The sequence below is a fragment of the Rhododendron vialii genome, chromosome 12a (genome assembly GCF_030253575.1).
Source record: "Rhododendron vialii isolate Sample 1 chromosome 12a, ASM3025357v1".
NCBI lineage: Eukaryota > Viridiplantae > Streptophyta > Magnoliopsida > Ericales > Ericaceae > Rhododendron > Rhododendron vialii.
In genome coordinates this window covers 13,897,545-14,041,723 of record NC_080568.1, presented here as the reverse complement: position 1 = coordinate 14,041,723, position 144,179 = coordinate 13,897,545, and the positions used below count along the sequence as shown (strand labels likewise).

At 41.1% G+C, this 144,179-nt stretch overlaps 6 protein-coding genes across 13 annotated transcripts; 4 read left to right on the top strand and 2 right to left on the bottom strand.

The window, feature by feature from the left end:
* The first annotated feature begins 9,377 nt into the window (after positions 1–9,377).
* LOC131311929 (katanin p80 WD40 repeat-containing subunit B1 homolog KTN80.4) lies at positions 9,378–39,845 on the top strand. 6 transcript variants are annotated; one of them, XR_009195657.1, is made up of 19 exons: positions 9,378–9,994; positions 10,289–10,419; positions 11,465–11,582; positions 11,669–11,895; positions 12,818–12,920; positions 17,261–17,331; positions 17,460–17,534; positions 17,639–17,782; positions 17,874–18,108; positions 18,466–18,993; positions 21,607–21,666; positions 21,743–21,864; positions 22,748–22,870; positions 26,530–26,604; positions 26,711–26,823; positions 28,759–28,875; positions 28,980–29,048; positions 29,164–29,326; positions 39,836–39,845. XR_009195657.1 is itself a non-coding variant. In XM_058339573.1 (19 exons), exons 1-18 carry the CDS (start codon positions 9,964–9,966, stop codon positions 29,231–29,233), a joined length of 2,409 nt encoding a protein of 802 aa, XP_058195556.1. In that variant the 5' UTR covers positions 9,378–9,963; the 3' UTR covers positions 29,234–29,277; positions 29,456–29,716. The 6 variants fall into 6 exon arrangements, 4 of the variants coding, with proteins under 4 accessions (XP_058195556.1, XP_058195554.1, XP_058195555.1 ...); XM_058339573.1 differs by lacking the exon at positions 39,836–39,845 and adding an exon at positions 29,456–29,716 and having other exon boundaries at positions 29,167–29,277; XM_058339571.1 differs by lacking the exon at positions 39,836–39,845 and adding an exon at positions 29,456–29,716 and having other exon boundaries at positions 29,164–29,277.
* Positions 34,610–35,761, top strand: LOC131309471 (uncharacterized). Its single transcript, XM_058336099.1, has one exon. The coding sequence runs from the start codon at positions 34,610–34,612 to the stop codon at positions 35,759–35,761; it is 1,152 nt and encodes a 383-aa protein (XP_058192082.1).
* A 49,797-nt stretch (positions 39,846–89,642) lies between the features above and the next one.
* On the bottom strand, positions 89,643–118,654 carry LOC131311927 (uncharacterized). 2 transcript variants are annotated; one of them, XM_058339567.1, is made up of 12 exons: positions 118,326–118,469; positions 111,774–111,890; positions 107,417–107,481; positions 106,633–106,867; positions 106,403–106,489; positions 106,063–106,232; positions 105,394–105,536; positions 104,716–104,893; positions 104,041–104,632; positions 103,253–103,365; positions 90,781–91,024; positions 89,643–90,166 (listed from the first exon to the last, which is right to left on the bottom strand). In XM_058339567.1, exons 1-12 carry the CDS (start codon positions 118,332–118,334, stop codon positions 89,942–89,944), a joined length of 2,178 nt encoding a protein of 725 aa, XP_058195550.1. In that variant the 5' UTR covers positions 118,335–118,469; the 3' UTR covers positions 89,643–89,941. The 2 variants fall into 2 exon arrangements, with proteins under 2 accessions (XP_058195550.1, XP_058195549.1); XM_058339566.1 differs by lacking the exons at positions 107,417–107,481; positions 111,774–111,890 and having other exon boundaries at positions 118,326–118,654.
* Positions 109,844–111,677, top strand: LOC131311928 (uncharacterized). The gene is made up of 3 exons (XM_058339568.1): positions 109,844–110,703; positions 110,792–110,910; positions 110,996–111,677. The coding sequence occupies exons 1-3, from the start codon at positions 109,962–109,964 to the stop codon at positions 111,446–111,448; spliced, it is 1,314 nt and encodes a 437-aa protein (XP_058195551.1). The 5' UTR covers positions 109,844–109,961; the 3' UTR covers positions 111,449–111,677.
* Positions 118,655–121,969: 3,315 nt separating the features above from the next.
* LOC131309469 (protein FAR1-RELATED SEQUENCE 5-like) lies at positions 121,970–126,179 on the top strand. Its single transcript, XM_058336098.1, has 4 exons — positions 121,970–122,130; positions 124,050–125,363; positions 125,449–125,927; positions 126,042–126,179. The coding sequence occupies exons 2-4, from the start codon at positions 124,274–124,276 to the stop codon at positions 126,177–126,179; spliced, it is 1,707 nt and encodes a 568-aa protein (XP_058192081.1). The 5' UTR covers positions 121,970–122,130; positions 124,050–124,273.
* Positions 126,180–126,382: 203 nt separating this feature from the next.
* On the bottom strand, positions 126,383–128,418 carry LOC131310963 (uncharacterized). 2 transcript variants are annotated; one of them, XM_058338244.1, is made up of 4 exons: positions 128,091–128,418; positions 127,932–128,060; positions 127,028–127,201; positions 126,387–126,842 (listed from the first exon to the last, which is right to left on the bottom strand). In XM_058338244.1, exons 3-4 carry the CDS (start codon positions 127,127–127,129, stop codon positions 126,528–126,530), a joined length of 417 nt encoding a protein of 138 aa, XP_058194227.1. In that variant the 5' UTR covers positions 127,130–127,201; positions 127,932–128,060; positions 128,091–128,418; the 3' UTR covers positions 126,387–126,527. The 2 variants fall into 2 exon arrangements, with proteins under 2 accessions (XP_058194226.1, XP_058194227.1); XM_058338243.1 differs by lacking the exons at positions 127,932–128,060; positions 128,091–128,418 and adding an exon at positions 127,742–127,910 and having other exon boundaries at positions 126,383–126,842.
* Between the last annotated feature and the right edge of the window lie 15,761 nt (positions 128,419–144,179).

Below are 144,179 nucleotides of genomic sequence, written 5' to 3'. Positions count from 1 at the left end.
TCAAGAACATGTCGGAGGAGGACAAGGTTTTCAATTTTATGTCGGGTTTGCAGAATTGGGCACAGTTGGAACTACGAAGGCTGGGAATCAAGGACTTGCCATCGGCTGTTGCTGCTGCTGATGGGTTGGCAGATTTCAAACTGACGGGCGAATCCAATTCTTTTGAATCTAGCACGTCAAAATCTGGTTCAAAGAAATGGGATAAGAGTCAAAAAGATAAGGGTCAGAAATCTGAATCGGTTGCGGAGGACAAACGGCAAGGCAAAGGGAATTTCAACAAGGGTTGTTTCATTTGCGATGGGCCTCATCGGGCAAAGGATTGCCCAAAGCGCGAAAAGTTGAATGCTATTTGCGTGGATGAAGGGAAAGATGGTGATTCAGACTCGGAAGTACATGTCCGGGTCAACCCTATGCAATTGCTCAACGTGATTCATGCAGACAAGGCAGTAACCTCGCAAAGATCGGGTTTGATGTATGTCAAAGTGTTGCTTTGTGGAATGGAAGTGTTGGCCATGGTGGACACGGGAGCCACACACAACTTTATTTCAGAACGGGTGGTGCAGTTGCTTGGATTGAAAGTCGTTGAAAGTTTTAGTCGGATCAAGATAGTAAATTCCAATGCACAGGTGGGGCATGGAATGACGGGCAATGTCGCTTTGAGGATTGGGGACTGGAACGGGCAAGTGGATTTGATGGTGTATCCGCTTGATGACTTCGAACTTATACTGGGTAATGAGTTCTTTGTGGCTGCAAAAGTGGCTGTGATGCCACATCTTGGTGGGATTTTGATTGCTGATGAGAAACGGCCCTGCTTTTTACCGCGTTGTTCCAAGGCAGAGAAGGGAAAGCGGGGAAGGGAAGGAACGGGTGGCTGGCTATCGGCAATTAAAGTGCAGAATTTTCCAGACTTGGTAGTTGCTGGAAAAAAACAAGCTCAACGGGCTTCTCTCGCAGTTCAGATGCACGGGATTCTGGATGATAAGGCAAAAGGGCAGAGCGAGGCCAATGGGAGAACCTCCTGTTTGGCGAAGTGTGAAAATAGGCAAGACTCGGAGGCTATATGGGAAACGGATGGGACTTTGTGGCAGTCTGAGAAGCAAGTGCTAGAGTACTTACGGGCCTTACCGACGAGGACGTCGGCTTCCTCTGGTGGGGGTGGTTTGTTAGCACCTTGATTTCCAAGGCTTGCTAAGCTTGGCTAGCGGTGACACCTTGCACCCTAGCCAACCGGTGGAAACGAAGGCATGAAGCAGGCATGTCTTTACAAGGTGACTCGACGGTGTCGGTAAGTGTCGGCACTGGTCCCTAAGGCAAATGGCAATCGTGATGCACATGATGGCCCGATGATATCGAGGCAGGGATGCTAAACGGGAAGCAGGCTTGTGGGACAAGGCAATCGAGAAAAATGGCTAAGTATGGGGAGCTGGGGTTGAATCACGAAATTGGCCAGGCAGCCTTGAGTTGGCTAGGGCAAAACGGAGGCAGACTTGAGTTGGCTCAGGCAAAACGATTATTGACGGTTAACAGCATTCTGCACATGTTGCTGGGAGCATGGGATAGGTGTCCAAGGCAGAAACGGGCTGCATGTGTTGCTGGCAGCATGAGACAGGTGTCCAAGGCAGAAATGGGCAGTTATCGGCAGTTATTTCCAGGCAGTTTCATGTTTCAGTGTGCTGGTAGATTCTGACAGTGCCAGCACAGCCCTAGGGCAGTTGGGGGTGTCAACTGCAAGATCATGGGTTGGCCCCATGATCTCATGTACTTAGTGGCCACGTTTTTATGATTGTAAGCCTATTTTAGGCAAGCATTTTCGTAGCCTAAGAGAGAGAGGGTTGTTCTGTCTAGGTTCTTGAGTGTATTCCTTTGTAAGTTGGTGCTTAATAAAGGTTGGGACGGTTTTCGTAACTCTTGAGTGTGTTTCTAGACGTTCAAACATATCGGGTGTGTGAGTAAAAACTAGTTGGCTGAGACCAAGTTGTTGGCAAACTTGGTGCCATCACGAGCAGATTTCTAGGTGAAAAATAGCCCCGTGACACCTCCCATATTGATCCTAAGGAAGAGGACATGGAGACCAAATATTTCATTACTGAGCAGGGCGATAGCCCAAAATCTGGGCCGCACAACCCTTTAGTGATGAATTCCTCTGAAGGTCCCATATATATATAAGGCCGGTTCTGCACACACCTTCTTTGACACCTATTTTGACACTCAATCTCAGCCACTCATTTCAATGACTGAGATTAAAACACTCTATATCCTTCCTATCCATCTCCTCACTTTATCCGCCCTCTCCCTTCCCCATCTTTCCCAGAACTCACTGGCCAACACCTCCTTTGCTGGCGACCCCATCTTCGGCGACCCTCTCTCTCTAGCCTCTAGCCCATTTTTATCAAAGCAACACAGCGATCACCATGGCCATCGGATGCCACTACCATTCTGCTTCTCTTCTCTTCAAACAACCAAGAAGTTTGAAAAACAACATCCAAAAAATTCGATTTAGCCAAATGGGCCGTGAAGACCCACATTTGCAAAAAAATCTGAACATAAACAAGAAAGCCATTGTTCTCTCGGCCATTGTTTTCTTTGTTATTTCAATGTCAAATATTGTTTTTGAGTCTCGATTAACTACATAACGTATGATACCTGTGTTTTCACTTGGGATCTGGTGTATTTTGTTCCACCGTGTGTATCGATTGCATTGTTTGACTTTGTAATAACTATATCAAGTTGTTTTACACTTCCAATCTCTAGATTCTCTAAACGGCAGAAAAAGCACCCTAATCTCTAGATTATCCACCTCTATGAAGTAGAAACTATCAAAATCAGCATCAGCTAGAAGTGGGCCGTTGGAAAAGGAGGTGTCAGTCGGATTGGTTCTAGGAAGGGTGTGGGTTTGTTGTGTGGAAATGGGGAGGGGGGATAGGGTGTGGGGGGGGGGGGGGAGGGAGAGGGAGGAGATAGAGTGTTTTAATCTCAGTCATTGAAATAAGTGGTTGAGATTGAGTGTCAAAATAGGTGTCAAGGAAGGTGTGAGTGGAACTGGCCCCATATCTTTATTATAAAATAGAACAGTTTTCTTTAAAAATGTCTAGGCATACAAACAAAGTAGCATCTATAGCCATTCAATCGTACTTTCTGATAATGTTATAGCCGTTGGATTGAATAAATACACTAATGTAAAAAAAAAAGAAGTTACATGTTTCGCTCATAGAGAAATACATCTCTTCGTTTTTCAATTGATTTCTCTAAAGTTGATTTCCTTACATTCAATTCAATATTTGTTTTTAAGTTGATTCATTTTATGTTGATTTTCCTTTAGTAAAAAAGGAAACAATCATTTTTGGATTCATACGCGAAAAGAAAACAACCCTTTTTATAAGAATAAATACACATATAATTCTTCTACGTGTTTCTTCGGGAAAAAAATTGAACTATTTTGAGTTTTTTTGAACAAATTAATGAGTAAAGGAGGATGCTATGTTGAGTTTTTTTGGCCGCCTTTGTGTTAAAGAGGTTAGAGGGATATTTAAGAATAATTTTTTGACCATCGATTCGGAGCAGGCACGGGCATGCTATTTGGGAGCCCGATTGCTCCCGACCAATTCGGCAGGTTGAGTAAGTGTTATTGCTCCCGACCAACTTGGCAGGTCAGTCGATGTCGGGTGAGCTATATGGGAGCCCGATTGTTTCGGTTTGGTTTCTGGTCCAAGTCAAATTCATCCTGGACCGACTCGTGCATCTATATTATAAAACAGAGCGATTTTTATCTACACATACAAACAAGAGCACCTCTCCAGCAGTCAGATCAAATTTTCAATAGGTTATATAGTCCAATCAACTTCTTTAATAAATTTATCATCTCCCTCTCTCTTTCCTTACTTCTTTGGCAATGTTGCCATTTCTAGGGACAAACATATTTTTTTTGTCTTTATTTAACAACGAGCCTTTTATTATCAAAACGTTTTCTTCTCCCTATCATCAATCTTTAACTTTATCATTCGGGTGTTGTGCATTGTCCACTCATCCATCAGAAAACTCTATTCAATTCCTTTCTTCCATCAACTGAAGCAACAATAGAAAAACATTATAGTAACTTTAGTCATACAAAAGATTAAACTTAGTTTTTTTCGGTAACAAGTTGTTTCACCTATTTCTTGGACGCATGATTAAAAGTAGTAGTGCTTGATAATTTGTCTCAGTTGTAGGCCTGTAGCATTCCTTTGATTTGAAGGGGGAAAAGAACTCAAGTTGTAGCATTCCATTGCAAGAATCATTTTCAATATTTAAAAAAACAGCATTCGTTAACTTACGGGAAGTGGAGTTTTAAAACTATTCATTTTTTTTGGATTAGTTGCTGGTTGAACTATATTGGATACGGGTATGATATAAGTATTGGTTGATCGTGATAGCTGTTAACGAATGGTTGTGCATAAGTTAATTAAAAAATTCATTTGGGTATGTGCTCCTACTTTTTCAATGAGTGTGGTATTATTTGTTGTGAAACTATTCTTAGAAGAAGTTAATTCAGTTTATACTATTTGAAGAGAATTTTAAAAAATAAATTATAAAATTTTTGATTTGGGTTTTTTAAGATTACTAGAAGGGAGGATAGTTTTTTGTAAGTTGTAATAAAAAAGTGTTGTGTCGTACCATTTTTTTAAATCGGCGTGAGGCACGGGTAATCACTAGAGTGTGTGTGTGTGAGTGTATATATATATATAAATATATGAACCTTAAAATGAGAACCTTAAATGCAAACCTCATAGTTTGGAGCCTTCCGGGTCATATTTTGATGATCCAAACCGTTCCAACTTGTTTAAAACATGTTTGAATGGGTACTCACAAGAAATCAGCTCAAAATATAACCGAAAAGTGCTTGATCCAAATATATTTTTTACATAGAACAGTTCCTGGCTTTATGAATAGTTGTTTGGATCAAGCACTTATCGGTTATATTTTGAGCCAAATTTTTGTGGGTACCCTTAAAAATATGTTCTAACCAAGTTGAACAGTTTGAATCATCATAATATGACCCAGGAATCGAATTTTAACAAAATGAGGGATCCCTTAGTAGATTGGGACTAGTTTTGCTCACACCCATTTTGACATCCAATTTTGTTGTGGGTCTCACTGTGCAATTCCGAACCATTAATTTTATTTAAATGAGTAAAATAGGGGGCCCTGCAAAAATTAAGCTCATTTTGATATCAATAAGGGCTTGACGGGTTTGCAAAATTGTTTGGATCAAGCCCTATCGATATCAAAATGAGCTGAATTTTTGCAAGGCCTCCTATTATACTCATTTAAACAAGATCAACGGTTCAGAACAACACAATGAAGCCAAGAAGGGTGAGGTGTCAAAATGAGTGTCAAAATAGGTGTGAGCGGAACCGATCCCATATATATATATATATATATATATATATATGTATATGTACACACACACACACTAGAAATTCTCCGTATCTAAAGGCACGGCGCAACGCGTTCTAAACACAGTCTAAATGAAGTATCAAATCCCATTTTTATAAAAAAAATTTGGATACAATGGTTATTAATTTTTAACTCCATCTCACATGGGGCGAGTTCTGTGTTTCTGTATATCCCACCTTATGTGAGAGGACGTAACAAATAACCATTGAATGAAAAATTTTCAAGGCTCCCAACAAAATGTACTTCTCGAAATTTTCTATTTTAAGAATAAGATTCAAACATGGTTCACCTAACCAAGTTCATAGAATAGTCTAACACAACATATGCTATCAAACCTGTGTAATTCCATTAGTTGCATTCAGGCATAGCAAATAAGAACCTTAACGGAATGGAGCCTAACATAAGAGTTTTCCTAAGCTAACATAAAACAAGAATTCTTGCTTAACATAAGAGTTTCCTTAAGTTAACATAACCAACATCTCTAATTTGTACTTCAAGTTGCTCACACCTGAAAATGGCACGTGGGATGTGGTTAATTTCCTGCCCAGATTTCGCTGAAGAATGTGTTGAAAGCATAGTCTCCGCCTCCAAATGTTTTATCACCCAACATTTTGCCCATCGGGCTGCAAAAAACAACAGCCTGGTCATAAGTCACATGAACCCATCATGGAATAACTTTAAAATAGGAAGAAATGTACAAAAATAACAATGTTCTTTAGTATTCATACGAAATATAGGCATGGTGCAACATATTCTGAACCCAACCTAAATGACTACCCTTCTATGACAACCCCGTTAACCTAACTCGACTAACATAAAAAAAATACAAGTTTAATTTACTCAACCAAATAGATATATGCAACAATGCTATAGCTTGGAGTAGAACCAAGCTAATTGTCATAGACTTATAGCTATTAACATTCAAAAATGTAAATGAAACCTGTTCCATTTCCTCTTCCTTTCCTTTTGAAGTTTCGCTATTGCAAAAGTTGTTCATAGGATCATGATAGACTCAATAAACATGGGAATAACACTGGAATAAAAGCCAATAAATATAAGCTACTTTATTATCTTATTCTCAACTTCCAAATCAAACCCCCATTAATTCCTTGTGATGCATGGTGTCATAACTCCTATCATAAATCTAGTTCAAAAAAAGAAGAGAACATGCCGATCTAATTAACTAAGCCAGGAGCTTTTCTTGAAAATTTGGTTTTATTTATCTGGTACCTTGGATTAATTGGTAAATTAGACGGGTGAGGTTTGAGGCAAGCGATTCCTAATGTAATTGGGTTTCGATGACGTCAAGCATCAAGATCGCATCAAAAGAGTCTTGCAGCCAAACAACACATCAAAGGGCTAGCACCATAACCTAAGCAGAGGTCAAAAAATTGATTGATGTCAAAATAAAAAGAAAATGATTCTTCAAAATGGATTTCAAAAAATTACTAATTGCTGAAGCGAAAAATAGAAAAACTTTAGACAAAATATAACACTGTTAAAGCAGAAAATAGAGCAAAACCCAGATATCATTAGGAATCAAAAGCACTATAATGTCTACATGTCCAGTGATTCGCACCAACATACAGATCAATTAACAGCAGGATAAAAGGTGGAGATTTATACAAAGTATTTACGAAAATTGAAAGAATCAACACTCAACTATCTATTCCAGAAAGTGCAAAGTATTTACGAAAATGCCAAGGGTTGAATAAAAGGTGGAGATTTATGCAGAAAAATGTATAAACAAAATAAACCCAAAAATATTGAAAATTAGGATTAGGGGTTTGGATGCTTTTGCCCTTTTTCGGTTGTAGGTTTGGAAAAAAATTTCCAAACCCAAATCTACTCATTACCTATATTCTCAATCATTACTTTTATTTCTCTCTCCACTCATTACCCATATATCTAATCATTAATCTCATTTCTTTCTCTATCTCACTCCACTCATTACCCTATTCCAATTATTATTACCCTATTTTCTCTCCTCATTCATTACCCAAAAATCAAGGGAAAATTTCAAAATGGCACCTGAATTTTTATTGTAATGTCACAGAAATACCTAAACTTCACTTTATTTCAATTAAACACATGAACTTACAAAATCCCCAAAATGAGGCACCTACCGTTAGCCTCCATCCATTCCATTCACAAAAATTCTGATGTGGCACACTTCACCTGTTAAGTGGGCCCATTTCACATGTTAGGAAGCAAATGAAATGTACACAATCACAACCCAACAGTACCCTACTTCACTTTTCTTCACCTTTTAATTGTGCGCACAATCAAAACTCCACGGATCAAAAAATAAAAAATAAAAAATAAAATCAAAACCCCACAAACCTCCAATGTAGTCCCCTTCACTAGACCAGTCGGAGAAGTTTCCACTGCCACTGATGAGGTTTCTTAGGAGCAATTTCGGTGGTCGAAGCAGAGACAAATCGCATTCCAGCCCAATGTTCAGAATCAAGGATTGTAGAAGAAATCGAACCGAATTTGGGAGAAATTGTGGATTCGGTTGATGGGAAAGCAGAAGAAATTAGGAGGGTTCAAGAAGTGGAAGCGATGATGGATCTAGCGCAGTGAAAGGGTAGGGTTTTGATTGTGTGCATGTCTTTTACTTCCTAACATGTAAAATGGGGCCAGTTAACGGGTGATGGGTGCCACATCATCAATTTTGCTGACGGAATGGATGGAGCTAACGACAGGTGCCTCATTGTGGGGATTTGGTAAGTCCAGGTGTTTAATTGAAATAAAATGAAGTCTAGGTGTTTAATGGAAATAAAATGAAGTCTAGGTGTTTAGGTGACATTAGAGTGAAAGTTCAGGTGTCAATTTGAAATTTTTCCAAAAATCAAACCCAAAAATTTTCCAAACCCACAACCGAACAAGGCATTTAAAGACAAATCAAATTTACTTAGTATATTGATTGATTGCTAGTAAAAAGAAAAGAAAAGTTCACTTCTTAAAAAATGGTGACATTGTGGGTAGACAAGTGGTTGCAATTGCATTCACCTTCTTTTACGGGGTCCTGTTTTGTTTTGAGTTTGGCTCCTTTCCAATCTTGATCCGTAAATTTTTTTTACGATCTCACGTCAATGATCGAAATAGTTCATTTTGTTTTGCTCATTGAAAACATGAAGTATGCCAAAAATAAAGTTTATTGGACAAGATATGATTTTGGAATACATGTGAAACACATTATCTTGCAAAATATAAGATTGCAACACTAGAACAAAACTCCTTTCTATTTTTTTTACAATATAAATCTGTTTCGAAATCATATCAAACGGTAATTGATCAAATTGATTTTTTGCATGCTTGATGCTCCCAAGGAATTAAAAATTATGAATGATCCTGATTATTGAAGTGCAATTAAAAAAGTTTTTCCCGAGCCGAGATTGAAGAGACCGTAAGAGATTGGAGAGGAGCCAAACTCGTTTTACAGTGGGTGCCGTTTGGTGCGGTGGGGTATAATTGTTGCTTTCTTGATTTTGATTTGATTTCTTTTCTTTAACTTTAACTGAGCAAAATTTACGAAAAAACGAATAAAACGGGATCATTCTTTTGAGTTGCAAAGGAGAAGGAGGGTAATTTTTGAATTAGAACTAGTAGTTTTTTTTTTTATTTTGGATTTTCCTTTTATATTCTGCCCAGGGTTCTTCTAACCCCCCCTCTCTCTCTATCATTTTAGGGGTCTTTCGGTTTTTTTAAAAAGAAAACTTTTAGAAAAGATATGTAATTTCAAGCTTAAAAATCATAAATTTACACAAATAATTTTTCTATCAATATGAATTTTGTTCGATAAATCATTTTTTAAATGATGCAAAAAAATTAAAAAATTATTTTTTATTTTCATTATATTTTTTCATTATATTTAAACGTGAAATTATTTTCTTTTTTAAAAAAAGGTTTAAAAACTTTTTCAAAAAGAAAGCGTAACAGCACCTTAGCCTTTCTCAGGTACTTCACCTACACCACCACCACCACCACCACCTCCACCTCCACCTCGATCACCATAATTTTTATGTCTGTCGGTGCTCCAACAGTTTGAAAAATGATTTTTTTTTTTTTTGCACTAATAACCACCACGACAACCACCACCACCAATAGCAACATCACCAAATAGTTCATCGTACAATTTCCGGAGGGAGAGAAAAATGTGTCTTAGAAGTTAGAACTCAGGTGATATCCACACTCCTCTCTCCCGATCTGAATACTAGGTACAAACATTATACTCCACCGGTTTTCGTTTTTCAAGTTTATGTTTGAAAAGATCCATAATCGATGAAAGCGAAACAAATACATAGGTGGATTGCGAGAGAGTTCTAGGGCTTGGTTTTCAAGATCTGGGGTTTGAGGGTTTAGAGATTCTTCAAGGGTATGTATAGACTAAATGCATTAATGTAACCAAGATTTAAAGAGGAAGAGGAAGAGGAAGACGACAACAGAGAAGAAGAAGAAGAAGCTGCTAGGGTTCGGCCACCGTTACCGTTTCAGGCAGAGGGCACTTCTTTTCCTGCTACAGGAATGACGACCACCAAACGTGCTTATAAGCTACGTATCCTTGTTTCTCTCAATCTAACTTCCATTGGTTATATAATATTTCATTAATTATTGTGTTTTCCTTTTTTAACAATAGTGATTCAATCCATTTTTTGTTAAGCCTGGCGGGTTTGATTTTCTATGGTTCTAACCTCGTAGATCTCTTAGGTGATGTCAATGATGGAATTATATTGATAGTGAAGCTTTCATTCCCTTCTTAGTTTTTCAGTTTATGTAGTAAATATTCTGCAGGGAATATAGAGTTTTAGTTAAAGAAGAGTTTGCCTTGACTTTTATGTCCGTCGGATAGAGGAATTTGTGGCTCATGCTTCCAGCGTCAATTGCCTCAAGATTGGCAGGAAGTCATCGAGGGTTCTTGTAACTGGAGGAGAAGATCACAAGGTGAATCTATGGGCGATTGGCAAACCCAACGCAATACTGGTCAGTTTTCCTCTGTCCGCATCTTGCTCATACTCCATTAAGTAACTTTTTTTTTTTTGCTAAGCTGATACATAACTCCATTAAGTAACTTGTTGATTGCTATTAACACATTGTCTGATCATGTGCATCTTCTCTCTGGGGGAATTAAGTGCATTTTCATCTATTGCTCTTACTTCATAAATGATTTCTGTCTGCGATTGGAAAATGATCGATGTTTGATAAAACAGGGGCTGCAATTCTAAGATGTATGCAGCCTGGTTGGTGGTCGTCCCATCCAGTATAGTGTTCTAAGTGTACACATCTCCCAAGCATGAACCACAGGGCCCCTAAAACTTTCTTTTCGAAAACCCTATTGTTGAAGTAGTATTCTTTGTAAATTGGTCCAAGTTATACTGGTATGCCCGCAGAGGTTTTTTTTTTTTTAAATAAAGAAAATGAAAAAGCCATAACGCCGAAAATAATCTTGAAAGAATACTCTGCTATCATATGTACATTCGCCTCAATCGCCTCCCTAGTGTTAGCATCTCCCGTCCGTCTTGGAATGACTCAGTAAATAGAAGGCTTGGATAAAACCAACTTGAGCGGTATAGATAAGTGGTTTTTTTTGATCATTTATAGATAAGTGGTTTAGTCGCTCTTTTATTTTTATTCACTCTCTGTGATGGTGGATAATTATTTTTTATAATAGTTGCAATAGGTTTATGGATTAATGGATATGGTTCAAGACTTTTAGGAATTAGGAGAGAGTTCTACATGTTTTGCCTACTACTGTAGAGCTACATACAACCAAAATGTTGAGAAATCCCTTGAGATGAATACCCAAGTCTGATCTGCTCTCTAATTGGATAGAAACCCATTCATTAAGGCTAGTATGCTCACTCTTCCCACATACTTTGTATTATTTCAGTAGTCGGTTTTTTCGTGGTATGCAATCTGATTAGAGTTTGCTTATGACTTGAATTACAAAACAAATTACTAATGTTTCCTAAAGTACTAAATGACGACAAGTCTTTTTCATTCAATCTGTTACTGGTTACTTTTGCAGAGTTTGTCCGGTCATACCAGCGGAATTGATTCCGTTAGTTTTGACTCTTCTGAAGTGTTGGTAGCAGCTGGAGCAGCAAGTGGTACAGTCAAGCTTTGGGATTTAGAGGAGGCAAAGAGTAGGCTTATGTGTTCAATCAAATTTGTACATAGTACTATGTTGTGTCGCTTCTGAAATTCATCCAAAATTTGTTTTCTCCTGTAGTTGTTCGCACCTTGACCGGTCACCGGTCCAATTGTATATCCTTGGATTTCCATCCCTTTGGAGAGTTCTTTGCCTCTGGTTCTTTGGACACAAACCTAAAGATATGGGATATAAGACGAAAAGGGTGTATTCACACATACAAGGGTCACACTCGAGGGGTTAATGCAATTAGATTTACCCCTGATGGCCGTTGGGTCGTATCTGGTGGTGAAGATAACAGTGTCAAGGCAAGAGTTCCTTTTCTTGTGTTTTCATGACAAATACTTATGTTGAATTTTGTTTACAACAATGGAACACATGTTTTATATACAACGTAGATGTGTTGTGGAAACATTGGCAATGACTTCTCCTTTCCCATGTGTTCTAATTAAGTACTTTTTAAGCATTTATAAAGGGCCTTCACATATGCCTTTTTTGAACTTATCTAAATGAAGTATACAGATACAATACACAACTTTCTAGAATTTGGTACAAATATCAATGGAGCATGTTTAGCATTTGCCTTCCATGTCCTAGCATAATTCCTTTTTGTGCCGTAGCTCTTGTACATTGAGTTGTACCTTGCATTGTTGGCACCTTCTCAGTACTTGTTCTCGATCGCACCTGACACGTTATAATCTGTACATTATTCTGGTGTGGTTTTTGGTGTGCCTTGTGTCTTGAGGGACTTCTTGGTGGTATAAATGATAATGTTACTCCTCTTTCTAACAGTTTGAGCTTTTAGATGAGTTGGTGGTTTACAATCTAATATATGGTTCAGAGCAGGCAATAGATCCTTTGTTTGAATCTCACAGCCTACGTAATTGTAGTAAAATATTTCTCGTGTTTAGCATGCTTATGCAGGAGAGTTTGGCTACACTTGACGAGGCGTGTTGATGATATTAAAGAATAACATTACCGTCTTCTCTAATATACTAAGATTTTAGATTAGTTGGTGGTTAACAATCTCATATGGTTAACCTTATTAGTTATTGCTCGGACCTATACATTTTTTTGCTAAATTTGATATCGTACTCCTTGCAATAAATGCTCTAATGTGGCATACCATTAATGCTCTTTTTGGTTGTCTGGTTTTGGCCACTTTCCTGTCGAGGGGTGGCATCCCCTAATGCCTTCTTAATTCTTATATAAGCTTTGCTAATGTGACAGCTTTGGGATTTGACTGCTGGGAAGTTGTTGCACGATTTCAAGTGTCATGAAGGCCAGATTCAGTGCATAGACTTTCATCCCCATGAGTTTCTTCTTGCAACAGGTTTGTTAAAGGATTACTATTGTATGTTAATAATTAGTTATATATGTAGTTATCATGTAGAAAGTAGACCCATGTTAGCATGCTCAATTGTTCCTTGATTGGTTTCTGTGGCTCAAAGTATTGTATTATGACTTCATTTGGGCTTCACAGTAGATTTATATTTTTGATTTTGTCAAATAAGCTTACACTCTATTAAAAGGCATTAACAATGAAGTACATGTCAGGTATGGCTGTAAAGGAGCTGAGATGTTCGCGAATTGTTCGAGTCTCGGTTCGGGTCAGTTCGGTTAGGGCTTGTTCGAGTTCGATTGGTCAACTAAGTGAACTGAACCTGAACCTCAATTTTAGGCTTGTTCAATAAATGAGCCGGACCTAAGCCGAATGGTATTAGGCTCGGTTAGGCTCGCAAACCTGGAGTCTAAATGTAATTAATAATACTTTAGGGGTTTATCAGCAAATATTATATATTTTAGGGGGTATGTATAATTTACAAGTTGTTTTTACCGGTATACTTGTCAATACAAAGATCGATATTTTCACTTTGAAAAGTTGGAGTTTCACTTTTTACCCACAGCTTTTCTACTTCAGCCGCTCCTCCACTACATCGCCTCCTCCACGTCGCCTCTCTCTCTCTCCAAAATAATCAAGCTGCTTTGCCCTAATCCTTTCAATCGTTCCTATGTATTCTTCTTCAATTCCATGCCCTCATTGTGGGATGGTTTTGTTGGAGGCTTGGAGCACAGCTTGGTGGCTGATTTTTGGTCATGTTTCTTTTGGATTTTTTCCCTTTCTTTAAGTTTGGTTATTTTTATTAATAATCTTGGTCATGATCTTTTTCTTTTCTTCTTATTTTCTTTCATATATGAGGGACATTGATCTGGTACAGGGAAAACAAATTACTCACGAGCTGAATTCGAGCCTAAATTTGGCTCGGTTCGGCTTGTTTAAGTTTAACGAGCCTTACTGAGCCGAGCCCGGCCCGAGCCTTGAAAATTTTTAATGAGCCGAACTCGAACTCCATTGTCCAGGAGCCTAAGCCGACCTCGAGCCTGACCTGGACCAATATTACAATGTTTGGCTCGATTCGGCTCGTTTACACCCCTAATGTGAGGTAATTCCTTGCCCTGAACAGAATCCCAAAGGTCTTTGGAGCCCTAATTTTGCAAAAAGACTTAAAATCAACACCTCTAACTCGAGTACTTCAACTAGTTTACCTTGGTGCCCTCTTTTCTCACATACCTGCTCTGACTGAAAATATTTGAGCTGCAGAAGAGCTTTTTGCGGGAAGGCTTCCACTCTGTTCAAATATCACCCTATGAGTTGCTAGTGTATCCATTGAAGTAGGTGGCTTGTGAATTCGTCATTTTTGGTAGTTTAATTAAGGAGTGGGTAAATAGCTATATATATGCTGAAGCAAAAGACCAACTCTAGGAAGGTTGATTGATTTTTGCGTCGGACTCAATGGATTGCCATCTAAGGAAGTTGAAGAACCATATGGTTAGGTTTTTGTAAATATACTAAGAAAGTTATTTTGATTGTGTTATGCATGTGTGGATAGGTGGTGGGAAAGAATACTGGAACGACCGGATGCTTAGTGTAGGGATATTCCTTTATTGGCAGCTTTTATAGAGTGGCGGTATTGTATGTAAGGTTTCCTTGATGGCAAACCGCTAAAGAATCTATGATCATTCTGGGACAATGTGGGAACATGTATTCATTAGGCGTCTTCAAGTTTGGAAATGGAAGGCTATCGATGAGTTCCTTGAGCTCCTTTATGTGGGTGCAGTTCCCGGGAACAGGGTGGATTGGATGAGGTGGAATTGTGTTAATTGTTTTACAGTTTTACTTGATTAGTTCCTATCAGTCTCTGATCATTAGAAGGACAACGGATTCTTTCCTCTTGATATCAGTACAAGTCACACCTGAGAGCCCCGTGACGGAAATAAGAACACAACATGGGGGCCATGGCATTTGCCCAGTCAGTATTTACTGTTTTTAGAGTGCTTTAGATTGTTGTCACGCCCTTTCCATATTGTTTTAAGGTGCCTAAAGCGCCGTAGCATCGTACACAAAGTGTGTAAAGATAAAGCAACTATACCTATTACCTAAGCTCCAAAATCACTCTATCCCCTTTAAGAATCTATGGGGAGGTAAATCTCCTCCGAAATCTCTGTGAAAGAATTTATTCTTCTAATATATCAAGGGAGATTTTTTTTTGAAGCTGTATGGACTTTTTAATGTCCAAAATGGCCCTTATAAACTCCACCTTATTTACTCAAATTTTACTCCCAAGGCCATATTAACTGTAGTTGTAGAATCACAAATTGATAGCCACTACCCACATGCACTAACTCCTTCGAAACCGTTTGAACAATTTCCTCTCTATAATTTATTCTCTCCTAGGAAAAGGAAACAGAAAAAAAATGGTTGGAGAAGATCAAGTAATCACCACTTCAAGTCTGTTTTTTTTCCCTTCCTCACGGTAGGTTTCTATGGTTGCTGATCTTTTTAATATGTTTTAATGCATGCTTAACTTGGTACCTTGGTTCTCCAACTAACTTTATTTATTGCTTTTTTTAAAGTTTACATACCCCCAAAAAGGATTTCTATATTTGGGACTTCTCTGGTAAAAAAAATCTAGGTAGTCTAGCACGTCAAACGTTAGAGTTTTATTACATTCAAGGTGTTTTTAAAGATGTGTCATAAAAACAAAATAGGAATGATTTTGGTCCTGTGAGATTTTTTGGTTGAAGCAATTGTAGTTGTGCAAAAGAAATTCTTTAAGCAGTTATGTTAACTTCTTTTGAGCATGAAGTAGTGTTCTAAAAGTCGCTAGGCACTAGTCGGGTGGCCGGGCACCGCTTAACGCCTAGGTCGATTAATCGTGGATTAAATGGAGCCATGAGATTAGTCGGGTTTTTTTTCAAATATTCTCCACCTCGTCCCCAAGTTTTGAATAAGTAGAACAACATAAGTAAAACGACACATTACATAACATTCATCCATCTATCCATCCATCAAAATCAAACTTTTTAACATATGCTATGTAGAGACATGGAAACTAAGTACTAATCCATAATGCAAAGTTCATTGTTCATAGTTCAAACCAAATGAAACCAAGTAGTGCCAAACAAGTAGTCAATGACGAAATTACAAGTCAATTACTCCTCTTCTTCTCCATAACCCTCCAAAACCCATGTAGTATATTACCACAACCACTAACCCCCTTAAATTTGGAAAATTACGTATGTAACCTCGATTAATCCCTCTTGGCCGCCTAATTCTCCATTTAATCCCCCCTAGCCAATTCGTCACTGCCTCGCCGATAAGTCGCCAACTAATACCGCGTAGCCGCTTAATCCCGCCTAGCTGAGTAGTTGCCGACTAATCCCGCCTGGGGCTGACTAATCGTCATGGCGCCTATTCAATGCCTAGGCCCCTAGTCCGGACGGCCGGGCACTGCTATTGCCTAGTCACCGCCTAGGCTGATTTTAAGAACACTGGCATGAAGAAATATTTTACATAATATATTTGTACCACTTGCATGCGCAAGAGATTGAGATAATTTTATTTTTGTGTTTCTTTAATAAAAATTGCATAAAAATGGCACATGCATCGCGTGTGCCCAACTTCTAGATTGAAGAAAGGGAAAATGTTGTCTAAACACCAGAAACAGTGTAGAGAGTAGCATCCTTTTCAAAGCCAGAGTGGAGCATCAACAGATCCACAGTTCTGCTCTTTCCAAATGCAGATGGCCCATAAACGGTAATGAGGCATCACATCCTAAAATTGACAGTCACCTCTCCTCGGGCATCCTCTGTGCCAACAAGTAAAATAGCCTTCACCAAGGTAAGCATGACCCAAGCAATGGCAAAAATATTAAGCAGCAAATCCGAACTCTTAACACTTTTTACACATAAAGCATAAAATCACCAATACAACAAGAACTCTCACCGCTTCCCCAAATGGTCAATGCTGAGAATGGACCAATTTATGTGCAGAATTATTAACCCATCTTGCCTTCTGAATCTCCAATAGGGACCAGAAAAGAGATGCTGAAGAATCAATCCACAATCACACTGAAGTTCCCCTACTAGGCCAGTAGCCACGGGGATTTAATGCTAGTCGATAGGTTCTTAAATGATGAAGTGCACTATCGGATATCGGCTTCCTGTGAATTACACTTTCAATGACTTGGGAATTGCTTGCCGTTAAATTGGCCTTTTGCATCATCAGTCGCTGTTTGTTACATTGATATTATTATATTACTGCCCTTATTGTTACGATTGTTATAATTATGGTTGAAATATTGTTGAACTTGTATTCTTGCTTATTCACAGGTTCGGCTGATAGAACTGTTAAATTCTGGGACCTGGAAACTTTTGAACTTATTGGGTCTACCGGTCCTGAGGTGAATGATTGTCTGATGGTGTAATTCTGCTGGCTTTGCATATGTTTGAGTGGAATGGTCAATCAATTATTTCTGAAACTCTTTTTTGGACCTTATTTTCATTCTAAGCTCTTTGTTTTGTACGTCAGACCACTGGTGTACGCTGTATTACCTTTAATCCTGATGGGAAAACCCTACTCTGCGGCTTGCATGAAAGTCTGAAGGTAGCTTGTTCTTGTATTTAACTGGTCACAGAGATGTTAATTATTCTGATGAATCTCCTCTTCCTATTTGACTTTTTACTTGAACTCCTTGAGATATTCGATAGGTTGTCTCTTGGGAACCAATAAGATGTCACGATGCTGTGGATGTGGGATGGTCTAGATTGTCAGATCTTAATATTTACGAGGGAAAGCTTCTTGGTTGTTCATATAATCAAAGTTGTGTTGGAGTATGGGTGGTAGACATTTCGGTATGGCTCAATTTGGATGCATTCCAAATTCCGCATGGTTGTTTCCTCATATTCAACTGATATATGTTTTATCACATTTTGTCCTTCACAGCGTATCGAACCATACACAGTTGGTAATAGAACTCTATTAAATAGTAATCCAGAACTGAAATTGAATTCAAGTGGGATTTTGCCAAAGTTAGCTGAGAACAGTTCAAAGATTAGTTTGGGGAGGCTATCCATTTCGCAAGATTCAGATCCTATATCCAAGGACGCAAAATCTTTGGGAAGGCTTTCAGCATCGCAAAACTCAGATCCTGTTACAAAGGAGTCAAAATCATTTCCATGTATGTTTTGTTTCCACTCAGTTGTTTCTTCCTTGTCTGAGTTGTGCTGGACTCAACTAAAGTTGACAAATCCATGGCTTAAAGGATGAGGCACTATTTGGATTTGTTAGCCTACTAGAGTTTCATTTTAAATTTTTTGGGGTGACTATTAAGGTTAATGCACATGCTACCATCGCTTCCTTTGCCTGTGATTTGTTGATTTTGTGTTTCTGGTTTTTGTTTTCCTTTCCTTTTCGTATGGCAAGTGTTGTTTTACTTCTTGGTGGGGGCATTTTTAATTCTTGGATTGTATTTTGTTTTTGTCATCTTTTTTTTAAGCTCAGATTCTGATATGTGTTCATCTTTTTGTCGATTAAGCCACGGGCAGTGCACCTGGTACCCCTCAAAGGGTCAATTCAAACAGTGGTCCAAAGACGACTCCCATTAGTTCAGTCTCAGTTTCTGGTGCAACGGCTCTGAAGAGGAACATGGCAAAGCTGCATTCGACAGCTAATGCCTCATTTTTCAATGCATCCGATGCGATAACGGTTGTCGTCCCCCGAAGTAATGGGAGGTTGGAGCAGGCAGCTGAATTAAGAAAAGAAGGAGGAGTTGGAAAAATGATGCCATTGCCTTTGCAGACAAAAACATCTGAGATCCGTAAGTTTTCGAACGTAAGAGAAGACTTGGAGAGGCCAATTCCTCCTGTTCATCCTGAAGCTGATGGTTTTAAGGTCACTGAATTGAGTGGAGTGGCAAGTAGGAATGTCTTTCCTGCAGTAGAAAGCTCAGCCGCAGGAAATCCTGAAGCTGATATGAATCAAAAGGATGGCAAGTGTATTGTTTCTGGGAGACTTGGAACGAATCTAAAGATGGAGCCCCTTGGTGGTTATCAGCATGACGGTTGTATGTGTGCAATTCTCTGTTAGCTCAGTTTTCAGCTTGTTTGATTGCAATTCGTTAGTCTATTGTTTCAGCTAATATTATGCACTTGCATTTGGAAACTTTTTTTCTGTTGATTCAGTAGTCAGAAAGTTTTGTGTTTTAGGGTGGTAGTCACTGGCGGATCGAGAAATTTGACCTTAGAGGGAGCACTTAATAGTTTTAACCTAAAAATAGTTTTCTACGATTGACCACAATGTTATGTTCATGCGTTTTTGAAAGAGAAAGTAGTGGACCATATTGATTTAGTTACTACTTTTGAGACATTATAAGAGTTATTAGCTTGATGATATCCAAATATTGAGGGGAGCTAGTGCAATTGTTTGGGGAGTAAATGAAAGATATTCAAAAAATCTAGGGGCTCAAGTGAAAGCGTCAAAAAATTAGGGGGGCACGTGACCCGCTGGACTCCATGTAGATCTGCCAGAGCTGGTAGTAAAGATACGGTCATTTTTTGTGTTGTCATATCCCTATCAAATATATTCTCGTAATTTTTGTCATGTTTCTTAAGTTTTCAAATCGGGATACATATCGTGTATCGATTATTTCTTTTTACGAATCGTATCGGGATACGTATCGCGTATCGTAAGATACGTTAACAAAAGCTAATATACAATAAAATAATAGTTATACTAAATTATAATCTAAAAATCTGGTGTACATTTGAAAAATAAGGGTTTTATATATGAAAAAAATGCTTTTAGGATGAAAAAATCCAAGTCTCTCAAGTAGGATCTATCACATTGAGGCTTTCTGATGCCTGAGTTAAGGGAAGAGAAAAAGAGCCCTTATTTGATTCTCACAAAACATGATTGAAATACGTTCTTTCTTTTATTTGAGCTTTGAGTTTGGGTTTTCTGTAAATGATTTGGATACGACCATAATTAGGTGAAAAGATCAGAACGCATTTGAGGTTCCACTTCTTTAAATATGGTATGATTTGTTTTCCGTAAGTAATCGTAGGATACGCTATTATATCGTAGGATACGCTTCCAATTTCTATACAAAGGATATGGGGTGCGATAGGTATCATTTTTGGAAGAAGATCCTGTATGGTAGGATTTTAACCACCACTCTTGTGCTTACTAATATGTATCATGTCTGACTGTATCAGGTTATAACTAATTAACTATTCCATTACATGTGTGTAGTGTGGTATGTTTATGTTATAACTAATTAACTATTCCATTACATGTGTGTAGTGTGGTATGTTTATGTTATAACTAATTAACTATTCCATTACATATGTGTAGTGTGGTATGTTTATGTTTTTGCCGTGTCATGTGTGTTGTTATGGTTTGCTCTTGAAGATTTTGGTATTGTTAGGAGTTCCACGTTGGGTTAGGGTTTCACATTAGGGTTGACGACTGCAGGTTGGTGACAGCGACGGCGGTGGCAGTGGTGGGTTTAGGTGCATCTAAGATGGATTAGGGTTAGGCTCTGATACCATGATGTTTGAGAGGGAGGAAAGAGTGTTAAGGGTGTTAATTAACCCTAACACACATAAAGCTAATATACTGAGACGGTCTGAGAGAGTTGCAAGATATGAAAGACTAAACTACCGTCACTCAATAATAATAATCTCAAACTCCTAACAGGTATTGTTTGATCTTATTTTTGACCCATCAGTCGGTGGTCATGCCCTTAATTAGGAGCCTTGTGTTAAATTACCAATTGTCTCAAAAGTTTAAGCAATTAGGGGTTGGGGATGGGCCAAATAATGTACATTGAGCTACCTAACATGCTCCTTCCCTTGGGTACTCTGAATCTGATATATGTCATGTTACACAGTTCTAAGTAGAAATGTAGCATACGAATGATGCTGAAAGAAAAGGAATTGGATAGATTCTTAAGGATTTTAATTTTGGTTTAATTTACATTTTGGATTTTTTGGTAACAGTTTAATTTGGGTTTAGTTACGTGTTATGTGTATTCAGACTTCAGAGTATAAAAGCATCCAACTCAAAACCAATCGGTAATGAGTGGAGAGGCTATCTAAGCTCATGTACTGGTTTAGTAGTTTTGGAGGTTATCATTGACAAATGTGGTGCAAGCTCCTTCTCTTTCTTGTTCTTGAATAATTGTGCTTATCTTTTGGCGCAATTCTCAATTTGTATCCTAACCCTATGGCCAACCCAATGACATCCATCAAACCTTGTGGTTGATTGACCCAAAACCATGCAACTCGTATAGCCTTTGACCCACACCCCAGCCCAAAAACAAACACAATCCAGCATATTTAAGCAATCCTAGCTAACCTCAGAGTCCCAGACCCTTGTATACCCAACCAAAATCCGATTTGCTTGAGTTATAAGATCCTCCCCAAATTACTTTGGTGGCACAGAAATACAAGAGATGTATGCTTCATTTGCACATCAAGTGTTCATGGTTTCAAAACTATACTTCAGAAGTACTTGCTAATTGAATGCAAAATATATTCTGTTCCTGAATTTTATAGATGTTATCTCCTATTATCGCTAGTTTTAGTTGCATCTAATATTAATCAGTTGTGCTTATGTATTTATTGCTTGGATATATTGATTTATTGTTGACATTAGCTTATTGTTTTCCCTGAAGATGAAACTCATGTGCATAAAGGGAACAGAGATGTGTCTTCCACTGAAGGACAAAAAGGAGGTATGTCCACACTAAATCACAGGTTATACACGTGATAATCTAATAAGGTTACTCATTAAAGTGACCCACATTATAGGATGGACACATTCTCTTGTTGCGAGCTGGGAGAAGAGTGAGAGGTACCAGTACTATGAGGCTCCTGCTTCCAGCAATTCATCTGGGAAAGTACCGGTTGTTAGCATGCTCCAGCGGAATGTGGTATGATTTTTCTTTTTACACCTTGCAGATAGCTTGGCATAAGTGTGTAGAGACTATTTTTTGGTACTTTTTTCCCTTTTGTGGAAGAGTGACGAGAAGGCTTCGTGGGGTTGTGGCCCATGCACACACGGAATATACAATAGTGCACTCATGCTCACTGACTGTACTTGCACTTTTTTCGAGTATAGTGATGAAGCAAGGTCAACACCTTAAATACAACTCAGTCCACGGAATGAATAAAAAGAAACTATACTACATAAAACATGTCCCAGTTAACTATTCCGCAAAGAGATAGGGGAACACTTGTGAGCAGCTAATTCACTTGTATGTTCAGAAGCTTACCATAACTAGTGTAACCTGCATTAACAAGAATAAGGTACCTCCTCCCTTCAACAGATTTGCGTTCGCTATTTTTTTTTCCAGTGGCGTTCATTCACCAAATCCCATGCAAAGAGGAAGAGGGTGGCATTGCAACATGAAAGAAAATTTGAGCACAATTTCCTCCTTCCTCACCAGAATCTGTTCAATCTTTCCTAGTTTGCCTGTTAAAGTTTCCAAACTCTCCCATTAGAAGGAGTTGCATCATTACATGATGTTGTAGCAGGACTGCAAATATAATTTTGGTTCCTCTAATTTTACGATAAATAGGTTTACTGTATGGTTGTATCAGATTTTTGAAAATGAGAAGGTATGATATTTGTGGAAGTGAATTAATTCGACCACTTGATCAATCAGTTTACATGTATAACCTGCTCTTCTTTTCCTTTTCCTATTGTTCGTTGTCTGTGTATTGTACATATAGGTGTATCAATGTAATTCTTACCTTCTTTTTCTTTCTCATGAAGGGAGGTTTATTTGTCTTGTTGTTCTTAATTATAAACAGAGACGACACCTCTCTCCTGGAAAAGAAGCAGTGTCTGCTAGCGACAAGGATGCAGTTACGGATATAATGGACGAACATGCTCACTTTGTTGGCTCAATGCAGTCTCGCTTAGGCAAATTGCAGGTGTTTTTTTAATTTTTTTAATTTTTAGTTTTGCATTCCAGTTAACATAGGCATATACTCAGTTTTACTCCTACTTATCCCAAATCCTCTAGACTCTAGTACTTCTCTCCAAATTTTTAATTTAATCCAGTAATTTGCTAAGACAATATCATCTGCAAACAACATACACCACGAAATATCATCCTGAAATATGACTAGTCAACTCATCCATCACTAAGGCAAAAAGGTAAGGGCTCAAAGCTGACCCTTGGTGTTGCCCTACTGTAATTGGAAATTACACCACGAAACATCACCTTGAAAAGTCTAGGGAAAATGACGGTCAAGGACATATTTTGATAATTAATATCCACCAAGGACATTTTCAGCATTAACAAATGTTCTTAGCATGTCCTTGGCAGGTATTAATTATCAAAACACGTCCTGGGCCGTCATTTTCCCAAAAGTCAACTCATCCATAACTAAGACGAAAAGGTAAGGGCTCAAAGCTGACCCTTGGTGTTGCCCTACTTTAATTGGGAATTCACTTGTTTCCCCTACTGGTGATCTAGTGATGACACCTTCATGCAGGTCTCTAACCACATTGATATATTCTTTTGTCACTCCCTTTCGCTCCAAAACCAACCATATGATATTCTTGAGCACCCTATCATGGGCTTTTTCTAAGTCTATAAAAAATCCCTCTTATTTTCCTTATACTTTTCAACCAATCTCCGTAATACATAAATTGCTTCCATAGTTGATCTCCCTGGCATAAATCCAAATTGCTTCTCTAACACCGTTGTCACCATTCTCAAGTCATGCTCAATAACTTTCCCACAACTTCCTTGTATGGCTCATCAACTTAATGCCTCTATAGTTGTTGCAACTTTGAATATCCCCTTTATTTTAGATATAGGTACTAAGGTGCTCCTCCTCCACTCATTAGGCATCTTTTCGGTATACTTGTGTACTCTCTCTCTCTCTCTTTCTCTCTAAATTTCTCTCCTACCCAGTGACTTGGTCTCCTGTAAGCAAGCTATACTAATCTTTCTCCTAATAGTGTCAACTAGTTCCATAGTCTTACCCGATAATATACCTATATTCCAAGTTGCTACTAACCTCCTAACCCTGTAGTCCTGGGGTAACTTCTTTACCCGTGCTCGTCCAGGTAAATGCGGGAACCCTTGCTCACTTATCACCACACCTGGGCACCTCATCACTTGGGCGCTGATGTGGCGCCCCTTGCTCATTCATATTAGGATTCATGTCATAAAGATCTAATGGGGCTTTTACGTGCTGGCTGTTAACTACCTAACACACAGCCGTCCTCCTTTATCTGGGCTTGGGATAGAAGAAAGATAAGACTCTAAGCACGGCACAGGTGGAGTTCGTTGCTCTATTCATTGTTCTTTTTTTTTTCTCCCTCCTATTTTCCTTCTCGGTGTTATTCTTTTTGTTCATGTGCTACCGGTAAGAGTTGTATGTTCGTTTTTGTTAGACCCATAGGGTGAATTATCTCTATGTAATAAAACGGAGTGGTCTTTATTATGAGCCAGCCGAGCATATTTATTTATTTTATTTTTTGCGAGTTTCTTGATCCCATGGAATGGTGGGGCAAGAGGTCTAAAGGCTCAGAGACCAAGAGTCACTTCACTTTCCTCTATTACGCTGTTCTCAGTGTTAGCAAATCAAGATTCGCCATCAACGAATCAATAATCAATAGAAGTCCCAATAGGTATAAGAGAAAACATGCCGAGGGCATGCGTGAGCAAGGACAGGGAATAGAGTATGGAGTTATGGGCTTGCTTAAGGGCTTAATGGGTTTCCAGATCAACCTTTGCAGCTGTCCAATCACTTTTTATATCAAGTTATAGCTGTGTGATCAAAAAAGATTTGAAATAGGAAACATAATCACTGTTTTCTCTATCATAGCTACCTCTTTACGATTCTCACAGTAAAATGTATATAAGTTTTTGTTTTCTAACAATGTCTTTTTATGAATTTGGGAAAAGCTGGTTGTGGAGCTTTAGATTTATAGGGATAATAGCATGCAACATGATTGAGCTACTTTGTAAAATTCATTTTCATAAAGTGTCTTTAGGCACGGGCATTCGCTAGGCAGCCCCACCCCAAGTCATCAAATTTCTCTAAAACTGCAAAGTTGCTTCATTTCTTTTCAAGATTGGCTGCGCAATGATGAAACTTCTCTAACAATGTCTTTTTATGAATTTGGGAAAAGCTGGTTGTGTAGCTTTAGATTTATAGGGATAATAGCATGCAACATGATTGAGCTAATTGTAAAAATCATTTTCGTAAAGTACCTTTAGGCATGGGCATTCACTAGGAAGCCCCACCCCAAGTCATCAAACTTCTCTAAAACTGCAAAGTTGCTTCATTTCTTTTCAAGATTGGCTGCGCAATGATGAAACTTGGCCCTTGGGGCCATTGTCGCTTGCACATGGTAAGTTAATTATGCGGACAAGCTTGCCCAGAATTCCCACAACTCCGCCGCTGTGAAGCAATACATTCTATAGCATGATGGAGTAAAAGTGTGTATTGTTAAGTCTATGCCAAATTATATGGTCTTCTCCATATAGTGAAATACTTACTCACCACTTGGTTATAGGTCCAAGAATAATTCCATGGATAGTCTTAGTTCTGTCGTCACCAAAGAATTTGTTTTGGGATTCAAGGTATCGAGAGAGAAGGTGTTAGGCACCCACTAAGTTCATTCAGCCTTGAATGCATGTGGCAGTTATATAAGCAGTAGCACAACAAAAAACATCCACACAGTTTAATAAGCGGCCGAGAATAAAGGGTACAAAGAGCTTCCAATTCTGAAGTGCATCTTTCGTGGACCCTAAAAGATATCTAAGTAATCTTCACCCCTATAATCGTTTGTAATATAATTCGGGGTTAAGGGGATTAAGTCACTAATGATAATGGTTGAATTGTAATTTTTGGTTTTGAAAAGGATCACTCCAAGCATTTGTTCATTTTAGTCCTTAAGTGCAACATTGGGAAGGCTTGACACTTGTCAATCGCACTCATTCATTGAACCCGCCATCATCTATCCTAAAGGCTTATTTATATAACAGACTATAGATGATGGAAGAATGTACGAGGTTGAGAGAATATGATGAAGAAATGTATAAAGAGAGGGGATGACTAGGGTTTCAATGTGGCATCCCTTTCCGATGGTAGGGCTTAAGAGATTATTCATAGACCTCGGATGGATTGGGAGCCATGCTAGGGTTTCCAATGCTTAATCCTAAGATATTTGCTGACTTTCCTAGCTCCCAATTGTGTCCTTCCTGGTCACAACCCGAATCCATTGGTCAGACCCACATCTAGAAAATTCTGCTTTAGTGAACGCCCGGGTGAGACCCTTACTTGAGCTCGTGATCATAACGAAATACTTGGGTTGGCTATTCATCGTGGGTTTATCATTTTTGTACCTATTTCCTTTCATTCTCATTTTATTGCAGTTTCTTCGTGATTCTTATAGAAGGGGAAAAATTAAATGAGGACCCATTACTGCTCTTCGATCAGTTTTGTTTGAAAGTAGATATTCATTCATCAGAAATAGTGGGCCATAGAACGACTGAAGATCTTCTCGTACATATTTTTACATTTCTGCTAATTTTAAAAAGTTGCTGAACATTCTGTCGTATTTGCAGATAGTCCACCGATACTGGGAAAGGCATGATGTTAGAGGGGCCATTGGTGCGATGGAGAAGATGGCTGATCATGCTGTAAGCTCAATTTCATTTCAGAACACCACTTTAAACTGTTTTTGTTTTTTATTTTTTTGGGTTGTTATCAAACTATTTACCTCTTTTCATGTGCTGCCACTTGTAGGTTCTTGCTGATGTGATAAGCTTTTTGACAGAAAAACCTGACATTATCACATTGGATACCTGCACTTGTCTACTTCCGCTCCTTACAGGCCTTCTTGAAAGCAGCATGGATAGGTAATAGTTTCTGTCTGGCCTTTCATTCACTTCTAAAGACAATGATAAAAGCTGAAACTTAGACGTGGTCAGTACTTTATCATTTGGAGGTTATGACTTAATATTTGTTTTTTTGGTTTCTTAAAAAATCAAATTCTTTGTGGGGCACTTAAGTAACAGCCAGTGGGTTCCTGGCCACAAAGCCTACTGGTTGGTGAGAACAATGCATTCTGAACTTTTTGTGCATGACCATAGGTTGGCCAAGTAGTCGAGGCACTCCTTACCAGGTGTTGTGAATCATAGGTTCCCATTTCAAAAGAAGGAAAAAACTGGGTATTGTGATAAATAGTACAGCCAACTGATGTGTAGGCTCGTTGGTATAATGGATCAGCTACCAATCTTAATAATCCTATACCTATCCAAATATTGAAGACACAATGATCCCAATATTTGAGCGAATTGAGATCTGACAATTTAACACATGAGAAGTTCACACTCTAGTACTAAAGTTTGTTACTCCCCTAATTTACCGCCATTGAAATTGGACTTGAAGTTCTAACTCTTAAGCTATACAAGCTTACAACTATAGACTCCAATTATGGTTGCATGTGGGTACTTGTTCCTGGTGCAGCAATATGTACTTGCTATGTGAAATTGGTTCTTTGCTTCGTGCACCATGGTAATATTGAAATTCAAATTTTCCCCTTGTTTGCCTTTAGCATATATCATAGAGCTAATATAATCCGTTGTAGAAGGCTGGGTGTTGGGAACGTTGATTTGTTTGATGATATTTTTTCCAATACGAGGCTTTGGAGATTTGCTTGTAAGGAAAGGCATTGGAGAACATGGTGGAGGTGGTTCCCAAGTATGGATGTGGTTGAGGTTAGTGGGCTGCCCAATGTTTGTCTTACAGGGTTGGCTTGTGTAAAGCCCTTACAAGCGATGGAAAACATTTTTTAATCATATTCATTTCAGGTTGGGAGTAATGTCAGGTTTAGTTTATTAGGTGTCTGCATGAGGTGTGGTGTGGTGGATGCCACATAACGGTTTTCAGTTTCTTGTACTTGTAGGTTGCGGCTGATAGATTGTTCTTATAGCAGATTCTTTGAGATTAGTGGTTGTTCAGAGTTGGGATTTGTATTTCCACCGTTAATTCATGATGAATCATGCGGTTCTCGTGCAAAAGATCATGAGATTAGTTGTAGCAACATAACAAGTGCTATGATAATGACCATGATGACATTGATGATTATCCTGCTTGAATTACTATTGTTTAGGGGCCATTGCTTGGTGTGGTACCAAGAACTTGGACTGCCTCATGGGAGAATGCTAGGGGTAACTGCTTAGTGGCTTTTAGCAACTTATGCCAAAGGTTTATATCCTATAATGAGTAAACAAACCTACCTCTCTCAGCAACCTGATTATTGGGGACCAGCAATAAGGAATGCCTGCTATATTTTTTTAATTGTGGGAGTTTCTGTTATTGTGTCCAAAGCAAGGCCGGATATTGCGGGGACTGGTGTTTTTAAATAGAAGTTTGGCTACCTGCTAAGGACCATCATTGCTCTCAGACACACCAGCACATTCAAGAGATTTTGTCCGTAACTTCAGTTTTGATTTATTTTGATTTTTTTCCCCGTAGCCCTTGTTCTTGGGGTTCCATTTGCATATGAGGCCTCATGGGTTCAAGGAGATTAGACACTTGCTGTTTTTAATTGTCGGGCAATATGTGCCTTGGGGGGCTGGCTAGTTTCGAAGAAGGTTCGACCAGAATAAAGGAGTGAGTGCAGAATATGTTACATACAGGTTGAATGAGACAATGATTACGAGTCTATGACAACATAAAATTATATTCCTGTATTGTGATTACCTTTTGTCTATATCCTATCTATCTATAGCCATGTTAAATGTTGCAAGTGAACTTGGATGCTGTATTAATAATCTGTTGAAATATAGGCATCAAGATCTTTCGCTGGATATTCTTCTTAAGCTTGTCAGGGTATTTGGTTCAGTGATCTATTCAAGTTTGTCAGCGTCATCCTCTGTTGGTGTGGATATTGAGGCAGAGCAAAGGTATGATTGGATCTTTCCCAGCTTTATCATCAACCTCTTTATTTTGTCTTTTGCTATTTAAAATTCTAGCTTGAAGAGCGTAAACTGATTGGTGGGTGTTGAAGGCTCGAACGTTGTAATCTCTGCTTTATCGAGCTTGAAAAGGTTAAACACCGTCTTCCTGTGCTTACAAGGTGTGTCTGTCTTTAGTTGGCTGGGTTTGCTTATTTGACATAGTTGTCAACTTGCTTCCCCAAATTATTAATTATTCCGTTTTTTTTTTTTTTATTTGTCCCGTCGTTGAAATAGAAGAGGAGGATCAATTGCCAAGTGTGCGCAAGAGCTGAATCTTGCACTTCAAGAAGTTTCAAGAGCATAGTTTGATTAACAACACGAGTGAAGAATTCTTGACCATACAGGAATGTGTTCTCTCTATTTTAGTTTGGAATGTTATTTTGTGGGAGTATCCCTTATATAAAAAAAAGACCTGAATCATTGAGAAGTGGAAGTGAATCGCTGTGGTCCTTTCCATGTACATTCATGCCAAGTAGAACAAATTAACTACTGAGATCCGGCTGTGTCTCGAAACTGGAACAGGAAGAAGGGAATGGCAGCTCTCTGACTCTGGTGTTTGTTGCTGCTACACAGTTTTGACGACGAGCTCATCATTTTTCTGGTTGAGAAGGATCAATTCCCACCTTATTACCATTTTCTAACCCAATATCTGGAAAGTTTGTTGTAAGTTTTAGATGCTTGTGTGAAGAAGTGTATGAATTTAGTCATCATCGTTTATGTAAAAGCAAAGTACTAACGTGTCTTGATTTAATAGAAGGGCCTTTGAATTGAAAAAAGTCAAGTTCATTCAAATTGCATACCGATCTTTTGATTATAAGGAAAGTAGAAGAATGCTAAAGGTCAAATGAGGATCTTTCCTCTTTCTTTTTGATAAGTAAACGGTTGTGCAAGTAGCATTTTTTGAAACTGTTGTAGTATCAAGATGTAGGTTTCTTTTTTGGAGGGGGTGTGTAAATCGGTTTGAAATAAAGAGGCTAACCGAATATATAGCTTATAAGGGGCATACCTCAGATAGAAAGAAAAAAAAAACAAAGAAAAGAAAATGACAGCCTACGCCAAACGGCTATATATAGCTAATGGGACATATAAACGAATGTTTCAAATCCATCTAGAAAGAGGAGAAGGAAACAACAGAAACAAAATTAGTTGTAACTGAATTACACTTGAAAGAAAAGATCACTAAGAGTCTAAGAGTTGAAGATGTCAGCAAGCTGAAGACCATGCAACCTTAGCAACGATTGACGATCACGGAATCCTCACAATCAGCGTTTGACTATCTGGAGAGCATGAATAATTCGACCACTTAAGAGTAATTGCCCATCTGAAAGAGGCAGCATAAAACTGAGTGCACGGAGTAGGGATGAAAATTTTAACCGAAAAACCGAATCAACCGATCGAACCGAATCATTTTTTTGAAATTCGGTTGGTTTTACTGTCACTTTGGTTCGGTTCGGTTTTGAAATAGTTAAAAAATCAGATATCGGTTTGGTTTCGGTTTTAGAAGAAAAACAAACCGATTCCACCGAACCGAACCGATTATTAATGTACCCACATGCCATAGGTCAGATCTTATCCGTTCATCCACTGGGCCAAAAACTAATCCCTGCCATTCAAACCATTCACTGACAAGCAAGATGAAAAGTAAACCTAATCTAACCTGTTCTCTGTTGTCTTCTCCTGCCTATTCTCACAGTCTCTCTCTCTCCACCGGTAGACCGTCTCTCTCTCTCTCTCTCCGCCGGTAAACGGCGACCCACTTTCTTGTATCCACAAATCCATATGAATCTCACCTGTTGGCTGCTCATCTCATTCTAGAAGCCAAGATCCCAACCAATTTTATGTTTCAAGAGCTTTGAAATCGTCCTTGTTCAAGATCTTTCTGTTATTTTCTTCTGTTGATTTCATTTTTGGTTTGGTTTGTGTCATTTATGGTTGTTTTTTGCGTTATCATTTCTTGCTTAGAGCTGTTATGAGTAGTCTCATTTTCTCCTCCATCTGCCACCGTTTTTTCCTCTCTAAAACTGATGGAACCGAACCGTTCCGACCACCAACCGAACCGAACGGTTATTCCTAAGAATCGGTCCGTGTCGGTGTGAGATATCCAAAAACCGACTCGGTTGGTTCGGTGCAAAAAGTGGGAAAAAACCGAACTGAACCGATTTCATCCAAAGCACGGAGTATCATATTCTAAGGGGCAGCAATGCCACAACCCCAGTAACCTTGTTGACAGCATATCCTGAACCAAAATCAGCAGCCTTCATACTACTTGGAGATATATACTGTGCCAATAATGACGGTGCACAATCTAGACATATATAGATCGCATCACAGCTTCACAATGACCCTTTGACTCAGCATAAGCTAGTTATACACCGTACTAATATTGCTAATATTATATAAAACTGACAGAATGGATTCCTAGGGACATCCCCTAAGCAGGAACGAAGTCATGATTTTATAAATGCGGGGGCCCAACTATAATTAACATTTTGAAATTTCAAGATACCAAAATCTTTATAAGTAGTTTATTTGATTTGAATTTTGAGGGGTTTTTTTTTGGGTAATGAGTGGAAATCAGATTGAAAAAAGAAATAAAATCAATAATTGAACGGAAAACTTTTGGGAAACCATGCGCAAAGAGGTGAGTTGAGTTTTGGGATCCAAAACGAACACATTCTTAACGCATTTAAATAACACCCATACAAAACACAAATATTTCGGTGCTCTTAATAAACAAAAAACAACTAATATTAATACTGAAATTCAAAAAAAAAAAAAAAAAACCCGAAACAGCGCAGGAGCCATGGTCCCCCATATGCCCCTTCCTAATTCCGTCTCTGCCCCCAAGGATAAGCAATAAAGAAAATAATAAGAAGGGTAAAATTACATAAATTATACCTAAACACGTGGTTTAAGATGATCGAGCAACCGGCGAACATAACTCCACATCTATATGCTGTCACTTTCCATGGTAGAAAAGGTTTGCCTGTTACGTCCAGACTTGCTCTGGTCGATACCAGGTTTTTACAGTATCAGCACGCATGCATCGCTACAGTCCAAACAAATTTACAGACACCAAGTGGGTACAAACACAAAGTAGGTTAGGATCGAAAAGAGAACATAAGACACATGAATTTATTCTGAAACACTGACTTGATTTCATTTACAACGGGGAGAGTATCCCTTTTATAGGCGTAAAAGGGACCTCCGGTTACATCATAGAATCCTCCGCTTACATCATTGAACAGTACAACTTATTATTACAAGTTACTATTCTTCCTATTACTCCTGACTACTAGTACTAGTTTACAGACTACTTTTACATTTATTATTTTCCTAACTTTCACTTTACAGACTTTAGACTTTCACCCCTCTCCGGAAAGAGGACAATACTACCTCACTTTATATTACAGTACACACCGATAATATGATACAACAACAAACAGTAAACACCAATAATTTCATCAAGTGTTGAACTCCAGTGGGTAAAGTTACAACCAATAGTAGCAATAGCAACCTGTGGAAATGTTCCACACTTGTAGAATAATGATAAAGACAATGAGGCCCTTTGCATTTTTGTTGCTCACATCACAACATTCTTGAAATACTCACATCTCCCACTCTTCTTTTTTCACTCAAATGCTAAAGACCAGGTTCCTCCAACTCCCTCTGCTTATCGTCACATGATTCCCCTGCTATTTATTACCTCCTCTCCCAAAAAAGTGTAGCGGACCGAACGCAACTGCCCGCAGCCAATCGCCACTACCGTATCTGAACTGGGGCCGGCTACTGGCCGAGAGTCATCCGTGGGGAAAGTTCTGTTTTGAGATCTGGCGGCGTATGTGATTCAAGCTCGGCCACCGTCGGTGGAGAACATTTGTCGGCATGTTCCTCACACATGCCACCCGTCGGGCTTGGCCGTGTACCAGGTTCGGCCAGGAACGGGGTTCGGTCAGATACGAGGCTCGGCCACCCGCTGGGTCACGTGGCCCTTCACGTGACAGAAACGGTTATGCTAGAAGATAATGATGAGAGCACATGGAAGGTGCTAGCTCACGCCAAAACGGTTATCGGATCTATTCTGTGAGGTCACAATGACGCCATTTGGCTCGTGTAAGGCACATGATGATACTTGGAGAGCAAGTCGGGGAGACTCTATAAATACTGAAGGATGATCACTTTGGAAGGTACACACGACACTACCTCAAAACCCTAACTTCTCACTTGATTCTCTGCATATTCTCATCCTCTCGCCGGAGGGCCTTGCCAGGCAACCTCGGCCAGATCTTAGTCGTGCGTTCACTATGCAGGACCGGGCGAGAAGACCAGAAAACCCACGAGCCAACGGAGGAGGGTTGCAGGTCGACGAATCACGGGCCACACAATTGGTGAACCCGACGTGAATCAAAACTTCTGATCCAAACGGCTCGAACCTCCTTCAGCCCATCCTCTCCTCCTTTAAACAACCACTACAGCTTCGATTACCAGGGTGGAGATCTGGCAGACGTCACCGTCTCAGGGGCCAAAGACGCCAATGGAAACACAGTCCTTGCACCGTTTTTAAAGAGGCACATGTCCATTTCACTCCCCCCCAGTTCAGGCCTCTCCCCAGTAGCGGACAACGTAACAATGGCCTACATCCGCTTGTTACAACGTCGCGATGAAGAGAGGGACAACGAGCTGGCAGCTCTGAGAGCGAAAGTTGCCCAAACGAAACAACAGATGCAGCGAGACGCCGCTCCCGCTACATCTAGATCAGCCGGAGGCAGAAACGGGAGGCAACGAAAGTAAACACCCCCCCCCACCACCGCCACAAGAACGTCCTCACGAAACCGGCCACCATGGCTCCGTCAAGGACCGCCTTGGCATCCCACCAGATCCAGGTGATGCGAGGGAGATCATACTTTACAAGCGGAACACGACATCTGGAACACACCGCTCAAAGGGCCACCACGATCGAACCAACACTAGGGATACCGAGTCGTTTACAAGCACATACTTGACTGGTCGCGCAGAATTCTCTCGCACAACGGTTTCCCACCGTAGCCGAGATTTCGTGGAGACCAGACGCCATGTATCTGAACGACTCAGGGAAATCCCTGCAGAAAAGTTCGACAACAGCAACCAGGCTCGACGAAACGGAAAAGGCGTGCGTATTGACGAGCCGAACAACAAAACCAAATCCCGTAAGGACAGAGGAGAAACGGTTGACAGACATCGCCGGGTGACAGCGGACTTACGAGACAAACTCCGGCATCGAAACCGTGAAAAGTCTCCCGACAGAGACTCCAAGAGAACAAAGACGGATGAGCACGGCAAGCCACCGCGCCCTGGTTTTGAGCGGCAGCTGAAGGATCTCGGCGTTTCGCCCTTCACACCCCACATAATCAACACGACAGCCGAATCCAACTTCCACGTGCCAAAGTTTACAAAGTTCGATCCTACCACATGCGAAGCCTACACCCACCTAATCCACTTCCGTCAAACCATTGAGCTATGCACCATAAAGGATGAGATCAAATGCAAAGCATTCCCGTCTAGCCTCGGTTCCCTTGGACTCCAGTGGTTCAACAAATTACCCGCCGGATCCATACGGAACCTAGCCGACCTTGAATGCGCTTTCAACACCCGTTTCATCACAAGCAACAGGACGGCCAAGGAGCCTGAGTCATTGTCCCAAATGCGGAAACTCCCATCCGAAACTCTCCGTCAGTACGCCGAACGATACTGGCAACTGTTCAACGAAATTCCTGGAATCGATGAGTACTGGGCCGCAAGAACCTTTAAAAATGGCTTGGAAATCAACAGTAAAATTCTAGATGAACTTGCTATTCGACCACCTCATGGGATGGGTGAGTTGATGCGCATCGTCGAACGTTTCTGCGCTCTTGAAGAATTTTACGCGGACCGTGCTGCACAAGGGCTGACGAACTCAACTACAAGCTTTCCAATGGTCACATCTCAGCTGCCAGCACTAGTCACAACGCAGCAACCTCAGCCAAAGAAACTTGTCCACAACATCAAGGAAGGAAAAAGCCGCCAGCCGAAAGCACATGACTATGTGGCCGAAACAACACACTTCAAAGAACCTATTTGGTCCTTTTTGAAGGAGATCATGAGGCAACCTTGGTTCGAATGGCCAACGGGAAAGCTGGGCACAGACACTGGTCAAGCAGATCAGAACCCACAGAAAAAGTGCTCGTACCACAACGAGCTCGGTCATTACACAACCGCATGCGCACCTTACAAAGCCCTATTGGAGCGTTTGGCAGCACAAGGCCATCTCGATCAGTACATCGATCAAACCAAGACACCCACCCGCCCACCTGCTGGCAATCCCAACCCAAATGAACCACGACCGACGATACACGTTATCCACGGCCCCGTAACAAAGGAATTTGAATCAAATCTTCAGGCCGACCTCAGTCGCGCATCAACTTCCAAGCAGGTACTCACGGTAGGACCTGGATCCAAACATCCACGACCAAAAAAGTTACCCAAATGGAAACGTGTGCAAACACCACACTCCGACGCCCTCGTCGTAACCGTCCAAATCGGAGTACATGACGTCAAGCGCGTTCTGATCGATCAGGGAAGCTCGGCGGAGGTCATGTACTATGACTTATTCAAAAAGCTTGATCTCCCAGAAACAGCTTTGCAACCCGCCGAAGTACCCCTCATTGGATTCAATGGAGCACCCGTTTGGCCACTTGGTCGAATCTTCCTACCAGTCGTCGTTGGCTCGAAAACATTGAGCGTCGAGTTCATCGTCGTCAATGTACCAAGCCCATACAACGCAATTCTTGGCCGAACCTGGCTACACGGCATGTAAGCAATCGCCTCAACCTACCACCAGGTCGTTCGCTTCATCGGGATCAATGGAAGACAGAAAGATCTACGAGGTGACCAAATAGCCTCCAAAAAGTGCTACGTCTCAGCCGTCCACAATTCCACCAAAGCCAAGCAAGTGCAATGGGTTGAAATTCCAGACATCACCATGATTGACGACGTCGGCCAGCAAGCCGAAGACAAAGCAGAAGAGGACCTCGTCCAAATGCCAATCAACGAGGATGGCTCTCGGTTCTTCTTAATCAGCTCTTCCATCAGCGAGGCTGACCGCGAAGAAATGTTCCAATACCTCAAGAAAAATATAGAAGTCTTTGCCTGGACCCCCAACGAAATGCCGGGGGTCGATCCCAATTTCATCAGTCACTCTCTCAACATCAAGAAAGACGCTAAACCTGTCATCCAGAAGGCACGGCGTTCTGCAGCCAAACACGCCGACGCCGTCATCGAAGAGGTCAAGCGTCTGCTGGAAGCCAATGCCATCCAAGAAGTACAATACCCAACATGGTTGTCCAACACGGTGGTCGTCAAAAAGAAAAATGGCAAATGGCGAGTTTGCGTGGATTATACCTGTAACGCCCCGAATTTTGGGTACGTTAAAAAGACATTTTATTCATAAAATCAAATGGAGTCTGGCTCTTATTACAACAAAACTCCTACAAGAGTTCAATATTTACAAAAATGAAGGGGGTTCTACGATTCCTAACTACAGCTCCTCAGCTCCTCCATTCTTGCCAGCTCCTCAGCTCCAAAAGCCTCCACGGTGAACTGCTTACCCTGATCATCTACAAAATCTGACATATTATACCGGCGTCGCCACCTATATAATATGTCAGGGTCACCAAAAGGCAACACCGTGAGCTACAAAGCTCAGCAAAGTAATCTCATACCCACTAACCCATAACTTATAAACAACGCTATAATACAACATCAATTTCCACATGATAAGTATACACACAGTTAATCAATGACACATCCACATTTATTAATCATCTATCGTTGGTGTCCAAGATTTCCGGGTTTCTCCTACGCGACTCATCGTAGATTGTGTCAACAATTTCATTTACAAAACAACCTTTCAAAAATCATTTGCATTGGCTCCGTACCGCGGATAACCAAGCTACACACCCAACTTTTTTTAAAACCATTTGCATTGGCTCCGTACCGCGGATAACCAAGCTACACACCCAACCTTGGTTCCGCCGCGCCGGGTTTCCAAGTATCCTCACAATGGTTCCGCCGCGCCGGGTTCCCATTGGCACACAAAAATATTTGCATTGGCTCCGTACCGCGGATAACCAAGCTACACACCCAACCTTGGTTCCGCCGCGCCGGATTTCCAAGTATCCTCACAATGGTTCCGCCACGCCGGGTTCCCATTGGCACACAAAAATATTTGCATTGGCTCCGTACCGCGGATAACCAAGCTACACACCCAACCTTGGTTCCGCCGCGCCGGGTTCCCAAGTATCCTCACAATGGTTCCGCCGCGCCGGGTTCCCATTGGCACACAAAAATATTTGCATTGGCTCCGTACCGCGGATAACCAAGCTACACACCCAACCTTGGTTCCGCCGCGCCGGGTTCCCAAGTATCTTCACAATGGTTCCGCCGCGCCGGGTTCCCATTGGCACACAAAAATATTTGCATTGGCTCCGTACCGCGGATAACCAAGCTACACACCCAACCTTGGTTCCGCCGCGCCGGGTTCCCAAGTATCCTCACAATGGTTCCGCCGCACCGGGTTCCCATTGGCACACACACAACCTCACAATGGTTCCGTTTTTCCCGGATCCCATTGGAACACACACAAAAACACACATCACACAATGGGCTACCACGTCCGGCCACATTATGGTTTTCACAATCCACGCAATGGGCTACCAAGTCCGGCCACATTACGAGTTTTCATACTCACAACGGGCTACCAAGTCCGGCCACGTTGCGGTTTTCAAAACAGTTCAACCTTTCCAAACGTTTCTTTTACACACACACACGACTCACATAATGCCACCCAAAACCGGTCATTATGTACTTTCAAAATATTTTCTTCCTCGAAAAATATTTCCTTTCATTAACCACACCCTAGGTGTCATGTTTCTACTTTCTCGGTTCTCGTGTCTCGTTTACATACAAAGACTCCGCGGTAGGACAAACGTAAGCAAGAATCATCCTAACAAGATCATCCAATTCTATATTACTCATCACGCTTAATTACTACTTATAGCATAACGCCACATGTACGGACGCCTTTGGAGTGTATCACTTATGCTTTATTCAAAGCACAACGCCACATATACGGACGTCTTTGGAGTGAAATCACTTATGCTTAATCACACCACAAGTAATACAAGCAATTTATATATACATACTCATAATCATCTTAAATATCAATAATACAAATACTTAAAGATAAGTAAGTAAATAAAGACAACCTACTTTGTACTTGGGGTGAACGATAAGGATAACTACATATACGTAGAGTTATGGGACAAGGAATCCGACATATAAGTAGGGAAGTGAGTAGAGGTATTCTACCTTACTTCTTGGCGGTAGGGCGGCTACGGAAAGTACGTCGGCGGTCGGACGGAGTAACTTCCTACGGTGGTCTCCGGTAGCTTCGAAAGAGAAAGGTATCTCTCGAAACTTCTACTTGACTATTACTACTACTACTTTTGGATCGAGAGAAGTGGCGGTTTAGTGGCGGTCTAGGTTGAGTTTCTTGAAGAACTCAAGAACTACTCAAGAACATGAAGAACAAAAGCAAGAACAAAGAAAGAACACAAACTTTTCTAGAGAGAGAAGTTGCTAGGTGAAGGTGTGAGTTGAATGAGAAGCATGGGGTGCTATTTATAGGCAAAACCTTGGCTCCCTCTCCCTCTCTAATGGCCGGCCCTCTCTCTCTCTAAATCCTCCATGGATTTGCTCCATTAAGTCATCAAATCACCTCACATGTCAAGCCATGCCTTGTCCAATCCAAATCTTAGGTGTAAGGCTATGTAATCAACTAAGATCTTAGGCTTTTTAGGTGAATCTAGGTAATTATAATCTAGGTTTAGCTTGTAGTCAAGGTCTAAGGCTAATAAGGGCTAGGATTGTGTCATAATGGTCCATCATAGGTTGTCATTAGGCATAAAAAGACTTAGGCCTAATAAGGTAGCTTGCAAGGCTAGGTTTAGTCCTTGGATTGGTTTATGGGAGATTTGTTGCAAGGATAGGAGACAATGGTACAAGATTTGGGTACTAATCAATTGAAAGATGTACAATGGAGAGTTAGTTTTGGTTAGGAAGAAGATTCACCAAGGATTTGAAAGATCAATGAAAGATCAAGGGAATCAAGGTACACATCAAAATCTCTCTCTCTCTCGGCCTCTCTCTCCTCTCTCTCTCTCTCTCGGGTCTCTCTCTCTCTCTCTCTCTCTCCCTCTCGGGTCTCTCTCTCTCTCCCTCTCCCTCTCTCTCTCTCTCTCTCTCCTAGTACTACATATATATATATATACATATAAACAAGAAAGAATAATAAAGTACAAGGTACAAAGATTCACAAAATCAAATACCCAATAAAGAAATCCAATTAAGCACATGTTTGATTAAATAAATAAACTAGGGTACTTTGTAATCTAGGAAGATCAACTCCCCAATAAATTAATCCAATTGGGTACAAAACCCCAATACAAAATAATAAAAAGGTACTTAGGAGAATATTAGGCCTTAAAGGCTATAAGGCTACTAAGTACTTTTAAATTAAAATATGTGTACTTTCATCACATGGGCAATTTAGGAAAAATGACTAGTTGAAAGAATAACTCTTTTACCCAATGGATAATAAATTTCCTAACTTTTATTATCCAATGGACAATAGCTACTAGGAAACTTTTATAGTAAAATAATCAAGGAGTACTTTTAAGCATGTGACAAAAGCCCTATATTAAATATAGGTGTGGTACCAAGTACCCCAATTAAATAAAAAGACTAGGATTCTCCCCATTAAAATAATAATAAAGTACAAGTCAAATCAACTTTATTGGAAGGTTCCCTAGTCACATCGGTACTTTATTTGGTCAAAAGACTTTATTACCCAAGGGTTACTAACTTCCCTAGCGGTGATTACCCAATGGATAATAATTCCCCTTGCGGTTAATAACCATTGGACAAAAGAGTACAAGTACCATTTATTTTAAAATAAGATTTTGAAAGACTACATGTACTTTTATAATAGAAAGTTTATTATCCAATGGACAAAAATTACCCTTGTGTTTATTAACCAATGGATAATGGAGGGGTGGGAGAATCCCCAATAAACAAAGAATAAATGTACTTTGCACATGTTTTTATAAATCATTAACATATTATATCTTGTACTTACCAAAAATATTTTAATAGGAGGCCTATTGTCCAATGGACAAAGATTACCCTAACCATTATGGACCAATGGGTAAAGGCAAAAGGTTCAAAGGTTTCAAAAGGTCCAAAAGGTCCATCTAGTAACTAGGTAAGTTGGTTGCTCGGTTCCTCCAATTAGTCGGTTGGAAACTAACTAAATTGGTCACGTAAGGTTTCTAGTCGAGAGTTTAACCAACGACCGAAATCTAACTACGACGGAAAATAACAAGAATCATATAGCCACCCAAGAGAAAATAAGTAATTTAAATAAAATTCAAATATTGAACGAAATTTTTATTGACCAAAATTCAGGGTCGTTACAATACCAATCTCAACGACGCTTGTCCAAAGGATTGGTTCCCACTCCCGAAGATTGATCAACTTGTGGACGCAACAGCAGGCCACGCTCAGTTAAGCTTCCTCGACGCGTACCGTGGCTACCACCAAATTGCCATGGACCCCGACGACATAGAGAAAGCTGCTTTCATCACACCATATGGCATCTTCTACTACCGCGTCATGCCCTTTGGACTCAAGAATTCAGGCACAACATTCAACAGAGCAATATTCAAGATGTTGCAAGAACAAATCGGTCACACCGTGGAAGCTTACATTGATGACCTGGTCATCAAAAGCAAGAAGGAATCCAACCACCTACGAGACTTGGCCGAAGTTTTCGAAATCCTCAAACTACACAAGCTATGGCTGAATCCCAAAAAATGCGCATTCGGGGTAAGCGCGGGGAAATTCCTCGGATACCTAGTCACCCGAAGAGGTATTGAGGCCGACCCTAACCAAATAAAAGCCATTAAAGATTTGCGCCCACCAAGGACAATCAAGGAAGTACAGAGGCTCACTGGGATGGCAGCGGCTCTAAACCGATTCATCAGCAAATCCTCAGACAAGTGCCACGCATTCTTCCATGCTTTGAAGGGAAAAAGCTGACGCAGCTTCAAGTGGACTTCGGATTGTGACACCGCTTTAGCCGAACTCAAAGAATACTTAAACTCGGCCCCTCTGATAGTGAAACCCAAGGAGTTCGATACTTTATATCTCTACCTCGCCATGTCCGCCCACGCAACCAGTTCTGCACTCGTGCGGCGGGATGGCGCCATTGACATGCCAATTTACTTTACAAGCAAGACGCTTCTTCCAGCTCAAACTCGTTACCTGCCACTTGAAAAGTTAGCCCTTGCTCTTGTTTCAGCGGCTAGGAAACTCCTGCCCTACTTCCAATCACACCCCTTCGTCGTCTTAACAGAACATCCGCTCAAGAGCCTCTTTCGAAAGGCTGATCTATCTAACAGGGTCTCCAAGTGGGTAGTAGAGCTAGCAAACTTTGATATCCGTTTTGAACCACGAACGGCAATCAAAGGACAAGTTCTTGCTGACTTCATTGCTGAACTTACTCCAGAAGATATTGAACTTCTCAACATACCCTAAGCAATGGTTGGTTTGGGTTGCTTGGTGGACAAGTTTCAACCTTTGGAAAAGGTTGGTGAGAGATATGGGGGATGTGGACACCTCTTGTTTGGATATTGCTTTTCAAGCAAACTAAAAGCTCCTAACGTGTTGTACTCCACTAATCATGACTTCTGGATGTTGAATAAAGCAAGTTTGATCGGACGCTGACTGGCGCATGCGAGTCTGGGACACACGCGCGCGAGTCAACACCAAAGGTTGACCAGCACGCGCCAATTGTGGACTAGCGTGCGCGAGTCCAAGCCATCCTGATCTAGTCCACGGTCCAACTTGACCATTTGACCAACACCTGGCACTTTGACCCGTGCGCTCTGGGTCTCAACCAACGCTCTTTGGTAGGTTTAAGGGTTTTGCAAACACTTAAAGCTCAAACACTCGACATTCTCGGGGTGTTCTTGATTCGTTTCATCATCGCGGAATCAAAAATCAAAAGTAAACTAATCTGGAAGCCCAGATTGGGGTGTCTACAGTAGGCCCTCTTTAACGGCACTTGAAGCACCATCGACTTGGTACAAGTAACATTAAAGATTTCTAGACACTCCCTCAAGGCTATCCAGAAGAAAATGCAAACATGTATATTAAAATACCGTGCATCAAGAGATCGAAGATGGGTGGACCATCTCAAGATCATTGGAAGAGAGTTTGAACTCTGTTGGGGAAACGAGGATGGGCGGACCATCATTGAATGCCGAGGCGGACTTTCCTAGGGAATAATCAATTACGGATGAGTGGACCATCGCTGACTGCAACTTGTGTTGACTCCATTGGGGAATAAAAGATCTTGGACGGGCAGACCATCGTTGATTAATTAAAGACGGATAGATCGTCGTCGATCGATTTGAGAGACAGATAGATCAGTTTTCAGAATGATCGTGCCGTTGACAAAGAACAAGCGGATCATTATACAAATGATCGTGTTGTTCAAAAATTGGACAGGACCGGCTGTCTTTGATTTGAATCGTCTTCGATTGTAATCGCTGATTGAAATCAGACGGATAGATCATCATTGATTGTAATCGTTGATTGAAATCAGAAGGATAGATCGTGCCGTTGTTAATTTGGACGGGCAGATCGTGCCGCCATTGATTGAGACGAGCAGATCGTGTAGTCGTTGATTGAGACGGGCAGATCGTGTCGTTGTTGATTTGGACGGGCATATCATGTTGTGGTTGATTTGGACGGGCAGATCGTGCCGTTGTCGATTTGGACAGGCAGATCGTGCCGTTGTCGATTTGGACGGGCAGATCGTGCCGTCATTGATTGGTTTTGCAAGAGATTTCATCGCATCTTGCTATGAGAATAATGCTGCAAGAGATTTTCAATCGCATCCGTCGACAAACAAATCGAGGATTAGGGAGATTTCCATTGCCTCTACTAAACAAACAATAACGATACCACAAGAGATTTTTCAATCGCATCCATCGGCAAACAAAGACTTGATGGAAACCATTCGGGCATAAACTCCCATAAACTGGCCACATTCTTGTTTTCAACAGTTGATATACACAATATGCAAAGATGTATGCTATATGAATACACAAACTTAAAATGCATACCCTAGCTAAGGGCGGCTCCTAGGAGGACAACGATGCTTAAGGACTATCATTGAGGCCCAATACTTTACTGTCTTTTGCTTCTGAGATGCACACCCAGATAAATAGACATTTAAGCGTGTCGGCGTGCTCCAGTTGACATTTAGAGGCAGTGGCAATGGGCATGTGTGCTCTTTTTCCGATGCTTGGGCAGATATGCCGCATCGATATGCTTTGCTTGGTCTTGAGCTGACGTGCCCTTGCCGTTCACGAGTTTCCACAACTTGAGGATTACAGATGTTTAGGGTAGCAATGTAAAAATTGCATTTTCCAGTTTATTGACATATGAACCATTTGCTAATATCTAATTTGCATTGACAAGTGAACTGAGTCGATACACAGATATGCGAACATGCACAAACTCGCCTAGCTCGAATGAAAAGGAAGAAGAGCCCCCAGATGCGACACGGACTCTTAGACACATGGAAAATAATGAAATTTTGGGCATTAACGAGCCAAAACTCAAATATCCTCTTGACAGGTGAAACTAACACTTGCGTAAGGTCAAATAGGTGTATAATGACCTGTACAAATTGACAAAACTGGGAAAAGTATCCCGAAACGATAATGGATTGAAAAACTGAAAAAATGTCACAAAGACGGACATAAGACGCAGATAAAGACATGTATAAGCCCGGACTGAAACTGACACCTCCGTGCAGTCACATTAGGTCCATATGACTTGCACAGCATGACAAAACTTGGCAAAAACCCCTTGAATGACATTCAAAGTGCTTTGAACCTGAGATGGAAAATGATAAGTTGGAGGTAGTAGCTAACTACTTCTGACTGCTGTTGAAATTGAAGAAGCATGCGCAGGTTTGAGACCAACGCGTATAACTTTGAACAAACGCACGTGAACATCAAACTAGCGCGCGTGACTGTAAGTCTACTGCAACTGCTCACACCAGACTTCACTGAACTTAGCATAAACTGTGGGCCGTTAGGCCTCGCTGGCATTTCGTTATGTTTTTTATGCTTAAAAAATCTTTTAAAACTTTTGCTCAGCTTTGAAATTGAAGTAGTAGTTTGAAATAAGATTGAAAGACGAAAGGTTTTCCCCTTTTTGCACAGATGAAGCTTGTCTTTTTCTCGACCACGGCAATGCACCAAAGCCTTGGATCAAATTGATAGATTGACCGAGTCTCGAAGAGAGATTGCCTACATATCCCATTTTGGAAATCAGGTCAAAATGTAGTTCAGGCCAAGGGTACTCTCGAGTATTTACTCGAGTATTTACCTCTCCTTTTACGCTCTAGCTTTTGCCTAGAATCTCTCATTCGGGTTTTCGGTCTAGCGAGCTTTCAAATATTGCCTATTTATTTTTTGCCTAGATCACCTTCATTTGTTCTCGGTCTAGCAGGCTGCTCTAAGTTTTGCTTGGAACTACCCACTCTTGGGGTTTTCAGCCTAACAAGCTTCTCTCAGGGAAAAGTAGCACTTGAATTGATCTAGGCTAACCAAGGTTTTGAATTTGTTGCCATCAAGGTCGATGATCTTTGGCCGCAGCTCCAGATAAAATGTCTTTTGATAGCACAAGGCCCAGAGTGCTTCAATTGTCATGCCTCACTCCAGGCCACTTTTGAACTTTCTAATTTGTGCTTGGCAGAATGCTGTTCCTGCGAACTTGAACATGGTATGAGGCCTGAAGCCTTATGAGCTTTGCTTTACATGGTTTGGCATCCGGTAGCAAAGGGATTTGATGTTTCTTTCATCTTAGGATCAACGCCAGACGTGTCTTTTGGGAGACCATGCCAAGATGTCGATGAACTCTTCGAGCTTGTCTGACCGGGCGTAATGCTCCTCTGGGGACAGTGTTGAACCAATTTGAACCATTCGAAGGTCTACCTCATCTTTCCAATTTATTTGAAAACTACTATTTCAATTAATAGGATGTTTCGTCTTCCCTTTCGGCTAGGGAACACATTTCCTTGGGGATGATCCCATCGAAATCTATCCTTTCGTCGTCAGGGTCGACATAGTTTATTCAAAAGCCAGCAAAGTACTTTAGAAGCAAGATAATGCATATCATAAAAGAAGCCTCAGGGTTGCCAAGTACAACAAAAGACTCGAATTGAAAAATAGAAGCTACAACATGGTGGGCCGAGAGGCACAAACTCTGACTCAGAGTTAGACTTAGACGACTTGACAGACACCGTGTCAGACTCAAACTCAAAAGTGTCAATGCAAAATAGACGTGATTTGAAAATGCAACTTTTATAGTTACCCTTGGCTTCCTCATAGAGAGGTGGGATCTGGAGAACGTCAGGCCCAAGTAACAGTACTTTGGCTTCCTCAATTTCTTCGACCAAACCTACTCGGTGCTCCCATGAACAATGGACCTCAGCCCGTCAGTCCGCTCCTTTGTAAGCTCCTCATTACTATCAATCGAGGTGTCAACAGTGAAGACCTCAGTTGCCTAACCTACAACCATCATGTTAATCTCCGGTTCGAACGGGATGGATACGATTGGTTTGGGTTGGCTCTCTGGGACGATATAGTGGCTAGGGTTGAATATGGTGGAGCTAGGGTTGATTTGAGTGGAGGTGATAGATATCTGACCAGCCAGAGGGTTAGAGTGGTGTTGAGTTAAGGAGTTGGAAATGACGTTGGGCTTTGGTGGAACTTGAATCGTGCCATTGTCAATGAGATCTTGAATCTCATGTCGAAGACGATAGCACGCGTCAGTGGGATGGCCAGGCATTCAGTGGAAGGCACAGAAGAGGTGAGACTTGTAACCAGAAGGTAGGACTTTTGGCGGGTAAGTTGGGGTCAAAGGTTTGAGATGCCCAAATTTGACAAGTTTCTCCATCACTGTGGACAGAGGTGCCTCGAAGACAGAGAAACTCTGAGGTTGGGTTCGAGCTCGGTAGCTTTGGGCGTTTTGAACCTGATTGATGTTGGCGGAATGGTTGTGGGAAGTAGCAGCGTTGTCCCCATTTGTAGTCGCGTTGGCGTAATTGCTACCGCCAAACAGTGCGCTACTATTTCCGGAGTAAGCCCTCGGTTTAGCTTTGTGTGAGGAGGACTCTCCCCTAGGCAGAATTCCACTCTGCAGTGCATCCTAAAAGTCCAAACCAGTCTCAAAGTTTGCAGATGCTTGAACCAACACAAGGTTCTTGGCATAGTCGGGCTGAAGATTGCGCGAGATGATGTGAAGTTGTTTACACCCATTTTCGGCACCCAGTCCTAGTATAGCGTTGGATGGCCATTTAATTGAAATTCAATTAAATTGGGCCAAAAATATATTTGTTCAAACCAAAATTAACGGGCCAAGGCAAGAGTAATTGGGCCCAATTAATTTTAGTTTGATTTGGGCTCGAGTTTGAGAGTTTTGGGCCTATTTGCAAGAAGAATTCAGTTGGCCCATGACTTATCTAAGCTTGTTAAGTGTTGGTGTGGGCTAAACATGTTAGTAGACCATTTAATTTAATTAAATGGCCCATTACCCAAGTGGCCCATGAAAAGTGGAGAAAGGAGAAATGTTGTTACCTGGCAAGAAGCCATTTGACCGAGTCAAATGGCTGGTAGTTTCTAATGACCCACGATAAAAGGGAGATAATGTGGCCCATTTTCTTTGTTAACTGTTGGTAACTTCCCACGATTAAGAAGAACTGATGGGCCATGATCTGCTACTCCCACGAAAATGGGAAATGGAGGAAGCCTTCTATTTTTTTGCAACTGCCAATAACTACCCACTCACCCATGATAGTGCAAACATGGGATACATGGCGTCATGAAGAGGGGACAGCAAACCCCTTGCATGAAGAAAAAACCGAAGACCCTTGCCTATAAATACTAGAAGACAAGAAGAAAAAAAGGGTTTACACACCAATCAAGCTCAACGCTTAAAATCAAAGCCTTCCCAACAAAGCAATTATCTCATCTCTCTCTCATTTCTATCTCTCTCTTGTACCCCAACTTTATTATTATGATATAATAAAGTTATTCTACGTTGTTACTTCTTTTCCTACACGGTTAAGAAATTATTAAGTCCTCGCTCGTAGAGGCGAAACCACGAGCCAACACTGCAATCCAACCTTTAGGTTTGCAGCACTTTCGCCCTCATGGTTAAGTAGTCAGAAAAGGGGCACTCAGTCCTTTACATTGGACGCGACAAGTCCTGGCATGTCTGCTCAGTCCTTGAGCCATTCCGGAGCCGAAACAGGAGTTGATCCCTCTCGCTCGGGCGCTCAGTCATTAGAGCGGCTTTGGCTCTCCACCTCTTAACAAAATCCGCAAAGGACTCCTTTGCTTCCATTGGTGGACTCCAACTCACGTAATTGTAACGACCCTGAATTTTGGTCAATAAAAATTTCGTTAAATATTTGAATTTTATTTGAATTACTTATTTTTCTCTTGTGTGGCTATATGATTGCTTATTAATTTCCGTCGTAGTTAGATTTTTTGGTCATTGGTTAAACTCTCGACTAGAAACCCAACATGACCAATTTAGTTAATTTCCAACCGACTACTTGGAGGAACCGAGCAACCAACTCACCTAGTTACTAGATGAACCTTTTGGACCTTTTGAAACCTTTGAACCTTTTGCCTTTACCTATTGGTCCATAATGGTTAGGGTAATCTTTGTCCATTGGACAATAGGCCCCCCATTTAAATATTTTTGTAAAATACAAGACATAGTATTTTAATGGTGTATGTTCACATGTGCAAAGTACATTTATTCTTTGTTTATTGGGGATTCTCCCACCCCTCCATTATCCATTGGTTAATAACCATAAGGGTAATTTTTGTCCATTGGATAATAAACTTTTTATTATAAAAGTACATGTAGTCTTTCAAAATCTTATTTTAAAATAAATAGTACTTGTACTCTTTGTCCAATGGTTATTAACCTCAAGGGAAATTATTACCCATTGGGTAATAACCATTAGGAAAGTTAGTGACCCTTGGATAATAGAGTCTTTTGACCAAATAAAGTACCGATGTGACTAGGGAACCTTCCGATAAAGTTGATTTGACTAGTCAACCTTTTCAACCCTAGAAAATTACTTATTTATTTTCTTTTGTTAATTTGATTTTATTCTTTGTCCTTTGGACAATAAAAGTTAGGGAAACTATTATCCATTGGATAATAGAAACCCAATTCTTTATATTAAAAGGGTTTAATGAAAGATTGGAAAAAAGTACTATAATCTTTTGGAAGTAGACTTTTATAATTACTTTAAAAGTACTTTTTGAATATTTTACTATAAAAGTTTCCTAGTAGCTAATATCCATTGGACAATAAATGTTAGGGGATTTATTATCCATTGGGTAAAGGAGTTATTCTTTCAACTAGTCATTTTTCCTAATTTCCCATGTGTTGAAGTACCAATATTTTATTTGGTAAAATACTTAGTAGCCTTAAAACCTAAGTTTTCCTAAGTAATCTTTTATTATTTTGTATTGGGGTTTTGTACCCAATTGGATTAATTTATTGGGGAGTTGATCTTCCTAGAGTACACTAGTTTATTTATTTAAAGGGGCATGTGCCTAATTGGATTTCTTTAATGGGTATTTGATTTTGGAAATCTTGTACTTTGTACCTTTCTTATTCTTTCTTGCATTTGTATATATATATATATATATATATACATATATATATATATATACATGTGTGTGTGTGTACTTGAGAGAGAGAGAGAGAGAGAGAGAGAGAGAGAGAGAGAGAGAGAGAGGAGGAAGGAGAAAGGAAGGTTGGTTGTACCATGCTTGATCTTTCCTTGATCTTTCTTCATCCTTGGAGAATCTTTCTCCTAACCAAACATAACTCTCCATTGTACTTATGATTTGTTTAGTACCCAAATCTTGTACCCCTTGTCTCCTTTCCTTGCAACAAATCTCCCCTAGTCCAATCCAAGGACTAAACCTAGCCTTGCAAGCTACCTTATTAGGCCTAAGTCTATTTTGCCTAATGACAACCTATGATGGACCTTTATGACACAATCCTAGCCTTTATTAGCCTTAGACCTTGACTACAAGCTAAACCTAGATTATAATTACCTAGATTCACCTAAAAAGCCTAAGATCTTAGTTGATTACATAGCCTTACACCTAAGATTTGGATTGGACAAGGCATGGCTTGACATGTGAGGTGATTTGATGACTTAATGGAGCAAATCCATGAGGATTTAGAGAGAGAGAGAGGGCTGACCATTAGAGAGGGAGAGGGAGCCAAGGTTTTGCCTATAAATAGCACCCCATGTTTGCCATTCAACACACACCTTCTCATTGCTCCAACTTCTCTCTAGAAATTCTTGTTCTTTCTTTTGTTCTTACTTTGTTCTTGAGTTCTTCAAGAAACTCAACCTAGACCGCCACTAAACCACCACCCGACCACCCTTCGATCCAAAAGTAGTAGTAGTAATAGTCAAGTAGAAGTTTCGAGAGAAACCTTTCTCTTTCGAAGCTACCAGAGACTACCGTAGGAAGTTACTCCGCCCGACCACCGACATACTTTCCGTAGCCGACTAACCTTCCGTAGCCGACTACCGCCAAGAAGTAAGGTAGAACCCCTTGACCCTAACTCTACGTATAGAACCGTATGATTAGAAAGTAAGGAAATCCTTACTTACTCCCTATGTATTTACTTACTCAAGTATAAAGTAGGTTATCTTTATTTACGTACTTATCGTTTGATTAGAAGTATTCGTATTTTGATCTTTAAGATAGTTATGAGTATGCGTATATGAGTTGCTTGTATTACTTGTGGTATGTGATAAAGCATAAGTGATTTCACTCCAAAGACGTCCGTACATGTGGCGTTATGCTATAAGTAGTAATTGAGCGTGATGACTAATATAGAATTGAATGATCTTGTTAGGATGATTCTTGCTTACGTTTGTCCTACCGCGGAGTCTTTGTATGTAAACGAGACACGAGAACCGAGAAAGTAGAAACATGACACCTAGGGTGTGGTTAATTAAAAGAAATGTTTTCCGAGGAAGGAAATATTTTGAAACAACATAATGACCGGTTTTGGGTGGCATTATGTGAGTTGTGTGCTTGTGTAAAAGAAACATTTGAAAGGGTTGAAATATTTTGGAAACCGCGATGTGGCCGGACTTGGTAGCCCATCGTGCGGATTGTGAAAACCGCAACGTGGCCGGACTTGGTAGCCCGTTGTGTGTATGAAAACTCGTAATGTGGCCGGACTTGGTAGCCTATTGCGTGGATTGTGAAAACCGCAATGTGGCCGGACGTGGTAGCCCATTGTGTGGTGTGTGTTGAAAAACCCAATGAGAACCCGGAGCGGCGGAATCATTGTGGATACTCGGGAACCCGGAGCGGCGGAACCGAGGTTTTTAGATTTCGAAAACCCCAATTGGGAACCCCGAGCGGCGGAACCATTGTGGGATACTCGGGAACCCGGAGCGGCGGAACCGAGGGTTTTGAAATGTGTGCGTTCCCATGGGAACCCGGAGCGGCGGAACCATGGTGAGGTATAGCTTGGTTATCTGTGGTACGGAGCCAATGCAAATATTTTTGTGTGCCAATGGGAACCCAGCGCGGCGGAACCATTGTGAGGATACTTGGGAACCCGGCGCGGCGGAACCAAGGTTGGGTGTGTAGCTTGGTTATCCGCGGTACGGAGCCAACGCAAATGATTTTGAAAGTTGGGTGTGTAGCTTGGTTATCCGCGGTACGGAGCCAATGCAAATGATTTTTGAAAGGTTGTTTTGTAAATGAAATTGTTGACACAGTCTACGATGAGTCGCGTAGGAGAAACCCGAAAATCTTTGACACCAACGATAGATGATTAATGAATGTGGATGTGTCATTGATTAACTGTGTATATACTTATCATGTGGAAATTGATGTTGTATTATAGCGTTGTTTATAAGTTATGGGTTAGAGGGTATGGGATTACTCTGCTGAGCTTTATAGCTCACGGTGTTACCTTTTGGTGACCCTGACATATTATATGGGTGGCGACGCCGGTATAATGTGTCAGATTTTGTAGATGATCAGGGTAAGCAGATCACCGTGGAGGCTTTTGGAGCTGGCAAGAATGGAGGAGCTGTAGTTAGGAACCGTAGAACCCCCTTCATTTTTGTAAATATTGAACTCTTGTAGGAGTTTTGTTGTAATAAGAGCCAGACTCCATTTGATGTTATCAATAAAATGTCCTTTTAACGTACCCAAAATTCGGGGCGTTACAGTAATTGTACTGTGCAACAAAGGCAGCCCCAATGTCCTCCCAAGTTCTTCTTTTGGAGATGTCAAGAGACAAAAACCATTGAAAAGTAGGGCGAGAGAGCGTTTGAGGGAACATCTGAGCCATTGCATCATATCCTCGACGCCAAGCAGCTTCATAGCAGCATGATAACCCAACAGATGAGACTTCGGGTCACCGATCCCATCGAACTTGGAGAAGTCTGGCATTTTAAACCTCTCAGGGAGCCTTGCATTAGGATAGAGGCAGAGCCGATCCATGTCCAAACCGCTAGCCCCTAGTTTTTCAGATTTGGAGACACTCTCCTCGAGCTTGGCTACCTTAGCCATCAAAGCAGCCATTTTAGGATTTTGATCAGGTCCACCACCCATAAGATTTGAGTTTGGGACAGGCACACAAGCCTCACTTGGTAAGTGTTGAACAATTAGGCGCCCTTTATGGTTTGAATCTGAAAACAAGACAGGCTCCACATGGATGTCCTCATCCTCCGAGTTCACACTTTCCTCTTCGGGAGTTGGCGGAAGTCGAGCAGTGATCAGATCATTCAAGCGGGAGATGGAAGCATTAGTTTGGTTAGCTTTTTGTTGCATAACAGTGAGATTATTCTACAGATTTGTGAGCATAGTTTCAAAACAGAGTGGCTGGTTTGCCATCACAGGTTTTTCAGAGGAGCTTGATCAAGAAGTTAAAGATGAGGAAGCCGACAATGTGGCTTTTTGCAATATAGATGGCGAACCCGACTGTAGGGCGGCCAACAATGAACCTGGAAAAGCCTCCATTGCAACTGACTGGGGTCCTAGCCTGACAAGCCTTTGAAACGGATTCCGAAGACGTTCCCAAATAGGTTTGGCTCTTCCTTTTAGTACTCTCTTGTTCGGTGCAATGGTTCCAAACTAGACGATAAAGCAATTGAAGGCTCAGTGATGTTCCTGCAGTAGCTATTTGCAAAAGGAAATGCAATGCACACGTCATCGTCGTCGGTGTCTTCCTAGACTTTACAACTACAGACAAGTCTGTCTCATGATGTTCGGATGCTGCCAAAATCCTCGGAATTCTTTTCGAGGTGTATCCTTTGAATAGATCAACTAACACTAAGAGATGTCAAAATGGTCTAAGTCTATGACTATTCCGTTCTCAAAGTTTCAACTTTGTACTTGGAACAACTCGGTATTGATGGCGTGGCACTTTAACCAGGGTGGCGTCAGTGACTTCGCGCCTTAGCCGGGGCGGCTGTAAGTGACTTCGCGCTTGTAACCTGAATGATATCAGTGTCACGGCATCAATACTTTGTGGTTCCTTATTTTTGGTTGAATCCCCAATTAGGCATGAGCTAAGGATTTAAAAAGGTTTGATATCTTGAAGTCCCGTTGATCTAAGAACTTTGAAAGTTGATAATATGCATCATCGAGATGCACGAATCTTCATCAGGTCTAGCAGCGTCCTAATGAGCATAAGACAGACTCGAAAGAAAAACAACCTAGAAGCCGCCCTAAACATGCTACTATGAAAAACGGTATGTATGTACAGTGCATGCGATAAGGAAAGCAGTAACACATAGGCAGTACATGGGGGTTAGATGCAAGTAGATCTTACCCTGTAGGTACCTGTCCTAGTTTGAAGAGTGCTAGTGCTTTATATATGCAAAGGCCAGTTTTGGTTTGTAACAGGTTCCTCGGACTAAAGCCAAGATATATCTCCTGCTGCCAGCGCAATCGCAGAGCAACAGTCAAACGGTAGAATGACTTATCATCGTCGAAGGTTGTTGGGCATTCAGGGTCCCTAGGCTCCGGTAAACCGTGCTGGCTTGTCAAAACGCTCCAATACGGCTATCCAACATCGATGCATATGAGAAATGCTAGAAATCGATTAAGAAGAAGAAGAATCACAATGTCGCAAAATGCTTTTTCAAATTTGGCTCACTTTATTTAGTCCATCTTTAGAGGAAACTACACAAGAGAACAATCGGAAAATCTCAGTCAGGATGGCCAGACACGAGGTCCAGTTAAATCACCATTCCAAACTTCAGCAACGCAAAGCTCACCGTTTTGACAGACTTTTAAAAGATTGTTCAAAAGTGTATTAAACTCTAAGTAATAGATTAATATTGGTTTGATCATCCCCAATAGAGTTGCCACTTTGGGCAATGTGCCCTTAAAAGGATTCCGTTCCTTTTAATGCCGGATCGAGGGAGCGCTAAGTGGGACGAGCGCTCGTAATTCAGAGAGTCGCCACTTGGGTTTGAAGGTCCGACACCTAAGGAACCGAATTCGAAACGCTTTATACGTTGTTTTTTATTTGAAAAAGTGAAAGCACCAATCCGTCATAACCATATCTGGGTTCGGGAGCTAGGTTACGAGAGGGAAATGGTTTTAAGGCACCCCTCTCACCCAATCCAGAGATCGGTCTTTACTTAGGCATTTGCGAAAACATTTCCGATTCTGTTTGATTAATCAATTCTTTAGCCATTTAGGGCGGGGGAACAGTTTTATGGGATTAAAGCTATAACATGATTTGCAGGATGGGATAGATGGTATGGATGCGAAAGCAATAAATAGGATAGAACCAGGTTTTGTTTAACAGAGCAAAACCTGACGCACTGTATTGAATTGACGTGCACAAGAAAGAATCTACATGCACTGATCCAATTCACGCGGATCACAGCATGCAATTCAAACCTGCGCGCGTGAATCCCACACATGTTCACGCTTATTTGCTTTGCTCACAGCCTCTGTTTTTACCCCCTTCTAGGCTCTAGAAGGACCAGTGCACACCCAGGTCCAAACCAAGCAGTATATAGTATTTACACTACACAGTTTAAAGGCTGAAAAGCCCAACAAATAAACAAAACACCCCATAAATAGTGTGAGGACACAAACAATGGCCTAAGGCCAAGTCACCCATGAAAGAGCAACGCACTGGAAAATCACTAGAACAAGACCACCTGCGCGCGCTCATCCAGGCTATTTTTCAGTACTTGTTCTCTCATGACTTGGGCTCTGGGACATGTCCAGATATATCCCAGTTGGTGTTCCAACATAACAGAACTAAGTATTGAAATGCAAGCTAGTAGTTTTAACATTAGAAAGCAGTAAACTGGTTTTTAGCATGCTTATAGTGATCTATATACAAAAACAGACATAAAACAATAAGACACCAATCCACATGCAGATCCGTGCGCGCTGCCACGATGTGGCACGCGGGAACATGGGATTGACACGCGCTCATTCTTGCCTCTTCGGTTTTTGAAACCTTGCCAGCTTTAGGGCCAGGGCATGGTATTGATTACCAGCCTTGACCCTGCCAGCCCCCCTCAGGGATCAGAACAGGAAAATAGTAGGTATGCTATACCTTTGGTTTTTGAGTTTGAAGGTAGAAGCAAAGAACAAGCTATGTCCTTGAATGATTGTAACTTAGGGCTTTAAAACTTGGAACCCTAACTTTTGTAATTTTTTTGTCACCCTTAGGGAGAAGAACCATTGGGGTATTTATAGGGAGAGCGGTGGTTGGTATGGAGGTGCAACCAGCCAAGCAATGGCTGGATTGGGGTGCTTGTTGGACAAATTTCCACCTTTGGAAATGGTTGGTGGGAGATATGGGGGATGTGGACACCTCTTCTTCGGATACTGCTTTTCAAGCAAAATAAAAGCTCCTAATGTGCTGTCCTTCACTAATCATGACTTTTGGATGCTGAATAAAGCAAGTTTGACCGGACGCTGACCGGCGCACGCTAGTCTGGGACACGCGCGCGAGTCAACGCCCATGGTTGACCAGCGCGCACGAGTCCAAGCCATCCTGAGCTAGTCCACGATCAAACTTGACCATTTGACCAACACCTGGCACTTTGACCCGCGCGCGTTGGTTCTTAACCAACACATGCTAGTAGGGTTTTGGTAGGTTTAAGGGTTTTGCAAACACTTAAAGCTCAAACACTCGACATTCCCAAGGTGTTCTTGATCCGTTTCATCATCGGGGAATCAAAGACCGAAAGTAAACTAATCTGGAAGCCCAGATTGGGGTGTCTACAATAGTCCTGGAAATTATTTCCTTAGGTGTCATTACCATTCTATTCTAAAGAAAAAACATAACGTAAATAGGCTAGAGGGGCTATGCCACCACCTCTCTCAAAACAGTTCATGCTACTACCTCGTTATATAAATAATAAAAGAAAAGGCAATCGATACTTAATCTAGCTTCGTTACACCTCAAGTTGATAGGAATTTCAGTTAGAGGTATCCACTAGAACAAGTATAAATTGCACAAAGTAGAAATAGGATACTTACAGTGGTTCGTCGAACCCCCAAATAAGCTATAATAATAGTCCTCGGTAATGGCGCCAAAAATGGTTACGACGGAAAATAGTACTCCTGGATGTCTAGCCCGAAGCGTAAGGCTTTCTAGTCGTTTGTAGAATAACTCGATAATACCAAAATCGTACCACAGGGAATCGAATACAGTGAATTCGGATTGTAGGCCTTCTGTGAGGTTTGCGGCGTTTAGACAGCCAACTGTCGGTTTTACTTTGAAAGTGGAAATACTCTAATGAAAAGACTAGAAATGAGGTTTTAAACTTGATAAAAAGGCGGCAAGGTCTAAGGGATCCTAACACCCATAACTTAGGTCGATCAACTCTTATCTTTGTTTAACTCGGTTATATCACATGGCATAGGTTATCAAACGGAAGATTTAGCGGTGAAAATGATTTAGACTTGAAAAAGAGTTTGAATAACAAACAAGTTCTAAGGTTCTTTTGGCAAACACAAGGCGTGACAAAGCTCTAGGCATTATAGGTGGCAAGTAGCAAGCTCTTACCTACACATGATCAAAAAGGTTAACAATGCCGAGTTTCGTTATATAAATGGCGAACTAAACTTGTATTCAAACTAAACATCAAGACTTATGGAGAGAAAAACTAGATTAACCCAAATCATAGAGTGTTATTCACCCCATGACCAAGCCTTAATGAACTACTCACATATAGTTAAAGAGCAAAGCATAGTAGTGAAAAGAGAAGTGAGATTTAACCGTAGAAAACGAAAATAAACTTGATATTATGAAAGATCCAAAGCGTAGCTACAACACTAATAAACGAGAAAATATCAAACTAGGATTAAACTTACAAGTATTGAAGCTTGAAACTAAGAACAACAATGGAGAACCCAAATCCTATAGAGAAGGGAGAGCCATACAAAAAAACACTAGATTCGTATAAAGTGAGAGAGTGTGATGTACATATTAACCCTCTCTCACACAAAATATCCTAAAACATACCATAAGTAGCAACTATTCCATAAATGGAAGGTTGAAAAAGTGGCAAAAATCTGCCCGGAAGCTATTGGTATCAATACCTATGCAAAAGGTTATCGATACCCCCAGTTCTATTCAGCTTTTGAGTGACAGGCAGTCTGGCACCATGTCACCATTTTGACATGGTATCGATACCAATTCGTTAAGGCATATCTTGCTTTGCTAAACTTCGCGGACTCGCTTCAGACACTCCCGAACTCAGATTTGAGTGTTCTTTAGACCGTTGGAAAGCTTGTTGAGTCTACTTTCTAACCCAAGTGATTTGGATCCAAGATAATTTGTACATCAAAACAGATGATGATTCTACCCTCAGTTAGTTAGAAAATGAATAACTTTGGTAAAATCTCCTTCAATTTCCTTGACCCTTGGGCGTCCCGAACAACCTTCAAACCATCTTTTCATGACTTTTCGGGCACCATAACGTGGTGGAATGTGGCCTTGGCCAATTGGTTTTAGCTGGAGCATTCATTGGCATTCAAACGTGCCTTATTCACATGGTTTACCTAAAAAAACTAAAAACACACCTTACATGCAATATCACTTAAAAATGACAACATATATGTACAAACACAACATACTAGATGACTTAAGCACCAAGAATATGCAATATTGGATGCTTCTCAACGACGAACCAAATCCGTCTCATATGCTAGAATGGTCCAAACTAGAGCTAGAAGCCGATGCGTCTTATGGGGAGGAACTGCTACGTATCTGAGACTCGCGTGACCAAGTTTTGAGGGGTAAACTGATACTGTTGGTGAGAGTTTTGTGGAGTAATCAGGGTAAGGAGGAATCTACGTGGAAAAGGGAAGATGAGGTTAGAGAGAAGTATCCGGATTTGTTTCCATTGTGATCATTCTAAGTCTCCTAATCCAAACTAGGTAGTTGTTTGACTTGTTACGTTTTCTTGAATGTTGCATACTTTACATATCTTGTTGATGCATGATTTAGTTGATTTGGTTTATTAAATTTCGAGGACGATATTTCTCTAAGAAAGGTAGAATGTAGAGATTCATAATTAATTTCTTTTACTTTAATGTTTAATACGTGCTTGAATTATTCAAATATGATTAGTGAGGGGAAATGCTTCGGGGTCTTTGTGTAATGGCATGAAATGTTGGGAGTTAATGTAATGTTTAGTAGTGGAGAGTTGCATTGTGTGATTGGTACTATAAATACCTCATCTCAGGAGGAAATTTCATTTCCCTTAATTCCCTTCCCTCCCTCAACTCGTGTTCTCTCTCCTCTTTCATGCCTCTTCCTCTCGCTCGGCCTCTCACCCTCTCTCTCACCTAGATCTCTCTCAAGAGCTCAAACACACCAAGATCCTCCCCAAATTCATCATATCCAAGTGTTCTAGACCTATAGATCGCTTGCTCAAGCTCGAAGGTGGTGTTCTTGGTTGATTTCAAGCTTTGAGAATCTAGGGCTTGCTTGGAGTCCTTGGGTTTTGATCTTGATCTTTGAGGTAGGGATTTCTTACCCTTTCTATGTGTTTATTAGTTGATTTGGTGCTCAATAGTTGTATTTGGTTGTCCCTTTTGGTGCTCGGTGAAACCCTTGAAAATCTGAAATCACGTTGAAAAATTCCCAAGTGCTACTGGTAGCCTATTTTGGGTCCTACCGGTTGCAGTTGAACAAAACTAAAATTTTGTTTACCGCTATTGGTACCTCATTTTTATTCCCACCAGTACCAATCTTGCTGGTACCCTTTTCACCCTGCTATTGGTACCATTCGTCTAGAACCGAAACCCTTTGTTTTGCTACCGGTACCACCTGCAGAAATTCATAAAACTTCTTGTTTGCTTGTTCTAAGTTTATGGTACGTTTATATTGAATTGTTTTGATGTCTTGGCATGAAATTGAGGTTGTGAAAGATTATTTGACTCATCGTAGTATGATAAATTGATTGATGTTGTGATTATCGATTGAAATGAGAAGAAGCATGAAAACCTCCTAATGCATAAAATGATTATCACTAGGTTCACCTTCAGGTGTGTCTCTAGGCAGGGGACGTACAAGGTCCCAAATGCCTGGACTAGGTTCACCAATTAGTGTGTCACTAGGTAGAGGATGTATGGGGTCTCAAATTTCTGGAATGTAAATCACACATGCTATACCCTGTTGAAATGGAAACTTGAATGGAAATGATTCGATGAATGATAAACTGTTGCCCAGAAAGTAATGTGTATTCATATGACTATTTGATTTCCGAAGTTGTGATTGTGCCTATTCAAATGAAATATCCTTGCTTGCGCACCTTCCACTTTTTATTCATACCTATCATCTCATTTGTTTATGGAGTTAGTAGAGATTTTTCTACTGGGCTAGTGTAGCTCAACCCTTCATTTTTTTGGTACCAACCGGGGCCAGTGACATGGTGTGCTTGGCATGCATTATCCGACATACTTTTGAAAGCTTATACAGAAGAGTTTTTTTGGGTAAATTTATACAGAAGAGTTACTTTATTATCTTTTGTAAATCACATTTCGAAGATGTAACTATAACTTTAGTTTGATTTTTTTTTTTTACTATGGATAAATGTAAAACACTTAACTCTCATTTCTCATCTACTACTTACAGAATATTGGGTCGTGGTGCCTTGAATGTGATCTTTTGAACTAACAGTCATCTGTTTAAAATTCTTTGAAATGGGTATGGCAAACTCTTTTGTGGTTATTATTTTACAGTATGGTGGATGTTTTATTTATGAAAAGTTATCATTAATTATGTTTAAAATCGAGAGCGTGACATGGAGTGTCCCTAGGATTTTCTGCATTCACCTTTCTGTAAGTTGATAATTTATTTGCCTTGTCATCCGGGGTCGTCTAGGTTTCAGATTGTGATTATCCGAGCAGCTTGCGGTTAGAGCAAGTATGTCTAGCCTATGGGTTTCCAAATTTCCCGAGTGTGCTGGGTATCAAGTTAGGTGTAGACACCGCAATTTGAAAATCCCGGACACCTTTTAAGTCCTCAATGATGATAACCAAAGCAAGATTTAAACCTTTAGATTGATCTAAACCTTTTGGAGTGCTACCTTTTGAAAACCATAGACCAGTGGCTGATAAGCTCCCCAATAATGAAAACATACCTTGAAAGCTGCAAACAATACTCTTTTAACCTAAAGGAGTGAGGAAACACCTTAGAACTAGGTATGAGAGTGCCAAGCGATACTTAGAATGAGTAAGTACGTGTTTTGGCCATCATGGCACCAACGGTCATCGGTTTAGTCTGCTTTCAGTCCATTTTTCAAAAATCAAACTTCCTTATTTTTATAACCATCTTCTAGTACATTCAAAACCCTCTTTATCGATATATGATAAGCCTTAATCCGATTTAAAATGAGGGAGATACAAGGATTTTACCTAAACGACTTCTTTTTCGACCACCTGAGGGTAAAATCGTCGTATCTTTTGATGTACAAAATATTTTTCATCCAAACCACTTGGGTTAGAAAGTAGACTTAACAAGCTTTCCAATGGTTCAAAGAACATCCAAAACCGAGTTTGGGAGTGTCCAGAGTGGCCTCGCGAAGTTTGGCCTGTTAAGCAGTCAACTCTACCGCGCGGCAAACATATGTCAACCGTCTGGTATACTTTGTGCCATACGGTAGTCAAACTTTTTCACCACCTCGTTGACCCAACAAACCGCCATAATAAAGTGCCCTAGTGCCGTAAGGTGGACCCACAGTGCCGTACGTTGGATCTTTAGTGCCGTACGGTGCCGTATGGTGGTCCAAATTTTGGTCAAAAGTGTTGAGTTAGGCGGCAATCAGTTGAGGGCCGAAATACTTGGTTTGCACGCTAAGTATGCTTGATATCCAAGCTATTTTTACCCTATACATACCTCCCCCTATCATTAGACAGAGGAGAGGAGATTTTTTTGAGAAAGAGATACAAAAAAACAGAGAGAAAAACAATTTATCAAATCTAAATAGCTCCAACATGTCTTGAAAGCCTAGTACCTGTTTTCATACTTCTTCCGAACACCAAAACATCATTTTCTTTCCAAAAAACCAAACTAAAAAATGACTCAAACCGGATGCTGAATCTCATATCTTGATCAATACAGTAAGCTAGGGTCTGTCAATTCGCCCAAACCCATACCAAGAGGCCTCACCACATTTACAATCATCCAAAGAAAGTTTATTTTCCAAAAAGATATAACTTTCTGCATTTGTATTCTGAGTGGGACCATATGGCCTAGACTGGTTCTTTATACCAGCCTTGAACCCATAAGGTTCAAACATTTGCAAGAAAATAAAGTTGGAATCCCGCGCCTCTCTACCGTACGGCACACATGACTGCCGCATGGTAGAGTGTTTCCAAGGGAACAGTTTTGTTTGCAACTCTTTTCCTTCTTCTATTTTATTAAAAATCAATATGATATGCCATGCTATTCCATGTCCTATTTAAAGCAATACATGCCATACTAGTTAAATCCACGAAATAAATTAGTCATATATCATGTTCTAGCATGAGTGCTGTTTATCTCGTTCTTAGGCGTACATGTCGGTTTAGGTTTCCATATGCTTTGTAAGTTCATTTTGTGTTGCTAACCACAAAAGCTAGTGCCGTGCGGTGGTATTTATTGTGGAACAGAATCCTTATTTATTCTCTGCAGTTAGGTGTTCATATCCAAGCATGATTATCAATATCTGTTTTCTGATGCAAACTGTTTACATGTTATAACTGCTCATGTGCAAAGGTAACCACAAAGGCCAGTACCGTACGGCACTCCTCTATGCCGTACGGTGGAGTTTTGCGTGGGACAGAATATTGTTTCAGTTATTTTCTGCAATTAAAATATGCAAGCATGTCTGTTAACCTTTTGTTATTAGCATGAAATAGAAGCTGTTTAAATGTTTTAAATAAAAGCATGCATGCCTGTAATGTTTATATTTTCTGCACTTGAATTGTTTATGTGCTATAAACTACTTATGTGGCATAAAAGTTAAGCAATAAAATGATTTTCAAATCCCATAAATATTAGTAGAGACCGATTTTATTGGGCGAGGGGGTGCTTTTTTTCAAACAAAATTTTCCCCTCTCATAACTTAGCTCCCGAACCAAAAGTTCTCTATTTTTGAAGACCGGTTCCATTTTCAAAAGGGCAAAAGAGTCACATTTTTCAATAAACGGTTTCTCGGGGACAATCTTTTTCAAAACTCGGGTGGCGACTCTCAAACAAACAAGCATTTTTCCTTTTTGTAAACTAAAAATACAAAAAAGGAGCCATAAAAGGAAAAAAATCATTTTTTTCGAGCTTTAAGCCCACAGTGGCGATTTTGCTGAGGACTTTATTAATTTATATTTTTAAAATTAGTACACTTGTGAAAATAACCCATATCGAAAGTCTGTCAAAAAGATAAGTTGTGGGCACACGCTCCTAAATTTTTTGTATAAAATCGGGTGCGCCCTTTTGGAAAAGCGCGGCGAAACGCTCAATTCAGAGTCACCACTTGGATTTTTTTGTGGTATGCCACCCAAGGAACCGAACTTGAAACGTTTGCTACATTGTTTGATTTTGAAAAGGCATAGACTGGTCCATCGTCACCTTGAAATCTGACGTTCGAGAGCCAAGTTACGAGAGGGAAAGGGTTTTAAGGCACCCCTCTCACCCAATCCGGAGATCGGACTCTACTCGGGCATTTGCAAAACATGAAAATAGTTAAAGGGGATTAAAGCTATAACTTGTTGGCAGGATGTGACAAATGGTATGCTCGCTTATTGAAACAATTAGTATAGGATGAAAACAGACTCCTATGGGAGCTTAAATAGACTGGAAGGCCATTGCTTTGGAGTGACGTGCGCAGGAAGAAACCAGCATGCACTGATCAAGTCACTGAATGCTGACCTAACCTGCATGCGCCATTCCAGAACATGTGTACGCCAATAAGTTTAGGCCCATAGCTCTTACTTTCAACCCTCTGGGCTCTAGAAATGACCAGTGCACACCCAGGACAAACCACACAGTTTATAGACAGTTAATATATAGTTCTAAGCAGTTTAAATGGGCTCAGAGGCCACCAAAAGAATAAGACATCCCATAAACAGTGTGGGGATAAAAACAGGGGCCAAGGCCTAGTTACCATGCAAAGGCCAGCCATTGGTCAGGGTTGGATTGGCGTGCGCGGGTAAACCACTGCAGCACGCCAGTTTGAGCCACCTAATCAGTGCTTAGTTTTACACTTTCTGGGTTCTTAGACATGTTCAAAAAGACCTTAGAGGTATTCCATTGCAGCAAATATATTTATTGAAATACAACTAGCAGTTTTATTAGAGGAAAGCAATAAATTGGTTATTAAGCATGCTCTCAGTGATGAATAGACAAGAAATAAAGCATAAAACAGGGATCCTGACCCCACGCTGGATCTGCACGCTAGTCCAAAAGTGGGGGCACGCAGGTTTGAACATGCGCATGCGGGTCCCGAACCTGCGCACGCTGGTTCGTCTCTGACAGATCCTAGACATGTCCCAGTCCCCACGCAAGATCTGCATGTACTGCCAAGGATTGGCGTACGCGTACTTATGACCGGCGCAAGCTGGTTCTAGTAAGAAACAATTTTTGAAACTTTGTCAGCTTTAGGGCCAAGACTGATATTGATTACTAGCCTTGACCCTGTCAAGCCCCTTCAAAGATTAGAACAAGAAAAACAGTAGGTATGCTATACTTTTGGTTTTTGAGTTTGAAAGGATGATTGAGCTTTGAGGTTTGAGGTTTGAGGTGGTTGGAGGTATTTGAATGATGATTGAAACTTGTTGAATGGTAATAGCAAGAGGGCAAGGTGGCTTGTTGCTTGAGAGTTAGGCCTTGAATGGAGGATGATCAAGTGTGTAAATCTTGTACCTTGGGGAACCAACCCTTTGCTAGGATTACCAAAGGGGGTATATATAGGGGGAGAGGGTGAGAGAGGAGTTTAAAACAGTCAAAGAGGCTGGCCTTGCTTCCCTCCAAAGGCTTCCCTCTCATTGGATGAGAGGGAAAAGGTGATGGGATGGGTGTAAGAGATGTCCCCTGGTGAAGACTGCTTTCCGACGGATTGAAAGGTTCCCATGTGCTGTAGACCCCTAATCATAGCTTCTGCATGCTAAATAAAGCAAGTTTGGCCAGAGGTTTGACCAGTGTACGTAGATAGTTGACCTGCGTACTCAGGTCCAAACTGCTCTGCCCTATCAACGATCAAAGCTGACCGATGACTGACACGTGGCAAAATGGACTGGCGCACGCTGGTTTTGGACCGGTGTATGCAGGTAGGGTTTTGGCTGAGGCTTTTTAGGTTGGGCTTGAAAGGTTTAAAAGGGATTCAAATGCTTGAAACTCAAACACACTAACATTCTCAGGGTGTTCTTGATCCATTTCATCATCGGGGAATCAAATACCATAAGTTAATTAATCTGGGAAGTTCAAAATAGGGTGTCTATAGTAGCCCCTCTTTGAGGGGACTTGGAGCACCATCGACTTGGTACAAGTAACGTCATAGATTACTAGACACCCATCAAGGCTATCCAGAACAAAGCATACTAGCAAAGTAGACGTGTAAACTTAAGGAACCTGATTGGTGGATTCGAATGGGCGGACCATCGCTAGGGATGAATGTAGAATTGGATGGGACAGGCCGTCGTTGTGGATTGAGTAGAAAGGGGACGGGTGGACCGTCACTGCATCGGTTTCGCAGAAGATTTCATCGCATCCTTTGGAACGCATCAACATTGGTTGGATTTGCTAATGCCCCAACACTGACGGTAGGACGCCTCAATGTGCTTGTATTTGCCAATGCCCCAACACTGACGATAGAATGCCTCAACGTGCTTGGGTTTGCCAATGCCTCAACACTGACTGTAGGACGCCTCAATGTGCTATGATTTGCCAATGCCCCAACATTAACGATGGAATGCCTCAATGTGCTTTAATTTGCCAATACCCCAACATTGACGGTAGAACGCCTCAACGTGCTTTGATTTGCCAATGCCTCAACACTGACAGTAGAATGCCTCAATGTGCTTTGATTTACCAATGCCTTTCCTGCTTTTGACATTTGATATACAATATGCAATGATAATGTATGCTAAACACATGAATAAATTGAAAATGTTAGCGTAGAGAAGGGTGGCTCCTAGGGAAGGGACGACACAAACGACGACCAGGACAAATTTGACGATTGAAGGCTACCACTGAGCCACACTTTTGCTTTACTGCTTTGAGTTGAGATTCGGGCCTACGTTCCCAAGTAGATAACTTTTGAGTGGGTCAGAGCACCCTTTGACTTGCTTGATTTGCTTTTGCATTGGGCCAATGTATCCCTCTGTACTTGATGTCCTATTGTTTTGATTATGGATGCCAAGCGGCGCTGTGAAAGTTGCATTACCCTTGGCTCATTCGAAAGAGAGTACAAACCAACCGTAACATCCAACTTGCACTGACGAGTGAACTGAGTCGACACACAGACGCACGCACACATATAGACTTGCCTAGCTCAGGCAACAAAGGAAGAAGAGTCCCAAGATACGCATGGACTCTTAGACATATGGAAGATAATGAAATTTTGGGCATTAACCAGCCAAAAACTCACATATCCCTTAGACAGGTGAAACTGACTTTCACATACGATCAAACAGGTACAAAGATCTCTACGAACAAACAAAATCAAGACGAAAGCCCCAGGCTGGGAAACAGACCGAAAACCTTGAAAAATGTCGTAAAAATGGACAAAAGACGCAAAAGGATGACTCGTATAGGTCCCGGACTGAAACCGACACCCCTGCACAGTCACATTAGGCCCACATGACCTGCACGACATGGAAGACTTGGCAAGCACCAGAGAACAACTTTTGAGGCTTTGCGGCCTTGATTTGAACTCGAAATACCCCCGCACAAGTTTGAAATCTTCATTAGGCGTGATGCCTGCCTGTTGTTGTTTGCTGCAGGAATTGAAGTGCGCGCAGGTTTGAGACCAACACGCATAACTTTAACTAAACGCATGTGAACCTCAAACTAGCGCGCATGACTACAATTCTACTGCAGGCGCTCACACCAAACTCCGCTGACTTAGAATAAACTGTGAGCTGGTTAGGGCCTCTAGCATTTCGTTCTTTTTTTTTTCGATGTTTCAAATATTTTAAGGCTTTTGCTCAGCTTTGAAATTGAAGTAGTAGTTTGAAATAAGATTGAAAGACGAAAGGTTTTCCCTCTTCGGTTTCTCCAATGAAGCTTGTCTTGTTCTCGACCTTTGGTGTGCACCAAAACATAAACCATGGATCAAATTGATAGATTATGACCGAATCTCTAGGAGAGATTGCCTGTGTATCCCTTTCTGGGGAATCAGGTCAAAACGTAGTTTAGGCCAAGGTTCACTTGTGTGTTTTTCCCTCACCTTTTATGCTCTAACTTTTGCCTAGAACCATCTTTTTAGGTTTTCGGTCTAGCGAGCTTTCGACTGTTGCCTATTTACTTTTGCCTAGACCGCCTTCATAGGTTTTTGGTCTAGCAAGCTACTCTAACTTTTGCTTGGAACTGCCCACCCTTGGGGTTTTCAGCCCAATGAGCTTCTCTCAGGGAAATAAGCCTTTGAACTGATCCAGGCTGACCAAGGTATCGAATTTGTTGCCGTCGAGGTTGATGATCTTTGGCCGTAGCCCTAGATAAAATGGCTTCGAAAATGAAGGATTTAGAGTGCTTCGGCTGAATATGACTCGATCCGGGCCATTCTTAAACTTTGTAATTTGTGCTTGGTTGAACGCCACTTTTGCTGCTTTGAACATGGTACGAGGCTTGGAGATTTTTGAGCTTTTGCTTTCTGGCTTGGCATATCCGGTAGTAGGGGATTTGATACTTCTTTATCTCAGGATCAACACTAGGCAGGATCAACACTAGGCGTGTCTCTTTGTGAGATCATGCCAAGACGTCAATGATTCTCTCTCATTCATCGATTTTTAGCCAATTAAGGCGGGGAGTAAAAAGGGATTAAAACTGTAACATGTTGGCAGGATGTGACAAATGGTATGCACGCTTATTGAAACAATTAGTATAGGATGAAAACACACTCCTGTGGGAGCTTAAACACACTGGAAGGCCATTGCTTTGGAGTGACCTGCGCAGGAAGAAACCAGCATGCAATGATCAAGTTACTGAATGCTGACCTAACCAGAGTGTGCCATTCCAGAACATGCGTACGCCAGTAATTTTAAGCCCACAGCTCTTACTTTCAACCCTCTAGGCTCTGAAAATAACTAGTGCACACCTAGGACAAACCACATAGTTTATAGACAGTTAATATATAGTTCTAAGCAGTTTAAATGGGCTCAGAGGCCACCAAAAGAATAAGACACCTCATAAACAATGTGGGGATAAAAACAGGGTCCAAGGCCTAGTTACCATGCAAAGGATAGCCACTGGTCAGGGCTGGACTGGCGCGCACAGGTAAACCACTGCAGCACGCCAGTTTGAGCCACCTAATCAGTGTTTGGCTTTACACTTTCTGGGTTATGAGACATGTTCAGAAAGACCCCAGAGGTATTCCATTGCAGTAAATATATTTATTGAAATACAACTAGTAGTTTAATCAGAGGAAAGCAATAAACTGGTTACTAAGCATGCTCACAGTGATGAATAGAAAAGAAATAAAGCATAAAACAGGGATCCTAACCCCATGTAGGATCTGCACGCTAGTCCAAAACTGGGGGCATGTGGTTTTGAACATGCGCATGTGGGTACTGAACCTGCGCACGCGGGTTCGTCCCAGACAGATCCCAGACCACTCCCAGTCCCCACACAAGATCTGCACATACGGCCAAGGACTGGCGTATGCGTACTTATGACCAACGCACGCTGGTTCTAGTCAGAAATGATTTTTGAAACTTTGTCAGCTTTAGGGCCAAGACTGGTATTGATTACTAGCCTTGACCCTGCCAAACCCCTCAGAGATTAGAACAAGGAAAACAGTAGGTATGCTATACCTTTGGCTTTTGAGTTTGAAAGGATGATTGAGCTTTAAGGTGGTTTGAGGTATTTGAATGATGATAAAAGCTTGTTGAATGGTAATAGTGAGAGGGCAAGGTGGCTTGTTGCTTAAGAGTTAGGCCTTGAATGGAGGGTGATCAAGTTTGTAAATCTTGTAACATGGGGAACCAACTCTTTGCTAGGATGACCAAAGGGGGTATATATAGGGGAAGAGGGTGAGAGAGGAATTTAAAACAGTCAAAGAGGCTGAGCTTGCTTCCCTCCAAAGGCTTCCCTCTCATTGGATGAGAGGGAAAAGGTGATGGGATGGGTGTAAGAGATGTCCCCTGGCGAAGACTACTTTTCCGATGGATTGAAAGGTTCCCATGTGCTGTAGACCCCTAATCATAGCTTCTGCATGCTGAATAAAGCAAGTTTGACTAGCGCACACAGGTAGTTGACCTGCGTACTCATTTCCAAATTGCCCTGCCCTATCAATGATCAAAGCTGACCGATGACTGACACGTAGCAAATGGACCGGTGCACGTTGGTTTTGGATTGGCGTATGTAGGTAGGGTTTTGGCTAAGGCTTTTTAGGTTGGGTTTGAAGGGTTTGAAGGGTTTAAAAGGGATTCAAATGCTTGAAGCTCAAACACACTAACATTCCCGGGGTATTCTTGATCCATTTCATCATCAGGGAATCAAATACCATAAGTAAACTAATCTGGGAAGTCCAAAATATGGTGTCTATAGATAAGCTTCGCACTATCTAAGAAAGGTGTGGTGATTCTAACTGGGCCTCGCCCGACCACCCGGACTGGGACTTTTTGGTTATTTCATTTGTGTAATTTTTAAAAAAAATAGGAATTAATATGAGAGCCAAGCTTGAAAATATTTGTGGGATTTTTCATATTATTGCTTAACTTTTGCATTGCATTTGCATTGATATTGGATAGCCCCGCCGCGACATTTTGGTTACCCTACCCTGCTTGCCGGTGCTATGACATCCCAAAATGCTCCGCAACCTTAGACGATAATGAGTCAGCTTGCCGTTTGACCTTTGCCATGCAGTACACTTGGCAATAGGGAGGCAAATTATTGGCTCTGGTCTGGGGAACCCCTCTAAACCAAAACCGACCTTTTGCTTATAGCAAGACATAGAACTTTTGCCAAAACTAGGACAGGGCTCTCACGTTAGGATTGCATGATATATCCTGCTTATGTGTTTATCGCTTTCCTTATATCCTGTCTATGTGTTTAAATGCTTTATATGTTGTTGTTATGTTGCATGCACATGTTAGTTTGATCCTAGGATATCAAACTCCCGCACAAGCTTAAAAGAAATGCCTTAACCAATGAAGAGTCATGCATGTTGAAAAATGCATGTTTTGTTTCAATTCCTTAGGAATCATAAGCCTTAAGGGAAAATCAAAATCAAGCCAAAATATAATCTTGTCAATAATTTCCCAAGTTAAACTAGCTCATTGGGAATCTAACCCTCAATGACTAACTTTTTAAAATTAAAATTGGTACATTAAGCCTGTCCCTTAATAACTAATTTTCTTCATAATATAGAATTTAATTATTGGGACTGAATTCCCAATGATTAGCATCTCTCCAAAATATCACAAAGCCTCAGTGGCATTTTCAAGTTTAAGTTAGCTTATTGAGACCTAACTCTTAATAACTAACTTTTCAAAAACTAACCCAACTAGGGCCCAACTCCTAGTGATAAGTTTTTCAAATCTATCCAAAATAATGGACAAGAAAATAATTTTGGCTTGTCGAAGTTTTCCTTTTGTCTTATGCTCCTGATAAAGGATACATTATCAAATAACTGAGGATTGGGGCAGTTCTGTTAAGCTTGCAAACTCATGCATGTACGGTCCAGGAGACCTTAAATCCATGGAGTTTGAGATACCTCGGGTGTTTGCTGTGCCCGAATGGCTCCCTCTGATCTAGCCTAGACTTAAGCGCGTCTGTATTCCTGCAATCATATTGCTCTGCCTCGGATGGTCTTAGATAAGGAGATTGGCTCTAATTCTCAATGGATGGAATTTAACCTGCCTGACAACGATCTACCCGGATTGTCAGAAAATCTTCAATGCAAGCGCCTTAAATGAGATCCAGATCACAGTAGGTCTCTAGAGATGGTCTAGGAGACCTTAAATCCATGGAGTTTGAGATACCTCCGGTGTTTGCCGTGCCCGAACGGCTCCCTCCAGCTCGGTCTAACCTCAAATATATTTAGTTTATGGATCACAACAACCTCATTGCTTTGTCTCGGATGGTCAAGATAAGGAGATTGGCTCTGATTCCCAACGTGTGAAATTTAACCATCCTGACACGACCTACCCGTGGTTGTTGGAATCCTCAAGTCAACAACGATGACACGTGTACAACATTCTTTTATGGCATACACATTATTTTTAATAAAATACAGCAGAAGCACGTTCTAAGTTCATTTTCTTTTTGCTTTACTATCAGTACTTGGTCATTCATCCTACACAAAGCCATACCACATCCTTCGATAACCTCAATGGCGGGGCAAACTGTAACGACCCTAATTTTCGGTAAATAAAAATTTCGTTAAATATTTGAATTTTATTTGAATTACTTGGATTTTTGCTCTTAAAATTTTCTTTTAACTTTAATAATCCGTCATAATTAGATTTGAGACTTATTAAATTTTATCTTTTCTTATCGAACAATTTAGTCATTTTCTAAAGACAAGTATGCTAATAAAAGCACTTGTATATTTTTCTAGCGAGTTAAATAAAATCTTTAAATTACATTTCTTGGCTAGAAATCCTACTTGGCTAGTAGAATTAGTTTCCAACCAATTGGTTAGAGAAACCTAATTACCATTTAACCTAGTTACAATCTCTTAACCCTAGATGGACCTTTTTGACCGTCTTTGAGCCTTGTGAACCCATCCAAACCCTAATTGAACCTTTTGGACCAAAGGATGTAATCATTGCACTTTCATGACTAGTCAATTCTTGACTGTATTCTTCATCATTACATCTTCCTAGTGTATATTTTCTCTTTACCCATTGAACGATAGTTGTTAGGGAAATTCTTATCCTTTGGGTAATAGGTTTTGTTTCCAATCATTTAGTTAGGCAAACCTAAGTACCAATTAACTTAGTTACCTTTCCCTAGCATTTAAGAACCATTGGACAAAGATAGTAATCATGATACTACCAAAAGTAGCACTCATAACCTACTTTAATCATGACAACTTGACCATAGACTTACTTTCTTGGAAACTATTAACCATTGGTCCATAAGATTACATTTGGAAGCTTAACCTTTAATCATAACCTACCTTAGCCTTATAAGCCTACTTGGACCTAACCATGTCTAGTCACATCAAAACCTTACTTCTCATCATTATTCTTTTACCCGTTGGATAATAATTGTTAGGGAAATTTTTATCCCTTAGACGATAGACATTAGAAATTGCCAATTAATGTATTGACTTGACAAGACAAGTCATACCAAAGGTAGTCATCATTTAGCTTCCAAAAGAAGCAACCTTAGCCATGCCATGCATGCAAATCAAGAGTTATAGCCTTAAGCCTAATTATTCTAGGGTTACTTTCCTAGATACTTATATATATATATATATGTGTGTGTGTGTGTGCGTGTGTGTGTGTGTGTGTGTACATAGTATAAAAGGGGAGAGAGAGAGAGAGAGAGAGAGAGAGAGAGAGAGAAGTCGAGAGGGAGAGGGAGAGAGGGAAGCCGAGAGTGAGAGGGAGAGGTGGAGTGTGTGCATGTGTTTTGGACACTTGCACAAGCTACCTGTTAGCCTTAAGCCTATTTGCTACATGACAACCCATTTCCAGTCAATTTCAAGCAAAGAATCCTAGCCTTAGTCATCCTAGATTTGCTTCCAAACTAGCCTTTAATCACCCTAGAATTTGACTACAACCTAGACTTATGAATGACTAAACATGGAAGGCTATGCATTAGCCTAATCAAACCCTACCCTAGATTTGTAAGACTTGCCAACCTAGACGATGATCACCTAGATTTTCCTAGAAAGCCTAAGATCCTACTTGATTTTATAGCCTTATGCCTAAAGATTGGATTTGACAAATCATGGTGAGCTTGAAAGATGAGATTTGACTACACAATGGAGCAAATCCATGGGAGATATATATATATATATATATATATATATATATATATATATATATATATATATATATATATATATATATGGCCGGCCAAGGAAGGGAGAGGGAGAGCCAAATTTTTGCTATAAATAGGACCCCCCCCTCTCATGCCATTCAACTCACTCCTTCAAATCCTCAAACTTTTCACTAGAAAATCCTTGTGTTCTTACTTTGTTCTTCCTTGTTCTTGAGTGTTCTTGAGTTCTTCTTTTGTTCTTCAAGAAACTCAACCTAAACCCCTCTTTTGATCCATGAAGTTTATTAGTTTTAGTCACGAAGAAGTTTCGAGAGAAACCTTTCTCTTTCGAAGCTACCGAAAAGGAAGTTATTCCGCCCGATCGTCAACTTACATTCCGTAGTCGTCACTACTGCCAAGAAGAAAGGTAGAGTCCCTTGTCCACTAAACTCAACGTATAACGTAGAACCGTATGTTGGAAGTATAAGTAGATTTTCCGTATATAAGGTTATCTATCACCTATAGGTTTCAAATGCATGATAGTTAATAACTTATTTTCGCTAATGGAAGTATGAACATGTTGGAATAATCTACTTTTACTCTAATAAACATGTATTGTTTTGAATTTCCCACAAAGGAAGAAAGAACGATTTTTCAAAAGATAAGACTTTATCGTTGATAGAAGTATTCGTATTTTGATCTTTAGATGGTTATGAACATGTATTATGAATTGTTTGTATTACTTGTCTTGTTGTAAAGCATAAGTGATTTTCACTCCAAAGGCGTCCGTACATGTGGCATTATGCTTTAGGTGGTAATTTGAGCATGATTTATAATATAGAGTTGGATGATCTTGCTAGTTTAGTTTCAAGATTTCAATAAATGAGTACGTATGTGAAAAGTCCTACCGCGGAGTCTATGCATGAAAACGTGACACAGAAATCGAAAAAGTTAGAAACATGACACCTAGGGTGTGGTTAATGAAAAGGCGTGTTTTGGAAAGGAGAAATGTTTTTGAAACCGCAATGTGGCCGGACATGGTAGCCCATTGTGTGGTGTGTGTGTGTGTGTGTTTGGGTGTGCCAATGGGAACCCGGCGCGGCAGAACCATTGTGAGGATACTCGAGAGACCGGTGTGGCAGAACCGAGGGTGGGTGAGTAGCTTGGTTATTCGCAAAGAGGAGCCAATGCAAATTTTGTGTGCCAATGGGAACCCGGCACGGCAGAACCATTGTGAGGATACTCGGGAGACCGGCGCGGCGGAACCGAGGTTGGGTGTGTAAAATGACGATTTTGGAAATGTTGATATGGTTATGAAATGTGGAAAATGGTGACACGGTCTACGAGGAGTCGCGTAGGAGAAATTCGAAAAATCATAGACACCAACTTTAGTTTGGATAATGAATGTGGATGTGTCATTATTAACTGTTTTGTCAAATATGTATGAACTATGTGGAAATCATTGAGTTTATGATCATTTGTTCGTAAGTTAGGGATTTGTGGGTATAGGTTACTCTATTGAGCTTTTGTAGCTCACGGTGTTACCTTTTGATGACCCTGACATATTATATTGGTGGCAACACTGGTATAATGTGTCAGATCTTATAAACGAATAGGGTGAACTCTACACCTTGAAAGCCTTTGGAACCGAGGAGCTGGCCAGGATGGAGGAACAAGCGGAGTAGTAGATAGAAACCCTAGTTTCCCCTTGTTTTGTTGAATAAAAGTACTTTTGTTAAGATTATAATTTAATATTGAGCCAGACTCTATTTAGTTTTTCAATGAAATTATCTATTTAACGTATCTAAAATTCGGGGCGTTACACAGACAGAACTGATTGAGCTAAAGAAGGCTATGGAGAAAATGAGTTAGAAAATGGATAAAATGCTAACTCTTATTCAAGGGCTGGTTAATCTTCTCATCTCCATAATCCTGGATCTAGATCTGGGACTAAATGCTGATAATGTCAGGATCAAATAACCTCCACAAATCTATCACCCTCCAATGAAGCTTTCAGACATGTTTAAAGATTTAGCTGAATTCGATGATGCCAAAACACACTCAAAGGAGGATGGAGGATCCCTGTCCGAAACCAGTGCAAAAAGAGAGGACATGCTTATGGATGAGATCAATCCCAAAGGGCAAAAGACTATATCCCTTTGATAGCATAACGCTATATAGTTGCGAAGCAAGTAAAAATTCCACCGACCCTCAACCCAAGTGCAAAACTCAACCAAACTGTCCTCGCACTCAACCCTGCACCTTCTCCCAATTCCCCACACCACTGTTGGTCGTCTTCAAGAGACTCAAGGAAGAAGGCACTCTTCGACCATTTCCTCCAACCCCTCCACCTGTTGTTTTCCCATCATCCCACAACCTAAACGCCTACTATGCTTTCCACGAACATACCGGCCATTCCACCAATAACTGCTTCCATCTCCACCACAAGATTCAAGATCTCATCGATGACGGGATCATCCCTCCTCCATTAAATGCGACACCATGTTAAAAAGAACAATCCTTACATGAACTTCGTCTTATTCGGCAAAGAGTAGTACAATGTGATGGTCCAAACTTTCCACGAGTCTTGGGAATTTTCAAGCTTCGAGTCTGTGTCCTCTTCATTTTTGAGTTAGTTTGTACTTCGAGTCTTTTGCACCTTTATGCTTGTATGTTCCTTAATTTCAAGTTTGTAAAAGTCAAAAAAAGAGAGAAGGAGAGAGAGAGAAGAAGAAGAAGAAGAAGAAGAAGAAGAAAAAGAACAAGAAAAAAATAAATGTCAGTTTCGTAGACCCGAACTACACACGGCCTGATTCCTTGCAAAGGGAAATGTAGGCAACGCTCAATGGCTCGGCTGCATCTTTTGAAAATTAATGTCATGCTTTTGTGTCAAAATTGTCATAATAAACTTGGTTTTTTGCAATTTTCCCTCAACTTAAAATTATTTTCCATCATCATTTGAAAGTCATCATAATCACTTCAAAACGCAAGAGTACTGAACCCCCATGCGAAAAGGAGGACATCCAAGGGACCATCATCCCCGATGCCACCGAAGTAACGCCACCGACAAGCAATATTTTGACACAAAAAAAAAAAGAAAAAAAAAAGAGCCTGCTAGGTCGAAAACCCGCAAAAGCGATCTAGGCTAAAGTTAAGGCAAGTAATCAAAAGTTCGCTAGATCAAAACTCCCAAATACGATCTAGGCAAAAGTAGAGTGTAGGTGGACAAATTCAAGTAGTGCTTTTGATCAGCACTAGATTGTAACGGCTTCTCGTGCCTCTTGACCGGAACCCTAATTCGTCGTCAGACCTTGACCTGTAAAACAGACAAGGAGTGAGCGCACCTTTGCCTCTCGTGGCAAAGGCCCTCCGATGCCTTTGTTAGTATCTCGTACTGATTGTAAACCCTAAATATCAATAGGAAATCACGTATGAATGCAATGTATTGCGTACCTTTCACCTCTAGGTTTACCTCATATTTATAGATTTATGGATGCTTGCTGCCCAAGATTGCCCTAGGTTTCCTACCTCGTATAGGAAAACTAGGATCTCTTGGATTTTCGTTCCCTTATTAGTTTATTTCCTTAATCCTTGTAGGACTCTTTTCCATAACAAGTCGAACATCTCATTCCCGTTGGGTATCTTTTACAGATCCTATATTCTCGGGATCATACTTTTTAATGGAAAACCACTGTTTCTGGACTCTTCCAGAGTGTTCCCTCTGATAGGACTTCTCTCCTTGTTCGGCCATCTCATGGCCGAACAGACGGCCTGGACCAGTTACTTCACATGTAACTGGTCTTTTATTAATTATTTGGACCATTTCCTTCTTAGGAGCTCTCCTCCTGTTCGGCTTTCTCATTGCCGAACAATTTTCTTTGAACAGTGGCTTCTCATGTCACTTTCCTTTTATTTGGTCCAATAACTTCTCATGTTTTACTGAACCAAGACTCTTATAACTTTTCTGGACCAATGACTTCTCATGTCACTGGTCCATGGCGCGATGACTTTCCTTCACAGCGTGTTCGGGCCCTTCTTTGGACCTGTTCGGGAATACCTCCCTACAATTGCTCCCCAGCCTTACTCGTTATGTTTTTACTCAGATGACGAGTAAAGCTCTTTTACCGAGCAAATTTATTCTGCTCCTGCACCTTATTTCATATATTGGTGCAACTTTTCATCATTTTGCCAAGGCGAAAACATCTCTTCGTTTGACCGGTACAGGCTTTTAGTCATAATCTTTACACATGTCGATCATTGTATTGCCTACATTAAATGCGGCCAGAGGTGTTTTGGGGAACGAAACACCCAAACGGCGTCTGGGGTGACGTTTCACATACGCCATCCCACTTTTAGGGTATTTTTGGGTTTTCGTCCCATTTTTCAAAACCCCAATCTCTCTCTTAGACTCCCTCTGCAGAAAAGAAGGTTTAAGCTTTTACCCGCCATTGAAGCTCTGTTCATCATCTCAAGGCCTCCTCCTTTCTGCTTTAGTGATTCCATCTTCCAATTTCGTAAGTCACCATTCTTTTTCGCTTCCATTTCTCTGGTGGATTTGCTTACAATCTTTTTAGGGTTTCATCGTCCCCCTTTCTCTATATTTCAAAGAACCAAATAGCTTGTCTGGTTATGGGGAGATTTCGGAGGCATTGTAATACTCCTCAAACCATGTCAAGTTTCAGATCTCGTTATGAGATTCCTGACAACGTAGCTACAGTTTTGGCTCCTGAGGATGCCATCCGTGAAAGTTTCGACTTTGACACCCTTTATATTCCAATAGTAGCCGTCGTTGAGGGCGGGGTTAGGTTTCCATTAGCTCCCTTGCTTCGTCAGGTCTTAGTGTACTATAGGCTTTCCCCAATGCAGGTTTCTGCCAATTTCTTTCAAGTGGTTATGGGTATAAATGCCCTAAATCAGATGTTAGGGACCTCTTTAGGTTTGTACGACATTCACCATTTATACAGTATCTCCAGAACCGGGGATGCCCTTACGTATTATTTAAAAAGTAGGGATTCTAGAAAGAAACTTGTCCTTGAACTCCCTGACTCTGCTCGAGGGGATGACGACGACTTTCTGATTGTTACGGGCAACTTCGAACCCATATATGAGGACGGCCAAGTGATTGGTTTTCATGCTCCTCACGTATTCGGGAGCCCACGTTAGTGCTTTTCTCCTAATTCATGTGTTCTTCCTTTTTCATAGGAAAAGCTTTTCCATGCTTATAATTATTTGTGCTTTGTTATGTTTCAGCACCAAACATCAATCGATGATATAATATCATAACCCGTCAAGTTCACGTAGCAGGTATCAGACGTGCACTTGCTTTCAACGGTGAAAGGACATACCTTTCAGGCCGTGCAAGGGCAGCTCAGGTACTGCTTAGTTACAAAGCATCATACAGAGGTTTTATTGATCGGCGTACCCGTGCAGCTGACAACCCTGTTATAGCTGGTCCTTCAAGACCGTTGCCCGAGCAAAGAGAGAGACGCTCTCAAACACCCCTAGTTCCTGACGTGCCTATTCCTCTTGCCGAAGAGGCTTCCAGTTCTACATCCAGCTCCTCGTCTAGTGGTTACACCCTTTCACCTCTAGAATCTCCAGAGATGAACCAACCAATTGACTTAGGGAGTCTCCTTACCATTCCTGGTCGGGGTCGTAACGTTGCTCGGGGCCAGGGTGGTTCTCAAGGTCATGGGCGCCGTGCCCAGGTTCAGTCCGATGCCCCTCCAAGATTTGCCCCAGAGGAAATTGAAGCCCTTTATCGAGAAAAACGTCAACGTGTGGAGGAATCCCAAGAAAGACCCCCACAAGCCACCTCATCTCCAGCTCCTACATGGGCTCCTTCTTTCTCTCACGGGAACCGAGCTATCACTGCTCGGGACAGTGTTGAGTCTGAAGGCACTGCACTTGCACTGTCCCAAGCGTTTCTACTGCCTGGTGACATGCAAAAAGAAGTGGCAAGCTCTCCTGACAACCTTCTGAGCACGTTCATGTCCCATAATGCCAAGGTAAAATTTCTTTCTGTAAACCATATCTTTGGTATCTATGTTTATCTGCTTGAATGTTCCAGGTGATGCAAAAGATGGTGGCTATGGCTCAGAAGCTCAGCCAGTCCGAGCCCCAACGTGCCAAGCTTGTTAGTGAGAACACCAAATTGCAACGTACGATTATCAAGCTCGAGAGAGAGAGGAACCAAGCCCTGGGGGTAGCTGATGGTTTAAAGGGACAACTGAAGGGGGCGGAGGACAGCCTAAACCAATCCTTGAAAGAACTTGAGGCGAGCCAGAATGAAGCCAAAGCTGCATTTGAAAAGGGATACAATGAAGGAATCAAAGTAGCTACGGAAAGCTACACGAACCAGATGCCTGGGATACAGGATCAAATTTGGGTGGCCTCTTGGACAGCTTGCCTTGCAAAAGCTGAGATACCTGAGTCATCTCCCCTCTGGACCAACATTGAACTACCAAGCTCTGCTGCTGGTCAAGAGGAAGATAAAGAGCAAGAAGTGCACACGTCTGAGCCACCTGTTGCTGATGTTGAACCTGGTAATGATATGACCAACCCTGGCCAAAAGGAAGTCAGTGGTGGTCAACCTGGAGATAAAAATACCACGAAAGATTCGACTGCACCAGCAGCTCCTACAACTGCTCCTACAACTGTTCAAGATCTCACTGAAGATGAATGAGTTCAATCATCTTTTGACATTCTATTTGGCATCTGTTTTGAATTGTTCCCTTCATGGTACAAGTTCCAAATGTTGGGTTTTAACATGGGTGTTGTGGTCTTGGAATACTGTATTTGAAACGTTTAAGTATTTCGTACTTATGTAAGTCTTTCGTACTTTAAGCATGTATTCGAATGAAGCCAAGTGTTTAAGTTTCTCGTACTTATGCATGTATTCGTATGCTTCCAAGTGTTTAAGTTTCTCGTACTTATGCATGTATTCGTATGCTTCCAAGTTTTTTCGTACTTGAACAGTTGTGCTTGGATATATGCCTAAGTATACTCGTACGTAAAGCATTTCAGCTATATATTTCGTATAAACTGGTACTTGGTTTTCAGTTTATTCATACTGCAACCTACATTTCTCGTATGTAAAGAAAGCAAAGAAAAACGTAGAAGCGTATGGAATCGTATGGGACCATGCCCTGCTCCCCAATATGAAGGATGTTTGAAAAAGAAGTGGCAGACTTCATATTATAGAACCCAGAATAAAATTTGAAAGAAGAACATGTTATTGGAATTTGAAAAACTTCAAGGGGGCGTTACTCGTACCCCTTGCAACTAAAAACACAAGAGAGTTTTATTCGTAACTCTCACACAATCACGATGTGCAAAAAGAAAAAATATGCTCAAACATATTCATATAAAGAACTTTCTCAAGTTGTGGACATTCCAAGGTCTTGGCACCGGGTTCCCGTCCAGGTCTGTCAATCGATAAGCCCCAATGCCCACAATCTCAGTAACTCGATATGGGCCTTCCCAATTGGCCCCTAACTTTCCCTCATTGGCCACTTTAGTGTTGCCGAGCACCTTTCGTAACACTAGGTCTCCAACACCAAACTCTAGTGGATGTACATGTTTGTTGTAGCTTTTGATTAGCTGCTCTTGGTATGAGGCCAAGTGCATCAGGGCCCTTTCTCGTCGTTCCTCGGCAAGGTCTAATTCAATCTCCAAGGCTCTATCATTTCCTCCACTTTCAACCAAAGTGGTCTTGTTGGTCGGCAAACCTATTTCCAATGGAATAACAGCCTCCGTTCCATACACTAATGAATAGGGGGTTTCTCCCGTAGACCTCCTAGGCGTTGTTCGGTATGCCCATAACACCAATGGCAATTCATCAGGCCATTTCCCCTTGGCTTTATCCAACCTTTTCTTGATTCCATCAAGAATTGTTTTGTTGGAAGCTTCTGCCTGTCCATTACTTTGAGGGTAGGCTGGAGTCGAGTAGTAATTTCTTATCCCATACTGGGCACAGAAAGTTTTGAACTTCTTCTGAAACTGGGACCCATTGTCTGTAATCAATGAATAAGGGACCCCAAAGCGAGTGATGATGCTCTTCCACACGAACCTTTCTATCATAGGTTCAGTGATCTTGGCCAATGGTTCTGCCTCAATCCACTTAGTGAAATAGTCTGTTGCAACTAGCAGGAATTTTTGATTCCCAGTTGCTTTGTGTAGTGGACCCACTATGTCCATTCCCCATTGAGCAAACGGCCAGGGACTTGTCAGAGGCACCAGATCCTCGGCTGGTGTTCGAATCATTGGTGAAAACTTCTGACACTTCTCACAAATTTTAACGTATACCTTAGCGTCTTCTTGCATGTACGGCCACCAATAACCTTGGGAGATTGCTCGATGGGCTATAGACCTGCCCCCAGCATGGCTTCCACATGTTCCCTCGTGAATTTCGGGGAGGAACTTTTGCACCATTTCTGGATGCACACAAAGTAAATAGGGTCCTCTAAAAGACTTCCTGTATAATTTTCCCTCTGGGGATAACCAAAACCGAGCAGATTTGGTCCTTATTTTGTGAGCCTCCTTTTTGTCTGAAGGGAGTGTTGCATCTCGTAAAAACTCCACAATTGGGTCCATCCAACTTGGTCCTTGGTTCACGTCCAAGACCATCTCCACGCTTCTCCCAATGCTCGGTTCTGTCAGATACTCTACGGCTATTTTTCTTTTAAACTCAGTTGGTACAGCTGCGGCTAACCATGCCAGTGAATCTGCATGAGCATTCTTTCCAGAACTTATCTGCTCAATATACACCCTTTCGAAAGTATCGAGTAGATCTCTGGTCGCCTGTACATAGGCTGCCATCTTCTCGCTCCGTGTTTCATATTGCCCGGACAATTGATGGACTACGAGTTGTGAATCAGAATACACCCTAACACGTTCTGCTTTTAGGGTTTTTGCACTTCTCAAACAAGCTAAGAGTGCCTCGTACTCTGCCACGTTATTTGATGCATTGAACCCTAGCCGAACAGATAGTTCCAACATTGACCCTTCAGGGGGTAGAAGCACAACTCCAATTCCTGAACCGGTGTTGCAAGCTGACCCATCAACGAATAGCTTCCATTCCAGGGGATCTTGTTCGGCTGATGCCTGTTTCTTCGTTACAGGTGGCTTTGCTTCATGCTCCTTTCTCGTAGGAGGCAAAGGTGCTACTGTGGGCGAGAATTCTACCACAAAATCAGCCAACACTTGGCCTTTGATTGCTGTGCGCGGCTGATAATCAATGTCATATTGGCTTAACTCAACGGACCAAGTTGAGATCCTTCCCGAGAAGTCTGCTTTTCGTAGCAGTGATTTTAATGGGAACTCAGTGTAAACCACAACTTTATGGCTCTGGAAATAATGTGGCAATTTTCTGGTTGCCGTCCTTAATGCCAGGATTAATTTCTCGAGGGGCAAATACCTTGTTTCAGCATCCAATAACGTTTTGCTCATATAATAAACAGGGATTTGCTCGGATCCCTTATTTCTTAAGAGGACTGCACTTACAGCATGTTCAGAAACGGCTAAGTACAAAACTAGGGACTCACCTGGTTCCGGAGTCGAAAGAAGTGGGGGAGAAGCCAAATATCTCTTTAGATCCTTGAAGGCTTGTTCGCACTCTGCTCCCCATTCGAATCCTTCCCTTTTCTTTAACAGCTGAAAGAAAGGTCTGCACTTGTCACTCGACCGACTAATAAATCGATTAAGAGCCGCTGCCATCCCAGTCAACCGCTGGACTTCTTTCGTTGTCTGAGGACTCTGCAGATTCTGTAAGGCCTTTATCTGGTCGGGGTTCGCCTCTATCCCCCTCAAGGTTACAAGGTGGCCCAAAAACTTTCCAGAACCGACTCCAAACGCACACTTCGAGGCGTTGAGTTTCAGTTTGTATTTCCTTAAGATTTCAAAAGCCTCTTTCAAATCTGCTATATGGCTTTGCCCAACTTTACTTTTTACCACCATGTCATCTATGTAAACCTCCATAGTTTTGCCGAGCAATTTTCTGAACATGATGGTTGCCAATCTTTGATATGTTGCCCCTGCATTCTTCAATCCAAAGGGCATGACATTGTAACAGTACAACCCTCGTGGTGTAATAAAAGAAGTCTTTTCTTGATCTGGTCCGAACATGGCAATTTGATGATATCCCCGATATGCGTCGAGGAAGCTCATTTGCTCGTACCCAGCAGTTGCGTCAACCAACTGGTCTATCCTTGGAAGTGGAAAGCTATCCTTTGGGCAGGCTTTGTTCAGGTCTGTGAAGTCTACGTAGACTCGCCACTTTCCATTCTTTTTCTTCACCACAACGGTGTTGGATAACCATTCTGGGTAGTAGACTTCACGTATTGCTTTGGCCTCCAACAAACGATCGACCTCTTCGATAACTGCATCCACATGCTGCACGGCTGCCCTCCGTTTTTTCTGAACGATTGGCTTATGCTGAGGATCAACGTTTAAATGGTGGCAAATTACGTCTGCACTTACCCCAGGCATTTCTTCTGGTGTCCAGGCAAATACGTCGACATAAGTCTTTAAGAAACTTATCAATTCAGTCTCTTCCTCTGCTGGCAGTGATTCCCCAATCAAAAAATACCTATCTGGATCAATCTCGTTGATCTGTGTTTTCTTCAAACCCTCAACTACCCTCTCGGTTGGGTCCTTACCGATATCCTCAATGGTCGGCTGATCTGGAATTTCCACTGTGTTGACATGGTGGGTGTTATGGATTCTTTTTATGATGGATACCAAGCATTGTTGAGCTACCTTTTGGTTACCCTTGATCTGTTCAATCCCATTGGATCCTGGGAATTTTACCATTTGATGGAAAGTAGAAGAGACTGCCCTCATCTTGTGTAACCATGTTATCCCTATAATCACGTTATAGGAGGACGGTACATCCACCACCAGGAAGTCAGTTCGTAGTACCACTGTCCCAGCCCGAACAGGTAAAGTTACCTTTCCCAATGGCCAGACTGCTCCTGCTCCAAATCCGACCAAAGGGGTTACTGATTGTACCAAGTCTTCTTGAGTCAGTCCCAATTTCTTGAATGCATCGTAATACAGCACTTCGGTGCAACTCCTAAAGTCCACCAGGATTCTTTCCATGTCATATTCCCCAACTCGTAGGGTTATGACTAAAGCGTCATTATGAGGTACCTGGACTCCTCCCAGATCTTCATCTGTAAAAACTATGCCTTCGTTGCATACTTCCTCGTTACGCCCTCTCTTCTTTCCCAACTGCATCACATGTTGGTCATGTTTTATTTGTCTCTGAAGCAATCTCACCTCATTTCTCGTATAAGGCTCGGCTAATACATGTATCATATGGATTACTCCCTTTGGATTCTGCTCGTAATCCAACTCCATTGCTTTTTCTTTGTCCTTGAGATCTTTTTGGATAAATTCCTTGAGATAACCTCGTGAGACCAAATCATCAAGATGCCGTTTAAACATCTCACAATCTTCTGTCATATGGCCCCAATCCTTATGGTAGCTGCAGCGCTAATTCGTAGCACATTTTGCATCTTTATTCCCACCTAGAGTTGGAGGCCATTTGAAATAGAGCTGATTCTTTATTCGATAAAAAATTCTGTAAATGGGCTCTTTCCAGACCGTATTTATTGAGAAGAATGACTTTGGATCCGGAGCTTGTTTGTCCTTGTACTGTTCTTTCTTTGCCTGCCCATAATCTTTTCTTTCACGATAAGTTTTGGGCTCTGGCTTGTCTGCTTTCTTTATAGGCCCCTTTACTTGCTCGGCAGCCAGCTTGCCATCTTCCCGAAGAATATCATCCTCGTTTCTGGCGTGCTGCTCAATTCGCTCCATCAGCTTTGCCAGTGTCTGCACTGGGCTCATGTTTAAGGACTTACGCAGCTCCCTCCGAACAGGTAAACCTGTCTTGAACGTGGCTATGGCGTATTCTTCGCTGCAACCTTCAATTTCATTAAAGGTTTCCCAGTATTTTTTTGCATATGTCTTGATCGGCTCGTCCTCGCCTTGCTTCATAAAGGAAAGACTCTCAAATGTTTTTGGAGCTTTCCTGCTCATCAAAAATCGTGCAGTGAATTCCTCGGCCAACTGCACCCATGTTCGGATGGAGCGTGAACCCAACCTGTGAAACCAAGACAAAGCTACCTTCCCCAAACTTGACGGGAACATCTTGCACATAATTGCATCATCTCCTTCATGCATAAACATCGCCTGCTGGTAATGCTGTATATGTGCCACGGGATCAGCATCTGTCTCGTAGAGGATGAACGTTCCGTGTTTCACTCTGGTCGGCAACCTAGCCTCCTGTAACTTTCTTGCAAAAGGGGAGGATGCTATATTCTTGAGTGCTTTCCGTGCTGCTTCTCATGCAGTTATGGTTTCATCCTCTGGTCCTTTCTTTTTGTTGGGTCTAGTTCTTTCCCAATCGGAATCAGGTCGTTCGTACCTGTCCCTATGATGTTTCCTACTCCCTTCCTCCTCAGGGGTAGAGCTTCGACCTCTGTTTCTCCTCTTTCTTGGAGAATCCCTCCTTCTCTCCGGCGTTCGGGTTTTGCTCCTCTCTTTTCGTGGAGAAGCTTTACGTCGCCTTGGGGTTGGACTTCTGCTCCTGCTCCTTCTTCCTCGTGAAGGAGCTTTTCTGAATTGTACCATAGCATACCCACTGCCTCTGGAATTTCTTCGAGACAGTCCGGAGTCCTCCGGATGTTTCCTGATTCTCTCTAGTTCTCTGATCTCATGTTCTCGTTTTTTAATCAGACGAGCATACTCCTCGATTTCTTGCCTCTTTTTATCAAGAACGTCTTCGCTACGGTGCACACTCCTGGAGTGTGCGACCGATTCATCCCTTCGATGGGATTTACTCCTTCTCGTGGATCTCGAAGCCGTCTCTCCATCTCTATTTTTATTATGGATGGTAAGGGGGCGGCCCTTACTCGTGGTCCTCCTGTGTCCACCCTCGGGCTTTCTCGGAGCCCCAGGTGGAGATTTATCCCTCCTCCATCTAACACATCCTTTGGGTCGTGCGGTGTTGCTGGATCTACTTCCACCATGGTCGTATTTCAAAGGGAACTCTTTCGTTTCCCACAGACGGTGCCAATTGTAGGTGACGAATTAGGGTTCCGGTCAAGAGGCACGAGAAGCCGTTACAATCTAGTGCTTTTGATCAGCACTAGATTGTAACGGCTTCTCGTGCCTCTTGACCGGAACCCTAATTCGTCGTCAGAACCCTTGACCTGTAAAACAGACAAGGAGTGAACGCACCTTTGCCTCTCGTGGCAAAGGCCCTCCGATGCCTTTGTTAGTATCTCGTACTGATTGTAAACCCTAAATATCAATAGGAAATCACGTATGAATGCAATGTATTGCGTACCTTTCACCTCTAGGTTTACCTCATATTTATAGATTTATGGATGCTTGCTGCCCAAGTATCCATATTGCCCTAGGTTTCCTACCTCGTATAGGAAAACTAGGATCTCTTGGATTCTCGTTCCTTTATCAGTTTATTTCCTTAACCCTTGTAGGACTCTTTTCCATAACAAGTCGAACATCCCATTCCCATTGGGTATCTTTTACAGATCCTATATTCTCGGGATCATACTTTTTAAGGGAAAACCACTGTTTCTGGACTCTTTCAGAGTGTTCCCTCTGATAGGACTTCTCTCCTTGTTCGGCCATCTCATGGCCGAACAGACGGCCTGGACCAGTTACTTCACATGTAACTGGTCTTTTATTAATTATTTGGACCATTTCCTTCTTAGGAGCTCTCCTCCTGTTCGGCTTTCTCATTGCCGAACAATTTTCTTTGAACAGTGGCTTCTCATGTCACTTTCCTTTTATTTGGTCCAATAACTTCTCATGTTTTACTGAACCAAGACTCTTGTAACTTTTCTGGACCAATGACTTCTCATGTCACTGGTCCATGGTGCGATGACTTTCCTTCACAGCGTGTTCGGGCCCTTCTTTGGACCTGTTCGGGAATATCTCCCTACATAGAGCATTCACGAGTTTCTTTTTATCAAGTTGAGCAGTTCAAAATGAAAGGCATTCTTTGCTTTTATCCAAAACATAAATATATCCCTTGGAGCTTAAATCAATTCAAACGAACCCAGCTAGGCAGCTATTCCCCACACTAGGGTGAAATAAGAAAGTGCCCAAACATGTGGTTACCATTTGTCTTTGGAACTCCTTCCTTGATAAAAAGAAATTGCATGCTATATTGTTAATGCTTATCCGGGCGTCCATTAAGTAGTAACCGGGCAATCGGAGTATGCTCCCACTGTATTGTTTGTGTCAAAAGATGGATAGACCTTGTGAAGGCACATTGAATGTGGTTAGCTTGGATCTCAACATAAAGCCTTTTTGACTCGAGCAATTAAGTTCGTAGGGGTCTCTTAAAACCTGGTGCTCTAAAGCCGTTTGGCTTGGGGATAACCGACCCAAACCTCTCTAAAGGGTCAATTAGAAAGCCCGAGAGATCCAGGTATTGAATGACCACATCAAGGAAAAAAGAAAAAATGAGGGCACGCAAAAAGAGGTGTCATAATTCTGCAAAAGTTTCAAAGAGCTGTTCCCCCAGTGCAAAGTCGTCGCTACGACGCAATTCACAAAAGTTCCAAGAATTGTTCAAACTCAAGATAGCTATTAGCTCTAATCACCCAAAGCAAAACAAAACTTTTTGAGCATGTTATCCTCTCTTTGTTAAACCCAAGCCTTGGCCCCGTTATAACCTAAATAAAGTCCTTTCAGATTGGAAAACGCAACTTGATCAGGGGAAGATCAAAAGGGAACAATGTAATTGTAGACACCCCAATTTGGCCTAACGATTATTTCAAGTCCCACCTTGGGGACCATCCCGATGATGAATGGATACATGTGATTGCTAATTGACTTCTCGTAAACCCGTGGACTTTCGGTGAGTACTTTTAGCCACTTAGAGGACCCAATTCCGAGCCATATAGCCTTTCAAACAGAAACACAGAATCCTAGGAGAATCCATCTATCGCCCGCGAGATCCATCTCACAGCCTCAACTTCATTCTTTCACCCGTGAAACATGTTTGAAAATCTCCCTGAGACATTGATTCCTCGATAGCCAGATCTATTCTTCAGCTGCCATATCCATTCCTCGGCCGCCAGATCATCATTTTTCTAGATTCTAGAATGTTCTGTCAATCGTTTGATCCGTGCTCAAAACCCTAGCAGCCAAATTCCGATTCTTTCGGGCTACAAAAGGAGATTATAAGAAGAGATCTTGTGTATAAATACTTCCCATTAATTCATGCATTATGATTGGTTGGAGTAAGTCACCAATTGCCTATATAAAGGGGCCTTTGGGTTCCGAAATTAGACACACAATTCACCCCCAATAGCCACGAGATTCTGCAGAAAAACTCTCATATTCCCTCTACAAAAGCCCTAATATCCCGAAGGTAGCCGCAATGCGACGATCAAACTCTCGAAATACAAATCCTAACCCTAGGATTTTCAAGAAGCAAATCAGTCAATCATCCTCAATCCGAAGCAATTGTGCACTGAGGGATCAAGGTGGTGAGGCCCAGGGGCCTATGGTTTGATTCTTCTTATGTTCCTGTACTTAAAATCGTAACATTCTAATTTTCTGTTAATCATTTAATCTGGTGTGAGGAAGAATATCGGCTAGGATATCATTCTCTCGGCTGATACATCGATCCAGAAGGATCCCTAGGCCATGACATCCATTCACCGGCCACAGGATCCATTCCCTGGGATAGTCTGTTCTCTATTTTTGATGCATGTATTGCTTACTATTCTAGCTCGCTGTATCATTTGTTAAAGGCATAAAAACAGATTACGTGTTAGAATTAAATAAAGCAAGTGTATATCCTATGTTGAATGATTATAGGCCAGTCTCACGACTGGGCAAAGATGGATGCCTAACTCCTTCCCCTTATTGGACTCTTGGCTCTCGTACGCGGAATCTCTATCTATTTTTTTTAGTTTTTATAAACTAGGTGGTGACTCTATTGATGATAACCATTATTGTGTGGCGATGTTCCTAGCCATGGGAATTTCCACGATCTTGGTTTATGAAGTGGAACCAAACAAACATGATCAATCCATATGGCGATGCCCCTTTTGGGAGATGTTTACAGTTTTTGGCGACTCCGCTGGGGACTTGAGAGCCATAACCAAAAAGTTTGACATAGGATTAATACTTGCTTTATTTAATTCTTGTATCATATGCATCGAGCGGGCAACCTCGTTGAGTTCACCTAATATCCCGGCATGTTACGGGGTATGTTAGAGGTTCCAGCAAACTCCACAGTCACTTGTACCTAGTAGTATATCAAAAAAGGGATAACCTGATTGCCGCCTATGATGGGCTGGTGAGAGGACTGGTGCTCTTTGACAACGGAGCACCCTTGAGACCACCCAAACCATACATGTGATTAGAAGAGCCATAGAATTTATCAAAATAAGACAGGAACTTGCAGGTTAGGAATCTACTTGCATTTGTTTGTAAAAGTTCTTCCTCACACCAATTATATATATGTATGTTGTAAAGTTCTCTTTTGCAGGATAACCTTAAGGGCTTTTGAAATCAAGAAAAAAAAGGGGGTAAGCTAACCAGTCTAACTAAGGAAAAATTTTCAAGTAAAAATGGATGCATCACTATTCATGTTTGATTCGCACTTTCAAATTGTCACAAAGCTATCTGGCCAATTCAGTCCCACTGTCAAGGCTTTTGACCCTTCCAAGTACATGACCCCGATGGATCAACCGAGTCTGGGGTAATTATCTCTGAAGATAACCACATCATGTTCACAAGAACGATCAACGACGAAGAGGTGGAAGACATAATTGAAGAACTTTGTAGGATCCCGATCTATTTCTATGACCCTTATGCACCTACCGATGACTACTGGCCAATAGACGAGGTGGACAACCTCGAAGTTGAAGGAGCAAAGGAAGAAGAGTCTGTTGACAATAATCCACTAGACAAAGGGTCGCTAAACCTACTCTTTGATGAGGGGGTTACCAATGATGGAATAAGGGTAATCCACCCCATCACCATCATCAACCCCAGCATCAACAGCGCCGCAACAAAATAGACCACAAGGACTCCAACAAATCCAAGCTCCCTTCAACAGCACCTGTTGAAACCAATCAAACCACATGCAAGCACACCCCACGATTGGATTGAATAGGAAAGGGTATAAAGGGGCGGGAAACCTGATCCAATCGGAGAAAAGAACATACCGATTGGACGAGAAGGCGAGGATGGGAGAGGGGGGGTGATCAGTTGAGGGGGAGAGAGAGAGAGAGAGAGAGAGAGAGAGAGAGAGAGAGAGAGCAGTCACTCAAACGGAAAAGGGGTAAGCGAAATGGGAGGCCGAGCGACTGATAAAAGAAGGGGAAAACAGATTGCATGCATGATTGGTGGCGAAATACAAAGTCGTCGGAGCACATTGCCAAAGAAAGAGGTCTCGAACGCATGAGATATGAACGCCAGAGCAGGAAACAAAGCTCGCCGGAGGTATAGAGAGCAAGAGCGGTACGATACGATTGGGTACTTATTCAATACATAGAAAGGAAAGGGAGCATGTTTAGATAGAGGTGGGAGCACGGTTTATTCTTTACTTAAGTTCCCTCAAAGGGATTAAAATCACTCTTTTGGTGTCATTTTTCTCATTCTCTTCCTAGACATCTTCAATGTAGCCATTTGGGCTAATTTTTCCGTTTCCCTGTCATTTTGTTTTCTTTTTGCTTTTTTTCCTCTTAGGATATGCCCCCTTTAGGTTATATATTAGCTTAATCTTCTTTTATATTTCAAGCTAATTTACCCAAAAGAAAAATATTTACCCTGATTCATTCCAGCCTTGATTGATAGAATGCAAAATGGAGTTTGATTCCAAAACTCACTGGTCAAGCAAGGACGAAAATCGGCTGAAAGGTTATTGTTTTTGTGGTCAAAGCAAGTATATAACTTTAAGAAACAGAACGGAAAAAAAAAAAACCGGCAGACGTACACAATATAGGTCTTTCTGCATGAAATGCTTGCTCGCAGAAAACCGAAATCACCCTGGTATATACACAAAGCACATTAGAGGGTGACTGGTAGAAACCACAATTAATCTGCTATGTGACTTTCGAATGCAATTGTTTTCTCGCTTACAAATCATTTATTTCCTTTTCTTGTCATCAGCTTTGATCAGATGAACAGGAGCTGCTGGAATACTGAACCACCATTCTCTCACCCGCCTTAGCCATCTATCGCTGCTGGCTTTCCTCAGTGGCATCTCCCTTGTGAAAGACTCGATGAAAACCAACAAGATCAAGAGTCTAAGAGGTATGAGTGCCAAAAACAAGGCCGCGGAAACTAACAACATAGCAACCCTTTCGGTGGCCTGAAAATCGAAACAAAGAAACAGTTAAATGTCAGAACCAGCAATCAAAAATGGGTTCTGTTTGATGAATATGCTTCAAAAGAAAGAATCATACTAGTATAACTCGCATCATTATGAAATATTGTACCAGTAATGAAAGAAAAATAGCATCACAACCCCCATTTTTATCTTGGTTTCAGTATTAGCGTTCATGAGTTGAATTCAGCTATTGGACGAATAAATGCGTTCCAAACTGGAGTTGGGAAATATTTGGCACTTTAAGCTCACAATGCCCCAATATGACTTGCCAATGTGTCTCACTTAAATGGTAGGAAGTCAACCCCATAGAAGCCAGTAACAAAGCTAAAAGATGTATTGAGTTTTTTGTTTTTTTTGATAAGTTAAAAGATGAATGAGTTGGGCAGTGGTACACAAATATATTCAGCTGGGATATAGATACAAATCTCCATATATGTGACTCCGTGTGTGTGTGCACGCATCATTGATCGAAAATCTTACCTCCAAATTATCTGAATTTCCTTCAATAATACAACTAATAAAATCTTGTGCATTCTTGAACTGCTTTAAAGAAGAGAATATAAAAATACAATGGCTTAGCCGACTAAGGCAAATACCTGAGGAAGTGCAGCAATTAAGAGAGCTCTAACTTTCAATAGAACAATATTTCCAGCCTGAATTAGAGATTCAACTTGAGTGATGGCTTCTTGTAAGCTTAGCAGCTGTTCTACTGCATTTTTAGTTGGGGGAACTGTGATTTTATATGCTTCCAATGGCCTCCCTTTGTTTGCATGCTTACGCCAGATCATGAGAACTGCAAGAATTACAAAAATGGACGGTAGTACAAACCTGATCCACCCCCTGCAAATGAAAATGAGCCATATCATTAGATTTCTTCCTTCAAGAAACAGTTTGAACAGACCCAAACCACAACCCATTTCCAAACACAAATGAGGAAGATTATTATGTCATTTCCACGATTATAAGGGGCAAGGCCAGAAAACTTCTTCGTTCAAGCATTTACTATAAAATTACAATGAATCCAATGCCAAAAGTCTTCACTGTAACACCCACAGTGCCCTCGGTTGGGCATTTCAGTTAACTATATATGAATCACGTGTTCCCATCTTTATCGCATATAGTAAGGTGACACTGTTGTTTCTCTACATACGAGATGGTCTGTGGCAGGTTATTAGTATAAGTTCCACTCCAAAACTCAGCCACGAAGATTGCTTTCAGATTCCAATATGCAGGGTCCATTAAGGATATCAGGGTCAGAGATTTATTTCTGCAGCTGGATCAAAAAACCGTGGTTTCTTAGGGTCTGCTCAGAAAAGCAATTAGGATTTGGAACTTGTATTCTTGGGAAATGCACAAGGTCGTCGTGTTGCAGGGGCTTCAACAAGTTTCAATCCATGGGTAGACTCAAATGGACCAATGGTTCAGGTGCTTAAGTTCAGCCATACAACCATTTCCCAACCAAGCATACTTATTCGCAATCTCCCAAGGACAAGCTCTGGACTCTTCCATATCTAGAGTATTACAACGTTATGAGCACTCTAATTTTGGAATAAATGCTCATACAAAAAAGATTCTACCTAGCTCCCATCATGAATTGGACACCGGCCTCAAGAAACCTTATCAAATCACGAATCAAATCGAGGGTCGGATTGACCCTTTTCTGAATCGTGAATTGTAACGATTCGGTCCAAATTTCAAAATTACATTGGAACATGTATGTATACGCCTACATAATAAAGATACATTGTAAAATTGTAAAATTTAAGCTTAAGTCAATGTTGATGTTTGTTTTCTATCATTAGTCTATGCCGAAAGACACTTGTACATAATAGGAAAGTAAATACCATAGTAAAATAAATTTGCATATAGATGTTAAAGATTGATCATTATAGAATGAAAACTTAGCCTCAACACAATAAAAGTTTGTAGCCCAATAGGTACGATATTAGCTTGTAGACCAACACATGTACAATCCTTTTCATATTTGTCGAATGCACTAATTGTGATAAACCTTGATTCACCTAAAGATTCGTATTGTTGCTCCGTGAATCACAAATCAAATCGTGAATCGTACGATTCACCACCGATTTTATAGAAACCTTGATTCACCTATAGATTCGTACCGTTTTTGTGTGAATCTTGAATCGTGCGATTTTGACAAAACCAAATCATTTAACTAAGCTCACTTGACCCATCCTCATATCATGCTTAGAATATTTTTAACAAAGAAATTTGTGATATTTTTTTTTAGGTAAATCAACTTGAAATATAAAAAAGGTTAAGCAAGTGTACAAGTTTGCAAGGGGCATATCCCAAGAGACAAAAGAAAAGAAAATTTGTGATATTTAATTTAACCTTCCTAGCCAAATTTGGTTGAAATCTAATTTTCATTTCTCTACTCCTACTGAGTCCTGAGTCCTACATATTAAATTGCCTAGCTTTATAGCAAGCAAATTTTTCCTGAACAGTCTGCACACGAAAATCCTCACTTTTATTTCTCCTATGGAGACTGTTCATGTCACATCCTACATCGACCACTCACAAGTTGTATACATGGTATGTAAACACCACGTACCAAAATAATTGGGCTAAGCCTATCAAACAAAAAAAAAATATTGGGCTAAGAATTTGGGCCATGTTGATAGGCCACTTTCACAAGTTATTGGGCCAGCACAGGAAGGGTTGATTTAAATAATATCATAGCACAACCAAGCTCTACGTGGTGGGGGCACCTCTAGCTTCTGTGCCAGCCACCTCTTGGATCCATTCTGTCAGAACATGGTGCCGCATAGAACTAACTGCTACACCATGGCCCCCAGAGAAAGTTTGTTGGGCAATGGCGCAATGAGGACAGTGCACATGAAAGTGGGTATGATTGTGACATCCTATAGGGATATGGCAATCTACACCGAACCGATGGTTAACCAAATTGAACCGACCAGGGCAGTTTTTAACCGCGGTTATGGTTTTGGATTTTAATTTGTAAAAACCATCCAGTTTGGTTTTTGTTTCAATTTTATATGATAACCGCACCAAAATCTAACCTCAATATAATTACGAAAAATACCTTTACATGTATATATAGCGCTATTATACAGCTTTGAGTTCTAGCTTTTCTTCAACAAAGCTGGAATTTTTGTCCATTTTTGGAGATTGAATCACTGTGTTAATTACACTCTATGATGCACCGACACGGACACGGACACCGACACGGACCCCGAAACCGACACAGAGACACGGGAATTCAAAAAAATGGGGACACGGACACGGCGGCGGACACGCCACGTGTATATTTATTTATTTATTTATATATATATAAATAAATAAATAATTATAGTTTAACACCCAGAAATTTTAAAAAAATTATAATTTGGCCCCAAATTTTTTAAAAAAATTACAGTTTGACCCCCAATTTTTTCAAAAATTACAATTTGGCCCCCAAAATTTAAAAAAAAATTATAGTTTGGCCCCTGCCGTGTCCCCCTCAAAATTTAATATTAAAATACGGGACACGCCACGTGGCGTGTCCCGTGCGTATCTCCGAGGTGTCCCGCCATGTCCTGACACTGCGATTCTTCGACCTCTAGAGGTGTCGGTACTTCATAGATTACACTTATAATTTACATTGTTATCAACATTTTTTTCTGCCCGTTCATGGGGTTGATTAAGGTTTTTTTTTTCCGGGAGTGGTTGATTAAGGTTAGGTTACTAAAAATGTTGCCCATTGATTTTGGTGAAAAACCAAACCAGTAACCAACAGTTTTGACTATGGTGTATGTTGTCAGAGATAAGAGAAAGTGTATAGAGTGTTAATTAACACTAACACACATAATGTTTATCTATATTAAACGATAACTCCTTACAAGGCTTAGCTAACCAATGTGCGACAACGTCAAAGACTAAAAATATTCTAACATTCCCCCTCAAGCTGATATTAAAAAGTTCCAGCTTGTTACAAAGCAACTCTAACCATGGTTTGAATAACGATTTATTAAACATGTCAATCAACTAGACGCTGGTGGATACAAAGAGAGTAGCTATCACACCACTAGTTAACCTTTTCCGCATAAGATGACCATCCACTTCAATATGTTTAGTTCTTTCATGAAAGACTAGATTTGATGCAATGTGAATTGCCGCATGATCAAGTATTCGATCGGCCCTCGATTTCGTAGATGTAAAATATTCGATTTTCTAATCGGCCTTCAGATGCAGACATTCCCTACCCGTCAAACCCGAACAGTCTGATTAAAATAAGCTAGCTACACAATACACATGGCATAATCCTAACGGATGATACACCTTATCACTATCACTATTTTCAGATGCTTGCAACGTAAAAAGTGGATATGCTCTCTCTCTCTCTCTCTCTCTCTCTCTCTCTCTCTCTCTCTCTCTCTGCATTTGCAATTATGAAACCAATACCACCATTTGAAACTAGGTCCACACGCAGAGCACTCTCTCTGTCTCTCTGCAATTATGAAACCAGCTCCACCATTTGAAACTAGGTCCACACACAGAGCACTCTTTCTCTCTCATCACTTTTTCTTCTCCGTTCCCTCTGCAAATGTGAAAATGGATCCATAACACGCGACCACCATAACCATTGTGAGGCCCTCCATATGCGTTCTATGAGAGAATCACAAAGCCATTTCTCTTTTGCAGTCCAAGGCCTCTCTTCTCTTCTCCATTTCATTGAAAGAAACCAGAAAGATGGGTAGATCTCAACCCGTTGAAACTGACCGACAAACGGCTGACCCGAAACTGCAGTTTCGACGAATATACCAATCGGCTGCGGGTGACGTTTCTATGAACTCGAGGGCATCGGTTAGGGTGGCGGGCCGAGGGAAAAACTGAACCGGCCAGACCCATGCTCACCCCTAGAAGTTTCACCCCAAATCCGATTTCCTCAAGAAACGAGTGCACCCATACAAAGTCACATTTCACGTGGGCCATTGATCGATACTCTGTTTTTACACTTGACCGTGCGACCACTGGCTTCTTACTCGTCCAATTGACAAGATTTCCACCCAAAAAGACACAATACCCTATAGTAGATCTTCTGTCGGATGGTCCTCCTGCCCAATCAGAATTGGTGAACACCTCAACACGCAAGTGTCCAATAGCCCAGTAGAACAAACCAAGTCCTAGATGTGCCTTAAGATACTTCACAATTCTAACAACATCCTCCCAATGTGGAAAACGAGGAGCAGACATAAACTGATTCACAATACTAACGGCAAACGAGATGTCCAGGCATGTATTAGTTAGATAATTTAGCTTACCAACCAAGCGACGATACTGTTCCGGTTTTGAAAATAACTCCCCCTGACTAACACAAAGTTTGATGTTGGGATCCATAGGGGCAACAGGCTTAGTCCCCAACAAACCAATTTCCTCCAAAATATCCAAAACATACTTTCGCTGAGATATAAACTAATACCATCTTTAAATCGTGTCACCTCAATACCCAAGAAATACCGCAATTTTCTCAAGTCTTTGGTATGAAACTCATGCTGTAAGAAACCTTTCAACTCATCAATGTTTTTCTGATCATCACCAGTAATGATAATATCATCCACATAGACGATCAATAATACCTTTCCGAAATCAGATGTGAGAGAATGTATGAAATGATCACATTGACATCGATGCATGCCAAATTATATAACAGCGTCACTGAAATTACCAAACTAGGCTCTAAGAGACTACTTAAGGCCAAACAACACTTTGTGAAGATGACACAACTGATTAGGCTCCCCCTCAATAAAAAACCCTGGTGATTGCTCCGTATAAACTTCCTCCTGAAGATCCCCATAAAGAAATGCATTTTTAACATCCAACTGAAACAGGGGCCAACCAAGATTGGCTGCAAGAGAGATAAGAAGTCAAACAAAACCAAGTTTGGCAACTGGAGAGAGAGTCTCGGCATAATCAACACCATATGTCCGAATATAACCATAGCAACGAGACGGACTTTGTAGCTTTCAACAGATCCATTAGGATGGTACTTGACTGTAAACACCCCGTTACACCCAACAATGGTCTTTCCAAGTGGAAGAGGTACCAACTCCTAAGTGCCATTATGAAAAAGGGCTGACATTTCATCCTCCATCGCTGTCCACCACTCAGTAATAAACAAGGCTTCCTGGACAGTGTTAGGAACAAATACAGACAAGCAAATGCACGAAGAGATGGAGATAAGTGATCATAGGAGACATAATGAGCAATGAGATGAGAAGTACAAGTACGAGTACCTTTGCAAAGAGCAATGGTAGGGAGACGGATCCACCGAAGAAGAGGACGGAAAAAAGGAAGGTCACATCAGCACACAAACTCACAACGAAGAGAAGGAGAGTAATACTTGTACCCCTTCTAAGTGCGAGAATACCCAAGCAACACACATTTGACGGATCGAGGATCCAATTTACCCTGTCTTGGATCTAGAGCTTGAACATAACATGTACACCCAACCACACGGGGGGTAGAGAATGTAGTGGACGACCAGGGAACAAAACACTGTGGAATCTGACCCCCTAGGACTATGAACGACATACGATTGATAAGATATGCTGCAGTAAGAACAGCATCACTCCAATAGGATTTGGAAGAGCATAGGCAACTTCTAGCATATGTCGCAACTTGCGCTTGGTGACTTCATTCTGTTGTGGAGTTCGAGACAAAATGTTTGGTGGATAATACCATGATCATTAAAGAAAACAGATAAAGCCTTACGATAATATTCACGAGCATTATCAAAACGAAAAAATACGAATAGGAACATCAAACTAAGTTTTTATTTCCTGATAAAATAACTTAAAAACTGCATACAACTCAAACCGTTCTTTCATAAGATAAACATAAGTAATCCGGGAATAATCATCCACAAAAATAACAAAATACTGAAAACCAGAACGTGACGGAACATGAATAGGACCTCAAATATCTTAATGAACCAAATAAAAAAGTCTCGACACCCGACTCTCTATCCTGGGGGAAGGAAACACGATGGTGTTTACTAAACTCACAAGACTTCACACGGTAAGACAATGACACGACCACAAGATGGGACCATCCACTTGAGATTCTGAAGAGACGGATGCCCAAGACGACAATGATGCTGATATGGTGAAAGAGATGACTGAAGTGCAACTTAAGAAGATAGATTGCCATCACTAAAATAATAGAGGCTACCATGTTCACCCCCCGCCCCCCCAAAAAAGAAAAATTAAAAAATTAAAAGAATCTTCTTCCCCGTCGTGATATCCTAAAAACACGAGCCAGGAAAGAATGTTACAGAACAATTTAAGAATTTTGTAAGCTTTCTGACAAAGAGAAGACTGTATGACCATGTAAAATAGAATCTAATGAAAGCAATGAACTCAAAGTGACATAACCCAAACCAGCAACATTAGCAGTAGAACCATCAGCTAATGTGACGAGAAAATTTTCCAAGAAAACAAGAACCAGATAAGATGGTGGAAACGCTACTATAATCCGAAGCACCAGAATCAATGACCCAAGAATCAAAGACCCAAGGAGTACTGGAAGCAAGACCAACATAAGATGAACCTTTCTGAGCGAACATAACGGTGGAGGAAGATGACAGAAGTGAGACGATGGTACTCATCCTCTGGAATAGTAACCATAAGAGGCATGGAGCTAGATCCCTAAGTCAATAAATGCTTATCATCCTCAGAGATAGTAGCCTGATGCGCAGACGGACGACCATAAAGAACCCAACAATAATCAACAGTGTGATTGGTCCCATTGCAATGAGTACAATACTGAGAAACCCGACCTCAGCCACGACCACCAAATGGTTGCCGACGGCCTTCGCGGCCAAAATCATGACCAAACCCGCGGCCTCCATGGCCAAAGTCATGGCCACCTCCCCCTGACTCCCGACCACCATGACCAGAACAATAGGAATAGTAACCACCAGAAGTAGATGCGGCCAAAGCAAAACGATAAGGAGGCAGTGGAGCAGCAGGACTAGTATCAGATATAGAAGACTGACAAAAATGACTAAACACTTCACTTAGAGGAGGCAACTCCTGCCCCCAAGTAGCTGACAGCAAATAGGAACAAAAGACTAAGGCAAACTAGACAAGAATCGAGCCACATTCAAGTTTTCACGTTGGCAACACATAACCGCAATATCGGTAGAAATAGGCTGACAGATCCATTGAGAGAGAAAGCTCCTTCTTTGACAAGGGGATCCATTGTCCTCAAATTTATTTTTCATTATAATGGAAGTCCTGACTTGTCTTCTCAAAGAGAAATCCCTTCTCCATGACTTCCACTTCCATTGGAAAGGAGAAATCCCTTCATCAACCTCTGCTTTGCTGATGATCTTATGATATTCTGCGAAGGAGAGGTGAGCACCATTCTTCATATCCAACATGCACTCAATGAATTTGAATCCCTTTTTGGGTTGTCCTCCAGTCCTGGCAAGAGCAACTTCTTCTCTAGAGTTCATGCTAACTCCAAAAAGGACATACTGGAGGTGTTGGGATTTTAAAAAGGTCATCTCCCTATGAGGTATCTAGGAGTCCCATTGCGGTCCACCAAACTTAAGGCCATTGATTGCAAGATCATGGAAGACAAAATCACTGCTGCTAGAACCAAGTCTTGGACCAACAGCGATCTTACATATGTTGGGAGAGATCAGTTGATCAAGACTATACTTTTCTCAATGCAAACTTATTGGTCTTCCTTCTTTATTATCCCCAAGAAGGTAATCAAGGAAGTTGAAGCGATACTTAGAGCATTTCTGTGATCTGGACCTAACCTCAAGAAAACTGTTAAGAAAACTGGATCCAAAGTCTCTTCGGAGCATATTTGCTCCCCTAAACATGAGGGTGGACTTGGTTTCAAATCTATGCAACTATGGAACTAGGCAGTTATTGCCAATCACATTTGGTTTCTCATCTCTGGAGGAGAACAATCAATGTGGTATCATTGGGAGTTTCGACGAATTTTGGTGACAAAAATAGAATTGAAGAGATCAAAGAATGGGAAACCCAGAACCATGAGAGAGAGAGAGAGAGAGAGAAGTTATCTATCCCTCTCATGGATAGGTCTTTGTTTTTTGGGATGAAGATGAAACGGTACATAGAGTCGTTATTTAATGGATTTTTTTTAATTATGGTGGATGGTAGTGGTTGCTATGGAGGTTGAGGGGTGACAGTGCCGGAGATGGCATGATGGTACTGGTGGTGAAAAGGTTGAGGCTGTTAGAGATGCTCTAAAGGGCTCAGGGGCAAACTGGTCTTGTCAAATTATTTTAGGAGGTAAATTTCCCGTCAACACACCTTTAACTGTTTTTTCATTATATTTGATGAAATTGTTAACATTTCCGAACTAGTCTAAAGTATAAAGGGTGTGAGTGTTTAAAAATGAAGTAGAAGGGGTGTAGTTGGAAAATAGGAAAAGTACAAGGGGTGTCTCTAAAACTTACCCAGATATTTGCAAATATTTCTTGCTTGGACTTGAGGATTCCTCCCATAATCAAGTGTGTGACTTGGTCATGTCAAGTGGCGTCCGCGATTAGTAACGTCGAGGTACATCTGCTAACCTTGGTCGAGTGGCATCCCGGGATTATCCTAACCTCGCAGGTTTCGGCCTGCATCTGTTCATGTTTGTTCGTGGACATTTAATTGATTGAACCCTGGGTTTAATTCAACATGGGCTGCATTGTGTTCAAATTGGTAGCTTCTGTTCGCGTTCAGGCCTGAATGGCTACTTCACCGAATTACCATATGTGGTTGTGGATACCTTTTTTTTGAGTTTGTGAGGCCACTTGCTATGAGATTGTGAGGCATCAGTATGAGGTTTTCAACGAGTTGTATGCATACTTTATTATCCTTATTGCCTATCCTTAGACCCCATCACACAAAATCTCAACAACCAACAATGAACAACCAATCAACAATCCTTCTAAGTGACTGAGATAAAGAACAGAATAGGCCAAACAGGAATCAACCAACCACTACTCCAATAAACTAAAAAACAATAGCGATACAAAGTAATCCAGAACCCCACCAACCAACTAGCATAGCAGCAGCCCAAGATGAACGCAACCAGCAAGTAGAGCATCGACATAATATAGAAAGCAAGGAATCAAAGACTACGTATTACCACATCAGATGAAAGGATCAGAAGAGAAACCGAAGACCATATCGCAATGTTCAAGCACTAGGTGACCAACAAATCGCTATTTCCGAGGTGATAGGTGAGATTTTGATCATTGGATGCTAATTTCAAGCACTGGCTATTTCGAGCACTATTCAAGCTGTTGCAGGGGCTGGAAAGGACTGGGTAGGGATTTCGAGTGCTTGGATGGGCTGGGTTAGGGTTTTCGAGTGTTGTGGGCAACTGGGTAGGGCTGGGTTTGGGTTTTCGAGTACTAGGTAGGGCAGGATTAGGGTTTTCGAGGTATGGGTAAGTGTTTCGAACAAGGTTTGAGTGATTTCGAACTTGATTCAGGTGATTTTGAGCACGATCGGGGATTTTTCGAACTGGGATTAAGGATTTTGAAGGTAGATTGAGGGTTATTGAAGGTCAATGTTTGATTTAGGGATTTTGATATTAAACAGTACTGGGTTAGGGCTGGGTATGGTACACGAGTGTTTCGAACAGGGGTCATTCAACTCCGACAAGTATCACCAGAGGGTCTTTGGGGTGTAAGGGTATGGTGGCTATTAGGGTTTAGATCAGAACCATTCTGATACCACGTCATTAGAGATAAAGAAAGTGTATAGGGTGTTAAAACACATATAATCTTTATTTATATTAAATGATAACTTCTTAGAAGGCTTAGCTAACCAATGTGGGACAATGCAAAGACTAACAATATTCTAACAATTTAGATGAAAAGAAAACCGTTAGTTTTGGTTATGGTTTCAATTTTAGGGACAAGGTTGGGTTTTTGTTTTTGTTTTACCAATAACCGCACCATTGCCATCTCTAAGTCATCCCACATCAACCACTTACAAGTATAACGAAACACCACTTCCTACCAAAATAGGCCATCTTAGTAGGCCACTTTTACAGGTTATTGGACCAATGGGCCCTCAATACTAGTAGTTCATCATTTTCCCCAAGTTTTAATCATATGATGGCCAAAACCAGCTGGCCGGTCTTACCTTTAAGAAAGCAAGGGAACACCAAGAAGAATAGATTATCTTCATGAAGAGTACAAGGAGGAATTTAATGAGTATCATCCTAACCTCAAGTCAGTAGTTATGATTGGAAAAGTGTGTGGCGATTAATGGAAATCCAAGACACTTTGAGAAAGCTTTCTATATGACTTATGATCTTTCGCTACTTGAGTGGATTGTACTGAATAATTTATGGCTGTACCTTTAATCACTATCTAGTCTCCTCTTTTTCCTCGTTTGTTTGTGAGTTGTGCCCCTTGGCAGTCAGCACTTTATTTTATACAATTTCCTATTGCTGCCTCCAAAAAAGGGGACTTTCTTTATGAGTATCAATGAACCATGGTCCAAGGACAAGTAATCTGGCACAAAGCAACTCTTGGCATTAATTAGAGCAGTGCATAAGCTCATTTTTATTGGTCTTTTTTGGTGGTGTTGGCTTTTTGGCCTTTTGATTCTTCATTTTCTTTGTACATGGGTGGCAACCCCAGTCCCCTTGATGCCTTTCAAATAAAATGAATACTTATAAAAATAAAAATTAAAAAAAACCGTGATAGGAAAGAGAAGTGCTGGAAGGAGGGCAAAGACAAGAGAACAACAGAGGTAAAAGCTATCCTTCCTCTTATTTGGATGATAAAATAAGAAAAAGGAAGGTACTATGCCCATATATCCAGATGTATGTACCCATATATGTATTGTTTTCTTGGTAATGAGAAGCCCTCAAAGGAAGGGCCACTTTGGATCCAACCTTGCAAGTCCACGGTAAACCCAGATACCTGCAACTTATCCATAAGGCACGGGTATCTTATAAGCCAAGGCGTTGCCAACATGAGTTGAGCACAAGACCCTAGGGTTTACTGTTGATCCCACTAAAGGGTTACTTAAAGTTATAGCGGTTGGGGGAGAAGAGGAAGAGAAATCTGATACTCCCTCCGTTCCTAATTGAGAGTCCATTATTCTATTTTGGGTTCTTACAAAATGATTGTCCCTTTTCAAAAATGGAAAGAGAAATTTGGTGATTTTCTACAAGTGTCCCTCACAAGTGAATATAAAAGTGTTATAAATTAGGTAGAATATAGGGGTAATGGTGGAAATGATGGGCATTAAATTTAAATGTAGGTTTAATCATTGCATGTCCCCTTAAATAGTTGGAATTCCCTAAAGGGACTCTCAATTAGGAACAGAGGGAGTATTCTGTTTAAGTACTCAGCGATAAGGGTATATTTGCCTTCCCTTTAGGCTTTAGCTAGTCAGGCCAGGCCCCTCGCGGGGGGAGTTGAACAATCAAACAATCCACACACCAGCTTTTCTCATCCAGCTCTCACTGTCAAAGTGAACAAAGAGCGGGGAAAAAAAAAAGGTGGTAGACCATCCTTTTGATCCCTTCTCTTTCCTACTCATTGAACATACAAACAAGGCAAGTCATGCACTACTATAACTTCCCCTAAATCCAACACAACCAAGGTCAAAATCACCCCTAGCCTTATCATGGGTAGGCCAAGGATACCAAGAACAAATGACACCATAGATTTCAGCCTCCAATACACCAGCCCAAGCTTAGCGCCTAAGCGGTAGAGACCAAATTAGCAACAAGGCTCCAAACCTCAAACAAGATATCTGTTTCATTAATCCAAACAAGAGCAACTCTTACGCTTTGTGTTTCATTAAAAAGAAAATAAAACTTAAAACAAGATCATACTTGACATGTCGGACAGTAAATTAAGGCAGCACTTTCACTGTAACATTTCCTGAAGATTCTTGCGGATGAAACCACAACTTGAGTTATTTAACCACCTTATGCTCAAAAAAAAAAAAAAGTCTAGTCAAAACACGCAAGTCTAGTTATTTACCTCAACTTAATTTCGCCACAAGCAGAAACACATAAAACTAATCGAAAGTAAATTACCTAAAAATCATATAGCCAATGGAAACCAGAAAGGCTGTTGATTTCCAAGGGTCTTTCCATGAAGCCAAAACTTGAAGACGGTTAAATGATTCCACAAGGGGGAAAAGCAACTCCTGCAAAAGGTAAAATGTAATGGAATAAAGCATAAAAACTGTATAATCCCATCATACGGATCATTTTTATTGTTAGTAAATAACAGCAAAATCACAATCAAGTTCTATGAACCTAAAACATGGAGGAATCAAATCCTTGATGACTAATGTAATGTCAACCTTGATGAGCGTGAGAGAGAAACTATGAAAATGGCAGCCATTCAAATCTAATACACAAATTAAAATGAAGCAAGTCCTCTATCTCAAGCTGAAATATAAGATAGATACATCTTAAACCGAAAAAGTTTTTTTTTTTTTTGAACAGCAAAGATCAAACTGAAAAACTTGACCAAAAAAAAATGATTAAACTGAAAAAGTTGTTGCTTAGTTTCTCCTCAAATCATGTCCATTGACCTATTTTAAAAATAACCAGAACATTATCCACTGGAGTAGGACTGTTCGGTAATTGTAAAAGCTCCAATCAATCCAAAAGCTGATTGATAAATAATGACATGTACCTGAGCCTTTATCCTCAGCCACTATAGACGCAAACATACATGAGATATCACTTCTGTGAAGATATTAATTTCTAGGAACAATCTAGTAACACTCTAATCACCGAGTATCTAATAAAAAATCTGTAATCCTCATTTCTTCCACTATAATACCAAACAAGAAGGTAATATGTTAATTAACCTTCATTACAGCTAGATTGGTATCAATCCCTTCCACTTTTACTTGGTCCACAGTTGCTTGTGCAGCTTCTGCCCTTCCCCTGTTCAGCTGGGACTTTTTTACTACCATTTCTAACGTACTTATTTCACCAGCACACACATCCACGCCTGCATATATTGCTTCCCCATCATCATCTTCCCCCTTTCCTAATATCCCATGTCTGTGCAGTGTCAAAACTGAAATTGGGAGTTTCATCCCCTCTTTTGCACTTAAAAGCCCAACTGAACCACGCTGGCTGGTGCTGGCATTCAAAAGAACCAAACGACTTGATAAAGTTTCCAAGATCATGTCTCCTCCAGGAAGACTTTCAGCCAAGTTAAAACACAGTAAGGTTTTATAATGGGATGATAAGATCTGAAAGGCTTCTCTCGCTGCACGATAACGGAAAATACCTAGGATTGCCCTTGCAAGTGCTTCGGATTGTAGGATCCCTTTGAGATTGTACTCCCTAATGAACCTGTGAACATGCAAGATTTCAAGACAGGCATGCAACCAATAGTCCCGCCGCGAATTGCCCTTGAATTCGGGAAATTCCAAAAAAACAGGCTCTGGTCTGCACAAGAATTTAGTCAGGGTCTCAACAGTTATATACCAACCTACAAATTCAAGTAGATAATGGACAATGGAAACACATACGTAGATGTTGACTTGTACATCACAGCTTTGTCAAAGAGACGGGCACCCAATGGACCTGTTAAATCAGGCCTTATTACCTGCTTCATATCCATTGCCAAATCATATCTCACAGCTTTTTCATACAAACCAACTCCCAAAGATTCAAAGTACAGAGCATAATTTGTGAGTGTCAACCGCCCTGCCAAAGAGATAAAACCAAACACCATCCTATAGGATGTTAATCAAAACACACTGCGAGAGCCTAGCAAGTCGCAACTAAGTTCAAGACTCAAATTCAATAAATGACCATTTCGTAGACTCAATAATAGGTCTTGGCAAATATATCGCAAACTACAAATCCAGAACCAAAAATACAAAAAAACTCAAGAAACATTCTAAGGTAGACAGAACTCGATATTTGATTTGTTTCCCACAAATCGGGCCAGAAGGATTTGATCAGCCCATCATAACAATGGAGCAGGCAGTCTAGTATCAATACAAAAACTGTTGAGGTAACCTCATCGTAACAACATGATACCACCATCTTAGTTATTCTATTCACAGACACAATAATTTGATTGAACTACCAGCACAGGCATAACACTAGTCATGTTTGAAAAGCTAGATTAAAATTGCCCCGTTCAACAAAATAAACCTCACCGAAGTACAATCAACTTCAATCATAAATTGATGACTCACCAGGCCATGCTGATATTCCAATATGTTGCAGAACTGGTTGAGTGGGAACTGTACCGTCAACATCTAATATGAACTCGCCCTCAGCAAGCTGAAGGGTGGATGCAGATTGGGTTCCTCTTGCATTTTTCACTGCTTTGATCACCCTGCAGTAGAAGTAGGAGCAACTGACTGAGCGTTCATTATGAGGATCTTGCCTTCGCATCATTCAACACTTTGCCCATCTCTTCTTTTCCATAAGATTAAGTTATTAGTACACCATAGATGCCTGAAATACTGGGACCTATAGGAGTTGTTGAAAAATAATTCATCATTCTAATGTAACCAATAAGTGTAGTGCTTAAGTTCACAGGCTTATATATTCCTTAAATCGTGGTATACAACAGAGTTACAGGAGGATCGAACCAAAAGTTTGTGACCGAACATGAAAGCAAGGGAACTCATCAACTCAAGCGAACTGAAAAGGTTCTTAAAGGTGCATTATGAGATTCGATAACATCAGATGCATAAAAATGTTGATCCTGGATAGACAAATGAAGACCCATTTTTCAAAAGAAGCAGCTGAAAGGATGGGATTAACGTGGGAAATGTCAGTAAAAGCCATGGCAAAGAAGAAAAAAAAAAGAACTAGCATTTATACAAGTCCTAATATCTCAAGGAGCTGGAGCATACTTTTCAAGCATTCGAAGGTACTTGTCGTATATAAGAAAATGAAGTCGATGAGAAGAAGAACTAGTCAGTGCGTCAAAAAGATTGTGGACAGTGATTATATCTGCAATCACAGCACAAGCAGGAGCTATCCGTGCAAAAGCCTCTGGTCCAACAGTTTTCTTGTTATCAACCTGATGGACAGAATGACATGAATGGGGAGAAATGGCTTGAAGGATGAGCACACAAGACTGATACAGCACAATGCTCACCATATCATCCTTATTAAACACGAAAATAAAACGAAAAGAGACAGCATTTTATGAAAGAACCAAGAAACAACAAAGAAAATGACAAACACAACCTGAACGGCCGTTTTTGTGGAACTAGAATAAAATAGTGACCAACCATCCTCGCCCTCCATTTCCTGGGTACTGCAAGACGCAATTTCCTGTCATTGAAGAAAAATAAGGGTGCATTTCAATCAGGAAGTGGTTGAACTTTTTCGGTCCCTTACAATGGAGTTCCTATTGAGCACCGGGAAAAATAGATCGCAAATTATTGGATGACACAAAAATACGATAGCAATCTTACAGTGTTTAGTGGTTCATTCTCAACACTAGGGGCCTCCCAAGCAAGCATCATGTCATAAGTCAACCGATGGAACTCCTTGTCACTCAAGTAATCTGGATGTGCAGTCACCAGATGGAGTGCTTGGTATGAACAGAACTCTAAAAAATTCCTCGCATAGATTGATGGTTGCTTAACAGTATCAGGTACCTCTGTGTCAAACCAATGTTGTAGTTCTTCCGTAGGGATATGAAGAATCCTACAATTCCCTCAAATACGCTTTAGGCATTCAAAATCAACAATTGATGACTTTCTGTAGCACAGAACTTTCTAACAGTGTAACCTAATCTTGAACTACTTCTTTAGTGTTGACAAAATGGATAAAAGTATTGCCTGTTGACTGGAGAGAAGTATCTGGGAAAGTGATTACATTCCATCAAGTTCCATTTTTAGTAAAGCTTAACAGGACATGGTTACATGGCAAAAAACATATGGGACACACCATGTGGTGTGTCCACTAAATTTAATTAATTTTTTTAGCAGAACACGGGGGGATACCGGAGGGACACAGGGACTGTGGACACGTATAGGGACACAGCAGGTGTCACATATATATTATTTATTTATATTTTCTACATCCCCTTTTTAAGAAGTGCCATGTCCGCGTCCCCTTTTTTATGATTTCCCATGTCCCGTGTCCATGATACATAGAGTTCCAGTGACAAGACGAAGAAAGATGCCTTCCAAAACGAAAGCAACAATATGGTTAGAAGAATGCTCCAGGTCTAAACTCTGCCTAACCTCAAACCTCAAGCCACAAAATCCCCAGAGTCGCGCCGCATGTGCCGAAGACATCTGAACGCATGAGCCTGCCTCATAGTTGTCAAAAGCGCGCCTAGGCGCCAGGCGAGGCGAGGCGCACCTATTGCGCCTTAGGGTATTTCAGGCGCAGTGGCTTCAATAAGGCACAACTTAGGCGCAAGAGGCGAGGAAAGGCGACAAGGCGAGAGGCGCACGAAAAGCGCGCTTCTTTAAAAATTTAATCTCAGTCCTAGGATTTTGAAGATCTAACTCCCACCGTTAGATTTGAACAAAAAAAAAACACAAAAGGGTTGCAGCCGAGCTCCTCTCTCAGTCGATCTCTCGCCTCACTGCTCTCGATCTCTCATCTCTCACTGCGACGACCTCTCACAGCCGACGACGACGATCTCTCACTGCTGCTGCGTCGATCTCTCACTGCTGCTGTCGTCGATCTCTCTGTCTCTGCTTCGTCCATCTCTGTGTCTCTCGTCTCTCTCCTGGCTGTCGTCGATCTCTCTGTCTCTGCTTCATCCATCTCTGTGTCTCTCGTCTCTCTCCTGACCTAAGGTGTTCTCTCCTCTCCCTTCTCTCTCTCTCTCTCTCTCTCTCTCTCTCTCTCTCTCTCTCTCTCATACGTATATCCATTCTAATATATATATATATATATATATATGTTATTAGTATATGAAAGAGCCGGATATCTGTTCTATATATATATATATATATATATATATATATATATATATATATATATATATATATATATATATGTTATTAGTATATGAAAGAGCCGGATATCTGTTCTATATAATTTATATTATTTATATTATTATATATATAATTTATATATATCGGGGCGGTTCCGGAGACACCTAAAAAAACCTCATAGTTCCCGATCAAATTTTGATGATCCGAGCCGCTCAATGTGATCAGGACGTGATTTTAAGGGCACTCGTGAGAAATCAGCAAAAAAAATGACCGGGAAGGACTTGATCCGAACAGTTTCGAACAGTTTTTTATTGAACGGTTCAAATAAAAACTGCTCAAATCAAGTCTTTTCCGGTCATTTTTTTTGCTAATTACTCGCGGGCACCCTTAAAATCACATTCTGCACACATTGAACGGTTCGGATCATAAAAATTTGATCGGGAACTATGAGATTTAGATTTGGGGTGTTTTTTTAGGTGTTTTTTTGAATGTCCCTTGAACCGTCCCGTATATATATATGTATGCTATTAGTATATGACAGAGAAGGAAAAAATAAAAATAGGAGAATAGAAAATAGATGGCTGATTTTTCCTGATAAAAATAAGAAATACGTATGTATTTGTGGCTGATTTTTACCTAATGTCAGGGGTTTACATAATGTAAATGGAACTTGTTTTTTTTTATTTTTTTGCTTTTAGATGTCAAGCGAAGAAACTACGAATAGAACTGATCCTGCATGGAAGTATCACAGTTTGGTAGATCCCGCGAATACTAATAAATTTAAGTGTAATTTTTGTGGCAAAATAACAAATGGCGGGGTTTTTCGGGCAAAAAAACACCTTGCGGGAGGTTATAGGGACGTGTCAAGTTGTCCAAGATGCCCACCCAAGGTAAAACTAGAAATTCAAGAGTATATGGGAAAAAAGAAAACATTGAAAGAGCAAATGCAAATGATACCGGATATTGATGATTATGGTTATGGTATGGAGGATGATGATGAAGATGAAGTTATGGAGATTCCGGTTAGGGCCATTGGGCGAGGTAAATCTGCTGGAGGTAAATCCGTTGGAAGCAGTCAAGGCTCCGTTTCTAAACCTATGCCAAAAAAGCTGAAGACTAAAGGGCCTATAGATGTATTCTTCACACCTAATCCAGATGTTGTGGTGAAAAATAGGCAAGGGAAACAACCAACAATTGATGCGAATGACCCATACAAGAAAGAACTAAGAGATCGTGCGGTAACGAGATTCGCAAGGTGGATGTATGATGCCGGTATTGCTTTTAATGCAGTTAAATATCCGAGTTTTGGGCCCGCGATTGAATCTATTGGGCAATATGGCCCGGGCATGAAACCGCCAAGTTACCCTGAGACACGGGTCACCTATTTGAAGAAGGAGGTGATTAATGTAAACACTTTGATGAAGGATCACAAAGAGGATTGGGTGAAATATGGATGCTCTATAATGACGGATGGATGGAATGATAGGAATTAGAGGAGCTTAATCAATATTTTGGTGAATTGTCCAAAGGGCACAATGTTTATCGAGTCCATCGATACCTCAAGCTATTCTAAGGATGGAAAAAGGTTGTTTGAACTTTTTGATAAGTATGTGGAACTCGTCGGTGAACCCAATGTAGTCCAAATTGTTACAGATAGTGCCTCGGCTAATGTATCGGCTGGTAAGAATTTTATCTATTATATTTCATACTAAGTGTTAAACATTTGTAGGTTGTACTTCATAGTAATACTTTCTTTTTCGTTTCAACTTCTAATAGAAAAGTTTTTGCAAAGAAAGCGACCAAATCTTTATTGGACACCATGTGCGGCCCATTGCATTGACTTGATGTTGGAAGATATTTTCAAGATACCACATCTTAAGGCGGTTTTTGAAAAGGCCATTAGGTTTAATGGTTATATTTATGCCTGTCCAGGCGTAATTAATATGATGAGGCGTTTTACCGGAGAAAAGGAAATGGTGAGGCATGCAAAAACAAGATTCGCAACTGCTTTTCTCACTTTATCTAGGATTCATCAACAAAAGAACAATTTGAGGAAGATGTTCATTTCAGAAGAATGGACATCTAGCAAATGGGCAAAGGAGCAGTTAGGCAAAGAAGTGGCAAGATATGTTATGATGGCTTCTTTTTGGAATAATATTGTCTATGCTCTTGAGGTCTCTGGTCCTTTTGTGAAGGTGTTGAGATTGGTTGATAGCAAGAGAAAGCCTCCCATGGGATACATCTATGAGGCTATGGATAGGGCAAAAGAAGCCATAGCCAAATCATTTGGTGAAAAGGTTGAAAAATACCAAGACATCTATGCTATTATTGACAATAGGTGGGCAATCCAGTTGCATGGTCCTTTGCATGCTGCGGGACATTTTTTGAATCCGGAGTTCTTTTACTCAAACCCACAAGTTGAGCAAGATGTTGAGGTTATGACAGGGATTTACGATTGCATAACAAAGTTGATTGCAGATGAAGAGATACAAAATAAAATCACTTCTGAGATGACTGTTTACATGAAAGCTGAGGGACTTTTTGGACTGCCACTAGCAATTAGGCAAAGAAATACAAGGGCACCAGGTAATTTACAATTTCACAGTATATTCTATTCATAATTTATTTTTACCATAACTTGATGGCTAATTAGTTCAAAATTTCAAATGCATAGCTGATTGGTGGGTTGCATATGGCTCTACGACGCCTAATTTGCAAAAGTTTGCGATAAGAGTTCTTAGCCTTACATGTAGTTCTTCCGGGTGTGAACGAAATTGGAGTGTATTTGAACATGTAAGTATCTACGTCAAATAACATATACAACTATTAATTGTTTTCACCTCCTTGTATAAAATAGAAGTTCTTTTGATTCTTGCAGCTCCATAGCAAAAAAAGAAATAGGCTCCAACAAAAACGCCTCAATGACTTGGTGTTTGTCAAGTATAACAGGGCACTAAAACGTCGATATGATATGCGAGATACAATTGATCCCATTTCTTTGACAAATGTTGATGAAAGCAATGAGTGGTTGCGTGGGAGGATGGATGGAGAATCTGATGAAGATAATGAGCAGGTGTTTGGTGATGATAGTTTAACGTGGGGTGATGTTGCTAGAGCTTCTGGAGCGTTAGAGAGTTCCAATGTAACTAGAGCTACAACATCAAGAGCACGAGCAAGGAGTGCCACATGCAATCCAATTGATTTGGTAGATGAAGAAGAGGCAGGTTCCAAAGAGACGGAAGAAGAGGAAGATGACGAGGGATACAAATCCGTTGGTGAAGAAGAAGAAGATGACGACAATTTTCTTGGTGTTGATATGGACGATGATTAGTATACTAAATCCTCCTTAGAATGATTGAAGTGCAACTAGGAAAAGTACTTGGATGCTTGTCTTTTATTGATTTTGACGTTTTAGTTTTTCTCTATACGAGATCGGTGGCTATTTGACATTTCATGAATATTTTTATGTATCTTTTGGATGGTAAACTCATTGGCTTAGTACTTATTGCTTGAAATATTAGTGTGTGCTATTTTTTTCTATTTTTTTCCGCATATGTGCGCCTCGCTTCAAAAAGGCGCGCGCCACGCCTCTCGCCTCAGGCCCAACAGGACTTTGCGCCTCGGTGCACTTTTCGCCCGTTACAACTATGGCCTGCCTCTAATCTTAGTCTTGCCTTCACAAAGATTTGAGTTAGCAATATTACCCTAACTGAAGTCTTGGGACTCGGAACCTGACTCCCATAAGTGGTTGGCTTAGGCACCAAACCCATAGACTGCAAGGGCGGAGCCAAGATTTACGACTAGAAAATAATTTTTTCATAAGGAACTTTGGTTCTTTCAGTTTCCATAGAACATTCTTGAGTCCTTGACACATTGAAGGATTAAATCCCAAGAAATTGTTGATACCAATTACCATGTACAATGCACGTGTCACCATCATATGGGCAAATCACCAACCCTACAAAAGTCAGTATTCCACTACGGATTAAATTTTATGTATTTTCTTCCGAATAGCCAATTTTTTTAGAAAAATGTTAAGAAATTTAGTGTTCTGCAGGTGGCCAGGCCTCTTGAGTCTTAATACTTTTTTTTTTTTATAAGTAAATAATTATATTAGCAACGAGGCATTAAGGGAATGCCGCCCATATACAAAAAGAGGCCGAAGACAAAAAAAGGCCCTATACACCACCGTGTGAATTGAAAAGAACAAATCAATCTAAAAACTGATCAAGAGAAGGATTACACTCTTTTCTCCTAGCTATACAAGCTATTCACCAAATAACTTTTAAGTCTAACCAACAAATTTTAGATTCCTTCAAAACATCTTGAATTTCACTCGCCATATAATCCACATCAAGCAAAGAGGAACCATGTCCCAAACATGCTGTCTACTCTGACGCCCCTCCACGCGATTAAGAGTTCCACTACATTCCTCGACATAGCCCATAGCAACCCAAACCATGACAACACCAAGCACCAAAGCTCCCACCCCACCGCACAATGAATGAGGAGATGATCAACCGTCTCCACGTCCCTTTTGCACAACACCAGTTAACTATGATTCTCCTCCTTCAAATCAAATTGTCTAAAGTAAGAATCTTGCATTGGGCCGCACACCACAAAAAAAACTCACTTTCAAAGGCGCCCTAGTTTTCAAAATTGCTTTCCAAGGGAGAGAAGTATTACCTAAATCACATAAAAATTGGTAAAAGGATTTCACCTCAAACAATCCTAATTTAGCCAACTTCCATCGCATCTCGTCACCCCCCCCCCCCCCCCCCCCCCCCAACTCCTATTCCACGAGTATTATACACTCTAGCAATCAAAGATAACAACTCCTCCTCCCTATCTTGAGTGTCCCTCCATAACCGAATGTCCCAAACTGTAGCCCCATCACTAAATTGAAGATAATTAGAAACAGATGCCTCCCTATCACAAGCCAAACTATAAATACTCAGAAAGGAATCTCGAAGGCTCGCATCCCCACACCACACATGATCCCAGAACTTCACCCTTCTCCCATCGAAAACTGCCATATGAATATTCTTTGGAAAGGCATCCCACCCATTCATGATACCCCTCCAAAGTGCCACACCATAGGGCAAGCTCACAGTGAGGGTAGACCACTCTTCCCATCCACATCCATACTTTGCTACCACCATCTCTCCTTTTCACATGCAAATCTCCAAAGCCACTTACCCAACAAACCTTGATTGAATAGTTTTAGCTTCCTCACTCCCAAACCTCCCTTTCTAATGGGAGCATAGACCGTATCCCAATCAACTAAATGGTACTTCAACTCTTCCCCGACTCCTCCCCAAGGAAAGTCTCTTTGAATTTTCTCAAGTCTCTTAGCAACCGAAACTGGGATGACGAAGAGAGACATAAAATAGGTGGGTAAACTTGAGAGCGTACTTTTGATTAAAGTCAATCTACCGTCTTTTGGAATATGTTGGCACTTCCACCCTGCCAATCTCTTTTGAAATCTTTCCACAACTAAATCCCAAGCTTGCTTTGACTTGAAAGATGAGCCCAACGGCAAACCCAAATACGACGCCGGTAATTGCGCCACCCTGCAATCCAAAATCTGAGCAAGAGCACCAATATCTTCCACCGCTCCTACTAGGATCATCTCCAACTTTCCCAAATTTACCTTCAGGTCGGACACCGCTTCAAAGCAGAGAAGGACACACCTGAGATAACCCACCTGTGTCGGATCCGCATCGCAAAACACCAAAGTATCATCGGCATATAGAATGTGCGACACCATCAAACCCAAATCATCCTCTCTTCCCACCTCAAAACCTTGTAAAAAACCTCCTTGCACAACTTTCTGAATCAACCGACTGGATACCTCCATGACTAGAATGAAAAGAAGAGAGGACAGAGGATCACCCTGGCGTAGGCCTCTAGAAGTCTAAAAGAACCCAGCTGGAGTCCCGTTCACCAAAACTGACATTCTGACTAAAGCTATACGAAATTTAATCCATTTCCTCCACCGCTCCCCAAAGCCCATCCGTTCCATAATATAGGTCAAAAAGTCCCAATTGACATGATCATATGCCTTTTTAATGTCCAACTTACACACTATACCGGGAATTCCACTTTTCAACCTCGAATTCACACATTCATTGGCAATCAAGACCGCATCCAAAATTTGCCACCCCTAAACAAAAGCATTTTGTGACTCTGAAACGACTTTCCCCATCATCTTCAAACGGATTGCCAACTCTTTGGCCAACAACTTGTACGCTCCCCCTAAAAGACTGATAGGCCTGAAATCTCGAATGTCCTCCGCTCCTCCCTTTTTCGGAATCAAAGCCACAAAGGAAGCGTTCAAGCTCCTTTCAAACCCCCCATGCATCTAGAAGTGCTGGAACATCCCCATCACTTCCCCCCTCACCACACCCCATCACTTCCCCATCACTAGCATCCAAATGAATCCAAACCACCCATCGACTTCCCCATAACTCCTTCACAAATGTCGAAGACATTTCATTTATTTTAGTTTCTTGTAAGCAAACCACGTCCGCCTTCCACCTTTTCAATAATGACTTCACTACCACCCTCTTCTCCTTCGCATTCAACCCTCTCACATTCCAACTAATAATTTTAATCTTCATAGAACGATAAGAGATTAGTACCTTCCACTCCCTCACTACACCCCTCCCCCATCTTCTTGCGCCCCTCATAATTAACCGAGCACTGTAATCTCTTTAACTCCCTCGCCCCGTTTTTAGCCTTGCTCCCACCTTTCTTAGCTTCAGTCACCGAATCTTTCCTCCATCTATCTTCGATATCCTTAAACAACTACACCGTAGTATCTTCAAAACCATCATAAGACACCCCCAAGAATTTACTAAAACCATTAATCCTTTTCATCACCCAATTAGAAACCTCTTCCTGCGACATCCAAGCCGTCAGCACCTCTAAATCAATTCACGGCTCCACCGGCTCTCTAATCACCAACGGATTAAGCATTGCAGTACTCAAAGCCAACCTATCGTCTACCAACTCCTGCACCCAACCCAAATGTTTAAACAAATCCTCCTCAAACACACCACCCCCAACCCCTACCTCCACCTCATCCACCCCTGAATAGGCACCAATTCCATCCCCCTCACACTCAAACTCCTTCCCCCGACCCCCTCAAAACAGCTCCTAAACTCCCTACCCTTGCCCACACCCTCCCTGTCCTCCCCCAAACTCCTTGCACACTCAAAATCATACCGCCAAAAAACTCCCTCACCCCCACCGATTTTCACCCGTCCCTTTCTCCTCCACAGCTTCAAACACTTGATCCGTTCTACCTACCTTCGAAACACCCACCAAACAAGAGCCACACTCTTCCGAAAACAAAAAAGAAGGGCGAGGAGAAATAGAGCTTCGGTCGGAGATCATACATACCTCGCCATTATCGACGTTCGCTTGAGAATTCCGCTCCACAACGTCCAGTCTTCCAACTTTGTTAGTGCGTCTACAAGTGCCGACCCAATCTGTACGAGCTTAATACAAAGCCCATGGTGGAGTGTGCATATGCCCCTTGACTTGAAGGAATGGCTTTACACAACGTGTCAAATAGACTTCATTTCCTACATGTCTCTAAGAGTAAATTGTGTCCCAATGCAACTAATGTTCCAATTTCCCTAGACAATCGGAAAAAGATTGACCCTCACCAGCATTCTGAGGTGATAACACAATCAGTACAGCTTGGGTACGACAATATAATTTTGCTGTGTTCAGAAAGCAATTCTACCGGAGGCGACACCATATGTGGAGGAGTGGGTCGGCTGACCCATGAAGAAAGGAGTTACTGTTACTATAGTACTGGAATTTTCTGATTGGTTGATACTTGAAAACGTATGACCCCAATCCATGAGGCAACACCACCTAATAATTTTTCCTTTGGAATGCATTTCACTCTCTCTCTCTCTCTCTCTCTCAACTGGCCACACATATTCCTCTCTCCCTGTCAACTATGGCAAGAAGTAATTTTAAATAGGTATTGCTTCAGGATTGCAATTGGTAAAAATCAAGTGTCAATTATTCTAATTTGTGAAAAATATGATTTGGGGCAATATTCTTTTAGGATTGCATTCACTACAATTCAAGGGTTTGTGTTGTCCAAGTTGTGAAATACATAATTTGGAAACTATATGCTACCAAGTAAATTGGAAAAGAAACATGAACCTTGTGAGTTGTTTACTATTCCATTTTAATGGTTGATTAGGTGCTAGGGTGTAGAACAAGTGAAGTTTGTTTTCGCAAATGACCCCATCAATACAAATTCCTTGAGTCACCAACAAGGCCAGCTAGAGGATAAGCCTCGCAAGCCGGCAGGCTTGGGCAACCCCCGGCATGGGGTAACCAAAAGACAAAAATAATCCATAAATTTAAAAAAAAATGATAAACCAACAAAGAAAACAGTTAGGAGTATGTATAGTTTCCATCCAAAAAAAATTAGAAAGTTTCTTGGGACATTTGAAAACAATATTGCCAAGATCAATGGACAAACTTGATTTTATAAGGTCTTATTGGTTTTCAAATGGTATGGGTTGATAATCGAATTTTGTTCACTATACCAGTCACAATTGTTTCGGTCGGTAGAGGGGAGCTCTATGTAGCACCGACACGGACACATGACATGACACCGACACTCCGACACATGAATTTCAAAAAAAATGGAGGACACGACACGTTAGGAGACACGTTTTGAAAGGCATATATGTATACTATCGCATGAAGAAAAAGTAAAACAATTAAGGTTCTAATTATAAATATGCAACCCCACATATACGTTACATTATAACCATCATCATATCATTCATAAAAGTATTTCGACTAAAAGCATTTGATCATTTGTGTGCCTTTTTAACCAATAAACCATCATCCATCACCCCAAAAAATATGACTTAAATTTTAATTAGATCCTACTATTTTTTTATCAACCCCGACTTGTTTTCCAAATGTCCGAGAGTGTCCGGAGCATTTTAAAGTGTCCCCAGAGTGTCCAAATGGAAAACATTGATAAAAAAACTAGGGCACTTGGAAATGAGTGTCGGACAAATGTTCTGAGAGTGTCGGTGTCTGACACTGGTATGTAACCTCTGTTGAAGTGTCCATGCCGCATAGGGGGAGCCTTTAGAAGTTGGAGTTCATAAAAATTTACCTTAGGACTACCATGTCATAGGAGAGATTATGTGGATTGGCTATGAGCTCAATTGAAAATGAGAATTTGGATAAGTTAAAATACGATGATTTAATTGAAGAATTTGCTTTAAAAAATGCAAGGTGAAGTTGTTTTCTTCGAAATGGATCGTGTTAATCATAAATCACTATAACCAGGGTTGCATTTTGATTTTGATGTAATTCAAAATAGGAAGTAGGCAACCCATATGCCGGGGCCGGCATTTGTCGCCACTGATTTCAACTTCAACTACAACATGAACTTGTGAAAGGAACCAACTTCAATAACATTTTTAAAAAAGGTAATATAAATAAACTTCAGCAAACCAAGAAAAACTCGCTCACAACAACAGAGCCATTATTCCACTAACAAATCCCAAGAAAAACTCGCGACACAGGTCACATGACCCAACTAATCACGCCAAAAAAATAAATAAATAAATAAATAAATAAATATATATATATATATATATATACACACACACAGTCCGGATCTCCTAAGGGATCCCGCACGGCCTTACCGTGCGGGACTCCCCTTTCCCGATTGAATTGCAACGATCCGAGCCGCTCAAAGTGATCAGAACATGATTGTAAGGGTACCCGCGAGAAATCAGCAAAAAAAATGATCGGGAAGAGCTTGATCTGAACAGTTTTTTATTGAACGGTTCAGTAAAAAACTGCTCGGATCAAGCCCTTCCCGATCATTTTTTTTGATCATTTTTTTTTTCGGGTACCCTTAAGAAATCACGTTCTGCACACTTTGAGCGGCTCGGATCGTCACACTTTGAGCGGCTCGGATCGTCGCAATTTCATGCGGGATCCCTCGTTGGATCCCAAGTGGATGTGTGTGTGTGTGTGTATATATATATATATATATATATTCCTCACGTCAAAAGATTCTGTATTTCAGAAACTGTAAAAAGAAAAATGGCATTATCAATTGCCCTAAATGCAGCGGACTCAAAAGAAAGAATGTATGCATGTCAGTGGGAAACGAATCAAATAGTACATCATGATTATACCTGGAACATCGGGAGACGACGGAATTGGAGAGCGGAGAGAGAAAGGGTATGGGCTTGGCTGAATCGCCGTCGTTGGACTTGCTTTTGTTGTTGTTAAAGAACAAGATGGACTTGAAGAAATTCAGATTCTCCTTCTTCTTCTTGTTGTTGTTGTTGCTGCTGCTGCTGTTGCTTGAGCTCTCCAATTCGCCTTTCCATGGACTGTTTTCTCTCGTCATTCGTTTCGATTTCGATATCTCCTCTCCTCTCGGTTACCACTTGCCTTCTCTTCTCACCGCCGCTCCAAAGCCATTTTTTATTCTTGAGACCGTGCGACTGCCGAAGCGCTTATGGACAACTCCCAAGGAAAGAATAAAGGGTTAATTGCACTTCACCACCTTGCCCTTTTTTCATTTTCACGTTTGAACTGTCTTCAAATACTCCCATATCTTTTCTGTATTTTTTTTTTAAGGTTTTTTTTTTTTCAAAAATAAGAAGATTGTATTCATATTTGGTCTTCCCCGATAATTAGAGAAACAACAAAATAATCTTGAAAATTAAAAATAAGCAAAAAAAAAAAAACTACCTTTTTAAATTACTTTAAAATTTTCAAATATTATTTTATCTTTGCAATTTATCTCGTCCATACACACCAATAAAGTAAAATAGTTGACTCAAACCTAATGAAAATTAAACAACACCAATAAACCCAAAAACAAATTCATTTTCAGCACTTGACTCAAACACTGCATTTGTTTATCTTTTCGTAACTTTTTTCCTTTTTATCGAATTCTTAATTCATATCATTTATTGGAACGTTGACTTCTCACAATTTAATCAATTACAGTTTGTCTAATTATAAATAGTTATCAAGTGAAGCGTTTGCTCTAAATTGGGAGCTTTACTCGCTTGTTACTTTTTTCTAATTAGTTAATTATTGAACTTTTATAAAATTGCTCACGTGGTGGTCAAAACTAATTTCTCCCCCTTTTATTGCCGAAATTCTTATCTTATCTTATTAGGTAAAAAGAAGAAAGAGGTAGATGTACTTCTTGATATCTAATAAATAATAACCAAATATATATATATACACACACACTCTCTCTCTTCAAATCAAGTCATTTTCGATCATTTTTTTTGCCGATTTCTCCCGGATACTCTCAAAATCATGCTCTGAACACATTGAGCGGCTCAGATCATCAAAATTTGATCGGAAACTATGAGATTGAGGTTTGGGGTATTTTTTTAGATATTTTTTAAGGTGTCTCCGGAACCGCACTGTGTGTGTGTGTGCGTGTGTGTGTATATATATATATATATATTTATTTATTTATTTATTTATTTATTTATATAACATATAGTAACTTTACCATATATAAAAGAATTTAATGAACAACAGATTCCTACAAAAATCTAGACCTATTCAAATGAATCTCAAAGTAATGGAAACTTGTAAAAAAGAAATTAATAATTTGCTTGATAATAACATTATTCGGAAAAGTAAATCACCATGGTCATGTCCAGTTTGGAAAAGTCTACAATACACACCCCTTAAAAAGGTGTACCATATGCACTTATTTTATAGTTCATTCATAACATTTTAGTGTGTTTCGTAACTTTTGTTCTAGAATTCATAACCTTTCAACAGTATAATTCATAACATTTTCATTATGATTCATAACATTTTGGTGTATCTCGTAACCTTTATACGATTCGTAACTTTTTAGTAATATGATTCATAACATTTTCTCCATAATTCATAGCATTTTTGGGAGTGTATATGATACACACCCAAATAAAGGGTGTGTATTGTAGTCTTTCCCGTCCAGCTTTTTATGTCAGCAAAAATGCAGAAAAAGAAAGAGGTGTACCTCGATTAGTCATAAATTACAAACCATTAAACACAGTATTAGAATGGATCAGATACTCAATTCCTAATAAAAAATATTTAGGGCTTATTTGATAACCTAAATTTAGCACTTAAAACTGAATAAATTAACTAATAAGTGATTCAGTAAGTTTGATAACACCACATTTTACATTGCTTAACAAAATAAGTACCACTTAAAATATAGGCTTATTTTATGTATTTACATTTAATCATCATACCACCACCACGACCACTCCCACCAACACCTCCACCACTCCACCACCACCACCACCACCTCCACCACTCCTCCACCACATCACCACCACCACTTCACCACCACCACTTCCTCCACTACCACCAACACCACATCACCACCACCAACTTCACCACTCCACCACCACCACCACTAGCTCCTCCACTACCACCACCACCAACTTCACCACTCCACCACCACCACCACCAACAGTTCCACCACCACCATCATCACCACCACCGCTCTCACCACCTATACCACTCCACCACCACCACCACCACCAACAGTTCCACCACCACCATCATCACCACCACCGCTCTCACCACCTATACCACTCCACCACCACCACCAGCTCCACCACTCCACCACCACTTCCATCACTACACCATCACCACCGCTCCTACCACCACTCCTCCACCACTACCACGACTTCACCACCACCTCCACCACTCCTCCACCATTACCAGAAGTATATTGTGATTGTTAGTAAATTAAGAGAGAATTGGAACAAAATTAATTCATCATTTTTTTAATTCAGTACTTAATATATTTATCAAACAGCTTTTCAGCTTAAAAATTTCAGCATTCAGTTTCTAGTACTTAATTTTTCAGCTTTCAGTTTTCAGTTTTAGCAAACAGCCCCTTAATCAATAGATTAAATAGAGTAGTAATCTTTTCAAAATTTGATTTAAAAAGTGGATTCTGGCAAATCCAACTACACCCCAATGATAGTATATACATAACAAAATTTTCAAGTCTAGGATCCCTGATTTTTTTATGGTCCAGACCTCATTGTTCCCGATTGAATTTCGATGATCCAAACCGTTCAATGTGTTTAAAACTGATTTTTAAGGGTACTTGCGACAAATAGGCAAAAAATATGACCGAAAAAGGCTTGGTCTGAGCAATTTTTCATAAAAATGCACTTCCCGAACAAATTTTGATGATTTGAACCGTTCAATGTGTTTAAAACGTGATTTTAATGATATGCACGAGAAATCAACTCAAAAAATATATCAAGAAGGGTTTGATCCGTGCAGTTTTTCATAAAATATAGTCCGGTTCAAGTCCATACCATCTTACGGTCCCCACCGTCTGCACCTCTCATTTTTCGATCGAATTTTGAGGATCTGAACTGTTCAATGTGTTTAAAACGTGATTTAAGGGTACTCTCAAGAAATCGGCAAAAAAAAAAGGACCAAAAAAGGCTTGATCTGAGCAATTTTTCATAAATGCTGACATAAACTATTTTATGAAAAACTGTACGGATCAAGCCCTTCTCAATATTTTTTTGAGCTGATTTCTCGCGTTCACCCTTAAAATCACGTTTTAAACACATTAATCGGTTCGGATCATCAAATTTTGATCGGGAAGCGAGGGGTGTGGATAGGAACTGGACTATATATATATATACACACACACACACATCAGGGTGGTTCCGGGAACCGGTTAAAAAACCTCCCATCTCAGTCCTCCATTTCAAGGGCTGAGATTAAATCATCCCACTCCACTCTAAAACTTAAAACACGCTACAAACCCACCTCTCCACCCACGTTTACGACCCATCCACCCTAATCTCATCCCACCCATAGCCCTCCACTCCTCCAGCGCCCTCCACTCGGACCGACGACCCCACCGCCACCGCCGACGAACGACCCACCACCTCCGACGACCACCACCACCGCCAGGCTCTCTCTTGCACAGTTAGAACAAGGTCTTTCTCTCTCTCTCATCATGTCCATTTATTTGGCACCAAATAGGACTAGCTCAAGGGAAAATTATTGAGTAAAAATGCTTACTGCCTAAATTGAACCCATTCTTGTGTAATTTGTTCCTAATCTAGTTCAGACTCGTTTAGAAAAGAGTTTTTTTTCTTTTTATCCCCTAAACTATACAACTTTTCTCTACTTTGTCCCTGAACTATCGATTTGGCGATTTCATCCCTTCAACTTTTACTCCGTTACCTATGTGATCCAATACATAAGAGAAGTTAGAATTTGGACAGAAAAGAACCTCATGTGCCTCTTACTTGCGATCCCAACCCAGGAGCCAAGGGCAAAATAGACAATTCAGGTAGACCGACATATTTCCCCACCTGCTACATCATTTGTTCACCCCTCTCTCTCTCCACTACTTCTCAATTCTCTCCCTCTCTTATCTGGTTGGATCATGAGTTAGGGTTGGATCACGAGTTAGGGTTTGATCTAGAGTAAAAATCAAAGGGAAGGCATGGGTTTTGGCACAAAATCTTTGGTTGATTCACTGGGAAGGCAAGCATAGGAGTGCATTAGTTCGGGATGGATGAGTTGATTTGGAGCAAAAATCTGTTTTAGTGCAATTTAGGCTTATTTCAGTGAACTTTTTGTGCACTTTCTGTGATTACATCATAAATTGGGATGTGATTGGAGTTCTTTCATGGGCTACAACCTTTTTGTTGGTGAGAAAGATTTTGTTCCCAAATCAGTCTTTTGATTTCTGCAACAGAATTGTTTCCACAATCCATGGTTCGTAGCTGTAGTCTGTGTATGTGTTCACGATTGGAGGTGCCCTGTTTGTCATATGGCTTCAAAATCATACCCTTGGCAAATATTTCACTTATGGTCGTTTGAAATCTATGTTTGGTTCCACGAAAAAATAAAAAGTTTTTTTTTTTTATAAATATACGGGCCCTTCAGATTGAGTTTTTTTAAAATGGCAGGAATTAAGTTTTTTTTTTTTAACACAGAAAATTTTCCTCCAATCTTTCCTTAAAGGTTTTTTTTTTTTGAATATCTTTTCCCCAGAGAGAGAGAGAGAGAGAGAGAGGGAGATCTGGGTTGTTTTACTCTGTTTTTTTCGTGGCAGGTTACCCATATAATGGGTCAGAGGAAGAAGAAGCCATGAGAGAGAGAGAAAGATTGGGTTGCTCTATTTTTTTTTTCACATTTGGAGGGATACAGATTTGTGTAGTTGGTGCTTGTGAGACATGGATTGTCTATTTTGCCCCTGGCTCTTGGGTTGGGATTGCACGTGAGATTCTTTTTCGTCCAAATTCTGACTTCTGTTATGTATTGGATCACATAGGTAACGGAGTAAAAGTTGAGGGGATGAAATCGCCAAATTGATAGTTCAAGGACAAAGTAGAGAAAAGTTGCATAGTTTAAGGGATAAAAAGAAAAAAAAACTCTTTAGAAAATAGACAACTTGTTCAATCATGCACGCCTCCTCGGGATTGAAAAACAGTAATTACTCTTTGAAAATACCCCTACATGCATATTGCTGCTTCACTTAAGTTGTCGACGGCCAGGGTTAGATTTTGAATTTTAATTTGATTGGGATGAAAGTTGTTTTCAAATCAACAAACAGAGCAGAAAGCAGTGCCATGGATTGTCACTTTGTTTTTTTGTTTTTTTTAGCAGGATTATCACTTGTTGCTTCCACTACAACATACGTAGTAAATACTAGTACAGTAGTAGTATTTTTTTATTTGGCAATACAGTACTCATATTTGGCTTTTATTTATTTAAGTCGCCAAATCCATGCATTACTTCTTCACTAACAACGATGCTCTATTCTATGTCTGCGCATACGGGTATGATATGTATGTGTATCTTTGTAATGGATACTACTTTCCTCTTTGCAGGGAATTGAAGGGTGAACAATGGAGTTAGAGGTTTTAGATGATGTCGAAGTCAGGGATACCGAGACTCCAGATAACAATGTGGAAGGATTTAAAACACGACAATTGGGTATTTTGAGACAATTGAAGAAGTACGGAATTACTATGAATGTTATGGTCGAGAAAATGGGTTTTGGATTCGTACTCGGGGTTCAGAAAAAGGATGAAATAGGTCGAATGAAGTCACTATGGTGCGATTTGTTTGCACAAAAGAAGGAAAATATGCTGCAAAAAATCAGCATGAGGGTGTTCAACCATTAAATGTGGATGCGGTAGACGAAGAGGAGAAGGTGATACCAAAGAAAAGAGTTATAAATTGTTCAACCGTTAAATGTGGATGCAAAGCTTATTTGCGGATTATGCATGACAAATGGAATTGCAAATGGAAAGTAACAGGTTTCGATGAAAGTCACAACCACCCATTAGTGACTCCAAGTAAGAGGATGAAAATGAAGTCAAATCGAAACATGCCGAAAGCAGTTAAGGATTTGACTGAGACATTTCATAGAGAAAATATAGATATTTTGAAAGTTCCTTCAATTTTTGGTGGTGAGTACATTGGCTTTGATAATAGGGACTGCTACAATCACTTGAGGAATGTGAGGCATAGAGACCTAGATTGTGGTGATGCACAATTAGTTCTTGACTACTTTAAGGACAAACAAGCAAAGAATCCACAATTTTTTTATGTGATTCAATGTGATGAAAGTGGGAGGGCAGTTAATTTTTTTTGGGTGGATTCTCGATCTCGCATGGCATACCGTTATTTTGGAGATGTGGTCACATTTGACACAACATATCGAACAAATAAGTATGATATGCCTTTCACACCATTTATGGGAGTAAACCATCACATGCAGTCGAAACAGTTTGGATGTGCACTTTTACAAGACGAGACAAAGACGACGTTTGCATGGTTGTTTAAGGCATGGCTTGACGCTATGGGAGGACGATCTCAAACTTCTATCATCACTGACCAAGACTTGGGAATGAAAGGAGCTATTGCCAAGGTCTTTCCCAACACCCATCATCGTCTGTGTCTTTGGCATATTAAGAAGAAATTTGTTGAAAAATTGTCACAAGTGTACTACAAGAGATCGAAATTCAAGAAGGATATGAAAGAATGTATTAGGAGGACATACAAAAAAGAGGATTTTGAAAAGAGATGGATATTGTTGATGAAGGAAAATGGGTTAGAAAGCAACCAATGGCTTCAAGGGTTGTTTGATATTCGAGAATCATGCGTACCCGTTTATAATCGTGGTACATTCTTCGCCGGTATGAATACTACTGGACGTAGTGAGGGCATCAACTCATTTTTTGATGGTTTTGTAACTCACGTCAAATCTCAAAGAATTTGTAGTGAAATATGAGAAAGCCTTGAGTAGGATTGTGAAAAGGGAAAATGATGAAGATTTTGAGTCCAAACATAAGTTTCGGATTGTTAATGACCATGAATTTTTATTGAAGCATGCGGGAAAAGTGTATACTAGAAACGACTTCAACAAGTTCAAGGACGAATGGAGTAAAGTCTTTCACTACAAAGTTGAAAATGTGAGAAATGACAATGGTTTTCAATCTTTCATAGTGAAGTCAAGAGATGATGAACTTGAAAAGTTCGAGGTGACATTGGATTCACAAACCTATGAGGGTAAGTGTGAATGCCAACAATTTGAGTTTGTTGGGATATTGTGTGCTCACATTTTGAAAGTGTTTGTCCGACTAGACATTGATGAAATACTAGAACATTTTATTCTTCCACGAAGGAGGCAAAAGGCCAATAAATTTAGGATAATTGATTCCCAAGGATTGGTGCATGACAACAGCAAAGAAGAATATGAGGCATTCAGACTTAGCCATATGTGTTAATAAGCTACAAAATTGGCTTGTTTGGTCGCCCCATCAAATGAGGCATACACAATTTTTATTGAAGGTATGAATGCTTTATTCGAGAAGATCCAAGAAGTTTCTAAGGTGTCTCCAATTGAAATTTGTGCTGAAAAAGATAACGAGAAATTTATCGAGCCATCGTCGTCTCAGATATTGCTTTTGGATCTGAACATCTATTTACTTGAACACTTGCTTCATGATTAGGTGTTGGAAAATTGAGTTTTTGGAGTGCTGAAATTGAGTTTTTGGAGTGCCCGTGTCCGTGTAGTGTCCGTTCCCAAAGGTAGGTTTTGAAAAAAATTTGGCAAAATCTCCACTATTTTTGGTCCTGGCTCAACGTCTTGCGTCTCATTCAGTACAACAATAACACCACATCAAGTTATGCACAAACCCACGCGAAGCATTTCTCATAAAAAATCACCATTTACAAGCCACATTCACGACAACTGAATATTGAAAAGTGAATAGAATAGAATTCATAGGCGTATTGGACAAGTGAATTACAGTACACCATCTAATTTAATTACATAATCATAGTACAAGTTACAAAATTCATCTCTCTAAACAAAATTCATCTCTCTGATGATGCATCCTTCCCTTTTCCCTCCATCTAACACATCTTTTTCCAAAGGCATGAGACTTGCGGTCCATTGACACTTTCAGGTTCATAGTCCAAACAATATTGCTGAACTTATCACCTTTTGGCAAAAGAGCAATTGGACCCGAAGGTAGAAATCGTTGCCACGCACAATAGTTATCCTCTTGATGTTCCACAATACAAATGATGGCATTATGTGAATACTTCCATCCAGTTGTTTTGAATCCAGCTAATTCCCTGACATGTGACTTAGAACCATCAGCTCCAACCTGTAATAATGACCATCAAATAAGATTCAAGAGAAATGATTCCATGCTTAGTTTTAAGAAGTAAGTAAACAGTGTAACTTCACAAGTCCAGGAAAAAACCAAGAAAACCTCATCTATATGTAAAATGAAATCGTTAATTTCCACCAACAATTTATCTTTACAAGGGAAGAAGAAGATAAAATTACCACCAATTTCGCATAAAGGCTATTGCCATCGGCCAGTTCCAGCTTTGCTAGACCTCCACTAGTTGACATGGATGGCCCAGAAGATGTGCCATCCACCCGCATGGATGACAAGCTTGGAGCTAAATTCGTTGAAGTTAACCTGGAAGGATATAATGTCTTCTGGGAATCTATGTCCTAATAATAGTCAATCGGTTAGCCTTCAAAGAACATCCAGGTTTCAAAGATAGATTAAATCAAAAGATGCATTGAAGGCAACAACAACATTGGGAGACAAAATAAAATGGCTTTCTAAGCAATATCATCATGGAGCCTAAAAATATCAACAAAGCATTCAGATCTCTCAAGGAGAAAATTGGAGATAGAGCTGGATCTCTTGGAAGCAGGCCTAACCTGTGCCTCTCGACCTCATACACACGCACTCTTTGGCGCTTGCATAATTAGTACTTATTTAGCACCTTGGTATGTGCAATTCCAATAGCTAATACTCCACCTGACTAATGAATGATTGAAACACGAATACACATAAAAGAATGGGTAGATTTTTTCAATTTGGAAGCAATAAGTGCAAAATTTTATCATCTCTTGTTAAAAATTGTAACATAACTCATTCATCTTAGAGTGTCATATTCTACTAGACTTTTTCCAACAAAGAAAATCCAGTTGTATGTGGCTGAAACAAAAATATTGAGAATGAACTATGAAAGCATGGATCACCATTTTAAATTTAAGTAACATAGGAAGGGAATGGCTGAGCACAACATGGAAGTAGTTCAGTCTCTTGTCCAACATCATCAATGGCTACTTGACCATATCCATATTCATGTATACAACATAAGTTCATCCTATGTTACTCAAGCTGCTCAGCAGTACAGTTAGAAAATGCAAAGATAGAGTGATTGGCAACCTTACGAATGAATGTGCAACCAAATACAAGAAAGGATGTATGGTGGTAAGCAAGATTAACTTATCGCTGGAACCTAGTGGCCATTGCATTACTAACCCAAGCCTACATAACTTGTGCATTTGTATGGACCTGTATAGTTGACAGATAGTTGACGGAAACAATTCAGATGACAGATTTGGGAAAGAAAACGGACAAATTTCTCATTGAAGCCAAAAAAATTCCTCCATGTATAATCATATAGTTTGTTAGCAGTAGTCAAAACATATCGGTTTTGGGTTTTCAAATAACAAAAAGGGAGCAGCCATTATGGGGGTTTAAGGTGAAATTTTACCTTGTATGTATACAATTGTATGTAGTGGATCACAAACCCTAATTTCGCAATGGACAATTAAAAATCTCCAATTTCGTAGTGGATCACAAACCCTAATTTTTGAGAAATGGGGAAATAATTTACTACATTTGTTTAACTTTGTACCTTCAATTTGTGTTGGGCTATTTAGTTAAGCTCAGTGATTGTGGCAAATGAAGGTGATGTTCAAGGTCATCGATGCAAATTGGATCTCCTCCTCCTTGGAATTGCATCGAAAATGTTTGATGTGCCACTTGTTATTGAAAACCATATAACTAATTTAAATTTGTTTTTGGAAAATGACAATTAAAGTAATGAAAGTTGAGATTGTATACATTGAGATTGTCGAGGCCTATAATTGGTTCTTCGACGCGGAGAGAGATAGAGGGAGATAGAGACAGACAGAGGGGGGGAGGGAGAGCGTTACCTCGACCAGAGAGAGATCGTCAGCACGTGGTGGTGAGTCGTTCATTGGCTGCCGTGGGTTGTCTGTGGGTTGTCAACGCCGTGGTTCATCGTCGATCGGAGTGGAGGGAGGTGGAGGGCTATGGGTGGGACGAGATTAGGGTGGATGGGTCGCAAACGTGGGTGGAGTGGAGGGTTTGTAGCGTGTTATAAGTTTTAGAGTGGAGTGGGATGATTTAATGGGCTGAGATGGGAGGTTTTTTTAGAGGTTTTTTAACCGGTTCTCGGAACCGCCCCGTAATATATATAGATGCATATATATATGTATGTATATATACAGTGAGCTTCCTGTGAGGACCTTAAATAGGCTCCTTAAGTGCGAACCTCCTCATTTCTCTCATTTACCGATTGAATTTCGATGATCCCAACCGCTCAATGTGATCAGAACGTGATTTTGAGGGTACCCGCGAGAAATCAGCAAAAAAATTGACCGGAAAGGGCTTGATTTGAGCAGTTTTTGTTTGAACCGTTCAATAAAAAACTATTTGGATGAAGCCCTTCCCAACTATTTTTTTTGATGATTTCTCGCTATAACCCTTAAAATCACGTTCTGATCACATTGAGCGGCTCGGATCATCGAAATTCGATTGGGATCTATGAGGTCCGCACTTAAGCTAAATAGGGGATCCCTCATAAGAAGAGGACTCTGTATATATATATATATATATATATATATATATATATATATATATATATATATATATATACACACACATACATATATACACACACACACACACACTATAGTTTGCTTGTCCCTGAAGGCACGGCGCAACGTGTTTTGAACACAACTAAAATGAATTGCGAAACTATTAACCACCCTCACCAACGAAATTGATTTATACGGGAAATTTTTTTTCTTAAATTAGGATCAAACAGATTTTTTTTCTTACCCTGTTGTTTAGTTTACAAAAAAAACACACACCAAAAAAATATTTCTTACCCTTTTGTTTAATTTACAATCTGTCTTGCACTAATTTTATACATGAAATTTTATTATTTTCTATCTTTCCATAACAAAAAAGAGTTGGGATAGGAAAAGCTAGAGAAGATTTCACCTTTCTTCAGGGAGAGAGTGTCCTAAGGTTTCAAAAATTACTTCCCTTTCTTATTTCAAAATCCGACTATTTTTTTTTGCAATGAAATTTTATTATTTTCTATCTTTCCGTAACAAAAGAGAGTTGGAATTGGAAAGCTTAGAGAGGATTGAAAATAGGATTTTCTAGCCCTAGGACTCTTCTCAACCGTAGGATTTATGAGAGATACGTTTGAGCCGTTCGATTTATGTACATAGGATTCAAATACTGAGCTATTTTACTATATAGATACACTAGAGTTTGCCCGTGCCTGAAAGCATTGCGCAACGAGTTTTGAATACAACTAAAATGAATTGTGAAACTATTGACCATCCTTGCCAACAAAACTGATTTATAAGGGAAATTTTTTTCTTAAATTAGGATCAAACAAATTTTTTTCTTACCCTTTTGTTTAGTTTACAAAAAAAAAAAAAAAACACACACACACACCAAAAAAATATTTCTTACCCTTTTGTTTAATTTACGATCTATCTTGCACTAATTTTATACATGAAATTTTATTACTTTCTATATTCCTGTAACAAAAGAGAGTTGGGATAGGAAAAGTTAGAGAAAATTTCGCCTTGGTTCATCCCCAAAGGGATGAAATAGAAAAACTTTCAAAATTGAGTTTGAAATGAGTTTATATATATCTCCCCCGAAAACTGTCCAATATAATTCTAATTTTCTATTATTTATATGTTATAGGTATACTAGTACATGTCCGTACTTAAAGACATGGCTCTGGTTATACCCCCGAGTTCGAGGTCCACAAATCTCTTGAATGAGACCAATCATCTAATCTCTTAACATTGGATTTTCTCCAAAAGAAATTTGTCCTTGGTTTGCCATAGGGGGTTCTATGGGAACCTCTTCATAAGGATTCCTATGGATACCTAAATCTCATTGGTTTTCTCTAAGACCATCTCCATATAAAGGCTGCTCCATTTTAACAATTGGGATATTAGCTTGTACATTCCATGGAGCTTCTGTAGGGAGGTATTTCCGAACAGGTACAGGTAGGGCCCGAACACGTGATGAGAGGGACCATGAGATAAGTACGATTGGGGTAGTCGCTGTGCAAGACAGTGGGCGGACATGGGCCAATGACATCAGAAGCCATTGGTCCAGGAAGACTGTACAGGGTCAAGGTCCAATGAACATAAGAAGTTATTGGACCAAGAAATAGAGAGGAGCAGTAACACGTGGAGTTACTGGTCCAAATAGTCTGTTCGGCAACGAGAGGGCCAAACATGAGGAGAATTCTGAGGAAAGCAGCCTCAGGTGCAAGGAACACTTTGGAAGGTTCCAGAATAGACATATTCCGTTAAGGAGTGAGATTCTGAGAATGTAGGGTCTAAGAAAGATACCCAACGGGAATGAAATGTTCGGCCTTTTATGGAAAAGAGTCCTAAAAGGATTAAGGTAATAAACTGATAAAGGAACGAGAATCCAAGATATCCTGGGTTTCCCATACGAGATTGGAATCCTAGGGCAACAAGGATGCTTGGGAAGCAATCACCTATGCATCTATAAATACGAGGTAAACCTAGAGGCAAAAGGTACGCAGTACGCTGCATTCATATTATTCGCCTACTGATAATTAGGGTTTTCTTGAGTACGTGATACTAACTTAGGCATCGGAGGGCCTTTGCCACGAGTGGCAAAGGTGCGCTCACCCCTTGTCTGTTTTGCAGATTAGGGTTCCGAAGATGAACTAGGGTTTAGGCACGAGTAGCCGTTGCATATTTGTTCTGAGCATTAATAGTTTTCATCCCCTTAAAATTGGCGCCGTCTGTGGGAATCGAAAGAATTCCCTTTGAAACACGACCACATGGTGGAAATAGATCCAGCAACACCACATGATCCAAAGAATCTGTTGGATGGAGGCAGAGATGGATCTCCACCCGGAGCTCCGAAAAAGCTCGAAGGCGGACACAGGAGGACCACAAGTAAGGGCCGCCCCCTTACTGTCCATGACAACTCTAAGAGCAGAGAGGAAAGGACAGCCTCAAGATCCACGAGGAGGAGTAAATCCCACCAAAGGGATGAATCGGTTGCACACTCAAAAAGTGTGCACTACAGCGAGGATGTCCTCGATAAAAAGAGGCAAGAAATCGAGGAGTATGCTCGTTTGATCAAAAAATGAGAGCACGAGATCCGGGAGTTAGAGAGGATCCGAGAACACCCCGAGGACTCCAGACTCTCACCAAGAAATTCCAGGGGAGATAGGTATACTATGGTGAAATACAGAACGGCTCTTTTACGAGGAAGAAGGAGCAGAAGTAGAAGTCTCATCCCAAGGCGACACAAAGCTTCTCCACGAAAAGAGAGGAATAGGAGGAGCGAGGGCCGAAGTTCTACTCTTGAGGATGAGGGGACTAGAAAACATCATAGGGACAAGTACGAGAGACCTGATTCCGATTGGGAAGGGACTGGACCCAACAAAGAGAAGGGATTAGAAGATGGAACCGTGACTGCACGAGAAGCAGCACGGAAAGCACTCAAGAATATTGCATCCTCCCCTTTTGCAAAAAAGTTACAGGAGGCTAGATTGCTGAGCAGGGTAAAGCATGGAACGTTCATCCTCTACGAGACAGATGCTGATCCCGTGGCACACATACAACATTACCAGCAGGCGATGTTTATGCATGAAAGAGATGATGCAATCATGTGCAAGATGTTCCCATCAAGTGTGGGAAAAGTGGCTTTGACCTGGTTCCATAAGTTGGGCCCACGCTCCATCCGAACATGGGTGCAGTTGGCCGAAGAATTCACTGCTCGGTTCTTAACGAGCAGAAGAGCTCCAAAAACTTTTGAGAGCCTCTCCTTTATGAAGCAAGGAGAAGATGAACCAATTAGGAACCATGCAAAGAAGTACTGGGAAACTTTCAACGAGATTGAAGGTTGCATTGAGGAGTACGCGATAGCTACGTTCAAAACCGGATTACCTGTTCGGGGAGAGCTACGTAAATCCTTGAACATGAGTCCAGTAGGAACGCTGGCAAAGTTAATGGAACGAATAGAGCAGCACACCAGGAATGAGAATGACATACTCCGGGAAGAAGGCAAGATGGTTGCCGAGCAGGTCAAGGGGCCTACGAAGAAAACAGATAAGCTAGAGCCCAAAACTTATCGAGAAAGAAAAGACTATGGGCAAGCTAAGAAAGAGCCGTACAAGGATAAACAAGCTCCTGATCCTAAATCTTTCTTTTCGATAAATACGGTTTGGAAGGAACCCATTTACAGGATTCTTTATCGAATAAAGAATCAGCCTTACTTTAAATGGCCCCCGACCCTAGGAGGAAACAAGGAAGCAAAACGGGCTACGAATCAGCACTGCAGTTACCATAAGGATTGGGGTCACATGACCGAAGACTGTGAGATGTTCAAGAAGCACCTTGACGATTTGGTTTCCCGGGGTTACCTTAAAGAGTTTATACAGGAAGATCCTAAAAATAAGGAGAAAGTAATGGAGTTGGATTACGAACAAAATCCAAGGGGTATAATCCATATGATACATGGATTAACCGAACCTTATACGAAGAATGAGGTGAGATTACTCCAAAGGCGATTAAGGCACGACCAACATGTAATGCAGTTGGGGAAGAAAAGAGGACGTGACAAAGAGCTCTGCAATGAAGGCATAGTTTTCACAGATGAGGACCTGAAAGGAGTCCGGGTGCCCCATAATGATGCTTTGGTCATAACCCTACGAATTGGGGAATATGACATGGAAAGAATCCTGGTGGATTCAGGAAGCTGCTCAGGGGTGCTGTACTACGATGCTTTCAAGAAGTTAGGACTGACGCAGTCAAACTTAGAGTAGTCAATGACTCCCTTGGTTGGGTTCGGTGCAGGAGTAATCTGGCCACTGGGCAAAGTAACGCTGCCTGTTCGGGCAGGGACAGTGGTACTACGAACCGATTTCCTAGTGGTGGATGTACCATCTTCCTATAACGCGATTATAGGAAGAACGTGGTTGCATAAGATGAGGGCAATTTCCTCCACTTACCATCAGCTGGTAAGGTTTCCTGGATCTAATGGCATTGAGAGGATTAGGGGAAACCAAAGGGTCGCCCAGTAGTGCTTGATTTCCATAATCAAAAAAGCACCAAAAGCCAAGATGGTCCAAGCCGTCGAGGTTCCAGAATAGCCGACCATCGAGGAAGTCGAAAGGAGCCCAGCCGAGAAATTTATGGGGGGGGTTAAAGAAAATTCAGATCAATAAGATTGATCCAGAAAGATATTTCCTAATTGGGGAAAATCTGAACAAAAAAGAGGAAGAAGAGTTGATAGGGTTCCTCAAGGAGCATGTTGATATGTTTGCTTGGGTACCCGAAGAAATGCCTAGGGTGGATGCGAACGTAATTTGTCACCAGCCGTACAACACGTAGATGCTGTCATCGAGGAGGTTGACCATTTGCTGGAAGCAAAAGCTATACGAGAAGTCTACTACCCTAAATGGTTATCTGACACTGTGGTGGTAAAAAAGAAAAATGGAAAGTGGCGAGTCTGTGTAGACTTTACGAATTTAAATAAGGCGTGCCCAAAGGACAGTTTCCCCCTCCCCAGGATAGATCAATTGGTGGATGCAACAGCTGGGTATGGGCGGATGAGCTTCCTTGACGCTTATCGGGGATATCACCAGATCGCCATGTACGGGCCCAATCAAGAGAAGACTTCCTTTATCACACCAAGGGGGCTGTACTGTTATAGTGTCATGCCTTTTGGTTTAAGGAATGCCGGAGCAACATATCAGACGTTGGCAACGATTATGCTAAAGAAGTTGCTCGGCAAGACTATGGAGGTGTACATAGACGACATGGTGGTCAAGAGCAAGGAAAAGCGATACCACATAGCTGATTTGAAGGAAGCCTTTGAGATACTGAGGGAATACAAGCTGAAGCTAAATGCCTCAAAGTGTGCGTTTGGAGTAAGCTCAGGGAAATTCTTGGGTCATCTTGTGACCATTAGAGGGATAGAGGCAAATCCTGATCAAATAGCAGCTTTGCAAAAGCTCCAAAGTCCAAAGACCACGAAAGAGGTTCAAAGACTGACTGGAATGGCCGCGGCCCTTAACAGATTTATCAGTCGATCTAGTGACAAGTGCAGGCCCTTCTTTCAATTACTGAAAAAGAGCGAAGGATACTAATGGGGGCAGAATGCGAACGGACATTCCAAGACCTAAAGAAGTACTTGGCAGAAGCCCCACTCCTGTCTACTTCTGATTCGGGTGAGTCTTTGATTTTGTATTTAGCAGTTTTTGAGCATGCTGTAAGTGTAGTATTATTAAGGAATAAGGGGTCCGAGCAAATCCCCGTATATTATGTGAGCAAAACATTACTAGATGCAAAAACGAGATATCTGCCCCTTGAAAAATTAGTCCTGGCACTGAGGATAGCAGTAAGAAAACTGCCCCACTACTTCCAAAGTCATAAAATTGTGGTTTACACAGAGTTTCCATTGAAATCTTTGCTACGAAAGGGAGACTTCTCGGGGCGTATTTCAACTTGGTCGGTAGAATTAAGTCAGTACGACATTGATTATCAGCCGCGCACTGCAATAAAGGGGCATATACTGGCAGATTTTGTAGCAGAATTTTCTCCTGCAGTGGCTCCACTGCCTCCTACGAGAAAGGAGCATCCAGTCGGACCATGCACCAAGAAGGGTAAGGCATATGCCGAACAAAATCCCATAGAATGGAAACTATTCTTTGATGGTTCCGCATGTAATTCCGGATCAGGGGTTGGGGTTATGCTATTTCCTCCTAATGGAGTAATGTTAGAATTATCCGTCCGACTGGGTTTCAACGCATCGAACAATGTGGCAGAGTACGAGGCACTCTTGGCTAGCTTGAGAAGTGCAAAAACCTTGAAAGTAAAAAGAATACGAGTGTACTATGACTCACAGCTTGTAGTGAACTAGTTGTTTGGAGATTATGAGGCCTGGAATGAGAAAATGGCGGCCTACGTGGAAGCCACCAAGGATCTGCTTGACACTTTTGAGAAAGTGTACATTGAACAAATAAGTCCTGGGCAGAATGCCCCACGCTGATTCATTGGCTTGGTTGGCCGCAGCTGTGCCAACCGAGTTCAAGAGAAAAGTGGCAGTGGATTATCTTGTTGAGCCAAGCATTGGAAGAAGTGTGGAATTGGCTTGGACGTGAACCAAGGACCAAGTTGGATGGATCCAGTTGTGGAGTTCTTATGAGATGGGACACTCCCCACTGACAGAAAGGAGGCTCACAAGATAAAAACAATGTCTGCATGATTTTGGCCATCATCTGAAGGGAAGTTATATAGGAAATCCTTCACAGGGCCGTATTTACTTTGTGTACACCCTTAGATGGTGCAGAAGTTTCTTCATGAGATCCACGAGGGAACATGTGGAAGCCACGCTGGAGGCAGGTCCATTGCCCACCGAGCAATCACCCAAGGTTACTGGTGGCTGCACATGCAAGAAGATGCAAAGGTATACGTGAAATTTTTTAAGAAATGTCAGAAATTCTCACCAATGATCCGAACACCAGCCGAAGACCTGGTACCATTGACAAGTCCTTGGCCATTCGCACAATGGGGAATGGACATCATGGGTCCGCTTCACAAGGCAACTGGAAATAGAAAATTCCTGTTGGTGGCGACAGATTACTTTACAAAATGGATTGAGGCAGAACCATTGGCTAAGATCACTAAACCTATGGTAGAAAGGTTCATATGGAAGAGTATCATTACACGATTTGGGGTCCCTTATTCGCTGATTACGGATAACGGGTCCCAGTTCCAGAAAAAGTTCAAGGCTTTTTGTGTCCAGTATGGGATAAGGAATTATTACTCGACCCCAGCCTACCCTCAGAGTAACGGATAGGTGGAAGCATCCAACAAAACCATACTTGACGGGATCAAGAAGAGGTTGGACAAATCAAAGGGGAAATGGCCTGATGAATTGCCACTGGTTTTGTGGGCGCACCGAACAACGCCTAGGAGGTCTACGGGAGAGACACCCTATTCATTAGCATATGGAACAGAAGCTGTGATTCCATTGGAGGTGGGCTTGCCGACCAACAGGACCACTTTGGTTGAAAGTGGAGGCAATGACAGAACCCTAGAGATGGAATTGGATCTCGCCGAGGAACGGAGAGAGAGGGCTCTGGTACACTTAGCCTCGTATCAAGAGCAGCTGATGAAAAGCTACAATAAGAATGTCCACCCACGAGAGTTTGGTGTTGGAGACCTTGTGCTTCGAAAGGTGCTCGGCAACATCAAGATAGCCAACGAGGGCAAGTTGGGGGCCAATTGGGAAGGACCATATCGATTTACTGAAATTGTGGGCATTAGGGCTTACAGATTGGCAGACCTGGACGGGAACCCGATACCAAGGCCTTGGAATGTCCATAATTTGAGGAAATTCTTTGTTTAAAAGACTTTAGTTCAATTTTTATTCTGTTTTAGGATAACACATCGTGATTGTGTGAGAATTACGAGTAAAATTCTCTTGTGCTTTGTCTTTATTAAGTTGCAAGGGGTATGAGTAACGCCCCCTTAAGTTCTTGAATTATGAATAAAATTCAGATTATAAATTATGAGGAAAATTCCTTTGATAGGACATTCTGTTTTTCCAAAATCTTTATTTTTGGGTACTTAAATATGAAGTCAGACACTCCCTCTTCGACCTCCCTTCGTATTGGGGAGTAGCGAGTGCGGGTCCGTACGAATTTATAGGTTACAAAATTTACCAAGTACAAAAACACTTGGGTTGCATACGTAAACATGCATTGGTTGTCTAAGTATGTGAAACTTAGGCATTAGAGCAGCAAATATCTGAGTATGAGCAAACATAGGCATTTGTCCAAATATGAAAATTTTGGGTTGCATGCGAATACATGCAAAGCTTTCAGGTACGAATATTTGAGCACATGAACAAACTTGGAAGTGCATACGAATACATGCACAAACCGCTAAGTACGAGTAAACTTAGGGATTGACCCAAGCATGAATAAACTTGAGATGTATGCATGAAAAAGAAATGCAGTGGCATACGTAAAGTACGAGATACTTAGATACAAACATACTAGACAAACAAAATACGAAATACTTCGATGATATAACTTAAACTTGAACGATTGCAAATAAAAAGGCCACGAAGGGCCGAGCAAACCAATATCTAGGCCATACAAGGCTACAAAAACAAATATCGCAAAGGACCAAATACCTGTGTTAGACGAATTATATTTGTGCCACGCAGGGCTAGATTTATGGCCACGCAGGGCCAGCAGCTTGCTTTCAGGAAATTGAAATTGTTTGTCAAAAGGCAAAAATCATACTTACTCTCCTACGATAAGATCTTATACAGAGGCCTGCGCAGGAGTGTCTTCCACAACCGTGCTGTCGTCATTAGGGCCACCACTGGCTTCCTTTTGGCCAGGGTTGGTCACATTATCACTTTGTTCGGCGTCAGCAACAAACTGTTCAGAAGCACGAGCATCTAGCTCCCTGTCAAGACTGTCCTCTTCCTCAGCAATGTCTTCCTTAGGCACAACAGCAGAGGTTGGTAGGTCGATGTTGGTCCAGAGAGGAGAGGATTCAGGTACCCCAACTTTTGTAAGACACGCTGTCCATGAGGCAACCCATATCTGATCTTGGATCCCAGGCATTTGATTCTTGTAGCTTTCAATAGCTACTTTAATCCCTTCATTATACCCAGCTCGAATGCAGCTTTGGCTTCGTTTATGCTTGCCTCTAGTTCCGTAAGGGATTGGTTCAAGTTGTCCTTAGCCTCCTTAAGCTTGCTTTTCATCTCGTCTGCCGTCCCCCGAGCTTGGTTCCTTTCCCTTTCAAGCCTAATAATGGTGTGCTGGAGTTTGGTGTTGTCACTTGCAAGCTTGGCACGTTGGGGTTTGGACTGGCTGAGCTTCTGGGCCATTGCCACCATCTTCTGCATTGTCTGGAAACCCAAATAGTCAACACAAACACAAGGGGATATGATTTAAGTAAAAACGAGGAAGTTTACCTTGGCACTATGGGACATGAATGAGCTGAGAAGGTTATCAGGAGAGCATGCCACTTCTTTTTTCATGTCTCCTGGCAGAAGAAAGGTGTAAACACCCTATTTTGGACTGTCCAGACCAGCTTACTTATGGGTTTTGATTCCCCAATGATGATTACGGTCAAGAACACCCCAAGGCTAATGGTGTGTTTGAGCTTTGAGCGTCCTAAACCTCGTTCAAACCTTTGTTGAGCCCCGCCCACACCCTTCAAGCCAGAACCAAATGGCCTCAGTAAAACCATACTTGCTTACGCCAGTATTATGCTGGCGTGCGCCGATCAACTGCCACATGTCAGTCATCGACCGTTGACTTAGTTGCCACCGGCGCACGCCGGTATATTATAGGCGCACGCCAGTCAAAAGTTTGTCAAACATCACTATTCAACCACGTGCTCGAGACTTTTGTGGCCACCCTGACGTAGTCTACAGTCATCTGATGATTACCCTTGTGCAGCCGGCTCCCCCCCTCTCTCTTACACCACCTTTCAACCTAAGTCTTATGCATTTAATGCATGGGAGGCTCAACTCTTAACCCAACCAGCCCTTAACCAGCAGGTTACTGGCCCTCTCTCAGTCATTCTTTGGCTATAAATACCCCCCTTGCATATAAATGCAAGGGGTTCACAAGGTTGAGACTCATAAAGGGCATTCAAGCTCTCTTTCTCCCCTTTGTTTTGCTTTCTCACTTCCCCCATCAGTTGAAAGAAGAAGCAAACACTTCTCTATACGCCCATAACACCCCTCATCCTTCATGCATCCACCAAACCCCCAAGTGCAAAGCTCAAACCCATCATCAAGCTCGTTTTTTAAAGGTATACCACCTTTGTTTCTGTGTCCTGTTCTAACCCCCGAGGGGTGCTAGCAGGGTCAAGGCTGGTAATCAATACCAATCTTGGCCCCGAAGCTGGCAAAGGTTCAATGATCGGGTCTGATGATAAGTGGCGCGCCAGTAACCATAAGCCGTACGCCAGTTAAGGCAGCATGAGCACAACTGGCGTGGGGACCATCGATCACCCATTTACTGTTTATCTTTTCGTTTCATCACCTTTTTGCATGCTAATAACCAGTTTACTGCCTTCTGTACTCTAAAGCTGCGTAGTTGTACATATCAATGTTTGCTTTCATTTACTTTGGTGGGCCTCTGGGATCCTTCTGGTCGTGTTCTAGAGCCCAAATCATGTGAAGCCAAGCACTGACCAAATATTGCAACTGGCGTACGGGGTCTATGGACTGGGGTACGATAGTTCCAATGGATCCAGTGGCTGGCCCTTGCATGGCAGTTGAATCTCGGCCTCTGTTTATGTTCCCCACACTATTTATGGGGCAGGCATTCTGTTCATTTTATTGCTGTAAAACCATCTCTGCTGCCTGTAACTGCATTTATTCTGCCATATTAACTGTGTGGTTTGTCTTGGGTGTGCACTGGTCCTTCTAGAGCCCAGAGGGTTGGGAAAAAGGAGCTGTGAGTTTAGATTTATTGGCGCACGCCAGTATACGAGTGGCGTACGCAAGTAGGCCCTACATGCAGTGGTTTGGCCAGTGCTTGTAGCCTCCCTTTGCGTGTCTCATTCTGGGACAGCGTGCTCCAGTTTGTTTGAAATACTCACAGGTGCTTGTTCTCAATCTATTATTATCTGTTTCAACAAGCATCATTCATTACATTTTGCCACATAACTGCAACTTGTCACAGTTTTAAATCCCCCTTTAACTGTTCCCCCGCCCTAATTGGTTGAAAATGATTAATGAGAGAAAAACGCAAATATTTTACAAAATGCCTGAGTAGAGACCGATCCTCGGATTGGGCGAAAGGGGTGCCATAAAACCCTTTCCATCTCGTAACCTAGCTCCTGAACCTCAGATATCGAAGGTGATGATGGACCGGTCTACGCCTTTTCAAAATCAGACAACGTAGCAAGCGTTTCAAGTTCGGTTCCTTGGGTGTTTCACCGCAAAACCCAAGTGGCGACTCTGAATTGTAAGGGTTTTGCCGCATTTCTCGAAAGAGGGCGCACCCACTTTTTAAGATGAAAATTGAAAATTTTGGGGCATGTGTCCACAGTGGCGACTCCGCTGGGGACTCATTGTATTGATTAACATTTGGCAATTAATACATAAATGAACAATTTTTCAAAAGTCTGTCAAAATAGTACGCTTCGCGCTGTTGAAGAACGGAATGGTAACGTAACAGGATCTCAGTATCCGACCAATCCGAACTGGGGCTTTTACTATTGTTCACTTGTGTAGTTTTTCTCCAAGTGTTAATCAATAAAAGTGAGCCAAACTTTAAAAGGCTTTTTTTTTTGAACATTGTGTTTCTCTCTCCTTCAATCATCCTTTGGCATTTTTCTGTTCGCATTGATGTTGGTCAGCCCCGATGAGGTGTTTTGGGTAACCGGCACAATTTATTGGAGCCCGAGGTCCTCGAACGCCCAACAACCTTGGACGATGATGAGTCGTACTGTCATTCGACCATTGCTTTGCTCTACGCGTTGCAATGGGAGGTATATCACGGCTCTAGTCAGAGGAACCCCCTAAACCAAAATCGGCCTCTACACGCGTATAAAAGCACTAGAACCTTTCAACATAGGACAGGAACCCGCAGGGTAGGATTATTTGCATCTAACCCCATGAATTGTCTACGTGTTACTGCTTTCCCTATCGCATGCCTGTACATACATTCATACTATCTTACGTAGGAGCATGCTAGGGCAGCTTTTAGGATGTCTCTTGTTGAGTCTATCTTGTGCTTGTTCGACGTTGCCTTGGCCCAATGATGAGTTATGCATCCCGATGTTGCATGTTACCAGTTCTTCTAAGTCCTTGGATCAGCGAGGCTTTGGGAAATCGATATCTTCTAGGTCCTTGTCTAAAGAGCCCAATCGAAGTTTCAAACAGAAAACCAGGGACAACGGAGACAATGCCGTGATACTTATACCATCCAGGTTAAAAGTGCTAATCACTTACACCACTTGGGCTCCGGCACAGTGCTGCTTATGCCACGTCGGTTAAAAAGTATCACGTCATCTGTGCCAAGTTGTTCCAATTCCAAAAGTTGAAACTTCAAAAGCGGAATAGTCGAAGGCTTAGTCTATTTTGATATCTCTTAGCACGAGTCGATTCAAATAAGGACACATTGTCGGAAAGATTATCCGAGGATTCTCGGCAACGTCAGAATGTCATGAGATGGACTCTATTTAGTTATAGAGTCTAGGAGGACACCGACGACGTTGACATGTGCATTTTCCATTCCGTCATTTCTTTTGAGATAAATTGCTGCAGGCTATCATTGAGCTTTTATACTTTGCTGTCTAGCCATGCTGATACCAGAGCAAGGGTCCGAAATCAAGAGCCGAACCTAATTGGGATCGTCCACCGGGTCCGTTTGAAGGTTTGATTTGGGGTTCGTCTCTCGGTCGGTCACAACCGAAGCTCTGGTCTACACTTTGTCAAGGGAGGATTCGCCACCGACAACTCCACACGAGTCCCCTTTGTCTACTCCATCTTCGTCTGCATCGCCAAAACTTGTTAAGATAGAAACTCTAGCCATGGTAGATGTTCCACCCCCGAATCTCGCTACTGTTTTGGCAGATCTGCAGGACAATTTGGCCATCATGCAGCAAAGGGCCGACCAGGCCGACGCCTCTATGGCCAATCTTCGCACCCTAATCGAAGAGCGACTTCCTCTTGCAGTAGGAGGGGAAGGCTGTGAAAGGCGAGAGCGGGAAATCGCAGTCGAAGAAGTCCCTCTGGTTGAAAACCCAGCTCCAAACCCAGAAATGGCTGAGTTGATCGCCAAAATGGCAAAACTGGAAGAAGCAGTCTCTAAGTCCGAACGGAAAGGAGCGGAGGGCTAGACATGGACCGCCTTTGCCCATTCCCGAATGCAAGGTTGCCCGAAAGATTTAAGATGCCCGACTTCGCAAAGTTCGACGGGATCGGAGATCCGAAAACTCATTTGCTGGCTTATCATGGTGCAATGAAACTACACGGTGTCGATGAAGACGCGATGGCTTAGTTATTCCTACAAACTCTAGCCGGTCTCGCTTTCCAATGGTTCTTATCACTTGACATTGCCAAAAGAAGAGCGTGGGAAGATATTGGCACTGCCTTCAACGCTCAGTATAGCTACAATGCCCAGCTCAAGATGACCACCCGGGAATTGGAATCAATTAAGATGAATGCAAAGGAGTCTTTTGCGGACTTTATCCAGAGGTGGAGGGCCAAGGCAGCTCTCATGACCGATCGCCTGAGCGAAAAGGACCAAATCCGTATCATTTCCCACAACCTGCAGCCGGACTTTGCTAAGAACCTTGTATTGGTTCAAGGGGCGAACTTCGAAACCTTCTATGATTCCGACCTAGCCATCGAAGAAGCTCTCCAAATGGGTGTTCTACCCAGAAGTGACACCTCCTATTCTACCTCAGCCTCAAAATCAAAACCCCGAGTGTACACTGGAAACAACACTGCTTTGTTTGGCGGTAACAATTACGCCAACTCAACTTCTACCAATAACAACGCCGATGTCAACCAAGTTCAAACCCCTCAAAGACCCCAAAACCGCAACCAATCCCGTAACTTCGCCAATTTTGAGGCACCACTTTCCTCGGTATTGGAGAAGTTAGTCAAGACCAGTCATCTCAGGCCTCTAACCCCGACTCCACTTCCTCAAAATCCACCCCCCAGCCATAACCCCAACGCTTTCTGTGCATACCATCAGATGCTCGACCATTACACTGACTCTTGCTATCGCCTCTGACACGTGATACAAGATTTGACCCTGCCAACTCCGCCTACTAACCCAATGTCATTACCAACTCCTTGCCCAAACACGACTCCAACCCTCAAGTAAACCAGATACCTCTCAGCTCCACCATATTCAACCCCACCGACCATATTACCTCAACCAACAACCCTAAACCAGTCGTACCGTTTCCTTTTGAGCCAAGCGTGAACATGATGGCAGCCGGATGGGCCATGGAGGACAAGGCTAAGGAATGGGAGGAGCTTTGTACCGATTGGATCGAGCAATATAACATGGGGTTTCCCGCACACCCTCAGGTCAATCAGATATGGCTAAACCAGTGGGAAGGAGAATGGAATGCGGCGCAGGCTGACCCTCTGGATGGGCTCTCTTTATTCGCACTCTTCTACCAGCCCGAACTAGACCAAGTCGAGTTAGAAGCTAAAGAATATGTGTGGGACCTGAAACTTGATGCATGGCAAGTGGGTCAAGGTTTCAAGGCTGATTTGGACCAGAGTGATATCAGTGAAGAGTTTTGGGGATATAATCAAGAAGGGGAAGTCGTGCCCGAC

Excerpts from the sequence above, each read along its gene's own strand:
- LOC131309471 (XM_058336099.1), top strand. The coding sequence starts at position 34,610 with ATGCGGAAACTCCCATCCGAAACTCTCCGTCAGTACGCCGAACGATAC.
- LOC131310963 (XM_058338243.1), bottom strand. The coding sequence starts at position 127,819 with ATGATGTTGGACAAGAGACTGAACTACTTCCATGTTGTGCTCAGCCAT. Across the intron at positions 127,202-127,741 it reads TGTTACTTAAATTTAAAATG|GACATAGATTCCCAGAAGAC; the intron begins GTGATCCATGCT and ends GACTATTATTAG. Across the intron at positions 126,843-127,027 it reads GCCTTTATGCGAAATTGGTG|GTTGGAGCTGATGGTTCTAA; the intron begins GTAATTTTATCT and ends TCATTATTACAG.
- LOC131311927 (XM_058339566.1), bottom strand. The coding sequence starts at position 118,543 with ATGACGAGAGAAAACAGTCCATGGAAAGGCGAATTGGAGAGCTCAAGC. Across the intron at positions 104,894-105,393 it reads TGGAATATCAGCATGGCCTG|GGCGGTTGACACTCACAAAT; the intron begins GTGAGTCATCAA and ends TCTCTTTGGCAG. Across the intron at positions 104,633-104,715 it reads ATGTACAAGTCAACATCTAC|ACCAGAGCCTGTTTTTTTGG; the intron begins GTATGTGTTTCC and ends ATTCTTGTGCAG.
- LOC131311928 (XM_058339568.1), top strand. The coding sequence starts at position 109,962 with ATGTTGGAAGATATTTTCAAGATACCACATCTTAAGGCGGTTTTTGAA. Across the intron at positions 110,704-110,791 it reads AAGAAATACAAGGGCACCAG|CTGATTGGTGGGTTGCATAT; the intron begins GTAATTTACAAT and ends TCAAATGCATAG. Across the intron at positions 110,911-110,995 it reads ATTGGAGTGTATTTGAACAT|CTCCATAGCAAAAAAAGAAA; the intron begins GTAAGTATCTAC and ends TGATTCTTGCAG.
- LOC131309469 (XM_058336098.1), top strand. The coding sequence starts at position 124,274 with ATGGTGCGATTTGTTTGCACAAAAGAAGGAAAATATGCTGCAAAAAAT. Across the intron at positions 125,364-125,448 it reads TCGTGGTACATTCTTCGCCG|TGAAATATGAGAAAGCCTTG; the intron begins GTATGAATACTA and ends AAGAATTTGTAG. Across the intron at positions 125,928-126,041 it reads ACAGCAAAGAAGAATATGAG|ATCCAAGAAGTTTCTAAGGT; the intron begins GCATTCAGACTT and ends TTATTCGAGAAG.
- LOC131311929 (XM_058339571.1), top strand. The coding sequence starts at position 9,964 with ATGACGACCACCAAACGTGCTTATAAGCTAC. Across the intron at positions 12,921-17,260 it reads TGAGTTTCTTCTTGCAACAG|GTTCGGCTGATAGAACTGTT; the intron begins GTTTGTTAAAGG and ends GCTTATTCACAG. Across the intron at positions 26,824-28,758 it reads CTTGAAAGCAGCATGGATAG|GCATCAAGATCTTTCGCTGG; the intron begins GTAATAGTTTCT and ends GTTGAAATATAG.